Source organism: Oncorhynchus nerka, linkage group LG24 (assembly GCF_034236695.1).
Source record: "Oncorhynchus nerka isolate Pitt River linkage group LG24, Oner_Uvic_2.0, whole genome shotgun sequence".
Lineage (NCBI taxonomy): Eukaryota > Metazoa > Chordata > Actinopteri > Salmoniformes > Salmonidae > Oncorhynchus > Oncorhynchus nerka.
In genome coordinates this window covers 27,378,170-27,500,065 of record NC_088419.1, presented here as the reverse complement: position 1 = coordinate 27,500,065, position 121,896 = coordinate 27,378,170, and the positions used below count along the sequence as shown (strand labels likewise).

The following is a 121,896-nucleotide window of genomic DNA, read 5'->3' as shown; positions in this document are numbered from 1 at the left end:
ACCTTTAAACTCGTTTTAGAGAATTTGGCAGTATGTTCAACCTGCCGCACAACCGCAGACCACGTGTAACCATGCCAGCCCAGGACCTACCTCCACAAACGGCTTCTTCACCTACTGGATCGTCGGGGGTCGGTGAGAAGCCACCCGGACAGTTGATGAAACAGGAATATTTGTCTGTAATAAAGCCCTTTTGTGGGGGGAAAACTCATTCGGATTGGCTGGGCCTGGCTCCCAAGTGGGTGGACCTATGTCTTCCCAGGCCCACCCATGGTTTGCCCCTGCACAGTGATGTGAAATCCATAGATTAGGGCCTAATTAATTTATTTCAATTGACTGATTTCCTTGTATGAACTGTAACTCAGTAACATTTTAAAAATTGTTTCATGTTTCGTCTATATTTTTGTTCAGCACACATTTGAAGTGGAGACAGCAATCGCAAGTTCTTGATATGTTTATTCAAATAACCCATCAACTGGGACTGTTGCTGTCTCTACGGTGGAGCACTGGCATGCTTAATTACTTTCCAATTCAAAATCCTTATGGAAATGTATTAAATAATGAACAATGACCTAAACACTTCAATTGATTTGTTTTAATAATGGTCAAATGAGTCCTTCATTTACATTAAGTACACATTGACTAGAAAATGTAAAAAAACAAAAAAAAGGGAGTTTAAATGAAAAATAAAGAAATCACAAACAGAAAACACACTAAGGAACTTTTGCATATTTGAGGATGGACTGATCAACTGCTCAGTCAAAGATGACTACATACAAAATTACAAGTTTAGTGTTAAAGTAAGGGAAGCGCTTTCAACTAAAGTGACAATACCGTACCCTTGGAATTAGTTCTCTATGAGGCGGTTTCCTGGACACAGATTAAGCTTAGTCCTAGAATAAAAAACATGCACAATGAAGACTCTCCATTAAAATAGTTTTTTAGTCCAGGACTAGGCTTAATCTACGTCTGGGGAAACTGGCCCCAAATGTCCCCTCTGTCTGCTCCCTCTCCGAGAAGCCATCACACAAAGTAAACATGAACAAGTCTTCCTCTTGCTTGGACAGTTTTGTTTGTACAGCTCTGTGTACTAAAGCAGACAGCATCAGTACAAACAGAGCACCAAGCATTAATAAATCACTTTAAAACATTTATTTAAATTGTGTTGATGCAGAAAGGACAGTCTTTCACCAAAGAAAAGGAGATAAATAGATACTGATTTGAAAACACAGTAAAGGGCAGATCAATAATGTCCCCTGATAATAATCTATTGAAGCATTGGTCTGTAAATTAAGTTTAATGAGAGAAACTGTGTAGTCTTAAAGTATTATGAACTGCAAACGCTGAGCATGTCCCCAGAACATACATGCATACGGAGAGGATGTGTGTTATCAAAACAGTCAGTTAGTTGCTACTGGAAACTAATAAAGGTGGATACTGTGCTAATAGAGGAAGGATGCACCGTTTTAATGTACAGGCTCAGGATGTCTTTATTGAGCGCTTCACTCTAGTCATGGACAGCCATGTTGGAAGCTACACAACAGGAGTCCAATATGGAGACACAGATGTCATTGTTGTTTACAGTGATGTTGAAGGCTTGGGACAGAATTGCTCTCTTCAGACGCATGCCGTAGACTAGAGGCTAATGGTCTCTTCTGGACCAGATCAGCAATACAGTGACACCCGGGGACAATGGGTCTCATTCTTTTCCAGTGGTCAGTAAGTTGAGGGCCTTCTGCAGATTTTGCACCGCCGTGCCCACGTCTTCATACTGCAGGGCGCTGCCAGCGTACTTGCAGTACTTCTGAGCCCTGGTGTAGTCCTCTGGCGTGAGGCGCACGTCACCTGCCGAGACAGAGAATTAGGTGTTCCTTTGAGACGAGTAATTATTGAAAATGAAAGATACATTCTATGTGATCCCTTAATTAAGAGAGATTGTGTGTCTGAGTAACACACACCACCCGTTACTCTCTCACTGACCCACCGTATTAGGTCATCAACTGAGTTATCACCAGCCTGACACAGCTCTCTGATTTACCCTTTAACTCAAAACATATTCCAAATCCAACCTCCCTATTCAATATCACCAGAATTTGAGACGGTGGCCATACGTTCCATGACTATTTTTCAATAGAAGACGCTATTTAGAACTCTTAAAGAACCATGTCAGTCAAGACCAGAGTATGTGAGCGGAGTGCGTTTCCCAAAGGCTGGAGTGTCGGCCTTCTCGCCCGCTCCAATTTAACTCCAGTACTGCTCCAGTAGCGCTCACTTCACCAACTCAGGGCATTTATAGCCCAGCATGCATTTGTAGGGTACTTGTGTGCTGCTATAGCCTCTTGCTTTAGCTACTGTCAGGAGTTCGCAAAATATTTTCATAAAGACACTTAAAATACTACACAGGTGCAAAATCAAGGCGACTTTGTCAAGGTGACAAAGATGAGGACCAAGAGCATGAGAGGGAGTGCGGTGATGTAGTGCCCACAACGAAAGAATCATTGTGGAATCTGAAAAGACACGTATCCTGAAAGGATGATGGTGTAGTATGTGCACATAACATAAATGAACGAGGCGGGTAGCTAGCTAAGTGACTCATTGTAGCAAAGTATAAACATAAAAATCAGATCTCTTAAAAAGTTTTGTTAATTTTTGTTCTATCATTGATTTTGGCCCAATAGGTCTGACATAATAACTATTTTAAGGAGCTTTCTGTTTTGATAGGGTTATGTTGGCCCCCCAATGGTGGAACAAACTCCCTCACGACGCCAGGACAGCGGAGTCAATCACCACCTTCCGGAGACACCTGAAACCCCACCTCTTTCAGGAATACCTAGGATAGGATAAAGTAATCCTTCTCACCCCCCCCCCCCCTTAAAAGATTTAGATGCACTATTGTAAAGTGGCTGTTCCACTGGATGTCTTAAGGTGAACGCACCAATTTGTAAGTCGCTCTGGATAAGAGCGTCTGCTAAATGACTTAAATGTAAATATAAATGTTGCCTAAAAACCTTTAGGCCTACCTATAGAAAAGTAAAAATACAAATCCGCATCCCTGCCCAGCCTGGCAAGAGTGGCCCGAGGGGTGTTTAGCATCCCCAGTGGCTCTGCAAGCGTGGAGAGGGTATTTTCTGCTGCTGATCTGCTCTCCAGGCACCATCGCATGAGTCTGAAGCCACAGACTCTGGTCAAACTGGTGTTTCTAAAAGTGAATCCAAAGGCATTAGATGCTATGAGCCTAGTAAGGCTAAGTACACTACCGGTCAAAAGTTTTAGAACCTACTCATTCAAGGGTTTTTCTTTATTTTTTACTATTTTCTACATTGTAGAATAATAGTGAAGACATCAAAAGTATGAAATAACACATAAGGAATCATGTAGTAACCAAAAAAGCATTTAAACAAATCAAAATATATTTTATATTTGAGATTTTTCAAATAGCTACCCTTTGACTTGATGACAGCTTTGTACACGCTTGGCATTCTCTTAACCAGCTTCATGAGGTAGTCACCTGGAATGCATTTCAATTAACAAACTCTTGAGGGATAGGTTGTTATTCTGACACCACCCGGCCAGGTCTCTGACCTCCTCCATATAGGTTGTCTCGTCATTGTCGGTGATCAGGCCTACCACTGTTGTGTCGTCTGCAAACTTAATGATGGTGTTGGAGTCGTGCCTGGCCATGCAGTCATGGGTGAACAGGGAGTACAGGAGGGGACTGAGCACTCACCCCTGGGGGGCTCCAGTGTTGAGGATCAGCTTGGCAGATGTGTTGCTACCTGCCCTCACCACCTGGGGGCCCATCAGGAAGTGCAGGATCCAGTTGCAGAGGGAGGTGTTTAGTCCCAGGATCCTTAGCTTAGTGATGAGCTTTGAGGGTACTATGGTGTTGAAGGCTGAGCTGTAGTCAATGAATAGCATTCTCGCATAGGTGTTCCTTTTGTCCAGGTGGGAAAGGGCAGTGTGGAGTGCAATAGAGATTGCATCATCTGTGGATCTGTTTGGGCGGTATGCAAATTGGAGTGGGTCTAGGGTTTCTGGGATAATGGTGTTGATGTGAGCCATTACCAGCCTTTCAAAGCACTTCATGGCTACGTACGTGAGTGCTACGGGTCTGTAGTCATTTAGGCAGGTTGCCTTCGTGTTCTTGGGCACAGGGACTATGGTGGTTTGGGGGAAGAGTAAATGGTCTGGTCAAAGACTGCGCTCTCAACGTCGCCTAACGCTGTCTCAAAAAGAGAAAGAGAATGTCTATATACAGTACTTAGAAAGTCTTATTTGAAAAGCGTCCAGATTCAGATAATGCGTGCTGACGCTACATGGTCTGGGAACCTCAAAGCGCATGCATCTCAAGTTGTATTTTTGTGTCTCAAACGGTACGTGCTGGCACAACCTGTAGACATTTGTTGGTCTCGTGTATCGCGTGAGTCAGTAGCTTCGTTCCAGGGTGTCAGTGTGCTACGTACATACCAGGCAGCGCACTAGCTCTGGTCAAGGGCGTTACACTAACCACTGTTACTTGTGCAGCTAAGTATTACGTGCTAGCTAGCTAGCACATTGTAGCTAGTTAGCAGACAGCTAGTACACACTAGCTTCTAAATCTAAATGTAATTTCACCACCCGTGCTGTTGGTGGAGATAACGAATCATCCTATCTGGCACCATTCAAGAATTTGGTCTCATCTCGTATGTCTAACAGCGTCTGTGGCGTGAGAAGGTATCTGCTGGAGCCAGACCCTATACTCTTATTTTGCTTGGCTTTGAAAGGTTAGAGTCCTAGCTTAGAATTTGAATCTACAGAAACTCTAACTCAACCACTTAAGTAGGATTAGATCCAGCCAGATTATGGGTGATCTGCTTTTTGTAAATTATATTATACTGGACACTTTTATTCTATACACTTCAAGCAGAGAAAATGTTTCATTTGCCTCAGTGTTTTTGGTAATGTTCCCCCCATACATACGTCCTACAACACTATTAAACTAGACTCTGCTGAGTAAGCCATGTAATTATCACCTCTCATGCCAACCCAATGCTGTGTATTCTGCTCTCTATTCATTATGATTTATTAAAGCCACATTGCTATGACACTGCAATTGTTCATGTAGTCATTTTCTTTTCATCAGCCACAGACTGATTATTTGGGTTTGTCTGTGGTCATATTTTTCCCACCAGTGCTGGAAACCGAGAGCCCACAGTCTGTTTTCCATAAACCGTTTTATGAGGAGAACTGCCAGTCTCCCTCTCTCACCCCCCCTTCGTCTCCTGACAGCCAAGAGGGGAACCATCTCATCCTGGCCACTTCAGATGAGCTGTAGGGTCTTCATGTTGTTAAAACTCAGCAGTCAGGATTTTCCACAGAGGTCTGTGGAACAGCAGGTGTGGCATGGTGGTTTTGGGGTGTGGGTGTGGTGAGCCCCAGGGTGCTTGGGGAAGGGAAGGGGGTACTATGCCGTCCCTGTCCTTACCTTCCTGAGTGGCACTCAGCAGTGAGGGGTCGACTGCCGGAATGCTTCGGGGAACAGGCACTGGTTTAATGGGCTCTCCTGTAAACAACACAGGGGAACAGGGAAGAGTTATTCTAGTCCACCCAGATCCTCTAGAGTCCAGGAAAAACCATACAGGGCACTTTCAACTTCTGCTACGCCACAACCAAGAAATGTGTTGGCTAACACTGTGATATGACTTTATGATGTATAAAGAAGAGAAGTGGTTTGAATGCTGTTAGAGAGCAGAGAGCTGCTCAGGCCTCATTACATTTCTGACTCGAGCCAAATGGACGATTTACTGGTAAACTACAATGAAAACAAGGTCAGATTTGATGTAATCTGGAGCAATGTAAATTTTGCGCCTCAATTTATAGACCCCCCAAAAAACCAGCATTGATAGGTTCCAGATACATAGGTACAACAAAACAAGGGAGGCCACAGGGGAAATCTGTGCAGCTATATTTCATGTGTTTCTTCTGCAGGTCCTGGAGTCTGCATTGTGCCGCCCCTGATTCAATTAGCACCAGAGAACCTCAGGGGTCACTGGGTGGAGATGGGTCACTGAGGCTCTCATAGAATGCTTTTCCCCTGAGGCCTAGGGCCTGTCTGTGTCATTTGTGATTAGCTTACTGGCTTCCAGGCACACAGGACACAGGCAGGCCCTGGGCATCCAAGGAAAAGCACCCTATCTGAGCCTCAGAGTGGACCCTGCTCCCACTGACCCCCTGCCCTCACCCCTGGCTTCGCTTTGGCTTTGATCTTTAAAAGGTGGAGAGAGAGAGGGCAGACAGACAGACCTCTGGTACCACAGCCTGCCAAGCCTGAGTCAATAAGGAATACATCTTGACTGTCCATATTACATCAACAACTACTTTAATGAGCCTGTGACATATTAATAATAACCACTAGAGAATGAATAAACAAACATCTAGTTGGTCATTATCTGGTGGGGCTGTTACAAATGACAGTGTTGGCTGCTTTGTGTGAGGTAATTGTTTTCTGAGTGATATGTGACAACACCCAAGTCAGCCACAAAGAAAGCAGTCATAGGGTTCATAGACACAACACTGTCCCTCCACTCACAAAGAGCTGCAAAGGAAAAATGATTAGGCCCTTTTCTATGCTTGTCGACCATGCCAGAACATACAAAAACGGATCTAATGGCAAAGTTGATCCCACGGGCTTGAGCTAAGCTGTACTCAAGTTATGCCAGTGGATACAATTTGTCTTAACTTCAACACAAGAACACCAGTCTATTATACATCAGGTTTGTGAAAACTTTCACAATGGTCAGATGAAGAATTAGTCAAATTAGCTGTTGGTTGCTGATCAGGATTGTAATGACATAGCAAGACTGCAGAGAGGAATTGATGAAGAGTCCATATGGGTCCTATAGATTCTGATGGTATTGTATCATTTCCTGAGGCTCCGCTGAGTGATAGGGTGGTGTGTAGAGGGCCCATACTCTACCTGCAGGTGTGTTAGCTGGACAGTGGGCTCCAGGAGGGATGTGGATGTTGTTGTAGTTGGTGGGGGTAGGGGGAACCCCCCATGGACCCCGGACCCTGAGGGTAGGGGGGACCCCCCATGGACCCTGGCCCCTGGTCTGGATCCCCAAAGCCGGGCTGGGAATGGGGTGGAGACTGGGGCTGAGCAGGCTGGGAGGACTGGTACGACGGTCCCCCTCCACCCTCAGCACCATACTCCTCATCTTGGGAGACAGGAAGACAAAATGTGTAGTTTGTAGTCCCTCAGACTTTTGTCAGGGAACTCACTCATATTGTAGATTTGCCCTAACATTTTTTTCAAGATGACAATACACCGACCCCATACCACGTCAGACATCTGATGAGGCAGAACTTATGCAAGACTGAGTGTTAGCTACATGAGGTATACATCTATAAATCTTTGCAATAAAATCAATTTTCCGCAGATGAACATGCTGGTAGACTACCCACTGAGTTACATCATTACCGTGCTGTGGCAACAATATCAGAGGCTGACTCAATATGGCTAGGAACTATAACAATTCAAGCTAGGTCATCAGAGTCCCTGCCCATCTTCTAACAACATCTGAAGGCCAACCTCTTCAAAGAGTATCTTAAATAATCCAAGAGCAAAACAAATAAATAAATGCAAGAATTGTGAACTAAACACTCGCACTTGACTTTTTTCCCCCCTTACTAGCTCAGACTTTACTGATCGCAACTTTATTAAGGAAACATTTACTTACTATGACTGTGATATGTGGATGTCCAACCTATCTTAAGATGAATGCACTAAGTGTAAATCGCTCTGGATAAGAGTATCTGGTAAATGACACAAATGCAAAGTACGTGTTACAATTCTGTCAGGCTCAAAACACTTTTAGTCAAAGCCCAACAGACTGCTACACTTTATCTTAGTAATTCCCTTCCAAACATCACCCACATTATCTTTCAATCATGTGGATTTTACTCGCAATATGCCTTCATTGAAAAACGGTGAGGAGTCAGACCGTCGGTATGCTTAAAGTTTAAACTATGTGCAGCACCAGGTCCCAGACCGTGCAGCACCAGGTCCCAGACCGTGCAGCACCAGGTCCCAGACCGTGCAGCACCAGGTCACAGACCGTGCAGCACCAGGTCCCAGACCGTGCAGCACCAGGTCCCAGACCGTGCAGCACCAGGTCCCAGACCGTGCAGCACCAGGTCCCAGACCGTGCAGCACCAGGTCCCAGACCGTGCAGCACCAGGTCCCAGACCGTGCAGCACCAGGTCACAGACCGTGCAGCACCAGGTCCCAGACCGTGCAGCACCAGGTCCCAGACCGTGCAGCACCAGGTCCCAGACCGTGCAGCACCAGGTCCCAGACCGTGCAGCACCAGGTCACAGACCGTGCAGCACCAGGTCCCAGACCATGCAGCACCAGGTCCCAGACAGCCACCCTCTCCTCATGCAACATGAGGAATGAGTCACCAAGGAGACACTCTTTTCTTTCATGCAACCACTGATGCAAAGGAATGCTACAGCTATGGAAGTGGATCTGAGCTTCCAACACACTGCGACAGCTTCTTGGCAAGGATTTGCTGAGATGAATTAAATGGCCACTTTGGGGCAATGTGCCGAATGCCTACATACTGCTCATTTGGAACGATATACATACAGTACATAGGAACAGTAAGTTGTGGAAAAACATAAAGCATTAGCCTAAGTTTTGTTATGCAAAAGGGAAGCCTAAGATTAAAACACAAGTACTTGATTAGTGATGTATAGCAGACTAAACATATTTTACTTTAAAAGTCTATTCAGACAAAAACATGATTTGAAGTGTTGTGTGTACTGAACTTAAATCAACTTGAATTGGAAAAAGTGATCTACTTTGTCTTTGAGCTACGATATGCACCATATGTTTATATAGCACAGTGAGCCAATTCCCAGAAGAAAAAGCTTAAATCCAGTACTGAAGAAAAAGAAAAAGGAAATTCCATTTAAAATGGGTACGGCACCTATTCTTTAGACTCATTAAAAGTAATACGCTCAAAACATATTTTGGAGTGAACACATTTAATTGAAAGAAAATATTAAATTACATCCATACACTACGTATACACAAAAGTATGTGGACACCCATTCAAATTTGTGGATTCGTCCATTTCAGCCACACCCATTGCTGAAAGGTGTATAAAATCGAGCACACAGCATTAGCAGCAGAGTGGCCTTATTGAAGAGCTCAGTGATTTTCAATGTGACACTGTCATAGGATGCCACCTTTCCAACAAGTCAGTGTCATATTTCTGCCCTGCTAGAGCTGCCCCGTTCAACTGTAAGTGTTGTTACTGTGAAGTGGAAACGTATATGAGCAAGAATGGCTCATACGCAAAGTGGTAGACCCCCCAAGCTCACAGAACTGAACCGCCTGTAACACTACCGTGTTCCAAACTGCCACTGGAAGCAACCAGCACAATAACTGTTCGTCTGGAGTTTCGTGAAATCGGTAACCATGGCTGAGCAGCCACACACAAGCCTAGGATAACCATGTGCAATGCCAAGCGTCGGCTGGAGTGGTGCAAAGCTCTCCGCCATTGGACTCAGTGGAGCAGTGCAAACACTTTCTCTGGAGGGATGAATCACGCTTCACCATCTGTCAGTTCAATGGACGAATCTGGGTTTGGCGGATGCCAGGAGAACGCTACCTGCCCCAATGCATAGTGCCAACTGTAAAGTTTGGTGGAGGACAAATAATGGTACTGGGCTGTTTTTCATTGTTTGGGCTAGGCCCCTTAGTTCCTGTAATCTTAATGCTACAGCATTTCAACAACATTCTAGACGATTCTGTGCTTTGTGGCAACTGTTTGGGGAAGTCCCTTTCCTGTTTCAGCATGACAATGCCCCCATGTACAAAGCGAGGTCCATAGAGAAATGGTTTGTCGAGATCAATGGAAGACCTTGACTGGCCTGCAGACAGCCCTGACCTCTACCCCATCAAACACCTTTGGGATGAATTAGAATACCAACAGCGAGCCAGGCCTAATCGCCCTACATCAGTGCCCGACCTCACTAATGCTCATGGCTGAATGGAAGCAAGTCCCCGCAGCAATGCTCCAAAATCTAGTGGAATGCTTTTCGAGAAGAGTGGAGGGAATTATAGCAGCAAATGGGGGTCCAACTCCATATTAACGCCCATGACTTTGGAATGAGATGTTCGACTAGCAGGTGTCCACATACTTATGGTCAAAAATCAAACATTCTATGTGCTATATTTGACACCACTTAGGACATACTGTAGGAAGTGTGAGATGAATGAAAAACAGACTATAACACATTTTCATATACAGTTGCGGCAAAACATATCAGCAAGCTAGCACTTTTCTTAAATAATTATGTTTCTTCTAAAATAAGTTGAAATTGGAATACTTTTGTTCCCCACACCTTGTTATTGGATTTTCAACATTGCAGAACCAATTTTATTTAAAAAGGTAGAAAAATTTACATGGAAAAAATGATTGGCACCATGGAGCTAGTATTTGGTTGCACAGCTTTTGGCCAAGATAACTGCCAACAAATGTTTATTGTAGCCATCAATGAGCTTGCTGCACCCTTCTACTGGCAATTTGTCCCACTCTTTGGAAACAGACTGCTCTAATTCTTCAATGTTTGAGGGGTGCCCTCCACCAACTGCTAATCTCAGCTCTCACCATAGATTTTGGATGAGATTCAGGTCAGGACTCTTCGCTGGACACTCCAGAACAGTCCAGCGTTTCTTCTTGAACCATTCCAGGGTGCTTTTTAATGTGTGTTTGGAGTTGTTGTCTTTCTGGAAGATCCACTGCCTTCTACACAGACACAGTTTTTGGACACTGGATTGAACATTGCACTCCAAAAGACCTTGATAATCTGCTGATTTCATTATGTCCTGCACATAGACAGGGGTGGTCTTACTGATTTGGATGCCCCATGCAGGGGATTTACAACAGGTGTAGAGCCTAACTGGCATACAGTTAAAGTTGGAAGTTTACATACACCTTAGCCAAATACATTTAAACTAAGTTTTTCACAATTCCTGACATTTAATCCTAATAACAATTCCCTGTCTTAGGTCAGTTAGGATCACCACTTTATTTTAGGTATGAGAAATGTCAGAATAATAGTAGAGAGAAGGATTTATTTCAGCTTTCATTTCTTTCATCACATTCCCAGTGGGTCAGAAGTTTACATACACTCAATTAGTATTTGGTAGCATTGCCTTCTAATAGTTTAATTTGGGTCAAATGCGTCTGGTAGCCTTCCACAAGCTTCCCACAATAAGTTGGGTGAATTCTGGCCCATTCCTCCTGACAGGACTGGTGTAACAGTCAGGTTTCTAGGCCTCCTTGCTCGCACACACCTTTTTAGTTCTGCCCACAAATGTTCTTTCAGGTTATGTCGATATAGGACTCTTTTTACTGTGGATATAGATACATTTGTACCGGTTTCCTCCAGCATCTTCACAAGGTCATTTGCTGCTGTTCTGGGATTGATTTGCACTTTTCACACCAAAGTACGTTCATCTCTAGGAGACAGAACTCGTCTATTTCCGGAGAGGTATGACGGCTGTGTGGTCCCATGATGTGTATACTGGTGTACTATTGTTTGTACAGATGAACGTGGTACCTTCAGGCGTTTGGAAATTGCTCCCAAGGATGAACTAGACTTGTGGAGATCTACAAAAAAAAATTCTGAGGTCTTGGCTGATTTCTTTTGATTTTCCCATGATGTCAAGCAAAGAGGCACTGAGTTTGAAGGTAGGCCTTGAAATACATCCACAGGTACATCTCCAATTGACTCAAATTATGTCAATTAGCCTATCAGAAGCTTCTAAAGCCATGACATAATTTTCTGGAATTTTCCAAGCTGTTTAAAGGCACAGTCAACTTAGTGTATGTAAACTTCTGACCCACTGGAATTGTGATACCGTGAATTATTAGTGAAATAATCTGTCTGTAAACAATTGTTGTAAAAATTACTTGTGTCATGCACAAAGTAGATGTCCTAACCGACTTGCCAAAACTATAGTTTGTTAACAAGAAATTTGTGGAGTGGTTGAAAAACAAGTTTTAATGACTCCAACATAAGTGTATATAAACTTCCGACTTCAACTGTACATACGCAGTGCGCAAGTTACAAGTTTGGGGAAGATAATTTTCATCTTTATAATAAACGCATTACATTCATAATCGCATTTGTGGTAACTTTTGAGAATGGTGTTTTTCAGCAAATGGAACATTCGCGCGTATAGCCTACTGCCGTGTGCACATTACAATGTGAAGAAATAGCCGAATAGTTTATCAACATTTTCAGCTAAACATTATCATCTGTTCAGTCAGGCTCACTGCTTAAAACAATATTTTTTTTATGCTAGTGGTTGTATTAATTTGGGATCTATTACATCCCACAACTGTCCCAGAATATGTTTGGAATATTTATATCTCGCACAGAATAGGTCAACTGTTGTACTATGTGGGATAGTAGATTAACATAGGCTAGTGCTTTTGCTGTTCATTAGGCCAACTCATCTTGAACGCTGACGAAAAGTAAATGTGGACAGTTATTTCAATATCTTCAATATGCGGCTCGGAAAAGGACGCGCGCATCTTTGTCCCAGATGTGTCGGTCGGTTGTGATGGTGTAATGCCTGTGAGAAAGACCCAATCACGTGATGGAGAGCTATGTGAGTGAGGTGCTTTGGCACGCAGCTGGGAGAAGGGAATTATAATTATTATATTCAGCCCAAGGGCACAACGGCCACTCGCTGCAAAGGGAATGGATTTTTGTAAGGGGGCATTACGGCCACACAAGGGGATGCAGCCCGTAAATTCAAGGCATTATCAAGTGCATGTCAATTTGTGAATGAGAGACTGATGAAGTATGTTCAGCCTGTGCAAAAAACAAAGCAGAGTGCATGCCTTTCACGCAACTTTAAAAATAAAAAGTCATCATTAGAGTCGCATTCTTCATACTATAAAATAATGCCACGAAATTCTAAGCAAATATTGCTGGCTAAATTAACTAGTGTAGCTCACAGCCATACTGCATAGCCAGATCAGGGCCTAACATAAGGACAACTCCGAGTACGATATTCTGTTCTTCTGAAATCAAAATAAATCTAATTCTATTTGTCACATGCGCCGAAATACTTACTTAAAAGCCCGTAACCAACAATGCAGTTAAGAAAATATTTAATAAATAAATTAAAAATGTAACTATAAAATAACAATGAGGCTATGTGCGGGTCAATGTGCGGGGCTACAGGTTAGTCGAGGTAATTTGCAGATGTAGGTTAGGGGTAAAGTGACTATGACTATCTATAGATAATAAACAGCGAGTAGCACCAGTGTAAAAACAAAGGTGGAAATAGTCCGGGTGGCCATTTGATTAATTGTCCAGCAGGCTTGGAGGTAGAAGCTGTTAAGAAGCCTTTTGGACCTAGAATTGGCGCTCCGGTACCGCTTGCTGTGCGGTAGCAGAGAGAACAGTCTACGACATGGGTCTTGAGACAATTTTTTGGGCCTTCCTCTGACACTGCCTAGTACATTTTTATTTTATTTAACCTTTATTTAACTAGAGAAGTCAGTTAAGAACAAATTCTTATTTACAACGACAGCCTAGGAACAGTGGATTAAGTGCCTTGTTCAGGGGCAGAACAGATATTTACCGTGAAAGCTCGGGGATTCAATCTAGCAACCTTTCGGTTACTGGCTCTAACCACCTGGCTACCTGCCACCCCAAGTATATATGTCCTGGATGGCAGGAAGCTTGGCCCCAGTGATGTACTGGGCCGTATGCACTACCCTCTGTAGCACCTTATGGTCAATAGACTACATTTTCTTCATATGATGTTTCTTAAAAGAGACCTGTCTAAAATAAATAATGGATTAATTGTGATGGTGTAGGCTATATTAAAATGGACTTATTAAAATGTAGAAGTTCCAAAGGTCTGCATCAGTGGCTTGCAGGCCGTGTGTGGAAGACAGGAGATGCTAAATGTGTTTATGTTAATTAACAGTCAATTATCGTGAGAACGTCAGTTATTTGCTTGACAATCACCTGCTGACAAAATTTCATGACCACCACAGCCCTAATGGAGACCAAAGTTTTTTTCTCCAATTTCTGCTTATTTTAAATAGGGAATTATTTAAGAAAAGTGCAAGGGTGCCAATTTATTTGTCCGCCCACAACTGTATGAATCTGTGTCAGTCTTAAAACCAGTTTCTCTGCCAATATGTGTTTTTCTAGCCTATTGTCCCATTTCCCCCCAGACTCTAAGTTAAATAATATGGGTGGGGTAACTCAAATAAACCATCTTGGCTTATGTCAGTATGTCTGCATTTGTCATGATACGAAAAGGAAGTCTATAGGGAGAACCAGAGTACTGAGGGATAATATGAAGGAATGCGCAAGGGCCCAGATGGGGAGGGGAGGGCTGGTCCCCGAAGAGCTCTCTGAGATAGCTCTCCCTATGGAGCTGTGAAACAGGAACTGGATCGTTTCCCTGCAGACACTCTCCCCTGACTCCCCCTGCTCTGCTCCAGTCTGTCACAGGCCAGCCAGCCAGCCAGCCCTGCACAGCACAGCTGCCCCCTGCCTGGCCTGCACAGCCTCACATACTAAGCAGCTTTGTATCCTGCTTACTTACAGAGCGGGAACTTGATTGCCCTGAGATAAAATGTCTCCCCTCTCTCTTTGGATCAGAGGAAACTCCCACGATTAGAGCCACGTGAGAGACAGATAGTAAAGATAAAGCCGCAGTTAGTCTCACATTATGTCTGAATTGGTTAAAGGAGGCAGAGAGACTGGATCAGTGGTTGAGCGGTTTCGCTCATGGTCCACTTAATCTTGATTTGTGCCAATAACAGATGGGAGTGATGGGCATTTTAAATGGGTGTGGATAGGCTTGGAATATTATTTCACATTTGAGTCGCCTGCTGCCTTGTGCATAGGACAGACAGTCCCAAAGTTTGAAAAGAAATGCACTGCTGACACTAAATTCAGTTCTGAAATCACAGACCATTGATCCACTGCACTGAAACTCGCCTAATATCCAAAGGATTCTCATAAATTATACATTTTCGAACCCAATTATAAGATTCAAACAAAGTAGCCTCGAAACATATGTGCTGATTCTTATCAGAGCTGTGCTGATGACAGTCCTCTGCTTGGCCAAAAGTCACTCTCAAAAATGTCACTGGGGACTCCAGAGGTACTGAGTGTTCTGAAAGAGCCATCCAATGATGGACTAGAAAAGAAACTTCAATACATTATTGATACCTTTGCCTATGACAGAGTGAGAATGTTGAGTATTTGCAGCTTTTGAAGTTAAATTGGAGAGAAACTCTCCCGAAATGTCACACCTTTCCATACTTTGCCCTTAACACCTATGTTATTTGAGATGTGACCTTATTTCTTATGAAATGTTAATGAATCCGTCTGTACTAGTTTCCATCTTTTGGTGGCATGGCTACAAAACAAACGTGCCTTCTCCGACTAGACTGGTGGGCAACATGTCATGAAGCTTGCACTTGTTTGTTCTACCCAGATGGAAGCATGGTGCGCTCTCTCTTCCATCGGAACATGTCAGTACCAGGGTTCAGCACCCTGGTTGAAGCTATAAAATATGCTATAAAATATGCTAATCAACAAAGTTGCTTCCTATTGGCTTTCCATCATTTCAATAAGAGTGTTTTCCTCCATCCCTTTCCCATTGCTAATCATCTCCTCCTCGGAAGTGGAAAGTTCAGGAAATATGTATCTGAGACAATACAGTTACTGTGGCCTCTGAACAAAGCAAGATTTATTCCCACATGTTTCATTAGGATACCTAGTCAGTTGTATAACTGAATGCCTTCAACTGAAATGTGTCTTCCACATTTAAAATGTGTCTTCCACATTTAACCACTTTAACAGGTCAAACAAAAGGTGTTTTAACATAAGAAAATAATATTACTGGTTGTAAGAGTACAAGCAATAAAATGAAGGAAAAAAACGCTTCTCAAAACAACCTAATTGAATACAAAAACTCTGAAAATCTATCCCATATCAAAATACAGTAAAACCAATCAACCAACTCAAGACTCAAAAAGAAAGTTGAAAATACAAAATGACCACGTAAATTACAGTCACTGTTTATCATTGAAACATCCAATTTTCTTTTCCATTTTCACCCCTGCAGCATGTCTACATGTTTTCATATTTTCATTTGACGAGTAGCAGCGGGCCACCCTCTTCCTGAGGTGTTTGGCAGACATGTGGAAACAGGAAGATGCAGTGATAAGACTATGATGCATGTGGACTGAGTTAGACGCAATACGAGAGAGAGGAGAGAGTATAATATCAGCTTTCGCTTGGCAATGTTACACCTCAGTGGGAATAACCCTGCATGATGTCACCACTTACAGAGGGAGGCCCAGATTCACAACAGGCGGGAGGGGAGGGAGGGACGTTGCTCTTCCCTAACAAAAGAGATGAACTACACCAGAAAGTAGGCTATGACTGACAACATGGCTAATAGGCTACACTGACAGTCATACTCTAACTTTTCTCATTTGTTCGACTGAAAACAAAAAAGGGAGCTGAAATAGGGGACAGGGTAGCGACACGTTGACTTAAGAGGTCCCGTCCTCAGTTTGTGCCTGCGTGCGGGTCGGCTCGCAGTGGAGTGGAGGGCTACAGAGATGACTTAAATCTCTGACATGGGCTGCTCAGGTCAAATACACTGTAGCACATCCAGCAGATGTTCAGAGAGGAGCACAGTGATCTAACAGCTCTGCAGCGCCATGGTCGGCTTCTACCTCGTGGATAGGAGGGTCCCCCTGCTCAACCTGGCCAAACGCTCTGTTCTTGGTCCGAGATCTAGTTGCTCTGAGAGTATCAGTCTCTGAAGGGTGTTAAAAACGTACACCGACAGACAGGCATGGAATCTGCACACAAACCAAGATGAAACTGAAGTATGTAACATAATCATACATTGTAAGACTGTTCTTAACCAGTGGGTTTCAGCCGTAACCTTCAATAATAGGTTTTGTAACATTATATAATTGTTACACCACAGCGGTAAAACCACCCTGCCTGATCCTCTCAGGATAAGGTGTTCGAAAGCATCATAAAATAAACATCAGCTCTCTCACCCAGAGCCAACACCGCAAATTCCACTGCGAGCCTCGGGTGCTACACTTGATACAGTGCCTTGCAAAAGTATTCATCCCCCTGGGCATTTATCCTATTTTGTTGCATTACAACCTGTAATTTAAATAGATTTTTATTTTGATTTCATGTAATGGACATAGACAAAATAGCACAAATTGGTGAAGTGAAATGAAAAAAAATATTATTAATTTTTTTAAATAAAAAATAAAAAACGGAAAAGTGGTGCGTGCAATATGTTTTTTGCTATGAAGCCACTAAATAAGATCTGGGGCAACCAATTACCTTCATAAGTCATATAATTAGTTAAATAAAGTCCACCTGTGTGCAATCTAAGTATTACATGATCTCTTATATATATATATATATATATATATCACACAGACACCTGTTCTGAAAGGCCCCAGAGTCTGCAACACCACTAAGCAAGGGGCACCACCAAGCAAGCGGCACCTTGAAGACCAAGGAGCTCTCCCAACAGGTCAGGGACAAAGTTGTGGAGAAGTACAGATCAGGGTTGGGTTATAAAAAAAGATCTGAAACTTTGAACATCCCACAGATCACCATTAAATCCATTATTAAAAATGGAAAGAATATGGCACCACAACAAACCTGCCAAGGGAGGGCCGCCCACCAATACTCATGGACCAGGCAAGGAGGGCATTAATCAGGGAGGCAACAAAGATAACCCTGAAGGAGTTGCAAAGCTCCACAGCAGAGATTATCTGTCCATAGGACCACTTTAAGACATACACTCCAGAGCTGGGCTTTACGGGAGAGTGGCCAGAAAAAAGCCATTTCTTAAAGAAAAAAATAAGCAAACATGTTTGGTGATTCCCAAAAGGCATGTGGGAGACTCCACAAACATATGGAAGAAGGTACTCTGGTCAGATCAAGCTTTTTGGCCATCAAGGAAAACGCTATGTCTGGCGCAAACCCAACACCTCTCATCACCCCGGGAACACCATGTTTTTCCCATCAGCAGGGACTGGGAAACTGGTCAGAATTGAAAGAATGATGGATGCTGCTAAACACAGGGAAATTCTTGAGGGAAACCTGTTTCAGTCTTCCAGAGATTTGAGACTGGAACGGAGGTCACCTTTCAGCAGGACAATGACCCTAAGCATACTGCTAAAGTAACATTTGAGTGGTTTAAGGGTAAAGATTTAAATGTCTTGGAATGGCCTAGAACTCAAAGCCCAGAACTCAATCCAATTCAGAATCTGTGGTATGACTTAAAGATTGGTGTACAACAACAGAACCCATCCAACTTGAAGGAGCTGGAGCAGTTTTGCTTTGAAGAATGGGAAGAAAATCCTAGAGGGTAGATGTGCCAAGCTTATAGAGACATACCCCAAGAGACTTGCCACTGTAATTGCTGCAAAAGCTGGCTTTACAGAGTATTGACTTTTGGGGGGGTGAATAGTTATGCACGCTCAAGTTTTCCGTTTTTTTTGTCTTATTTCTTGTTTGTTTCACGATAAAAAATATTTTGCATCTCCAAAGTGGTAGGCATGTTGTGTAAATTAAATGATACAACCCCCCCCAAAAAATATATATTTTAATTCCAGGATGTTCGGCAACAAAACAGGAAAAATGCCAAGGGGGGTAACTACGTTCGCAAGCCACTGTAAGACACACAATGATGGCTAACCTTTACCAACTGAAGTACCACGTCACCCAGACGGAGGAAAGCAGGTCTAAAGGCTCCTGAAGGAAATGCCAGGAGAAGAGGTCTTTTCTCAACGGGAGACGCTGTTTGTTTGAGTCACAGTGCTGATAGGCAGTGCTGATATAATATCAGTCCTTACCATACGTTTCCTCCTCATAGCCATCAGGGCCAGCCTGTGGGGTTTCACCGCTCTTCAGACAGTTGTGGATGTAAGTGGCCTTCCATCTCGCATACTTCCTGTGCTGGATGTTCTGAAAAAGGGAAAGGAACAAGGGAGGCAGGGAGGAGAGGGGGGTAAATAAACACAGAAATATTCAAGATAAGAGATGTGGAATTAAAAGCAATTAGTTAAACAATGGAGACTGGATGAAAGGCTTAAGGTAGGACTATATTTATTTTCCTTTAGCTTACGGTAAAGGGATGGAAGGGGAGTGGGTGAAGCAATAACTGTGGTCTAACACCCAGGTCACCAAATTCATTAGAAGTTCTATGCACCTAATTTAAAAGTTCTCCCCCTGTTAATCTTATCTGGAGATTAATTCAATGGAAATTCATTGGAGGAGCTTCCTTTGGAGAAAACAAAACGTCAATGTTGAAACTACACATTCACAAGGGTTCTTCCAAACCAGTACATCCAGGTGGTTCTTTCTAAATGACTTAGCAAAATTCATACAATGAAGACATTTCTTTCTGAAGCAACTAACACACACAATCATATTTCTAATCTAAATTATCCCTGGAGATAACAACATGCTATCCCTGAGGGGAAGTTTAGGATTGATGGTAGCTATGATTGTGAACTGGTGAACTGTGAACAAATTGGATGCAGTCTATCACAGTGCAATCCGTTTTGTCACCAAACCCCATATACTACCCACCATTGCGACCGGTACGCTCTCGTTGGCTGGCCCTCGCTTCATACTCGTCGCCAAACCCACTGGCTCCATGTCATCTACAAGACCCTGCTAGGTAAAGTCCCCCCTTATCTCAGCTCGCTGGTCACCATAGCATCTCCCACCTCTAGCACACGCTCCAGCAGGTATATCTCTCTAGTCACCCCCAAAACCAATTCTTTCTTTGGCCGCCTCTCCTTACAGTTCTCTGCTGCCAATGACTGGAACGAACTACAAAAATCTCTGAAACTGGAAACACTTATCTCCCTCACTAGCTTTAAGCACCAACTGTCAGAGCAGCTCACAGATTACTGCACCTGTACATAGCCCACCTATAATTTAGCCCAAACAACTACCTCTTTCCCTACTGTATTTAATTAATTTATTTATTTTGCTCCTTTGCACCCCATTATTTTTATTTCTACTTTGCACATTCTTCCATTGCAAATCTACCATTCCAGTGTTTTACTTGCTATATTGTATTTACTTTCCCACCATGGCCTTTTTTTGCCTTTACCTCCCTTATCTCACCTCATTTGCTCACATCGTATATTGACTTGTTTATACTGTATTATTATGTATGTTTGTTTTACTCCACGTGTAACTCTGTGTCGTTGTATGTGTCGAACTGCTTTGCTTTATCTTAGCCAGGTCGCAATTGTAAATGAGAACTTGTTCTCAACTTGCCTACCTGGTTAAATAAAGGTGAAATAAAAAAAATTAAAAAATGATTAGAGCTCACACTTAATAGTCTCACATACTCTCTCAATCACCATTTTCTAAAACTTTGGGTCCTCCACTCTCTGGTGATGAAATGTCATTTTTCCCTGTATGAAATCCAATCTCCCAATGCATCGTGATGTGCTTTGTATTTAAAAAAAAGTATATACAGCAATCAGCGAGCGGGGAACTGTGAGGCTCCATTGTCTGGGTTAGTGTTACAGAGAAAAAAAACTGAGTTGTAAAGCAGCCTCTCCAATGAGCTATCTGCAGCAGGAAAATGTGTGGCCCTTAGGGAGAGACAAGCAACTCAATGAAACATTGTCTGTTGTCTGCCACAGGCCACTTCCCTCAGTAGAAAAGCCATCTGTAGCCATGGAGAGAGAAGCTTTAATAAGCCCACAGCTGCTGAGATGGGGTCTATGGGTGTTTCTCAAAATGCATACTACCGTGCTCCGAGCACGCACATTGGAGCGCGGGAGGGTCGGAGTCCAAATCAAAGTATTCGAAACAGAGCACAGAGGGCACTTCACAAATGCATACTCCGTTTGTACATATTTTGAAGCATGCATCGATGCAAGCTTCAATAGAAATTAAGCAAACAAATATGACTCAACCACGTAAAAAATGAAGCTACATTTCTTGAAATCAATGGCGGCCTTTATTTGAGCTGAAAGCGAGAGAAAATACACACCTACTAAGGAATTAAATGTTGCCTATTCACATCTCATTTTGCCTGACCACAATATTTCATCTTGATATATTAATAAATACATGCTGTGTTAATTTTGGTATGTTTACCTGCCAACATACCGTAGATAGCAAGTCCAAAATAAGCCAATAGGGCTAACTGGCTAGCTACTAGTACTGTTAGCTAGCTATCCACAAATAATTGATATCTTGTATAATATACATTTTCAGTCACTTTTGCCTGTTAAACTATCCGGTTTGATACATTATTAGGATTCACATATAGCTAGCTGATAGTTATGAAGTAAAACGGTTGCTTTGTGTGTGTGTGTGTGTGTGTGTTCGTCTCTATTGCCATTGTTGTCCTGGCTGGAAGACAGTTGGGGGAATGGGTAAGTCCATAGTAAGTCAATAAAGCTAACTGGCTAGCCATAAAGAATTGGTAGCTACACACGAAAAATGTACATCTACCTTGCATAACATTAGATTTAGGTCATTTTTGCCTGTTTAACTAGCTGGATATCTAGATGATTAAAATTCACAAATCTAGCTGATATTTATGAAGTAATGCGTTTGCTGTGTGTATATCTTGTTTCGTCCATTGTTGCCATTGTGCTGGCTGAAAGAAGTTCCAGTGAATGAGGGGGTGAAGCTTGAGGTAATACAGACACAGTAGGGTGAGTGCGAGTGCTTCTCAAATGTATTGTTGTGTGCATTCTCCACACTCTTGTCCTCAGAAGGACGTAGTCAAGAGAAAGTGGTCAGAGAATGCACTCGGAGCATGAGAGTGTGGAGCACTGTAGTATGCATTCTGAGAAGCACCCTGTCTAGTAGTGTCTAGTTGTCTACAGTTCTAGACTGGAGAGGCTCTATATGTTACAAGCTGTTTCCAGGAACACGCCGTTTTCAGGTCAGATCAGTCAGTAATCTCATGACTGGAATGAGTAGATCAAATAGAAATTCCCCATATTTTCCCTTCTCTTGGATTTTCTATGTCTGAGAGCAGCCATAGACTGATGGACGGATGGCATTGTGGCTAGTCAGTTCATATTACCTCACACATATTAATTAATATGCTGAAATAAAAAGGTAGATGTAGTTACAGTAGTTTATATGCCCTATACAGTAGGATGAGGGTATTCAATATAGTATGCGCTGCAGGTAGCTTAGTGATTAGGAGCGTTGGGCCAGTAACTGAAAGCTCACGGGTTTGAATCCCAGGTGAAAAACATGCCAAAAATGTTATTGTTTTTTGTTTAGTTTTTTACTTACCTCCTCCGATAACTCGCCGAAAACTGACAGGACATCTAACAAAAGGCTGGATGTATAGAAGGACTTAATCATATTCCTACAAAGAGAGACAAAAAATTTTAAAAAAATTAAGGCATACTGAAGTCATTAGACCCAAGTGTTTTAAACCTGCCAACTGTGACAAATGTATTCTTCAAGAATGGATTAGGCTGCGTCACAGAACATGGATAATTCTATAATTATCAAATACACTATATATATACACAAACGTATGTGGACACCCCTTCAAATTAGTGGATTCAATTTTTTCAGTCATACCGGTTGTTGACAGGTGTATAAAAATCAAGCATACAGTCATGCAATCTCCATGGACAATACAAATAAAAAAATAAAATTAATAATAATAATAATAATTTAAAAAACGTCGGCAGTAGAATGGCCCTACTGAAGTGACTTTCAACGTGGCACCGTCATAGGATGCCACCTTTTCTTAAAATTTCTCCCCTGCTAGAGCTGCCCCGGTTAACTGTAAGTGCTGTTATTGTGAAGTGGAAACGTCTAGGTGCAACAACGGTTCAACTGAGAAGTTGTAGGCCACACAAGCTCACAGAATGGGACCACTGAGTGCTGAAGCACGTAAAAATCATCAGTTCTCGGCTGCAACACTCACTAATGAGTTCCAAACTACCTATGGAAGCAACGTCGGCACAAGAACTGTTCGTCGGGAGCTTCATGAAATGGGTTTCCATGGCCGAGCAGCCACAGACAAGCCTAAGATCACCATGTGCAATGCCAAGCATCGACTGGAGTGGTGTAAAGCTCGCCGCCATTGGTGGAAACGCGTTCTCTGGAGTGATGAATCACTTCACAATCAGGCAGTCCGATGGATGAATCTGGGTTTGGTGGATGCCAGGACGCTACACCTGCCTGAATGCACAGTACCAACTGTAAAGTTTGGTGGAGGAATAATGGTCTGGGGCTTTTTGTTCATGGTTCGGGCTAGGCCCCTTAGTTCCAGTGAAGGGAAATCTTAATGCTACAGCATACAATTACATTCTAGACGATTCTGTGCTTCCAACTTTGTGGCAACATTTTGGGGAAGGCCCTTGGCTGTTTCAGCATGACAATGCCCCTGTGCACAAAGCAAGGTCCATACAGAAATGGTTTGTCGAGATTGGTGTAGAAGAACATGTCTGGCCTGCACAGAGCCCTGACCTCAACCCCATCGAACACCTTTGGGATGAATTGGAACGTGGACTGCGAGCCAGGTGAATTTTGGCCATGTAGTGTGTGGATTTGTCTCTTATGAATTTGAATGATAATTGGATCCAAGGAACCAAACAGGTCTGTAAATATCAAACTATGACACGAGTCATGACACTAAAAGAGAGGACTGTGGGTCTGGAGTCAGAGTTCATAGGTGACACCACTTGTGGTGATTCAGTGTAGATCACAGGACAGGAAGCAGGGAGGAAAAATGTCATAAAATCCCACAGCTGGTTCCAGGAAGCATAAAACACAAGGCCGTAAAAAACACAGAAACATAGGGGCTTGCTTTCTGGGGGCTTCCAGCGCAGAGGTGTGCCATGTCAATGTAAGACTTGTCATGGAGCAGAGCAGTGCAGAGTGGAAAGTAGACCAATGTATTGAAAAGCTGAAGGAAGTTTCCTATTCAGGATTAGTTCCCATAAACATTCAACTCTGCACCTCTACACATGACATAACGTAACATTTATAGCTTATTTATGTAGATCTAGTTCCTTGTAAATCAAAGCTTTTTTTGTGCCGGAGAGGAATATTAATATAGCCTACTTCTCGGTATCCCGACTTGAAGACAAGCGTGTTTCATTTGTATTTTCACATTTCTTCAAATGTGGTTGTACGTATGTCTACATACCATTGCTGGCACCAGTTTTACCAGACAAACAGAAATGACGTCATCAATAAATACTATAGGTATACTATATAACTCTCAAGATTGGCCTTGAGAGTTATATACACTGGGTATATTTAATGTTTTCAATTTCCTAAGAAAAATAATTTTGTGAGCCAGAAACCATACGCTGTCCTTTCTTCAACACACAGTGCAGAGCAGCCACTCCCTCTCCGTCTGTCCACACTTCATCCATTCCTATTTAATGGTCTGCAAAATACTAGTACTGCAGAGCACCGTGGAAACCATCCTAATGTCTGGGTTGATCACAGTAAATCCTTCCACACCGCTTCACCTTAACCTGAGGTTAACTATGATGGTGCTCACTGGGAGGGGATTCATGGCGTACAGCTACTTCAGTAGACCTTACTGAAGGTTGAGCAATATTTTTGTGGGTTTGTAGCACGTCTCACTTTCGTGTTGTGGAAACAAGATGGTAAGACGAAAAGGAAAACAAAATGCATCTTGAATAACAATACATGGCTGGAAGTAAGACAACTAGCCTACGTTGACAAAAAAGAGATCTAGGCCTATTACTGAAAGATTTGGAAGTTCAACTCCGCCCACTCCTCACTTGTACACATCTGATGAACGTCATTGGCATTTAGATTCTCATGACGCAGGGGGTGGGTGGCGGGGAAGGGGAGGCAAACGTGAAAACAGAAAGGGATGAAACAGCATGGGGGTTCATTTACAGCACATTCTAGCCTGCATTCTCAACACAACAGTGTGTGCTTTCATGGCTTTTATCTGGCTGGTTCTGCAGAGGTCAGCATATTGGACAGAAATTGGGCCTGCCTCAGGCTATTTACATGCATTATGTCAAAGGCTCTGGACAGAGAGCCTCAAAAGACCTCAGTGAATGACTTCCACGCTTCCAGCTATGACATATTTTATCTGACCCTACTTTCATGCACTCTTTTTTTTAAATTGAAGGATAAAATCTTTCACTGGAACGGATGGATTTAAAGCCTCCTGATCAATTTAGAAGTTGAAACCACATTAGATTTGTCAACACTTTGGCACTGACTCGATTTAAGCTTTTGAAAATACAAAGACCATAACCGGCCAACAACATAATAGCTGGATAAAAGTCCAATGCTTGTATGATTACCCCTTTATACTCAATGGAATCCCCAAAATATCAAAGTTTTACTTGTTGGGAGAAGAATATGAATCATCAGAACTGTAGATTTGACTTCCACTCATCAGTTGGGTAGCGAATTCAATGGGGCATTAATGAAACATTGCTCATTGCTTAGAAACAAATTAGCAGATTGGTGAAAACCTGCCATCTTTAAAATATAGGCGGAAAACATTTTTCATCCCAATTGCTACATTGCACAAGATGAATGGGCACACAGACATATGCAAAATGGATGAAGCCTTTAACTACTAGCTGCAAAACTCAAATGTTATTTCTCTCCCATGTTCAGGACTGTGTCTGGCGCTGTATCTGGGGCCTGGAATCAGCACACAGGAGACAGCATCCTGTCCCTGCCTACAGTACTGGAGACCCTGGCTGGCCTGGCCTGACCTGGCACCCACAGTTCCTGGAAACCTCTGCTCTACTGTCCAGCCTGCTGCTGACGTCAGTGCCCGATGACACACTCATTATGGCAGCCAGACCTGTAACACTACACCTGCATGGCCAATAGGAATCATCTCACACTTGTGGCAATCTCTTCACACAGACAGGGCTTTGTTGCTAATTTTAGACTCTGGAAGGGACCCTTCATGTGCAAAAGCAACAGTGGGATTATTTTATGTCAAGGGTCAGTGAAAGGAAATGGTAATCATGAGGGCTTACGTATTGGAATCAGAAAATTGGAAACAGTCCACTGCCATGCGGAGATTCAAGAAGCAGGGAGCTGTCTGCAGCTACAGTACAGTCAGACTTCTTCCCATGCTAAGCAGGTAGTAAAGACAGTGAGTGAAGAAGTAGCCTTACTTGTGGAATCGTCCAGATCGATCCTCGTTGTCAGCGTAGAGGAACATTTTTAAGGCATAGTTTTCGATGTGGGCATTGCCGACAACTTCCTGGGAGATTGAATCATTGTCAGTCAGCTCCTTCTTCATCTGAAAAACACACAACAGCATCAAATCACGCAAAAGTAAATTATGTTCTGCAGGTAGGCATATTCAACCTGAAAAACCACAGGCTGTAAGTGGCAAACATTTTACAAAGGGCAATCAATCAATACAGAGTAGTTTCAAAATGCACATTCACTTGGACTTTTCAGATGATCAATCTTTCATCGGACACAAAACGTTCCTCCTAGGTTCCTGAACAGCACAGACATAGTCTATACATAGAGGCCGCCTGTGTACTGTACTGTGCATGAAACGTGTGAGGCGAGGCTTTCCATGGCGTGAATAATTAATTCCTGGGATGCAGCAGAGCGCAGACACTGATTCCACTCCAATGGAGTCTAGTATGGTGGAGTAGACGGTCTCTGGAGATGCACCCACAGATCATTACATGGACAATAACCACGGGTGGATTTTACCGCTTTCATTTCAAAAGTGCTGGACAATAAATCTTGTGCTGAACACCACTCACCAAAAGGATATTTAACCAGAAACATCAAAGCCAGTTGCAAAGAACTGGCTGTTTACTTTACCACACCACTCTTACATGGCAATTAATCATCTACGACAATACCAGTAACACAGACACTAGAAAACTCACTTACACTATTTTATTGTTTCTAACTGACTTGTTTGTTTTGTCAAAACTTCATTGTCTGTGTATGGTCAACCACTGCATGCAGCTGACAAATTAAATTATTGCTGTGCCCATATTGTGTCTCAATGGTTTGTTGTGGCCAGCTGCCAAAAATGCAGCCGCAAAGCCCACTCACTGTCACAGAGCCAGCCTCTCTCTGAGGTGTTACAGTCTGCTAGAGAGGTTTCCTTGTAAAATCAGTAAAGCAAATAATACTGATTACATTTCAACAGGTGCCCTCTGCTCTCCTGAATGGACTTACTGTTCATGTTAATGAAATATCAACCTATGTTTACATTTTATTTAAAAAAAAGAGGTAACACGCAGCACAGTACATAACTTGTGTTAGCGAAGGACTTTAAAAACATAACTTCGATGGAAGTGTGCCGACATTCTAGAAAGTCGAGCCAGACGTTTCTAATTGAATCAAAGGATTCAGCTTGGATCACAAAACACCACTAAAACTACTCTGGGGTTCTCTAGAAGTCCCTGCTGTAGTAGCACAGCTTGGCAAAACACAATAGTCATTTTCAATACGTCAGGACAATATTACCATGAAAGGCTGCATCTTCTTTGATGGTTTTGCAAAACAGAATGAGTGAGAAATGTGTTTCTTACCCTTGGGGTAAGGCAACCCTAACAGACGAGAACTAGGCCTACTGACACTCATCAGGTCTGTATAGGCACTGTCGGACAACAAAAACAAACAGCTAGTGCATTGAAGTGACTGACAATGCAATGTTAAAGACGGCCAAAGCGGCAATCAGGAAAAGAAAAACTGCCGTTTCCATGAAACAGAGGCCCATCAGTGTGTAGCCTAAATACAGACAATCTCTTCCACCCCACCTTCGCTCCCTAATCCACTGCTCTCCGAACGCTAATTTAACGATGGAGAAAATGAGCCAAGTGTGCTGGTCAATATGCTGAGGGCCAGGCTGTGGGCAGGCTTTAGTTCATCTTCAATACCAGAACAAAAAAGACAGATTGGCATCTTAATTATTCATCCTCTGCACAAAATAATAATAACTGGTTGTTTGTTTCCCTAAAAATGTGTACCGTTAGTGGATATTAAACTGTCATGAGGTGAAATGATAAAGAACCACATGGTGCGATGTAAGATTTGTTTCATCAAAACAAACTTTATTTGCCACATGCGCCGTATACAACAAGTGTAGACTTTACCGGGAAATGCTTACATACAAGCTCTTAACCAACAGTGCAGTTCAAGAAGAAGAAAATATTTACCAAGTAGGCTAAAATAAAAAGTAACACAATAAGAATAACGAGGCTATTATCAGGGGGCACCGGTACCGTACAGTGTGCAGGGGTACAGGCTAGTTGAGGTAATCTGTAAATGTCGGTGGCGATGAAGTGATTATGCATAGGTAACAAACAAACAGCGAGTAGCAACAGTGTACAAGAGGGGAGGGTGTCAATGTAAATTGTCTGGTGGCAATTTTTATGAATTGTTCAGTAGTCTAATGGCTTGGGGGTAGAAGCTGTTGAGGAGCCTTTTCGTACTAGACTTGCTCTGCTACCGCTTGCCATGCAGTAGCAGAGAAAACAGTCTATAACTTGGGTGACTGGAGTCTCTGACAATTTTATGGGCTTTCCTCTGACACCGCCTATTATATAGGTCCTGGATGACAGGAAGCTTGGCTCCAGTGATGTACTGGCTGTACGGACTAGCGCCTTATGGTCAGATGCCGAGCATTTGCCATACCAGGCAGTGATGCAACCGGCCAGGATGCTCTCGATGGTGCAGCTGTAGAAAGTTGAGGATCTGGGGACCCATGCTAAATCTTTTCAGTCTCCTGAGGGGAAAAAGGTTTTGTCGTGCCTTCTTCACGACTGTCTTGGTATATTTGGCCCATGATAGTTCGTTGGTGATGTGGACACTTGAAACTCTCGACCCGCTCCACCACAGCCCCGCCGATGTTACTGGGGGCCTGTTCAGCCCACCTTGTCCTGTAGTAGCGATCAGCTCCTTTGTCTTGCTCACATTGAGGGATAAGTTGTTGTCCTGGCACCACACTGCTAGTTCTCTGATCACCTCCCTATACGCAGTCTCATCGTTGTCGATGATCAGGCCTACCACTGTTGTGTCATCAGCAAACTTAATGATGGTGTTGGAGTCGTGTTTGGCCACGCAGTCATGGGTGAACAGGGAATACAGGAGGGGACTAAGTACACACCCCTGAGGGACCTCAGTGTTAAGGATCAGCATGGCAGACGTGTTGTTGCCTACTCTTTCCACCTGGGGGCAGCCCGTCAGGAAGTCCAGGATCCAGTTGCAGAGGGAGGTGTTAAGTCCCAGAGTCCTTAGCTTAGTGATGAGCTTCGTGGGGACTATGGTGTTGAATACTGAGCTGTAGTCAATGAGCAGCATTATCACATAGGTGCTCCTTTTGTCCAGGTGAGACAGGGCGGTGTGGAGTGCGATTGAGACTGCGTCATCTGTGGATCTGTTGGGGAAGTATCCGAATTAGAGTGGGTCTAGGGTGTCCAGGAGGATGCTGTTGAGGTGAGCCATGACCAGCATTTCAAAGCACTTCATGGCTACCGACGTGAGTGACATGGTGCGGTAATCATTTAGGCAGGTTACCTTCGCTTCCCTGGGCCCAGGGAATATAGTAGTCTGCTTGAAACATGTAGGTATTACAGACACTGTCAGGGAGAGGTTGAAAATATCAGTGAAGATACTTGACAGTTGGTCCGTGCATGCTTTGAGTAAACGTCCTGGTAATCCGTCAGGCCCAGCAGGCTTTGTGAATGTTGACCTGTTTAAAGGTTTTGTTCACATCGGCTATCGAGAGAGTTATCACACAGTCATCAAGAACAGCTGGTGCTCTCGTGCATGCTTCAGTGTTGCTTGCCTCGAAACGAACATAAAAGGCATTTAGCTCATCTGGTAGGCTCGCGTCACTGGGCAGCTCGCGTCTAGGTTTCCCTTTGTAGTCTGTAATAGTTTTCAAGCCCTGCCACATTCGACGAACGTCAGAGCCGGTGTAGTAGGATTCAATCTTAATCCTGTATTGACGCTTTGCTTGTTTGATGGTTCGTCTGAGGGCATAGCGGGATTTCTTATAAGCGACCGGATTAGTCTCCCGCTCCTTGAAAGCGAGCAGCTTGAGCTCGATGCGGATGTTGCCTGTAATTTATGGCTTCTGGTTGGGATATGTACATACGGTCACTGTGGGGACAACGTCATCGATGCACTTATTGATGAAGCCGATGACTGAGGTGATGTATTCCTCAATGCCATTGGATGAATCCCGGAACATATTCCAGTCTGTGCTAGCAAAACAGTCCTGTAGTGTAGCACCCACATCATCTGACCACCACCATATTGAGTGAGTCACTGGTACTTCCTGCTTTAGTTTTTGCTTGTAAGCAGGAATCAGGAGGATAGAATTGTGGTCAGATTTGCCAAATGGAGGGACTTCCTTAATATTAGACATTGCGCACCAGCTGTTATTTACAAAAAGACCCCCCCCCACCCCGTATCTTACCAGAGGTAGCGTCTCTGTTCTGCCGGTGCATGGAAAATCCTGCTAGCTCCATATTGTCCATTTCTTCATTCAGCCACGTTTCAGTGAAACATAACATAAGATGTTACAGTTTTCAAATGTCCCGTTGGTAGGATAATCTTAATAGTAGGTCATCAAATTTTATTTTCCAATGATTGTACGTTAGCAAGAAGAACGGCTGGCAATGGGAGTTTACTCGCTCGCCTACAGATTCTCAGAAGGATCCCCGATCTGCTTCCCCTTTTCCGGCGTCTTTTCACGCAAAAGGCGTGGATCTGTGCCTGTTCCAGTGAAAGCAGGATATCCTTCTCGTCGGACTCATTAAAGGAAAAAGTGTCTTTCAGTCCACAATGAGTAATCGCTTTTCTGATGTCCAGAAGTTATTTTCGGTCATACGAGATGGTAGCAGCAACATTATGTACACAATATTTTAAAAAATAAGTTCCACAAAACAAAACAAAAAAATTGCACAATTGGTTGGGAGAATGTAAAACGTCAGCCATGTTCTTCGGCGCCATCTTCAATTTCATACTGTGCTTCCTCTTCTGGAATGGAATGAAAGTCTCATTCATGTTCCCATGATTAGGGAGGAAAAATAAAACAATGATTTCACATTAACTTCCAGAAATATGCAAGACATAAAACAAAAGAAGTTGAACAATCTGTCCCGAGTCCACATTGACATAATCTGCGACAATAGGTCAAATATGTATTTCATAGAAGTTTCTTCACCACCCTTTTAAAGCCCTTTAAACTGGATGCACCCACCAGGTATGGGCTCTTCGCTGGCTGAGACACTAGCTCTATAAAAATCCCTGAGTAAACAGCATCCAGAGGTTGTTTCCTGCTCCTCTTTCAGAGGAAGACCATAAACCCAGTCTTTTGAACTCTTGATGAGAATACAGTGCTCTTACATTTTCTCAAAGGAAACAATTAACAGATGTATTGGTTATTAAAGTTGCTTCCTTTCTATGACATCTAACAAACATTTCTTACCGAAGGATGTGCAAATGTGATGTATCAAGAGTTGGCTACAGTGTGAGAGAGAACACCCATGTTGCATTAAAACCTTAAGAAAATCTCAAGGAAAATACAGTGCCTTTTGAAAGAATTCAGACCCCTTGACTTTTTCGATGTTACAGCCTTATTCTAAAATGTATTAAATAACAAAATGTCTCATTAATCTACACACATTACCCCATAATGCCAAAGCAAAAACAGGTTCAGATTGTTTTGCAAATGTATTAAAAATAAAAAACAGAAATACCTTATTTTCATAAGTATTCAGATCCTTTGCTAAGAGACTCGAAATTGAGCTCAGGTGCATCCTGTTTCTGTTAATTAATCATCCTTGAGATGTTTCTACAATTTGATTGGACATGATTTGGAAAGGTACACACCAGTCTATATAAAGGTCCCACAGTTGACAGTGCATGTCAGGGCAAAAACCAAGCCATGAGGTTGAAGGAATTGTCCGTAGAGCTCCGAGACAGAATTGTGTTGAAGAACAGATCTGGGGAAGGGTACCCAAAGATTTCTGCAGCATTGAAGGTCCCCAAGAACACAGTGGCCTCCATCATTCTTAAGTGAAAGAAGTTTGGAACCACCAAAATTCTTCCTAGAGCTGGCTGCTAGGCCAAACTGAGCAATCCGGGGAGAAGGGCCTTGGTCAGGGAGGTGACCAAGAACCCGATGGTCACTCTGACAGAGCTCCAGAGTTCCTCTGTGGAGATGGGAGAACCTTCCAGAAGGACAACCATGTCTTTACGGTAGAGTGGCCAGGCGGAAGCCACTTCTCAGTAAAAGGCACATGACAGCCACTTGGAGTTTGCCAAAAGGCACCTGAAGGACTCTCATACCATAAGAAACAAGATTCTCTGATCTGATGAATGCCAAGCGTCAGGTCTGGAGGAAACCTGGCACCATCCCTACAGTGAAGCATTGTGGCGGCAGCATAATGCTGTGGGGATGTTTTTCAGCTGCAGGGACTGGGAGACTAGCCAAGATGATGACAAGATGAATGGAACAAAGTAGAAAGATCCTTGATGAAAACCTGCTCCAGAGCGCTCAGGAACTCAGATTGGGGTGAAGGTTCACCTTCCAACAGGACAACGACCCTAAGCACACAGCTAAGAAAATGCAGGAGTGGCTTCTGGACAAGTCTCTGAATGTTCTTGAGAGGCCCTCCCAGAGCCCGATCTAACATCTCTGGAGAGACCTGAAAATAGCTGTGCAGCAACGCTCCCCATCCAACCTGACACAGCTTGAGAGCAGAGAAGAATGAGAGAAGAATGAGAGAAACTCCCCAAATACAGGAGTGCCAAACTTGTAACATCATACCCAAGAAGACTCGAGGCTGTAAACTCTGCCAAAGGTGTTTCAACAAAGTACTGAGTCAAGGGTCTGAATACTTGTGTAAATGTGATATTTTAGTTTAACACATTTGAAAAAAATATATATATATAGTTTTTGCTTTGTCAATATGGGGTATTGTGTGTAGATTTATGATGGGGGAAAAAATTATTTAATCCACTTTAGAATAAGGCTGTAACGTAACAAGATGTAGAAAAAGTCAAGGGGTCTGAATACTTTCCTAACGCACTGTATATGCCGATCAGGTCTTACATTAAACACAGAGCTTAAAACTCAAATCAGATGCTTTTTTTAATTGCATGTCTCGCAATTCCACTCAAGAAATTTCAGAAGTACATTTCTGATGGAATCCATTATTCAAAAGGCATGCATTCCGTAACTAATGGTGGTTCAGATTGCAGTCTAATCGAAGCTTTGACTGAATGAGTGATCCAACTATCTCAAAGACTCCAATTTCTCCTTGGATAACTTTAAAAGTAGACCTAATCGAATCTTGGGGCTACATTACTATCGATTAGAGATATGAATATCTGATGGACAAGCTAAAGAATAAATGCTAGACCCTCAAAACAAGCAGAAATTACATTTGGCATTCACCTTTTGAGAAATTTGACAATGTAAATCAAAAAATTCCTCCTATATTTAAATCATACGGCAATTACATTACAGATGTTTGGAATCAAGAGTATTTCACTCTTATAATTGAAAATGACGAGGTGCAGATATTTCAATCATGTTCGCAGAACTCAATCAAGGGAGGCTGACGCTTTGTTGTTAATGTCCTTTTTGAGAGGCAGTGCCAAAATCCACTTCTGAAGGGAAACTGAATCCACTGAAAGGCCTGTTCCTGACTAGCTTTGAAAATAGTAAAATGTCAAGACTCCTAAAGTGCACTTAGCGGCCAATGGCATTGAAGATATTCATTACTAAACTGCCCTCAGACATTCACGACGTGATAAGCTTCATTTCGTGGATATTGGTACAGAATAGAGGAAATAGAATTAACAAGGAATATGAAGTAGTACATTATGATAACTACATTATGATATCTTACCCAAAAATCAACAAATCATGATGTGAAGACAATTAGGAAATAGTAGATAAATGTGTCATTGTTAAACGTTCCAAAGGCTGTATCCAACCTTTAGTGTAGCTGACTAAGTATCTCACCGTTTCTAACTGATCCATCAGTTGCACAAGAAACTTCCGACATTCTGGGGTTTTGCTGTCCAGTTTCATTCCCGTCTGCATGGCATAAAGCCGACCTGAAAGAGAAGGAAAAGGGTATCACCATTTTATCCCAGAGCAATGTGTCAGGGGTGATGATGACACTTCATGTTTCCCAGAAATACACTGAGTACCCTCAGAACTGCCTCAAATTCGTTGGGGTATGGATTACAAGGTGTCGAAAGCGTTCCACAGGGATGCTGGTCTATATTTACTCCAATGCTTCTCACAGTTGTGTCAAGTTGGATGTATGTCCTTTGAGTGTTGGACAATTCTTGATACACACAGGAAACTGTTGAGCGTGAAAAACTCAGCAGCGTTGCATTTCTTTACACACACACACACACAAACCTGTGCGCCTGCCACCTACTACCATACCCCGTTTAAAAAGGCACTTAAATATTTTGTCTTGCCCATTCACCCTCTGAAATGGAACACATACACAATCCATGTCTCAATTGTCTCACGGCTTAACACTGATTAAAGTGGATTTAACAGGTGACATCAATATGGGATCATAGCTTTACCTGGATTCACCTGGTCAGCTTTACCTGGATTCACCTGGTCAGCTTTACCTGGATTCACCTGGTCAGCTTTACCTGGATTCACCTGGTCAGTGTGTCAGGTGAATGTTTTGTACACTGTGTTCAAACAAAAAGTTAGAGTAGTCTCTCTTTATTATCCCCGAACAGCAATTCTTATGGTAAAATCAAATGTGGACTGGGCACATAGTTCTGTTACATGGTCAAACATTTTTGGGGTTCAGGGTGAGGTCTTTCAAATTAAAGTAGGCTACCCTAAATCACCCAAAGTGTCAATTTGTCCAGCATGTTGGGGCAGCAGGTAGCCTAGTGGTTAGAGCGTTGGACTAGTAACCGAAAGGTTGCAAGATTGTTTACAAGGTTCTTCTCTGAGTTATGATGCTCACTTTGAGTGAAATGATTCAACATCCAATCAGCGCAAGTCTGTGAATGAGGTTGTGTACATATTAGCATTATTGTTATTATATCCTTATCATTGTTTCACTCAGCACATAGCAGCCAAGAGGGAATATTGGCTCATGTTTTCAACACACGCTGTCCATCCACCCTCTCCTCCATGTTGACAGATCCTTGCGTCCTTTGATTTTATGCATCCAGGCTCAGGACCATTAGCGCTCTTCTCTCCGTTTTCAGAGATTGAAAACATGCGCACACCCAGACATCTGGTGAAGGACTGTCCCATGAGCCTTAAAGTCTTCCCTGTGTGCAACTTTGACACACACTCAATGTTTGAGGCCATTGCCAAATCCAACAACTCTGGGTTTACAGAGTGCTGCAGTTTCCAACCAACAAAGAACTCTAAAGAGCCACACCTAATTGACAGACATTCTATTGAAGTGGTACATGAATGAAGATGTGGGAAATTATACAGTGGGGCAAAAAGTATTTAGTCAGCCACCAATTGTGCAAGTTCTCCCACTTAAAAAGATGAGAGAGGCCTGTAATTTTCATCATAGGTACACTTCAACTATGACAGACAAAATGAGAAAGAAAATCAAATTGTAGGATTTTTTAATGAATTTATTTGCAAATTATGGTGGAAAATAAGTATTTGGTCACCTACAAACAAGCAAGATTTCTGGCTCTCACAGACCTGTAACTTCTTCTTTAAGAGGCTCCTCTGTCCTCCACTCGTTACCTGTATTAATGGCACTGGTTTGAACTTGTTATCAGTATAAAAGACACCTGTCCACAACCTCAAACAGTCACACTCCAAACTCCACTATGGCCAAGACCAAAGAGCTGTCAAAGGACAACCGAAACAAAATTGTAGACCTGCACCAGGCTGGGAAGACTGAATCTGCAATAGGTAAGCAGCTTGATTTGAAGAAATTAACTGTGGGAGCAATTATTAGGAAATGGAAGACATACAAGACCACTGATAATCTCCCTCCATCTGGGGCAGCACGCAAGATCTCACCTCGTGGGGTCAAAATGATCACAAGAACGGTGAGCAAAAATCCCAGAACCACACGGGGGGACCTAGTGAATGACCTGCAGAGAGCTGGGACCAAAGTAACAAAGCCTACCATCAGTAACACACTACGCCGCCAGGGACTCAAATCCTGCAGTCCCAGACGTGTCCCCCTGCTTAAGCCAGTACATGTCCAGGCCCGTCTGAAGTTTGCTAGAGAGCATTTGGATGATCAAGAAGAAGATTGGGAGAATGTCATGTGGTCAGATGAAACCAAAATATAACTTTTTTTTTTAGATAAACTTTTGTTATTGACCAAATACTTATTCTCCACCATAATTTGAAAATAAATTCATTAAAAATCCTACAATTTGATTTTCTGGAATTTTTTTCTCATTTTGTCTGTCATAGTTGAAGTGTACCTATGATGAAAATTACAGGCCTCTCATCTTTTTAAGTGGGAGAACTTGCACAATTGGTGGCTGACTAAATACTTTTTTGCCCCACTGTATATGACTAGGCAACTAGATTCCGCCATGGGTGAAGTGGAGTGGATGGTTGGGGGGCCGAAACGTAATTCTACATATTTTTTATACTTCAAATTGACCACAAGTAAGCCCTAATGAGCTTGGATTGGAAAATAATAATTTAATCCCCCACAGATCTATATTTTTTTATTTTGACAAAAATGTATAATCACTTGGGCGAGTTGTGGCCCGTGGGCCGCCTGTTGCCGACCCCTGGACTGACTAGGCTATAGACATAACACAAGAAGAAGCCACTCAGAATAAGAGCAATGCCATGAAGAGGCAGAACAAAAAAGCAGAACACTGATGCTTTGAACGTGTAGTCCACAGCCTGAAGTGTGAGCCTCTGAAGGACTGCAGTCAGAGCCTTAATAATGAGCTGTCTCCAACCGGGACAGAACAACAATCATCGATCCAGTGTTCAAAGTCATTAGCTACACAAAGTAAGACAGGCAGGTGAAATGTTTTCTGGACCAGCACCCAAGTAGGTGTCCACCTCTAAAATTAAGATCATACCTTCCACACGTTGGCGATTTAAATGCTAACAGCATGAAGGATGCTGCTGTCCCTTAGGAAATTAAAAGATGAGCCACTAGATCAGCTTGTAGCCTAGAGCCTGTCTAGCCAAAAAACATGACATAATTGTTTGCCATTCTTCAAAGAGTGCTTTAAAAGAACAGGATAAAGCTGTACACTAGTAGGGATGGGCATTTGACATTTTCTGACTGTTCGAGTACTCGCATTATTTTTTTTCCTCCAGAGTACTCAAATATTTTTTAGAACATAAGGCCCACACTGTAAAGAAATGTGTGCATTTATCTATAGGCCTATGCCAAGTGTTGCGACAATGCCTCATTTATCGTAACCATTAGAGATAATAAATCCTAATTGCTAAATTGACCCATATATATATTAATTCAATAAAAAAGCATGTGCCATTTAATTTAATGAAACCGTAATATCAACTATATCGTGAAACACAATCTTCAAAAAGGCAGTCACCTCAGCAGTGGCGATTGCTCGTAGAAGCCTATGGCTATGCAATGGCATAGGCTTATATTGTTAATTTAGCAGACAAGACGCTCTTATTTCCCAAGCCCTTATCACAATCAAGACACCTATTTTATAGTTTTAAAAAAAAGAAACTTGGCTCAATTTGGCGAGTTAAAATACGTTTTCAGGGTTACAAAATATGTCTTTTCGCTATGCAGATATTAGTTTATTCTGCCAGTTTTTTGGAATTTTCTGAATGGATGAACAACTCCACATTGAACACTGCATGGCTACATCCGTTTGGTGAGTAACCCTACGCTTAATGATTCTGGTGAAAACATGCTCTGTCTTTATCAAACTATTTTTTTGTGCGTATTTTCAGTATGGAACCTGTCTATGTTTAGGGGGTTATAGCCTAGGCTAACCAATTCTAAAATGGCACTATCAGTTCGCAATGACGCCTAAACGGAAAATACATGGGAATATTATTCCAACTGCAGCTCGTTGTTAGAGCACGTTTTCCTACTTCAGTCAACCAGTCCATTTTGAATGTGTGATAAAATTGTTGTTATTTGGCAAGGAATGTAGCTTGTGTATCCCATCAGTCAGATACATTTTTATAGGCATTTATTTATGTAGGCCTAACGGGAGCTTGTGTGAGCAGTCAGCACGTGTATGTATGGAGTGGTCAGAACGCAATTGAGATAATGAGACATGGAACTGTGTGATGCATGGTTTGGTTTATTTTTTGTTGTGCCCCGCAAATGCACATGCACAAATGGCACACTATAGAGTCAAAGCAAATCAACGTTGTCTTCAAAACAACTTTCAATGGCCCGTTCAGGCAGCCACAAAGCACATTCCACCAAATAGTTTTACACTATTTGATTATTATTATTATTATTATTATTATTATATGTTGTTGAATTTTTACCCCCTTTTTCTCCCCAATATCGTGGTATCCAATTGTTAGTAGCTAGTATCTTGTCTCATTGCTACAACTCCTGTACGGGCTCGGGAGAGACAAAGGTTGAAAGTCATATATCCTCCGATACACAACCCAACCAAGCCACACTGCTTCTTAACACAGCGCGCATCCAACCCGGAAGCCAGCCGCACCAATGTGTCGGAGGAAACACCGTGCACCTGGCAACCTTGGTTAGCGTGCACTGCGCCCGGCCCGCCAATGGAGTCGCTGGTGCGCGATGAGACAAGGATATGCCTACCGGCCAAGTCCTCCCTAACCCGGACGACGCTATGCCAATTGTGTGTCACCCCACGGACCTCCCGGTCGCGGCCGGTTACGACAGAGCCACTGCGCCACCCGGGAGGCCCCCATTATTATTTTTTTTATCTCTGGACAGAGCTTTGACGTCCGTTCAGTACTCATGTCCATCCCTAGTAGCGCCCGATGCAATAATTTATTCACCAACATTTCGACAGCAAGCGGTCTTCATAGAATAGGCGACACCAAACCATGAGCAAGCACAACATTTCAGCAAATTTGGCCTAATTGTTATCAAGAGGACAATGCAAAGTACTGTATTTTATTGAGATTTTCAGAGAGACCAGTGATGCAGTTGTCATTCTGACCTATAAGTTTTGACAACTGCCTGGCCAGCCCTCTTTGCCTTGAATGCAACAGGTTCCATAGGCCTGTCTGTGAGCTGAGAAAGTAGGCAACCCAACATCAGCTTCCAAGTCAGCAGCACATCAATAGGGCATTTTAGTAATAAAAAAAGAAAGTTATACTAAATCAGCAAATGTCACATTTCCAAGGTGGGATAGGGTATCATACAGTGCATGTTATGACAAAGGTTGAGTTTTAACTCACTCATCTAACTCTAATTTCACAGTCATTACATTGTAAAACAGGGTGGACTAGCAATTAATACTTCCCAGCAGAAAATAAAAAAGCAAATATACCCAGCTGGGAGTTCTCTAAGTATGGCAAAAACACTGATCGTTCATTTTAATGAAGGGGTCTGTGTCTTTGATACAGGGCTGCTCTAAGTATGAAGCCTATGAGTGGGCAAATGTTCATGTTTAATTGTAAATTTCAATGTTTACCGATGGAATTTGGTAACATTTTTTGTCCAGATCCATGTGTGATAGGCATGTGTCAGTGAGTCAGTTATAATTGTAACAACATGGCCTTAAGATATCTAGCTAGGCTAAATTCTGCATTCAAGGCACAGATATTGTTGTAAGGCCTCATATAGTGAACAAAATTATAATTTTGTTTTGTGTTTTCAACACCTGGGATGCCATCATAGTGTATGGCAGGTTGAATGCTGTTGCATTAAAAATTAACAAGAAAAAGCCTGGGGCTTGAAACCAATAGTGGGCCTGTTACATGGTTCTCTCTCCTACAATAACACTGGCTCAATTCAAATTGCAACTGAACATAAAACACCGGAAAGACGCGTTAAGGTGACCAATTTACAAGACAGAAGTAAAACAGAATACAGTCACTACTTTTGGTTGGCTGAAGCAGTTTAGATTTGATTCTAGTAGGTTCAGCTTAGATAGAGGCACAATATTCATTATGCTCACCATTAGCTTTTGAGAAGAGAATTACATGGGTTTTAAAATGGCTTCACCATGTGTCATATATCAAAACATGTCAGAAATCAGAAGAATAGAACATTTTAGAAAACACTTTTCAAAAGTTTGAGCCAAGGTGCAGCTGTGTAAGGCACTGCATCGCAGTACTTGAAGCGTCACTACAGACCCGGGTTCGATCCCGAGCTATGACGCAGCCGGCCATGACCGGGAGACACATGATGCAGTGCACAATTGGCCCAGCGTCAACCAGGTTAGGGGAGGGTTTGTCTGGCTGGGATGTCGTTGTTCCATTATGCTCTAGGGACTCCTTGTGGTGGGCCGGGCGCCTGCATACTGACTTCGGTCGCCAGTTGTACAGCGTTTCCTCCAACACATTGGTGAGGCTGGCTTCCGGGTTAAGCGAGCAGTGTGTCAAGAAGCAGTGTGGCTTGGCAGGGTCGTGTTTCAGACGAAGCATGGCTCTTGATCTTCACCTCTCCAGAGTCCCTACAGGAGTTGCAGCGGTGGGACAAGACTGTAACTACTAATTGGATACCACGAAATTGGGGAGAAAAAGTGGTAAAAGTCCATTAAAACTATGCCAAAGGCCACCTGTTTTTTATTTCCTAAACAGTTAGCCATAACGAAAGCAATAGGGATCATTTTGCTCAGATATGATGATCACTGCACATCACAGCGGGCACTCACAATGTCATCCTTTGTCAAGCCATTACGCCCATACAGCTTAACATCCAATTCTCCTCTTCTGAAACAATGCAACACTGAGACCATTCACGACAGACGCAAAGGATATGAAAATAAAATCCATAATCCATTGTACTTCAGAGGGGGAAATGATTTTGCCATGGGCAGAACTTTCTGTGTGAGTGTGGAAGGGGGTTGGTGAGTAAGGGAACTTCATGGATGGCCAGGGGGGGTTACAGTATTCTCTCCCCTAGACAGAGATGTAGGAGAATGACAAACTACAGTGTCCAATGACACAAAAAGAGACAGTCAGCAGCATTCATTCCTCTGCAAGGCTCCACAGATGGTAGTGCGTGCAGCCCAGTACATCACTGGGGCCGAGCCCCCTGCCATCCAGGAACTCTATAACAGGCGGTGTCAGAGGAAGGTCCCAAGAATTTGAGGACTCAAGCCACCCAAGTCGTGGACTGTTCTCTCTGCTACCGAACGGCGGCGGTGCCGATGCACCATGTCTAGAGCCAACAGAACCCTGAACGGCTTCTACCCCCAAGCCATTCCTGATAGAAAGTTAAATAGGTAGCCAAATAGCTACCTGGACAATCTGCATTGACCCTTTTTGCACTAACTTTGACTCATCACATACGCTGCTGCTACGGTTTAATATCAGTCACTTTATTCCTAGTTATATGTACATATCTACCTCAATTACCCCTGCACATCTACTCAGTACCCTGTGTATTTAGCAAAGTTAACTAATTTTCTATTTATTATTTGTATTTTTTTACTTTTTATTATTTCTCTCTGTATTGTTGGGAAGGACCAGTAAGTAAGCATTTCACTGTTAGTCTATACCTGTTGTTTACGAAGCACGTGACGAATAAAATTGTATTTACTTTAATTTCAGAAATGTGGAATATAGCTAAAGGGGATGGTTGACTCTGTCCAATGTAGCTCGATTCACAGGGATTAGTGTCGTTCATTTAATACACTGAATGTAAAGAATATTTCCCATCTCAAAAGTGAGTCAACTTTTCCCCCTGCAGATGTTCTTCCACAGAAATAGACAGTGTGGTAGTTGAACCTCCACTAAGTAGGCCTAATCCATGACATCCTTATTAATGTATGTTGAAGTAACAAATCGGCCTATAACTTTCAGTCAATCTTTCAGGTTTCAGATATGGTAGAATTTGACTAAAATCCTTGCCAAATGGAAATAAATGGGAGGAATACATGCCTGTCCTGGCATGCATCCCCAACGCAAGCTTAACATTAGTCATAAAAAGAGTGTGAGCTAAGTCCTCAGTTTGGGTGTGACCAAGTCTTCATTGACATTTGCAATGAGAACAGAATTGGGTATGCTGGGATGCTAGCCCGCGCACTCAGCTCTCCTCACTGCAAGGATGTTATTATGTACTATAGCTGCAGTTCAATCGGAAGACTAGATCAAGTCCCGGAAGCGGGAGAGAAAACAACTCAAAGAGAGCCTTTTCCATAGGTTAATACTATAGCACAATGCCAGGGCGCAGGGGCCTACACTAGGAGGCAGAACACAGGCCCATGGTGCTGCAGTCGAACCGGAGGTTCAGCTATTTTTTACTTCTGTGCTTCAAGTTGGCCATGTTTTATACAATATAAAGCAGCAGGAGAACACAATGTTCTATTTGAAATGAAAGCCTCTGTGTTGGTTAGGGTTACTATGTGCTGTTGAGGCGGGATATTAAATCACTGTGGTATCCTGCTGCTAGCTTGGACATTCATATTAGGGAAAATGCAATCCATTAAGTGGAAGTTCGTTTGTAGTTATTGTTTGGCCTGGGGGTGCTTGGGTTCAATAATGGTGGGTAATTATAGGGAAACAAATCAGTGCTTTTGTTAAAACCATGAATTTCCCTAGTTGTATTGAATGGATCAAGTAAGCTGTAGCCTAGATGATGAACATTGCACAAATAGGCTTGGCGTATTTTGGTCAATGTAATATAACGGCTCGCCGATTTAAAAAAAGAATGATTGTTGCACCACTCTTTTGTAAAGCCTGCCACCACTAATCCACTAAATCAATCCACTAACCTATAGGTCTTGAGTCCTCTAACCATTGTCATGTGCTGAATGCTTGACAAAAGAGGAAGTTCATTTGCTATTCAGATGGTTTCATCCAGACCATCAAAATGTCAGGCTAATAACTGTGAGAAAAACCTTATTACATTAGGTAGACTAGTCCATTTGATCCTATTCAGTCTGATTCAAATAATGGCAGCCATTTTCCTCTTGTGAGTCTGATTTACATTGGACCTTTGAAGCTAGAATAGCCTGGGATATAGGATACTCTGCAATCAAGTAGAGGTACTACATCGTCTTGATTCTTGACAATTAGATTTAGAGCAATGAAGGTTCTCTTAACCATAACATTTCAAAACAAAGGCAAAATCAGTTTGAGAGAAAAGTCAGTCCCTATGGCCGTCATCTCTACAACCTTCTTCCAAAGACAATGGGGTTGAGTCATTCAAAGATATGTCGATGCTGACCTCCAGTGGCATGTTGAATTACTGGTCCACTCTGATGCTCATGGGCCGTGAAACAAGGAACTCGTGCTGAAAACCTTCAATCATCTCTGCTTCAGTCCAAACCCCAAACCAGCCTAAATAAAATCAGACACAATTGGAGAACTCAAGAAACACCAAAGCTACCCGACTTTCTGTCTAAGCCCATCAACTGACAATCCCCAGCCATAATTATATACACAAGAAAACTATCAATAGGGCTTATTCCAATAAGGCTCACAAAAACAGAACAGATTAGTGTCCTTCATCCAAAGGACACTAATTTCTCTACTCATGTCCTTTCAATTCTACCAACACACCCACCATTGCAATTAAAATAAAAGAACCAGTCGGGCAGTGAAACTGCGCAGTGATGCCAAACTGGAAAAACATGTTCCTCAGCATATTTGGCTAATCCACCTCACAGCATGTTCTGCACATCCCATACATCCCTTTCAGCCAAAAGCAGCCATTGTCAGTCATCAGTATCTTTGTAATGAGCCATGGTAATTATATTTAAATTCAATCACTTTTGACAACAGCTGTTTTGATTTGAATGAAACCTTCTATACATATTGGCCCATCGTAGAAGTGCTCAGAAGATGACTTTTTGGACCTCAATGCCAAAACATTCAAGAGATAAAAGGTGCTCAGAGATGATCCATGTCTTCGTCACTGGAAAAGATTAACGATTGAGAATTATACAATTTAAAAGCTTACAAACAGGTCAAACTATTTTATAATTTCTTTAAATATCGCGTTAAAAAAAACAATTTAAAAAAAACGCAAACTACCATTGAGTTCATATTCGCATATGTTGTAGCTTAGTAGTGCTCAGCAATTAACCGACATTTGTTATTTTACGGTTTTTAAAACAACTATTTGACCGGTTGTTTCAATTATTTGAATTCCATTTCATTTGTTTCTGTTGCTCAATGCACATTGAACAGTTTTTCTAGAGATAAATCAGATCAAACCCGAACTGTGTGATGTAGTAGGGAGTTGTTTCCAACAAGCCAATATTCGACAGTTTAGTGCAGAAAACATGGTAATTAACTACAATGACCATAATCCTTTGCACGCCTACTTGTCCGGCCTTTAGCCGTGGTATATTGGCCATATACCACAAACTCCTGAGATGCCTTATTGCTATTATAAACTGGTTACCAATGTAATTAGAGCAATAAAAAAAATGTATGTTTTGTCATATCCATGGTATATGGGCTTATCAAGCCAGGCTCTGGGGCCAGACACGGGTCACATAAACTGTGTCCCTACCATAGGCAGCTGGCAACGCCTTACAAATGAGTCATGCTATACCACAAAGCTTACCATATAGTTAACTGGCATAGCCTATTTTCACAGAATGTGACATAGTTAGATAGAGTACTCTTATAGTACTGTTTGCAATACACTAGCTAGCTAACAATTAGTTAGTTATGAATACTATGAACCTCGACTACTTTTGATAAAGCCGACTGAGAAGTCAGCAAAGTTAAGAAGTAAACATTTGTTAGGTAACCACTAACATTAGTAAGACTGGCCGCAAAGTGTGTCGAAGTTGTAGCTAGCAAGCTGTCATTCGTTAGAAGCTAACGTTAGTTACTGTACCTCTGGTGTTATTGTTGTTATGATTCCATAACTAACTAACGTTAACTAGCTATAGTTAGATAAATGACATGGCTTGCTAGCTATCGACCTCATACGTTATATTCACAGAACAGTTAGCTAACTAGCGATTTGACGGTTCATGTCCCCCTAATGGAGTTGACAGCTGAACATAAACGGACAATAATGGCAAGCTATCCGAGTTGGCTAGCAAGTAACGTTACAAACTCACAGTAGTAAGCCACGACAGGATCCCTCTTCTCATGTTCCTGTGCGGTTCTTAGATAGTGTTGAATGGCTTTTAGCTGTGGTGGGAGCGCCATCTCTAATAATGTAAATACACTAGCTAACTATGGCAGATTAGTCAACATTAATGGAAATGTGGCTTGCTAACTAGCTGGGTCTCAACAACAATGCTCTTCCTTGCGCAGAATTCTTCCGCTTTCGTGTTCAATACGTTTAGCGCCATCTGCAGGAAAGGAGGACTGTCAAAGCAAAACGGCATCATATTGCCATTGACAACATATTGATTACTGTGTGAGCCTATTGCAATGCGTTCCATGGTGATCTTACGGGTTATGCGTAGCCAACAATCTTATTATGATATAAATGGAATGAGAATCAACGAGAATTATTGCATATTTGTAGTGAATTGACATCAAGGATCTGCATGCAGCTTATAGATGGGTAGGTAAGTTTTTCAACACCACAATGATCCACTGTGATTAAACTGCATATAGATTTTTCCCTAGACTATGCGGAGTCGCCAGAAAAAGCTAACATCCGTTTTTCAGGGATACATTTTCTTCAACCTAACTTTCGTTCCCCTTAATATTCAAAGTGGGACCTCTGCTCAAGCGTTGTTCAATGCCTACTACTATTAGGACAACTTTTCCCCAAGCAAATGCATGGGGTTATCATGAACATAGGGTATGTATAGAAACAACGGAAACAAGGGCATGCAGCTTACCTCTTATTGTAGGATTGCTTTGTCAATACAGTTTTTCAGTACAAAAAAAGTAGCATCATAGCACCACCTCTAATAAAATAAAAAATCTATCATCTCACCGATACTTTTGAGACATAAGAAAGTGTTCAAGCTTTACCTAAAAAGCAGCACAGACAGATTTTTCAGAAACAGCACATTGCAGAACAATATTGTCTGAACATAAGAGGGTCATACAATGTGCCCCTTTTATTAAACAAATGTGAAAAGTTGTATGCATTTTTATGAAGTACATATCGGAAAGTCAAAACAGACAAACTAGATGTAATGAAATGCATTTCAATTACCCTAAGAAAACTAAACAATGCAACTAAGCATTAGATAAATCAAAAACATACAAAACAAATAATATGTCCTTGTCGTGTATTTCATGATGTAGGATTAATTACTTTGTCAGCTAGATATTCATAGTTTCATTTAAACCTGGAGTTTCTGATTAATAAAGATGAACCTGAAATTAGCTCAAATCAAGTTAACATCCTTTTTAAGCATACGACCCGCAGAATTTCTGACTGAGTGTATATCGGATTTAGCTTGCTAACTAATTGATCCCACTTCCCAAAAATACTCCTCAGATTTACTGACAACCAAATGAATGTCATTGCTTCTTTTAACAGTTACCTCAGCTTATTGTACAAAATGTAAGAGGCAAACATTAAAACCATCCATCTGTCACAAATACCAGAAAGTAGTGTGCCATATTGTACCTGAGATGATACATTTAGCTGAAAATAACAACAAAAGTTGGATGGATGCCTGATAATAACTTACAGATACAAAACAAAAGAGGTAATCATTTTCAGTACGGCTACAACACAGGGTTAAATCAAAAGCATTATACTACATGCTATGAAAATGGTTTTAAAACAGTCAAATATGGTTTATCCATACACACTGTGACCAGCGCACTTATCAGCAATTACACTTAAACCTACAGTAGTTTGTAGAACTGAATGATACATCTGGGAGCATGGAAACCCATTTTCATTAACTGTTAATGATATCATTCCTATTTACAGTATTTCAAAACCTTAATTTAGTAATCATCAAAGGAGATGTTCCAAAATCGTTCAAATTCAAACTAACTTGAGCAACTTTATATACTCCGGTTCTTCAATGAATACACATTTTCTATTAAAGGAATACTTCAGGATTTTGACATTTAGGCCCTTCATCCACTTCCCCAGAATCCAATGAACTCGTGGATACAATTTTTATGTCTCTGTGTTCAGTATGAAAGAAGTTAGGTTAGTCTTGCGAGTCAGTGCTAACTAGTGTTTGCAAGTCTGCTAGCATGCTAGTAGATACCCATAGACTTCCAGTTACTGAGCTACTTCCAGTTAATGATGCTAGTTAGCAATGGCTTGCAAAACTACGTCTAACTTCCTTCATACTGGACACAGAGACATACAAATGGTATCTACAAGTTCATCTGGCTCTGGGGATCTACATAAAGAGCCTCATTGTCAAAATCCCAAAGTATCCCTTTCATAATTTATTATGACCTGAACATATTAAAGGCCAACTATTGAAATCAAATCTAAGCTTCATTAGGATACATTTTTGCCTGCCTTTTTTCAAATGTAGGCCTAGTTCAATGCCTTAAAATGAACCCATTTTTTAGCTTGTATTGTAGGGTATTAGGATGTTAACCTTGATGACATGACATTGGCCATATGTTAAACTGGACAATTAGACAACATTATATGTCTATAGGCCCCTAAGAAGACTACAACAATGCTATAATACTTTTCACTGGGTACAAGTACTATAATCTTTCATAACAGGTTTCTTTCTTACTTGGGCCAATGATTGAAAGCTGCATACGATACAACTATATCATTAGCCTACTGACAAAAGTAGATTTAAATCTGTGTTACTTGATTTTAGCAATGGGATTATGGAAAGAAGTGTCTTTGATTGTCAACTCCCAACAAAAAAAGCGGAGGTATGTCGTTTTCGGCCTATGTGTCCATGTCAGACCTGGATTAGACAAACAGAAATTTGAAATATGACCTAGAACTCTGTAGCAAATAACACACGGGTCATTGATTGGTTAAATAACCTAATCTCCTACAGAGTATCTCAAATATCTCAGCAACACACAGCAGCAACGTGATCACAGTGAAAGTGTACATTGCACTTAAAAAGATGGTCTTTTCAAAGTGTTCCGGCACCATGCATTTGGTGATGTTGAACGTCTTTTCTAGGGCACTGGCATCACACATGTAGAGTGGGTGAACCTGGAAACCAAAGAGATGGCTCTGTAGCCAAAAAGCGATGACTTCCAGAATAATTCTTAGCAGGACAGAGATGATGTAGAAGACGGTGTATATAGGTCTCTGAAGGATTTCCTCCTGGTCAATGTTTTTACAGGCAGCATAGAGATGAAATACAGCTCCAGGGACTAAAACAGTTACCAGCTGCAATGCCCAGAATACCTTCAAGCAGAAGAGCATTATGGTTATGGTCAGATGAGTGGAAAAACAACCTATTCACAAGTTCACATTCAATAACAGCTAATCTTTGAGTCCTGTCTGGTCATTACTTTGTTATTCACATTGAATAAAAGCATATCTTTGAGTCTGTATTTTCATGACTGGAATAAAATGTTTTGTCATTTGAATGGATGATGTGAAATGTGCACAAAATTCCTTTGTTCGCATATCACCATGGCATAGCGTGCAAATTGGTGATCTCTGTCTTTACCAGTACCATTGATGGGATTAGTTCTCAAATGAGCACTGTTTTTGTAGATTCTGACAGATTATAAAAGGTTTCTGAATAGTTGAAGAGATGGACTTTCTCATGTGAAATCATTTAATGCAGGAAGCACTCTTACCTGAGGTGTTATAGGCCTAAATTGGTTGTAACAGTATAGGTTTAACTCCCTCCTGTCAGGATCGCAGCTGAAATGGAGCGCTTCATTGCCATACACTGCAAAGCCCAAGACGCCCAGAAAGAACATCCGAACAGAGCCAAAGAACAGGGTGTGGAACTGGCCTATCACCGTCGGAGGCCTGAGCTAAAACATAAACAACACACAAACACAGAAAAAGGCTTTAAAACAGCATTTGTTTGTAAAAAAAAATGTTTTTAATTAATGTATGAAAAATGATTGAGGAAGCATAAGTATGATTGTAATTGAATGAATTACACAAACTATCAAAACAGCTTGGAAAGGGACTAATGAACAGATGAAACATTTTGGAATGCATCCTCGTTGACAATAGCAGATGGACCAAATATTATCAGATTTAAATGGAACAACTACAAACATGCTTTTAAATCAGTAATGCATGGAGAATGGCAGTAATAGGGTCATATTTCAACAACACACATCTATTCAGAGAGTAGGACATTTTCTATATTTACACTCTTATTTAATTCTGCAACAAATACAAGTTTATCCACTCTATTATGCTACAGTCAGATAGATAAATAATTCAGAGAACTCACTGGGCTCAAAGTGACCACGACCATCGTCCAATATTCTATATATTCTTGGTATCACCATACTTACACATCCTTCGTAAAAGTTCTTAATGTAGTTTAAAGACATGACTTTGCTGCTATTCTCCCAGTTCAATTATATTGTAACCCGTGGCCCTCATTGCCAATATGCTGGCATCAGGCAAAGCCCACTATAATTCTGAAGCTCCTAATGACCTTTTGCCGCTGAAAGCCCTTGTCAATGCATATTTGTCTTTTATCCGCGGTGCCTTCATCAATTTACTCACTCAGTAGAAAAAAACACAACAGGAAAGGGAAAACAAAGGCACGGGGCATGTGGTCGGCTCATAATCCCCATTGAACTAAGTCAGCGAAAAAACTTTTGTAGAACACAATGGGGGAGAGAAAACAAAATAGTACAATACAATAGTGGCACCTGAGGGCACGCTATTTTGAGCTTCCAAAAGAGCAATTTGAGATGAAAATGGTGTTTGAAAGTTAGTTTTAGCACTACATCTAAAGAATTGTAATGTCAATTTCCACATAATTTCATGGATGACAATTGAAATGACAATTGTAAAGAAGTGATATAGGACCTAGTAAACAACTTCTGACAAAATATGAGTCAAAAACAAAATATTTAAGCTAATGTTTTATCATTTTTATCATCTTGAAATATATTAACTCAGAATACTGTGACATATTTTATCTGACTTGAGGCACTCGAAAAAGTTGTGAAAATAACTTTACGCAAATTCTCCCTGTTGCAACATCGCGGTACACACCCTGCACTGTAAATTTCTTATGGAAGATCATTCACCAAATTGTCCCAGCCTCGGCGAGCAAGAGCAAGAGCAAACACATAGCAGACAATAAACGACATAATAAACAAATCAGGTAATAAAATAAAGTTCACACACCAACCATAATCCAGGCGGAGTGGTGTTCATTCCCCCTCTCAATCAGAGCTTGGGTCCTAAACTCATGTCACTCTTGCGCTCCCTGGGAGATACCTGCTGGAAGAGTACCATGATGGATGCGTTTCTTTTACTTAAGGTGTTCTTGTGTCAGAGATCAAACAACAAACCAAAAAGCAAAGCATCAGTGAGATCAGGCATTTGTGGCAGTCAATAGAGAGCATAACGGACAGAGGCACTAATTACCTAAATAAAGCTAACACTGTCCCACAAGCATCCAGTCAGAGGGTAAGTGGTCCACACGACGACGCAAGCGCTTAGCTGTCGCTGTCCTCATCCGTCAGCGTAAAGCCACACAGCCTACCGGAGGGAAATACCCTAAACAAGTGCGCTATGGAGTTTATCATATGGGATAATAAAATGATACAATTTCATAATATACTCGTTTTTATTCAATTCAAACATAAGCACTAAGCACATATGCTATAACTACAATAGCCTACAACTACATTAACTAGATGAGTGGTTTGAATTTGAATTCGTTGTACGCACAAACTGAGAATAACAGTAGCCTAGACTTCATTGATTATGTACATTCTCAATGGCACATTGGCATTTAAGGCAGGTTTTTCTGTGATAGGATTACACCTACGAGATTTCTAGTCCTTATCATGTAATTAAAAACACTTTAAAATACAACTCACAGCCATACCCATTTCCATTGGCACTGTAGACTGCGCTGCATAGATGGACAGTGACGGATAGATAGAGATAGCATTGAATGACTTAATTCATATTAATCAGTCATGACAAAGTACTGTGAATATTTCATAATTACAAATGAGATTTTCCGATTGTATTAACTTGGAATCTATCTATCTATCTATCTATCTATCTATCTATCTATCTATCTATCGCTGTCTTATCACTTCAAATTGGCATTGACATTCGCCTTTCTTTCGGCTTTTATTTAACCGCTGTGTGGGGAATACTCCTGATTACGTATTTATTGGATTTGTACCTCCACTCACTTCCCCTGGTGGCTGGTGACTCAAATAACGACATCATACAGCTCCTACAGATACGGGCTGGCTGACAATGAAATACCTGTGCAGGAGATCAATATCCCGCTCAGTTTGAAAGGTTTCAGTTTCGAAAAATGACATTGGATTTTTCTTAGTAGACTCAAAGAACAGTTCATCCTACTTCACAAATGTTTTCAAGCACAGCTTTCTGAACGTGAAATGGGTATTTGGTGGTGCTTGTTTAATGAATGAAATCCAGTATAACATATTAGTTTATTCCGTTTATAGTCAATCAAATTACCACTATGAAATAGTATGTGAGTAACCTTGACAATGGTACACATCATATGCAAAACTGGTGTGAGTAATTTTCCGTCATCGGTGCTGTATGCGTGTTGAAAAAGTGCCTCCTTCTTTTGCGCGCCAGTCAGTGTGGCTTCAGTCGTGCGTTTTAGCACCCCGGCCGTTTCAGCACTTTGTTGGAGGGACAGCTCCCGCGCCTCAGACCTGCTTTGGCAGATGGTCAACATCTTCCGTGCCATTTCAGCAAAGTGATCATTGTACAAATCTCCGAGTAGCAATGGACGACATTTTAGATAACTTATCTTTTACTGGACATTCTGTCTTTTATAACTTTACTGATGATTGGATACCTGATGGAAGGGAAACTATTGATTTTATTATACGATGTGTCATACCGACTGTGTATATTCTGATCATAACGATTGGGTTGTTGGGGAACATTACCTTGGTTAAGATTTTTATCACCAACAGTGCAATGAGGAGCGTCCCCAACATATTTATTTCGAGTTTGGCAGCTGGGGATCTTTTGCTTTTGGTCACTTGTGTTCCAGTGGACGCATTCAGATACTTCTTTGAGGAGTGGATCTTCGGTGTTGTGGCTTGTAAACTAATTCCGGTCATTCAACTGACCTCAGTCGGAGTCTCAGTGTTCACTCTCACGGCTCTCAGCGCTGACAGGTAAGATCAATAGTAGATGAATGGGAAGTATTCTTATTGCCAATATTAGTGTTATTAATACCTAATTGCAAATGTTAAGAATAATTAACATATGTAATTCATAATGATTCATCAATTGTTATGATTATTTTTATTGTCAACACAAGTTTTATCATAATTCAATGCTGTGTAAATGTCACGGACACATCTGTGGATATTTTGATTGACAAACCAAGTGTGACCTCATAAATGTTTTAAAGGAATAAAATAGTGTACACCTGCTGGTTGTATTGACTTCAATAAGCCTGATTTGTGTTATATTGTTTTATTCTGGAGAGACACGGTTATAATGGCCATTTATCTTCCCTGGAAGTAGCAGCATGAATGCTGAGATTTGAAAAAAAATGGCACTGTACATTTGTCAAATCACAAGAATAAGAGTATTTTGAGTTTATTTCCAAAACACTATATCCACACATTTTTCACAGTTGTGTTTTTTCAACAGAAATGATTGCTTATGAGTACCTTCTTGTGTGTGCAAAATATTACTTCATAGATTTTAGGTGTGTATTAAATGTTTTTTTTCTTCTAACAAACGCTATATATCTATTCTTTAGCTGGAATGGAATGTTCATATGCTGAATATGTATCTGTGATATGTGGTTGTCTCAACTAGCTATCTTAAGATGAATGCACTAACTCTAAGTCGTTCTGTGTCTGCTAAATTACTAAAATGTCAAATGTTAATGTTTTACATACATATCTCATATTACTGTATTTATATATTTTTTATATATTTTTATATTGATTTCACAAATATATCATTTGTACAGTTCTTTATAAAAAATGTAGTTTTTTGTTACATTTGACAGTGTAAAACCTAGCAGTACTACTTATTTCTCTGAGAGTGAGGCAGATATACTGCGTTTAGCAAAAAAACATGTTTATTTGTCTCGCAAATACCTCTATGTCATTAAACAACCCCATGCTATGATTAGATAGTGAAAAACACAAAAATCTATTTCAGAAGTTCTTTAAACATTTCAGAAAATGTACACTACCAGTAAAAAATAAAAAATAAAAACTTGAATGAGTAGATTCAAGTTTTTTTTAAATTTTTTACTATTTTCAACATTGTAGAATAAGAGTGATACATCAAAGCTATGAAATAACACATATCTAATCATGTAGTAACCAGAAAAGTGTTAAACAAATAAACATCTATTTTATATTTGACATTCTTCAAATAGCCACCCTTTGACTTGATGACAGCTTTGCACAGTCTTGGAATTCTCTCAACCAGCTTCATGAGGTAGTCACCTGGAATGCATTTCAATTAACATGTGTGCCTTCTTAAAAGTTAATATGTGGTATTTCTTTCCTTCTTAATGCATTTGAGCTAATTGTGTTGTGCCAAGGTAGAGGGGGTATACAGAAGACAGCCCTGTTTGGTCAAATACCAAGTCCATATTATGGCAAGAACAGCTCAAATAAGCAAAAAGAAATGACAGTCCATCATTACTTTAAGACATGAAGATCAGTCAATATGGAACATCAAGAGCAGTCACAAAAATCATCAAGCGCTATGATGAAACTGGCTCTCATGAGGCTGAATGGAAGACCCGTAGTTACCTCTGCTGCAGAGGATAAGTTCATTAGAGTTACCAGCCTCAGAAATTGCAGTCCAAATAAATGCTTCACAGAGTTCAAGTAACAGACACATCTGAACATCAACTGTTCAGAGGAGACTGTGTGAATCAGGCCTTCATGGTTGAATTGCACAATAAGAAGAAGAGACTTGTTTGGTCCAAGAAACACGAGCAATGGACATTAAAAGGTGGACATTTGTCCTGTGGTCTGGAGTCCAAATTGGAGATTTTTGGTTCCAACCGCTGTATCTTTGTGAGATGCGGTGTGGGTGAATGGATGATCTCCGCATGTGTATTTCCCACCGTAAAGCATGGAGGAGGAGGTGTTATCGTGTCGGGGTGTTTTGCTTGTGACACTTTTTGTGATTGATTTAGAATTCAAGGCACACTTAACCAGTATGGCTACCACAGCATTCTGCAGTGATATGCCATCCCATCTGGTTTAGGCTTAGTGGGACTATCATTTGTTTTCAACAGGACAATGACCCAACACACCTCCACAATGTGTATGGGCTATTTTACCAGTGCTGCATCAGATATCCTGGCCTCTACAATCCCCTGACGTCAAACAAATTGAGATGGTTTGGGATGAGTCGGACCGCAGAGTGAAGGAAAAGCAGCCAACAAGTGCTCAGCATATATGGGAACTCCTTCCAGACTGTTGGAAAAGCATTCCAGGTTAAGCTGGTTGAGAGAATGCCAAGAGTGTGCAAAGATTTCATCAAGGCAAAGGGTGGCTATTTATTTTGATTTGTTGAATACTTTTTTTTGGTTACTACATGATTCCATATGTGTAATTTCATAGTTTTGATGTTGTCAATGTAGAAAATAGTAAAAATAAAGAAAACCCCCTGCATGAGTAGGTGTTGTAAAACCTTTGACTGTTAGTGTATATATAGTGTTTTAAAAAGAAGCTCTTCATGTTGTGTTCCATAAAGAATGAGGATGGCAAGCCCAGTTCAGTTGTATTCAGTTATCATCAGGCATTCAGGAGGAGTCATACAGAATAATCTGCACAGTGCATAATTTACTGTCTGAGTGTGTATGATTAAAAGGGCAACCATGCCTGAATCTGTGTTTGGGACCTTAATTTGACCTAGCAGACCACCCCATACCCTCACCAAGACCACTGATGCTTGGAGACAGCGACCTTCTCAAGTTACCATTCTATATCCCTACAAATAACCTGTCTTCTGGTATTAAGAGCTCCTACCTCAGCTAAAAGTTAAATAGTGTCATGAAAATACCTGATCTGACTCAGGTCTAGACATCAATATGAAAGTATAAATGTTTTATTATCATATTAAAGTCCATGGGATTCTCTGATATAAATAATACCCATTGTGCCTGCCATTATAGCAGTCCCAAAAAATGGTACAATGCTTTCTAATGACCCTTTTTATGACACAGAACGTAATATAGAGCTCTATCAGTTGGCGGAAAAGTTTGGCTATGTCAATTGTCACTGGAGATGACCATGACTTTTGGCCATCCCTGTCACTAGGGGGCATATGGTGAGATTGCAGTCTACAGCTGTTCTCTCTATGGTTTCCCTAGTCCAATTAAGCATGTCATTTTGTGCTGAAGAGCAATGAAAATACGCCATTTGTATGCTTACTCGATGTGAGGGCTTAAATAATTATATCTTGTTAGCACTCACCTGGGCAATGCTCCCAAGCATGAAAACACAATAAAGTGGGATTACTGTGGTTTGTTCATGTAAATTCAGACAATAAACCCATCCTTGTTTCTTTCTGGTGCGGTATCAATGTGTCCATTTTCTTTGCTTGTCTGTTGCTGCCTGAGGCAGCGTGGTCTATGACTATGGGGGATTTCTACACGGGCAGAGGGCAGCCGAGGCTGCTGGAACAGCACAGTCAAGGGCAGTGTACAAACCTTCAACTGCCAATCGAGATTCTCCTCCGGACCAGACATTTCAACAGCAGAAATATTGTTAGAAAACAGTCAGGATGTAACGAGACTCGTCTTCCTCTGACGAGGAGTATGAAGGATCGGACCAATATGTAGCGTGGTACGTGTCCATGTTGATATTTATTAACATAGAACACCAAAAACAAAATAACAAGGAGAACGAACGAAAACGAAACAGTTCTGTCTGGTGAAGACACAGAGACAGAAAACAATCACCCACAACTAAAATGGGGAAAACAGGCTACCTAAGTATGATTCTCAATCAGAGACAACGAACGACACCTGCCTCTGATTGAGAACCATACCAGGCCAAACACATAAATACTACATAGAAAAAAGAACATAGACTACCCACCCCAACTCACGCCCTGACCAAACTACACAAAGACATAATAAAGGAACTAAGGTCAGAAAGTGACACAGGATGTGGAAAATCTTCTATCATTGGAGCAACAAATCTCTTTATGCCCAAAAGAGCGAACATCCTCTGTTGCACCCGCCTTTCCTATATTTCTCCCCATTGTTTAACTTAGCTGAACTTCTGCTATTCTATACACATAACACTGAGTGTTGATTTACACGGGAGATCAGGCCAAAGTCTAACCTATACATTTGTTTTATTGATCAGCTTGTAAACATTTGGGTTTATATCAATATTTAGATGCACTTTGGCAGCAGTGCAGAAACACATTGTTGTTTCAGTTAAATCTTTCAAATGTAATTTATGGGCAATTATTGGAACCCTTGATCTCAATCCAAGGATATCATTATTTTGGGTGTGTTACGGTCAGGGCATTCATTCGTTAGCTAGTGCAATCATCATGCACTCCATAGATCTTTCATGTGTATGTAAAATATCCCCTCTAACACTCCAGAAGGCTTCTATTCGGTACTCATGGACTCAGAAATGCCTTGTCTTTGTCAAAGCCTCCTAAAGTTAATTAGATTAATTAAATATAATCACATAATTGACATTTGATTTTAGACAAGGAAATTAGAACAGTAAGGACAGCTGGCCATTTAATCCCATTTGCATGGAAAAGACTGCTTTGAATCTAATTTCATTATTAATATGAACATGTCAGTAAAGGCTTTCCATTAACGTTCATTTGTTTTATCTACAATAATGCTTCACTGAGGTTGAAAAGGTTTGGAGAGTCTGAAAAAGGTTTTGTGAGTCTATTATCAGTGTGTGAGTTGCAGCGAACCATCAAATAATTAATGATCATATCTGTCTATCACTGCCTCTGAGTGTCATGTCTGTCCTGATCCTGGAGTTTTTTTCTGTAGCCTTTGACACCAAGATGAAGCAGCATTACATTTTTTGGTCTGGTGTTGTTGTGTTTTCAGGTACAAAGCCATAGTGAATCCTATGGACATCCAGACATCCAGTGCTGTGTTCTGGACGTGTCTGAAAGCCGTGTCCATCTGGGTGATCTCCGTCCTGCTGGCGGTGCCCGAGGCCATCTTCTCCCAGGTAGTACACATCCAGGACAAGAACGTGACCTTCACCGCCTGCGTGCCCTATCCCCTCTCCAACGAGATGCATCCCAAGATCCACTCTGTCCTCATATTCCTTGTGTACTTCCTGATTCCCCTGTGGATCATCTCTGTGTACTACTACCACATCGCCAGGACGCTGGTCAAGAGTGCTCACGACATGCCTGGAGAGATCAGTGAGCACACTAAGAGACAGGTAGGAAACAACATCCTGTTACTGCCTGTATATCAAACAAGCCACAAATGAGGTTTGACTGTTACAGTTATGGTTATCAGCAATGGCATATTAAGAACATTAGGTAACTTGATGAATCCATTTGAATTGGAAATGTGGAATATCTCATTCCATGCTTTTAGGGTACAACACATCTGTTGTTTGGTAATACGGGTGTAGGGAGCATACATCGCATTCGGACAGGATTCAGACCCCTTGACTATTTCCACATTTGATTACGTTACAGGCTTATTCTAAGATTGATGAAGTAATTTGTCCCCCTCATCAATCTAAACACAATGGACCATAATAACAGTGACAACAGGTTTTAGAAATTTTTGCAAATGTATTAAAAATAAAAAAACAAAAATACCTTATTTTTTTGACCCTTTGCTATGAGACTCGAAATTGAGCTCAGGTGCATCCTGTTTCCATTGATCATCCCTGAGATGACCCAAGATGGCATAGCAGTTCAGACGTCTTTTGTCCTCATCTTGTCGTGTCCTGTATATATATATATTTACAACTTTTTTCACATACCTTTTATTTTTATTTTCCATCAACTCATCTTCAAAACACTCTCCTGCAACCCGCCTCACCAATTTATATTTATAAAAAAGTATTATTTACCTCAAATCTGTAATCCTCCAAGAAGCTAGCCAGAAATTCCAAGAAGCTAGCCAGAAACTAGCCAGAAGCTAGCCAGGAGCTAGCCAGAAGCTAGCCCAGAAGCTAATCCAGAAGCTAATCAGAAGCTAGTTCAGAAGCTAGTTAGCTCCTTTACTGGCAAATCGTTAGTATTCAGCTAACCACAGATTGTGGTCATCAGCTATCCTTTAGCTCGAAAATCTATCGCCAGTTTTGTACGGAGCAGCGCGGCTCGGAACGGAACATACCGGACCAATTTTTCTCTCCATGTCCCTGGATTTCAACTGCTCTCTGGACATTCATACCCGGATCTCACAGCTAGCTAGCTGCTATCCGTGTGACTATCGGCTTTCGTCGATTCCGGAGCAAACATAAATTATTCCGGAGCTAGCCAGCTCCGTCAATCACTCCTGAGTTCCATCAATCACTCCTGGGCTGCAGTCACCTATCCGGAACCGTTTTAGTGCCTACGCGGAGCCCCACCGGGCCTTCAACTCTTCATCTACCCGAAGAAGATCCGGCTGGCTCCTCCGTCGCGACATTACCTGAACGCCCATCTGCGGCCTGCTAACCGTTAGCTGTCTTACCGGCTGCTATCTGAATAGACAATCGGACAATTTATTTATTTTTATTATTATAATGTTTTCTTCTTGGGCCTCTATAACTATATCTATTGTTTTTATTTTTGTTGTTGTTGTGTGATTTGGATTAATCCCCTCTACCACACGGAACCCCACTAATCTACTGACGGAACGCAAGAGGTGGCTAACAACAGACCTCCATCCTATGCTAGCTTGCTACCGATGGCCTGGCTAGCTGTCTAAATCGCCGTGACCCCCAACCAACCTCTCCACTCACTGGACCCTTTTGATCACTCGACTAAGCATGCCTCTCCTTAATGTCAATATGTCTTGTCCATTGCTGTTCTGGTTAGTGTTTATTGGCTTATTTCACTGTAGAGCCTCTAGTCCTGCTCACTATACCTTATCCAACCTATTAGTTCCACCACCCACACATGCAATGACATCTCCTGGTTTCAATGATGTTTCTAGAGACAATATCTCTCTCTTCATCACTCAATACCTAGGTTTACCTCCACAGTATTCACATCCTACCATACCTTTGTCTGTACATTATACCTTGATGCTATTTTATCGCCCCCAGAAACCTCCTTTTACTCTCTGTTCCAGACGTTCTAGACGACCAATTCTTATTGCTTTTAGCCGCACCCTTATTCTACTCCTCCTATGTTCCTCTGGCGATGTAGAGGTGAATCCAGGCCCTGCAGTGCCTAGCTCCACTCCTATTCCCCAGGCGCTCTCTTTTGACGACTTCTGTAACCGTAATAGCCTTGGTTTCATGCATGTTAACATTAGAAGCCTCCTCCCTAAGTTTGTTATATTCACTGCTTTAGCACACTCTGCCAACCCGGATGTTCTAGCTGTGTCTGAATCCTGGTTTAGGAAGACCACCAAAAATTCAGAAATTTTAATTCCAAACTACAACATTTTCAGACAAGATAGAACTGCCAAAGGGGGCGGTGTTGCAATCTACTGCAAAGATAGCCTGCAGAGTTCTGTCCTACTATCCAGGTCTGTACCCAAACAATTTGAACTTCTACTTTTAAAAATCCACCTCTCTAAAAACAAGTCTCTCACCGTTGCCGCCTGCTATAGACCACCCTCTGCCCCCAGCTGTGCTCTGGACACCATATGTGAACTGATTGCCCCCCATCTATCTTCAGAGCTCGTGCTGCTAGGCGACCTAAACTGGAACATGCTTAACACCCCAGCCATCCTACAATCTAAACTTGATGCCCTCAATCTCACACAAATTATCAATGAACCTACCAGGTACCTCCCCAAAGCCTTAAACACGGGTACCCTCATAGATATCATCCTAACCAACTTCCCCTCTAAATACACCTCTGCTGTCTTCAACCAAGATCTCAGCGATCACTGCCTCATTGTCTGCATCCGTAATGGGTCAGCGGTCAAACGACCTCCACTCATCACTGTAAAACGCTCCCTGAAACACTTCAGCGAGCAGGCCTTTCTAATTGACCTGGCCGGGGTATCCTGGAAGGATATTGATCTCATCCCATCAGTAGAGGATGCCTGGATATTTAAAAAAAAATGCCTTCCTAACCATCTTAAATAAACATGCCCCATTCAAGAAATGTAGAACTAGGAACAGATATAGCCCTTGGTTCTCCCCAGACCTGACTGCCCTTAACCAACACAAAAACATCCTATGGCGTTCTGCATTAGCCTCGAACAGCCCCCGTGATATGCAGCTGTTCAGGGAAGCTAGAAACCATTATACACAGGCAGTTAGAAAAGCCAAGGCTAGCTTTTTCAAGCAGAAATTTGCTTCCTGCAACACTAACTCAAAAAAGTTCTGGGACACTGTAAAGTCCATGGAGAATAAGAACACCTCCTCCCAGCTGCCCACTGCACTGAAGATAGGAAACACTGTCACCACTGATAAATCCACCATAATTGAGAATTTCAATAAGCATTTTTCTACGGCTGGCCATGCTTTCCACCTGGCTACTCCTACCCCGGTCAACAGCACTGCAACCCCAACAGCAACTCGCCCAAGCCTTCCCCATTTCTTCTTCTCCCAAATCCATTCAGCTGATGTTCTGAAAGAGCTGCAAAATCTGGACCCCTACAAATCAGCCGGGCTAGAAAATCTGGACCCTTTCTTTCTAAAATTATCTGCCGAAATTGTTGCCACCCCTATTACTAGCCTGTTCAACCTCTCTTTCGTGTCGTCTGAGATTCCCAAAGATTGGAAAGCAGCTGCGGTCATCCCCCTCTTCAAAGGGGGGGGGACACTCTTGACCCAAACTGCTACAGACCTATATCTATCCTACCATGCCTTTCTAAGGTCTTCGAAAGCCAAGTCAACAAACAGATTACCGACCATTTCGAATCTCACCATACCTTCTCTGCTATGCAATCTGGTTTCAGAGCTGGTCATGGGTGCACCTCAGCCACGCTCAAGGTCCTAAACTATATCTTAACCGCCATCGATAAGAAACATTACTGTGCAGCCGTATTCATTGATCTGGCCAAGGCTTTCGACTCTGTCAATCACCACATCCTCATCGGCAGACTCGACAGCCTTGGTTTCTCAAATGATTGCCTCGCCTGGTTCACCAACTACTTCTCTGATAGAGTTCAGTGTGCCAAATCGGAGGGTCTGCTGTCCGGACCTCTGGCAGTCTCTATGGGGGTGCCACAGGGTTCAATTCTTGGACTGACTCTCTTCTCTGTATACATCAATGAGGTCGCTCTTGCTGCTGGTGAGTCTCTGATCCACCTCTACGCAGACGACACCATTCTGTATACTTCCGGCCCTTCTTTGGACACTGTGTTAACAACCCTCCAGGCAAGCTTCAATGCCATACAACTCTCCTTCCGTGGCCTCCAATTGCTCTTAAATACAAGTAAAACTAAATGCATGCTCTTCAACCGATCGCTACCTGCACCTACCCGCCTGTCCAACATCACTACTCTGGACGGCTCTGACTTAGAATACGTGGACAACTACAAATACTTAGGTGTCTGGTTAGACTGTAAACTCTCTTTCCAGACCCATATCAAACATCTCCAATCCAAAGTTAAATCTAGAATTGGCTTCCTATTTCGCAACAAAGCATCCTTCACTCATGCTGCCAAACATACCCTTGTAAAACTGACCATCCTACCAATCCTCGACTTTGGCGATGTCATTTACAAAATAGCCTCCAATACCCTACTCAACAAATTGGATGCAGTCTATCACAGTGCAATCCGTTTTGTCACCAAAGCCCCATATACTACCCACCATTGCGACCTGTACGCTCTCGTTGGCTGGCCCTCGCTTCATACTCGTCGCCAAACCCACTGGCTCCGTGTCATCTACAAGACCCTGCTAGGTAAAGTCCCCCCTTATCTCAGCTCGCTGGTCACCATAGCATCTCCCACCTCTAGCACACGCTCCAGCAGGTATATCTCTCTAGTCACCCCCAAAACCAATTCTTTCTTTGGCCGCCTCTCCTTCCAGTTCTCTGCTGCCAATGACTGGAACGAACTACAAAAATCTCTGAAACTGGAAACACTTATCTCCCTCACTAGCTTTAAGCACCAACTGTCAGAGCAGCTCACAGATTACTGCACCTGTACATAGCCCACCTATAATTTAGCCCAAACAACTACCTCTTTCCCAACTGTATTTAATTAATTAATTAATTTAGCTCCTTTGCACCCCATTATTTTTATTTCTACTTGCACATTCTTCCATTGCAAAACTACCATTCCAGTGTTTTACTTGCTATATTGCATTTACTTTGCCACCATGGCCTTTTTTGCCTTTACCTCCCTTCTCACCTCATTTGCTCACATTGTATATAGACTTGTTTATACTGTATTATTGACTGTATGTATGTTTTACTCCATGTGTAACTCTGTGTCGTTGTATCTGTCGAACTGCTTTGCTTTATCTTGGCCAGGTCGCAATTGTAAATGAGAACTTGTTCTCAACTTGCCTACCTGGTTAAATAAAGGTGAAAAAAAAGATTTAAAAAAAAAAGAAGATGATTCTACAACTTGAGTCTAGTCTACCTGTGCTAAATTCAATTAATTGGACACAATTTGGAAAGGCACACACCTGTCTATATAAGGTCACACAGTTGACAGTGCATGTCAATGCAAAAACCAAGCCACGAGGTCGAAGGAATTGTCCGTGAGCTCTGAGACAGGATTGTGTCGAGGCACAGATCTGGGGAAGGGTACCAAAGAATTTCTGCAGCATTGAAGGTCCCCAAGAACGCAGTGGCCTCCATCATTCTTAAATGGAAGAAGTTTGGAACCACCAAGACTCTTCCTAGAGCTGGCTGTCTGGCCAAACTGAGGGGAGAAAGGCCTTGGTCAGGGACGTGACCAAGAACCTGATGGTCACTCCAGAGTTCTTCTGAGAAGATGTGAAAACCTTCCATAAGGACAACCATCTCTGCAGCACTCCACCGATCAGGCCTTTATGGCAGGGTAGGCAAATGGGTCTGAATACTTTCCGAAGGCACTGTATGTAGGTCACATGAACCTTGGGGCTTGTTACATGAAATCCAGTAACCAGGTTTCTTGAAAAAGACCAAAACATTATTGCATGTTATAGTGCATATTAAGCTCGAGTGCACATTTGAATTCAACGAAACTGAACAGTATCGCACGTTTTCTCGCTACACAGGATTTGTTTTATTTGACACAACCCCGGAACCCCAGTTACAGGTTTTAATGTGAAGAGGCTCCGGGTTTTAATGCAGACATTTCCATTTGTAGTCAAATACACCAAGTAAATATTTTAAATGTTGTAAAGGGCAAGTGGAGGACCATGTAAAGATGTATCACTGATCGTTGCATGGATGCCTGAGCTTTACTGTCTACAGAGGTAATACATTATAGATCAGGGGAAGGAGGAAGTCAATTGTAAGCAATGATCTGGTCAGGTACATTAATTTGAGCGTCCATTGACCAAATAACATTAAATCGAACGCTGCTTTGCTTTAATATTTCATAAAAGGTTAAGAACTTCTAGCTAATCATCAGACAAATCCAGATCAGTACCCAACCAAGAGCATGAATAAACATATATGGTCCTATACCAAAACCCATACCCAGCTTCCAATCAATGAGAACCTGACTCAGACCTGACCTGAATCCAAGTCATAATATATTCAAGTAGGTGCTTGTTGACACTGGCCAATGTGAGGCTGTTATCAATAATGAGCAATGCATAGTAAACATTATTGATGAGTGGTGCTGGAAGGCCTCCATGTGTCGTCTTATTCCCAGCTGTGAGGCAATAAGAGACCCGAGACCCAGCTATCCTCTACAGTAGATACCCAGTGAATCTGGTATAAATCTGTGTGACACATGAAAATCCGAGAAGCCTGGAGGATGACCAAATCATAGAACCTTCAAATGCACATTAGCTTTTACTGTCTCTGCCTCAAAGTAATCGCCGGCACTATATCCCCACTAATCAAAGTTATTGTCTCCAGATTTGTTTCTGTGCATTTGTATTTCAAATCAAATTAAAAGACTTAATCATTTGGGCGAACAATTAAAATAGAAGAACAACACAGACTATTGACGCTGTGGTTGTGTACATCTCCTATTAGACAGGGCCAGGGGGATTGGGCTGCAGAGGCTCAAGTCTCATTTAGAGGAAAACTCTGATAGCATCTGTCTCTACTGATAGGCATTTAAAGGTATTTAACACTAATTATATGACAAGTTGCATTAGCCTGATGAAAGACGGGAGAGAGAGAGAGAGAGAGAGAGAGAGAGAGAGAGAGAGAGAGAGAGAGAGATTTGCAGACCCTAAACACATGATTCTGGTAATTGTTTGAGACATTATTGGTTGAATCCCTATCTATCATGTCTAACAGACATGCACTTCGGAAAGACAGTTTCTATTCATGGCTTTATGAAAAGCTATAGTAACAGTGGTTTTAAAGGGAAACTTCACAATTTTTCAACTTCCTATTCATCATCTCCAGCACCACCCCAACATCAACATATGTGAAAATTGTGCGTTTCTATGTTTTGTAGAAGAAAGATGCAGGAAAATAAATCTTTCCAATGACGTCATTGGTGTGAATCGTGTGATTTTGACCAATTGTGAGTATGCATTGCCTACTAATTGTCTACTAATTGGTTGATGACGTCATTGGAAACAGTTACCTTTCTCAAAACTTTTTACTACAAAACAAAGAAACGCGTATTTTCACATATGTTGATGTTGGGGTAGTGCTGGAAATGATGAACTGCTCTACGGTACATTTTCAATAAAGGCCGTAGAAAATAGGCTTTCCGATTATCATCTAATCTGTATTCATTTTAAATCACTTTGGAATAGAGTATGGTCCCTACAATGGTGTTTGCAGATTTACAATTGAATATGAACAATGACATTGTCCAGGCAGACACTGCTAGTGAATATGATTTCAGACGTGATATGTATGAATGTAAACATACAGTCCAACCATCTCCCTATGCCAGGGGTGTTATTGTGCTGTTATGATATGCAACAATCACTCTGGAAGAATTCATTTGGCATGTTTTCTACACAAAAGTAGGCTAACACACAAAACACAGTGACAGCATAATCAAGACAATATTAGTTAAGCCTCCCGTATTTAGAACTATGGCCTTGGCTACAGTCATCACGTCTTGACAGCTGGCTGCCATTGAATGGCGAGCTAAATCAGGACAATTACCCAGGATATAAAACCAACCCAGACTTGCATTTCAGAGCTCAATCTCCTGTTCACTTCACTGATGGTTCAAATAGGATGACAGCAGTACTCAATAGCTGTTATCTGTGCTGTTTGTCAGACACTCTATGGGATGACATGTTGATTGGACTGGACCTTCTTGTTTGACATTTCTGCTCATACGATAAAAGGTTATGACAGTATAGACATCTTTGACCCTTCTGAAGAGTGCTGACTGCAGGGCACTTAAAGTACTGGTGGCTCTTGTTTGTTCATACTTGATTGGTGTCTGGTACATACTGTATTGATACTAAAGGACAATAGCCATACTACTTGTAGCCTGTAGCCTGTGCACTATTATTCAAAATACAGAAGAGAGTGATTTGGACACATTTTATTATTTATCATTTATTTGGACACACTGTATTCTGTAATCCTTCTAGAGGGAAGCCTTCTGCATTTTGTATTCTCTAGTCGTTCTGGAGGGAGGCCTTCTGTATTTTGTATTCTCTAGTCGTTCTGGAGGGAGGCCTTCTGTATTTTGTATTCTCTAGTCGTTCTGGAGGGAGGCCTTCAGTATTTTGTATTCTCTAGTCGTTCTGGAGGGAGGCCTTCAGTATTTTGTATTCTGTAATCCTTCTGGAAGATTGACATGGCTTTATGTTATATACGATGTATTTTCAAACACTGCATGTCTTTTTTTTCTTTTCCAAGATGGAGACGAGAAAACGGCTTGCCAAAATTGTTCTGGTTTTCGTGGGCCTCTTCGCTCTCTGTTGGTTCCCCAACCACGTCTTGTACATGTACCGCTCCTTCAACTACCGTCAGATCGACTCCTCCCTGACCCACCTCATCATCACCCTGCTGGCCCGGGTGTTAAGTTTCTCCAGCTCCTGTGTCAACCCGTTTGCCCTCTACCTGCTGAGCGAGAGCTTCCGCAGGCACTTCAACAGCTCCCTGCACTGCAAGAAGAAGCCCCACCACGAGCGCAACACCAGCTACCTGCAGAGCACCTCAGCCATAAGAATGACCTCCATCAAGAAGACCACCCCTACAGTCATCAACGGACATGGCAACAGGCAGGAGGTCTCTCTGTAGGGTTTAGGAGGGGTAGGAGTGGCACCAAAAAAGATCATGTGCAAAACTTTACAAGGTGGACTATTCTGAAAAGGACATGCATGTGTGCTCAACAGAAAATGCTTGGCTTGAAGCTGCCTTATCTATACATTTCCCACAATGCTACATATTGGTGCAGATGAGATGGTCACATATGAACTGAAAGTATTGAACTGAACATGTTTGTCAACAAATCTGTCGTAAACACTGGTATCCACAATGTTCCACTTTTCATGTTTTTTGGTAAATCTGATGCATGTATCATTTCACAGAGTTTGTATAGATATACTGTATGCTGTCTGTGACACATACTACCCAAACTCCAAACCTAAAGAGCAGGCAATTGCTTTTACGACAGGAAATCTGTCCATGCACTTAAAAACAACATTATAATGGCTCCCAAGGGGGCACGGGAGTTAAGGGTAATTTCAACAAAAATCATAATGTCCCTTTAAGTAATTATTTCCCTCAAACATCTGCCTGAAAGTGGATAGAAGTGCCAAAGCATACAGAGGGGACCACAGGAAATGTATGCTGGAAATGAAACCAACATTTACCAAGTGTTGATGGGAACCTGCATGCCACTATTTCAGGGCAGCTAGATGATAAACACCATACACATTTGTTCTTGAGAAATATATTCACTTTGATAATGCCATTGCCTGTGCTATGTTTGAATGTTTATCTTCAGATGCTCAATGTGACACCAATGTTTGCTGTTTTGTTAAGTAAAACGTGTCCCAGTACGTTGAACTGCAAATGCTGCAACAGTGCTGTAGATTGTATAATATTGTGTTGTTATTTTGCTAACTTTGACCATTTCATGCACAGCATAGCTTCATTGAACATGTAAAGGAATAAGCTCTAAGGATTAGTGTGCTTTCTGAACATGATTAATCATGCTCAATTACAGTCAATTACATTTAAAGACATGCTTCTATACTTTGGAAACTAGTAAGTATTTTTAAACCTTTGGGCTGGATGTGTCAATGTGTAGTTCATTCATACATAATCTATGAGCAGAATTACTGTCTGACCTCAATAAGCCACGAAATCCCTCATTTGAAAGCGGCTGTTTTCTGTAAACTGTAGGCTCCATTTCCCTCCATTTACCCCCACGTGGGCAAGCTCCGTAGCCATTTGAGTTCAGTCAATGAGTTTCAGCCCTTTGCCATTTGAGTGACAGTTAGCAACGCGCACACACAGTAGAGTAAGAGATAGAGAGCAATGACGTGGTGCACATATCTGTACACTTGTGACGGAGTATGCAATATGCGGGCGACCCTGAGTGCTACTTTTGGAACTACTGGCTAAGAAGTATACAAAGTACCAGAGAATATCTTTAATTACACTTATCACTCAGGAGATCATGATTACTGGATTAAACCAACTAACACTTTACACATTAACGTCCTCAATCAAATCCTATCTCTTCCTCTTAAACAGAAAATCGGACATTTTTGAAACCAAATCAATCTGTTCAATAGGCTGCATTTACATAGGCAGCCCAATTTGAGTCTTTTGCTCAATTATTGGCAAAAGAGCTGAACTGATGTGGAAAAAGATTAGAATTGGGCTGCCTAAATGCAGCCTTAGTGACATTTCCTGATACACTGATCTCAAGTGATAAGTCAACAGGTCCCTCACTGGAAAAGAGATCTGTGTCCGTAACAACAGAGAAAAGTAAATGGCTGAGTCTACAGCTATTTTCTATCGTCTGTCCCCTTTTCAGTGCCATGGAAATATATCTGTGTTATTCTACCATAGTTCTCGACTCCTTAATCTTTTGCGATACCTTGAAACACTATGTACAATGTACAATGAAAAATGAATTTGTGTTTGAAATACTTCATCTTATAAAATAATATATAAAAGACCTCGTCGCTATCAACGCAATGTGATACTACGCCCACCTCCTAATTTCTGTGGATTTACTATGTTTGTTGAACTGGAACGGGATCCTCCAAGGCTCCTGCTGTTTGTCTGTGTGATAATATATCCACAGCATGCAATACCATCACAACAAATGTGAAAGTATGTCATGTTAAATGTGCCAGGTGAAATTGTCTGTGAACAATTGTAATGTTATGATATGTATGCGTTCATTCAAATGTGTTCTGCTTATGAATTACATATTATTTATGGAATATTGATATTTGACATGCAAATATATACTTTGTGTTGCTATTACATTATTACATATAATATAAATGTGATGCAATTAATAAATTCTACTCACAAGATTTAGCCTGTTGGGTCTGTGGTGTCCATAGATGTTTGTCTGTATGCATATTTCACATTCCTCCCCAACATGCATTAGTCTTATTTATTCAGGATCATGCCAATGATAAGGTGAGCAACCTGTCCTTCATCATTTCAGAAAGTGCATGCAGTCAGATAAGAGAGACACAGCAGAGATAATGGATCTGTTATAAATAAAACACTCTTTTTAAAGGGGGCTTTATCTCCATCAACCAGGCTTGATTTGGTTTGAAATCGCAGTGGTTCATCTTGTTTTCATTTCCTTCGTCGTTTTCTGAATAGGGTGATTCCCAGTGCAAACACAGTGGGCTTATAGCCATAAGAGGTCGATGTCCTGATACATGAATATACTGTATGTCTGCACTGATAGAAGTAGAGGGAAATATATAGAAACCTGAAGTCTCGCGTTGTCATACCTCCAAAATCACGTCGTTGTCACGCCTCCCTTGGAGGTCGGGAGAATTTTGTATTGCAAAAACGTTTTGATTGGATGTTATATTTCAAGAACCCTCCCCCCACATACCGTTGGTGCTAGATTAGTGCATATCCAGGTCGTCCCTACACTAAACCCTACCCTTACCTTTACCCTTACCCTTAGCCTTAGCCTTACCCTTACCCTTACCCTAACTTTAACTTTAACCTTAACCCTTACCTAACCCTAACCTTAATCCTTACCTTAACCATTTTAAATGTCAACTTCAGTGGGGTAATGTCAGAGTCGGGACGTCCCAAGGATTCCGGATGGCATGAACAGTTGGTGCTAAGTGTTACAGTATGTTTGTCACTGTTTTCAGACCAGGAAGGACCCATTTTTCAGAGAGTTTTTCCATATGCTAGTTTGCAACATTGCAGAAAACTGAAAAAATCTGGGAGGAAAAACAGAATTCTGTTTTGCCAGAAGTGTGCTCTATACACAAAATTGACATACATCAACATAATTTGATGTGGTTTTAATCGCCGATTTAGACTTTTTTCAGGCTCTCAGGAGTATTCAACGAATAAAGACTCCTGGAAAGTTTACTGCTGAATTGTGTTAATTGTGCTGTGAGTTGTTTATTCATCAACAATATGTACAACACTGGTTACACCTGCTAGACGAGGATATGCAAACAGTATACATCTTTGGTATAAAGTGAGAGACACAATGGATGGCTTGCTGGCAGAGTATGATTAGCTTTTAGCTTATGACATGATTTATGAACCAGCACACCATTGTGCATCTATCATATGAAATACTACTGGGTTGGAAATACACTGAATTTGACTTCCTTGTTCAAGTTTCAAGTTTTAATGTCACATGCACAAGTACTGTGAAATGCCTTTCTTGCAAGCTCTAAACCCAACAATGCAGTAATCGACAACTAAATAATAATAAGTAATACTAAAAATAACATAAGGTAGAACAAAAAAACACAAGAAATAAAAACAAGAAAGTAAGTAAGCATACTATATACAAGGTCAGTCAGTTCCAGTACCATATTTACAATGTTCAGGGATACTGGAGTGATAGAGCTAGATATGTATAGGGGTAAGGTGACTAGGCAACAGGGTATAAGATAAACAGAGTAGCAGCAGCTTGTGTGTGTGTGTGTGTGTGTGTGTGTGTGTGTGTGTGTGTGTGTGTGTGTGTGTGTGTGTGTGTGTGTGTGTGTGTGTGTGTGTGTGTGTGTGTGTGTGTGTGTGTGTGTGTGTGTGTGTGTGTGTGTTTGTGTGTGTGTGTGTGTACGTGTACGTGCGTGCGTGTGTGTGTGTGTGTGTTGGAGTGACGGTGTGCGTGAGTGTGCATAGAGATAAAATAAAATATAAGGAAAAATATGTATGCAGTCTACTTTTTAATCATTATTGTGCCACAACTAGGTGTTTGATGTAACATATGGTCATTAATGTAAAGGTAACGCAATATGTGCATTATTTGGTCTCAAGTGTTCTTACTCTCAACATTTGATAAAACAGACCATTTCAAGCATTCATTTGCCACATGCATGAGAAGACAAGGGTGCATTAAGTAGCCACAAACAAAGACATATCCTCAAAGGCAGAACCTGTGAAACCATGTACTTGAATGATGGATCCAAAACACTTTCAGCATATGTGTCAAAAACAGGCCTGAAGTTTGTTGATTTCTCTGAAAGAACCAAAGTCTGATTTGGTATACCACTGGTGAACATCAACTTTGCTGTCAGCTTCATGGCCAGACAACATGGTCTGGAATTACTCCTGGCCCTATTCATAACTGATGAAAAACACTAAACATAAGTAACATCAAATTAAAATCATTTATCCTACATGAGAACAGCATACTTTTTGCTAACGTAACTGACTTTTTAAATAGTTAGAACAAGCCAGATATTCAATCCAGATATTCAAATTTTCATAACAATAGTAGCTATGGAGGCATGTCATTCCCGTTTGAACGTTACATGACCAGAATAATCTAATCAAAGCTTGTCGGTTAAATTGACATCAGTTGCCATTGAGGACATTATAATTCAACACATTAATATTGATGAAATAATTATAAAAACTATGCATGACTTCATTTGATGCATCTACATAGCAATGATATTTTAAAAAGACCCATTGAAGTAAAGAACCAGAGTGCAGAGAACCTTGGCGTGACCCTGGACAACACCCTGCCGTCCTCTGTAAACATCAAGCGGTGCAGGTTCATGCTCTACAACATCTATAGAGTACAACCCTACCTCACACAGGAAGTGTCGCGGGCCCTAATCCAGGCACTTGTCATCTCCTGTCTGGACTACTGCTACTCACTGTTGGCTGGGCTCCCCGCTTTTGCCATCAAACCCCTGCAACTTATACAGAATGCTGTAACCCATATAGTGTTCAACCTTCCCAAGTTCTCCCATGTCACCCCAATCCTCCGCACAATCCACTGGCTTCCAGACGAAGCTCGCATCCACTACAAGACCATGGTACTTGCCTACAGAGCAGCAAGAGGAGCTGCCCTCCCTACCTTCAGGCTATGCTCAAACCCTACACCTCAACCTGAATACTCCATTCTGCCACCTCTGGTCTCTTGGCCCTCCCACCCCTAAGGAAGGGCAGTTCCCTCTCAGCCTAGTCCAAGTTCTTCTCTGTCCTGGCACCTGAATGGTGGAACCAGCTTACCCTGGAAGCTGTGTCAGCAGAGTCCCTGCCCATCTTCTGAAAACATCTGAAACTCTACCTCTTCAAAGAGTATCTCAAGCACTTCCCATCAAACCAACTCATTGAATGCCCTACTCCTTGAAGTTTGCAGTTGTGTCTAAAAAACTATTTTGCGTAAAACTTTTTTTTTTTTACCCTTTAGTGTGTGTACTTTACTGTATTTATACTTGGGATATCGCTTTTCAACAGTAAAAGTAAAAAAACATAGTTGAGAATTAATTTCCTTTGAATGACAAAGTGGCAGAAACACACAGGGTGCATTTGGATTGTTTCTGAGATGTAACTAAACTGAAATACGAAGCATGATCTATTAATCCATATTTATTGAACAAACTCACAGTACGTTAGTGGCAGTTAATCATTTTCACCAAATGTTTCAGAGAATGTCCCATTTAGCAGATGTTCTTATCCAGAGCGATTTACAGGAGCAATTAGGATTAAGTGCCTTGCTCAAGGGCCATCAGGGAAAAAATCCATCTAGCCAGCACAGGGATTTGAACCAGCAACTTTTTGGTTACTGGTCCAGCACTGGTAACTGCCAGGCTACCTGCTGCCACTCTTTAGGTAGAGTTTTGTTGACATTTGTCAAAAAGGATTCTGCAAAGGTTGCTCTTGTGCATTCTTTGGTAAAAGGAAGTAGGTAGCACTGATGTAGTGTCCTGCCCGTCAAAAACTTCCAGGTAACCAATAGCATTAGGAACATTCCTTTGCCTCAAAATACTATTTGAATACAGCCGTATACTCGAAAGAACCATTCCACTATACAGATAATGTGAGCCTAGGGCTCTGTGTTATTATTAAACATGATTGTACAACACAACACAAAACACAAGTTGTAGTTCTCTTAACCTACGTATAGTATGCCCTCTGATTAGCACACATATCATGTAATTAGTGTACAAACCATCCCATTTGTTTATTTGTTGGTATCTCATCTGTAAATTCCAGGTCGGCCTTTCGAGGACATTATTAATTGGATTGAATTGTGAAAGGCTGTCATCACAGAGACCAGAGGCTTGCCAGGGGAGTTGCTCTATGCCATCCACCCCATGTGGTGTTAGTGTGAGGAGGTGATGTGTGGTTCCTACTTTAGCTTCCTCTCTCTCCATCTGCCTCAAGCAAGCCATCTCTGTCTTGTCAGGCAGTTTCCACTTATTAGCTCTCTTATTAGATGTGACTGGGAGCCACTGCTGAAGTGGCTTATCCCACTTGTAGACAGGCAGGCAGTGTTCAAACATCTCCAGCACAGCAGCAGAAACAAACACCTTCCAAATCAAATCAAAGTGTTTTGAACCTATGCACAGATTTGCAGATGTTATCGCAGCTGCAGCAAAATGCTAGTGCTTCTAGTTCCAACAGTGCAGTAATACCTAGCAATAGTACAACAACAATACACACATAATCCATAAAAAATTATTATGAGTATATACAGTTGGAGTCGGAAGTTTATATACACTTAGGTTGGAGTCATTAAAACTGGTTTTTCAACCACTCCACAAATGTCTTGTTAACAAACTAGAGTTGTGGCAAGTCGGTTAAGGCATGACACAAGTCATTCTTCCAACAATTGTTAACAGACAGATTATTTCACTTGTAATTCACAATTCAGAAGTTTTATGTATTTTGAAAATACAAATTACAGCTCTCAAAAGAATCTTGTTACAAAATACATTGGAGTGTAGTTCAGCCTAGTGTAATACAAATTACAAATCACTCAGAAGTAATTTAAATACATATTTCAGAAATATAACAGAAATACTGCCAGGGAACTTGAAGTTTTTGACCCTCTCCACTGCGGCCCTGTAAACATGGATATGGGCATGCTTTCTCTGCTGTTTCTGCTCTCTTCTGTGGTCCACCATCAGCTCCACGTCCCCAACAGATCTCTGTGGACCAATGCGCTTCACAATCAATTGATTGGTCTGTTGGAGAGATGATTGCTGTTGTTTGTGCACTTTCCATGACAATCCTTTATCTTCAACGCTATTGCAGCCATGGGAGGTCATCAATGAATGAGGAGAGGAGGGTCATCTGAGGAAAGCTTCAACAGGCTGAATGGAGTCTTGTTACCTTGTCACCAGCACCTATAGGGAAAGCCAGCTGTGTACAGTAATTACGAATGTGTTCAACAGCACCTAAATGTCATGTTGTGTGAACTTAATTATTATGCATTGAGAAAACTGCTATTGTCATCATTGAATAGGGATTACAGACTTGGCAGTTCTGCTATTATTGCTGGAAATAATTAAAAGTGGATAAGTAGGGGATAAATCAGAAACAGTCACACTTACATAAAAAGCTTCACAATCCAAAACAAAGATTGAGAAACATTGTTATGCAGTACTTACCTTGTATTACTGTAAGGTTCTGTATTTATTGTATTAGTCAACCTTATGTCCAGTTTCGTTGTGTTTTTGAACATAGCCCGTTTTTTGTGTGTTCTTGAACTCTTTCATTTTTGTTCATTGATTTCACCTTTGTTAGTCACTCACCTGATCTCATCTGCTCCTTATTTAGTTCAGTTCATACGTGTTTGTGCTATTGTGAGGTATTGTTTGTTTTGACTCTACTAAGTCTTTTCCTAGCTTGTTTGTGAGAACCAGTTAGCCTTCAGTCCTAGTTTTGATTCACCTGCCTGTTTGCCTTCCTGTGTATGACCATTGCCTGCCTGTGACTACGATTCCTGCCTTCTGTGAAGGTGAAATAAACACCTGCCGCGCTCCGCGCGTGAATCTACACCTTTTTCTCCCTGAGTATTCATTACAATTACATTGCATAACCATGTCTATACTATTTTGCCAAGAGAGAAACTGTTCTTAGTGCATGAGATGTCCTCCTTCTTGACCCATATCTACTAACCTAACCTTACTAACCTGTGACTTGGCAGCCATAATCAATTAAAGTGCAATTACTGAAGGATGATTCAAAGAAAACAGGATGAGGAAGTAGCAGAGAATGAGAAAAGGAGCAAAAAAGGAAACAAATACCAAAAAAGGAACACCAAACTCAATCAACAAAGGCAGAGTGGAGGACAACAAGGGGAATCAAAGATGGTGCAACTCATTAGGAAGTGGAGAAGAGGATAATCAATTTTCACTTCTTTCCTACATCCAATCAGCAATCAAGAAAATGGACTAGAGTACCAAGATCACTGGGCTCAACATCAGAGTCTGGAATAGTGACACCTGATAAGAAGAGGGTGCAGGATGGAGGGAAAAAACACAGTGAAACTTCCCCTGGATCAGCCTCCTAGCCAAGAAAGGGATGTCCAGCTCTCAACCAAAACAGATTGCAAAACTATCAATCAGAGAGAGAGCAGATAGCAGATAGCAGGTAATGACAAAACATAAGAATACTACATGATTTGATAAATGTCTGGAGAAAATGTATATAACTTTCTCGTCTCCTAAGTGACAGAAAAAAACCTAGTGTATTGTTGTATGACTAACACATTTTGAATGTCCAAGAGGGGAGAACATCGAAGAGTCTTGCAGGCCTTGTTATATAAAAACAGAGGAAGCTTTAATTTTCCTGTCGGTCAATCATGCTAAAGTGGTCTGAGATCCCTGAGTAAGATCAAAAGGCATATTTGGAGGACATCTGAATATAAGAAGTTAGGTCCCAAAGTATGACGAGATTAGATCATTGCTTACTGGGTCGAATCTAGATGTTTTTTTTATGCCTTAAAGAAACCTGGCTTCGTAGTAACATTTTATATGATTGCTAATTGACCTTCCTGGATACAAATGTTTTAGAAGAAATAGAACCACTGGGAGAGGAGGGGCGTACCAGTAAAATGTTTTGACTCACCTACTCATTCAAGGCTTTCTCTTTATTTTTACTATTTTATACACACATCAAAACTATGAAATAGCATGTAGTAACTAAAAAAGTGTAAAACAAATCCAAATATATTTTATATTTGAGATTCTTCAAAGTAGCCATCCTTTGCCTTGATGACAGCTTCGCATCAAGGCAAAAACAATACATGGAGTACTGGACTCGATTAAGTGCAAAGAAGTGAAACATCTATAGAATCTCTATGTGTAAGTGTGTCTCTGTCATCACAAATTAATTGTAATATTCTAGTTGTGTATAATCCCGCTGCATGTGATATTATGTAAAATTAGAAGAACTATTTAAATATTTTAAATCCAAGTCCGAATGGCTGGTTTTGGTGACTTTCCATATCAACAAAATGGAAAAACCAGGCAAAAGCAGTCATGACAAAGCTAGATTTCTGTCAAATGCTTCATGGGCCCACCAGAACCACCAGAAACAGTCAGACAGTATTCTGGCCTCAAAGCATTCGAGGTAAAATGTTTCTAACGAAGCACTAAGATGGTTTGAATCATATCTCAAGAACATGGAAGAAAATGTAGTGATCAATAGCATCAGGTCTACAGCTGGGTGTCCCACAAAGATCGGTTGTAGGTCCGATATTTTTGGTTTATACATAAATTATCTTCATGAGGTATGTCCAGGGGCTACTATTCAGATGTATGCTGATGACACTGTAGTTCGGCAGTTCCCAAACTAAGGGCTGCGACCCACCTGATATGAAAATAGGGCCACAGGAAAAGTCCCCCCCCAAAAAATATATATATAATATCTTCTTAGTATCTCAAATTCATTGTAATGTGGTTAACCTTAAAAATCTAAAACAAAATTATTCTAATTTAAAATGTAAAATTCAACCAGAGAGTGCCCTTAGATCATGACAAGAGGCTGCACTTGACCGTTGCACTTGAATCATTCCTACAGTGAATGGCTTAGTGTGAAACCACACACTATTGCAGAGTCTTTGATATTACCGGCCACAATTGATATGGTGAAAACAGTGTGTGGGGAGGCAGAGGAAACCGACTGAACAACAAACTCCCCAGCTTATGGTCTCCTGAGAGGGCGGAGATGCCCATGTACTGACTTTTGTTCGCTATACATATCGGGGGATGCTATTCACGAGGACATATTGTTCTGTCTCACGATTCCCGAGAATGAATGGGCACAGGAGATGTGCTGTGTGGCTATGGTGATGCAAAACAGATTCAATGGGGTCGTATAGTGGGCTTTTGCACAGATGGGGCTCCATCTATGTCGTGACGGTGGGCAGGCCTCTGCACTCTAGTTATTAATGTGTCTCCCTCTGCCATATGGATGCATTTTATGATACACCGAGAGCAAATGGCGTCAAAAGAGCTGAGCACAACACTTGGAGATACAGTATATTGCATCTGGTAACTTCAATTGTAAACTACATCAAACCACATCCACTGCGTGCACGCTTGTTCGCAGAACTATGCGGAGATATGGGATCAGAGCATGACCATGTTCTATTTGATACCGATGGTGATTATTGAGGGGGAATGTTGGAAATATTGAGAGAGGAACTGTTGTCATTCACAATGGATGTGAAAAACAGACTTGGTTGACTTTCTGTGTGCTGAAAATAATGTCTCTCTTTGCCTATGTAACAGACTTATTTGGGAAACTGAATGAGCTGAACGCAAGCATGCAGGGAAAATACAAAAACATTCTACAGATGAGTGACCAAATTAGTGGATTCAGCGGAAATAATTATTATTGGAGAGAGAGTCTTTCAAAAGCGAAACATGCCCCCTTCACTCGGCTGTGTATGTTTCTAACAGAAAACAGCATCAGTAAGTGTCCCACACGAGGGATGACTGCTCACCTCCAACGCTTGGAAGAGCACTTTGGGACTTACTTCCCAATCCATTTGACTATGATCCTGGCACAGTTGACATGCCAGTAAGTGAAATGGAACAGTTGATCGAGCTGTCATGTGACCGAATCCATTCACGGGTCACTACGGAGGAGTTTTAGTTCCTGACTCAAAGGGAATACCCTGCCGTGTTAAAATGCTGTGTTAAAAGCACTGCACTCGGAACTGGGAACGTGGAAATCTCAAACTTCTGCCTTCAGTGCGTTGAAGACAAAACTAGCTCCGACTGGGAAAAATCGTTTGGAATGATCATCTAACTCGCAATTCCAACTCGGGAACTCTTCTGACTTTCCGACCTGAAGACCACTGACATCACGATTTGACCTCGTATTTTTAAGTGCCTAGCTGTCTTGAAAGCACCATTAAACTCATGGTACCCTTCGTCAGCTCATATCTGTTTGAAGCTGGATTCAGTGCTCTCGTCTGCATTAAAACCAAACATCCATCCAGGTTGGATGTGACAGCAAAGATGAGATGTGCACTGTCAACCATGCCCCCTGACTTCGATAAGCTCTGACACCGACATGCATCAAGCACACCCATCTCATTAGTGGTGGAGCGATAAGATACATTCATTTGCAATTGACTGTCAAAGTAGCCCCACATTAGAAGTATGCGATGGTGAATTGAGAAGACAATCAGAAATACTGTTAGAATGTATTTCAATTGACTGCCATAGCCCCAAATAAAAAAACTCATGGTTGGGGGCGCAAGAATGTTCAAATATCAAAATGGGGTCATGGGCCAAATGTCTTTGGAAACCCTTGGTGTAGTTTATGTGGCAGGAAAAACATGTCTTGCAGTTACTGATTTGTTGACACAACATATGGTTTCAAGTGTAGAATGGCTTGATAATTCATGCTTGACATTGAATATCAAGAAGACTTTTGTGATTCGCATTTCCTCCAGAAAACAGCAAATGGTAGAGTCACTCAACATTATGATCAAAGGAGAGCGAATCAGGCAGATGTTCTAATGTTCAATATCACAGAATCATTTTCGACTCAGCTTAAGTTTGATAAACATGCAAAGAAAATCAATAGAACAGTGAAAACAAGTCTCAACTGTTTTAGGTGATTACTTTGATACTGCACTTATGTTTCTACACACAATGATGATTTCACAAATATCCTACTTCAAATTGGGTGAAACATGTGATCACTTATAGACCTCTTATTAATAGGGTTTCTGGACACAGATAATACCATGTTCTGGACCGGAGGGTGATGGCTATTATCCATCGGGCTTGGTCATTTAGTTGTGGCCTTGGTCTGGGGCTGTGTTTTTGTAACTATGTTTAGTTTTTGTTTGTTATTGTTTTCATGTATATGTACAGTACTGTGTGCATGTACAGTACCAGTCAAAAGTTTGGACACACCTACTCATTCAAGGGTTTGTCTTTATTTTTTTTACTCTTTTATACATTGTAGAATAATAGTGAAGATATCAAAACTATGAAATAACACATATGGAATCATGTAGTAAGCAACAAAATGTTAAACAAATCAAAATATATTTAATATTTGCGATTCTTCAAAGTAGCCACCATTTGCTTTGATGACAGCTTTGCACACTCTTGGCATTCTCTCAACCAGCTTAAGGAGGTAGTCACCTGGAATGCATTTCAATTAACAGGTGTGGCTTGTTAAAGTTATTTTGTGGAATTTATTTCCTTCTTAATGAGTTTGAGCCAATCAGTTGTGTTGTGACAAGGTAGGGGGGTATACAAAACATAGCCCTATTTGGTAAAAGACCAAGTCCATATTATGGCAAGAACAGCTTAAATAAACAAAGAGAAATGACAGTCCATCATTACTTTCAGACATGAAGGTCAGTCAATCCGGGAAAAACGTTTCTTCAAGTGCAGTCGCAAAAACCACCAAGCGATATGATGAAACTGACCGCAACAGGAAAAGAAGACCCAGTTACTTCTACTGCAGAGGATAAATTCATTAGAGTTGACTGCACCTCAGATTGCAGCCCAACTAAATGATTCACAGAGTTCAAGTAACAGACACATCTCAACATCAACTCTACAACGGAGACTGCGTGAATAAGGACTTCATGGTCAAATTGCTGCAAAGAAACCACTACTACAGGACACCAATAAGAAGAAGACACTTCATTTATGAACATTTGAACATCTTGGCCATGTTCTGTTATAATCTCCACCCGGCACAGCCAGAAGAGGACTGGCCACCCCACATAGCCTGGTTCCTCTCTAGGTTTCTTCCTAGGTTTTGGCCTTTCTAGGGAGTTTTTCCTAGACACCGTGCTTCTACACCTGCATTGCTTGCTGTTTGGGGTTTTAGGCTGGGTTTCTGTACAGCACTTTGAGATATCAGCTGATGTACAAAGGGCTATATAAATACATTTGATTTGATTTGATTTGATTTGCTTGGGCCAAGAAGCACAAGCAATGGACATTAGACCAGTGGAAATCTGTCCTTTGGTCTGATGAGTTAAAATTTGAGATTTTTGGTTCTAACCTGTGTCTTTGTGAGACGCAGAGTAGGTAAACGGATGATCTCCGCATGTGTGGTTCCCACCGTGAAGCATGGAGGAGGAAGTGTGATGGTGTGGGGGTGCTTTGCTGGTGACACTGTTGCTGATTTATTTAGAATTCAAGGCACACTTAACCAGCATGGCTACCACAGCATTCTGCAGCGATACGCCATTCCATCTGGTTTGCTCTTAGTGGGACTATTTGTTTTTCAACAGGCCAATGACCCAACACACCTAAAGGCTGTGTAAAGGCTATTTGACCAAGAAGGAGAGTGATGGAGTGCTGTATCAGATGACACTGGCCTCCACAATCACCCGACCTCAACCCAATTGAGATGTTTTAGGATGAGTTGGACCGCAGAGTGAAGGAAAAGCAGCCAACAAGTTCTCAGAATATGTGGGAACTCCTGAAAAGCATTCCAGGTGAAGCTGGTTGAGAGAATGCCAAGTGTGTGCAAAGCTGTCATCAAGGCAGAGGCTGGCAACACTTTTTTTGGTTACTACATTATTCTATATGTGTTATTTCATAGTTTTGTAGAATGTAGAAAATAGTCCAATTAACTCTTGACTGGTATTGTATATCTGTAGGTATGTGTATTTATTTATTTTATTTTGTTTAGTTTCTTTTCTGGATTTTCTTGTCATTTTAATGTTTATCTAGGGCCGGGCACTGCAAATTAGCTCAAGCTAATGTGTTATGGTACAATGCATCTTACTGTTGTAAATGACAATGTGCCAATGTTATTGCATCTGTGCCTACTCAAATAAACTTTTAGAATAATAATAAACAAAAGTTCAATATTAGCTGCCCCTTTGGAATAAAATGGCCATTACTGTTGCCCTATTAACAGTGCAGAGAACATTAGGCCAATGTTTCAAACAGACAGAGAGAATAATCTTAACTTAATTTAAACTTTAAGTTAATTCTCTAGAATTGTTCTTAACTTGTGAATTAAATCTATTATTTTTGAATGTTATTTTCATTGCCAGATCTGTGAAACACAATATTATCCAATGAAAATGGATGTTGAAGGGTGACACTCTGTCTTCTATTAAATTAAATTTCCTCTGAGGATGGTAACTGTAGTTGGAAACAATATCTTCATTTGATATCAATTTGATTGAATTATAATTTTCCTTGTTTTGTTGGACCCCATTATAAAATGTATGGCTAAGGAAGAGCTGAATTGCATAGCACAAAGAATCAGAGAAAGGTGAAAATGAACCGTATTGTGTTACCCTCAGAATGAGCTCATCTTCTTCAGGGTAAGAAAATATAGACAAAATATTAAGTGCCAAGTCAATGTCAAAGTTGTCACAGTGAATGCATTTACCCAGCAGAGTAGAAGTACTGAGCTGAGGCGCCTGCGATTATTTATGAGTTAGTGGATCCTCCTATCCTGAGGCAGAGAGTTGGTTGAGGAAAGCAATAAGTGTGTCTGTATACGTGTGAACATGGAGACATACACACACACACAACAGATGGAATCTAGTCAGCATCACATTCTTTTGGAAAAACTTGTTTTTCTAGACAAATTGAGTGTTTTTTTTTAACATCAGGCCTGTTACTTGGTGATCCAATAAGTGCTGTTTGGTCCTGCTAGGTAGCAGACTGTGATCTGATTGCTGTTGATAGCATTAGCCTGTGGCTAGCAAGTCTCAAAATGTCACTTTGAGAAATCTGGGAGTTATACTATAATTTCCCTGCTATGCTGTTTAAGACGGAAAGACGCAACACACTAACGAGGCTTTACCAATTTTTGTGACATACAGTTGAAGTCGGAAGTTTACGTACACCTTAGCCAAATACATTTAAACTCAGTTTCACAATTCCTGACATTTAGTCCTAGTACAAATTCCCTGTCTTAGGTCAGTTAGGATCACCACTTTATTTTAAGAATGTGAAATGTCAGAATAATATAGAGAATGATTGATTTATTTCAGCTTTTATTTCTTTCATCACATTCCCAGTGGGTCAGAAGTTTACATACACTCAATTAGTATTTGGTAGCATTGCCTTTACATTTTTTAACTTGGGTCAAACGTTTCGGGTAGCCTTCCACAAGCTTCCACAATAACTTGGGTAAATTTTGGCCCATTCCTCCTGACAGAGCTGGTGTAACTGAGTCAGGTTTGTAGTCCTCCTTGCTCGCACATGCTTTTTAAGTTCTACCAACACATTTTCTATAGGATTGAGGTCATGGCTTTGTGATGGCCACTCCAATACCTTGAATTTGTTATCCTTAAGCCATTTTGCCACAACTTTGGAAGTATTGAAAAGTGAAAGACTAAAGTTACATACATGGAATGCTTTAGTGAATTTCAGAATGTCTGGAATAGAAAAGGCAGAAATAAAACAATTCAATAAACATTCGCAGCCAGTCATCCAAAACATAGCCCTATGCAGTCGTTAAATTCCATTGTCCATTTTGAAGACCCATTTTAGACCCAGCTTTAACTTCCTGACTGATGTCTTGAGATGTTGCTTCAATATATCCACATAATTTTCCCTACTCATGATGCCATCTATTTTGTGAAGTGCACCAGTCCCTCCTGCAGCAAAGCACCCCCACAACATGATGCTGCCACCCCAGCGCTTCACGGTTGGGATGATGTTCTTCGGCTTGCAAGCCTCCCCCTTTTTCATCCAAACATAACGATGGTCATTATTACATTTACATTTACATTTAAGTCATTTAGCAGACGCTCTTATCCAGAGCGACTTACAAATTGGTGCATTCACCTTATGACATCCAGTGGAACAGTAGTGCATCTAAATCTTTTAAGGGGGTGAGAGGGATTACTTTATCCTATCCTAGGTATTCCTTAAAGAGGTGGGGTTTCAGGTGTCTCCGGAAGGTGGTGATTGACTCCGCTGTCCTGGCGTCGTGAGAGAGTTTGTTCCACCATTGGGGGGCCAGAGCAGCGAACAGTTTTGACTGGGCTGAGCGGGAACTGTACTTCCTCAGTGGTAGGGAGGCGAGCAGGCCAGAGGTGGATGAACGCAGTGCCCTTGTTTGGGTGTAGGGCCTGATCAGAGCCTGGAGGTACTGAGGTGCCGTTCCCTCACAGCTCCGTAGGCAAGCACCATGGTCTTGTAGCGGATGCGAGCTTCAACTGGAAGCCAGTGGAGAGAGCGGAGGAGCGGGGTGACGTGAGAGAACTTGGGAAGGTTGAACACCAGACGGGCTGCGGCGTTCTGGATGAGTTGTAGGGGTTTAATGGCACAGGCAGGGAGCCCAGCCAACAGCGAGTTGCAGTAATCCAGACGGGAGATGACAAGTGCCTGGATTAGGACCTGCGCCGCTTCGGTGTGAGGCAGGGTCGTACTCTGCGGATGTTGTAGAGCATGAACCTACAGGAACGGGCCACCGCCTTGATGTTAGTTGAGAACGACAGGGTGTTGTCCAGGATCACGCCAAGGTTCTTAGCGCTCTGGGAGGAGGACACAATGGAGTTGTCAACCGTGATGGCGAGATCATGGGACGGGCAGTCCTTCCCCGGGAGGAAGAGCAGCTCCGTCTTGCCGAGGTTCAGCTTGAGGTGGTGATCCGTCATCCACACTGATATGTCTGCCAGACATGCAGAGATGCGATTCGCCACCTGATCATCAGAAGGGGGAAAGGAGAAGATTAATTGTGTGTCGTCTGCATAGCAATGATAGGAGAGACCATGTGAGGTTATGACAGAGCCAAGTGACTTGGTGTATAGCGAGAATAGGAGAGGGCCTAGAACAGAGCCCTTATGGCCAAACAGTTCTATTTTTGTTTCATCAGACCTGAGGACATTTCTCCAAAAATGACAATATTTTTCCCCATGTGCAGTTGCAAACTGTAGTCTAGCTTTTTTTATGGCGGTTTTGGAGCAGTGGCTTCTTCCTTGCTGAGCGGCCTTTCAGGTTATGTCGATATAGGACTCATTTTACTGTGGATATAGATACTTTTGTACTGTTTCCTCCAGCATCTTCACAAGTTCCTTTGCTGTTGTTATTGGATTGATTTGCACTTTTCGCACCAAAGTACATTCAACTCTAGGAGACAGGACACATCTCCTTCCTGAGCAGTATGACGGCTGCATGGTCCCATGGTGTTATTCTTGCGTACTATTGTTTGTACAGATGAACATGGTACCTTCAGGCGTTTGGAAATTGCTCCCAAGGATGAACCAGGTGTTGGTCTTGGCTAATTTCTTTTGATTTTCCCATGATGCCAAGCAAAGAGGCACTGAGTTTGAAAGTAGGCCTTGAAATACATCCACAGGTACACCTCCAATTGACTCAAATTATGTCAATTAGCCTATCAGAGGCTTCTAAAGCCATGACATCATTTTCTGGAATTTTCCAAGCTGTTTAAATGCACAGTCAACTTAGTGTATGTAAACTTCTGACCCACTGGAATTGTGATACAGTGAATGATATGTGAAATAATCTGTCTGTAAACAATTGTTGGAAAAATTACTTGTGTCATGCACAAAGTAGATGTCCTAACCGACTTGCCAAAACTATAGTCTGTTAACAAGAATTGTGTGTAGTGTTTGAAAAACAAGTTTTAATGACTCCAACCTAAGTGTATGTAAACCTCTGACTTCAACTGTACCTAGTTACTGTATTGTCTGACCAACATCTATGCCCCCAAACCAGTTAAATAGGTATAGTATAGTGAATGATGTACACATAGTTGTACACTTTATGTACACATAGAAAATGTATGTCCCTGCTCCTAGGGCACTGGGATTTGGAGAATAGTAATTGACAATGGGATTGTAATGTGTGATGAAAATACATTTTGAGGTGGACTGTCATTTAATGACTCCAACCTAAGTGTATGTAAACTTCCGACTTCAACTGTATCTTTCAAGCCACTCACTATCTTTATGAGTGCCCAGCTTTTGTGCTTATACACATACTGTATTTAAAGTGACAAAGGCTAACAAAACCCAATATAATCAATGCTCTGATTCACTACCAAACTGTGATATTTCATCACAGAGAACGAGAGAGGGAGCAAAAGAGAGAAGAGACAGATGGGGTAGAGAAGGAAGCAAGGATGAAGAGAGTCAGGAAGGTGCTGTGCAGTTTTTTCGGAATGTTAGTTATGAAATCAATTCTAGAAGAATTACTTAAAAGGAATATATTGGTTGGTAGGTAGTAAAATAAAGGCTAGATTTCGTATTTGGTGAATTTGACAAGAAACACATCCATAATTTAGATGTGATGTCAATATGAGAATTCAACCAGTGATGGCTTATCTTTTTTATAATGTTTACAACGGTTCATTAGAGTACATAATTAAAAATAGTGCCTTACACTGTTACTGTTTGAGTGCACATTATGTTCTCAGCAGCTCCTTCAGTCTAGACAGCTGTAGAACAAAAGGAATTTCTGCATCAGAGTGTATAGTAGCAGACTGAGGAGTATTGCCTATGGAAGATGGCCCTTGCTTATCTCCTCACACCAAGTCATAAGCTGAAGCTGCATTATACAGCTCTGGCCATTACAATGTTGCAGATACTGTGAAGCAAATGGTGTCACCCTCTGCGTCACAATGGGATTTGATTAGCTCTTAGCGTCCGTTGCTAGGGCCGTTGCTAGAACTTGACAAATTCTGGCTACGTAATGAACATTAAAAAATCTATAACATTCGTTGCTATGCTGGTTTCTATGTTCTGATTGCATTGATTAGAAGAGGCGTGCAGGGAGGCACTTGCAGTCAAAATACAGGGTAAAATGGGATAAAGTGAATGGAAATTATTGCAGAGATCAGCTTTGTTAACGTAGCAGGGATAAAGAGTACACCCATTTATTTGACTGCAGTGATCTCCAAAATGTTTATTGACATAGCAACGGACACTAAGAGCTAATCAAATCCCATTGTGACGCAGAGGGGGACAGTATTTGGCATGACAGGCCACTTCAGTATGGTGCATACTGTATGTGAGGAGAGGTCTGTGGAGACTAGAGGTCTATGGTCCAGGATTTAAAGCGTATTAACTTGATTTCCAGCCTGTGTATTGACCCCTGTCTGGCTGAATCAACCTGCTGTGTGCACCAGAGCCTGGCAGTCCTCTTATCAAGAGTAAGCCCTTCTCTTTGTTCAACGGCCACAGGGCGGGATGCCTCCAGAGTCTATGTCAGACTTCAAATGGAGTAAGGCTTTATCTTTCAACTTTTTGGCTCCCGGTCCTAGACCACTATGATCTTTTACTTCAAAATAACCGCTCTCTGTCCATTGGCCTGGGATAACCATACCACTTTTTGACTATTACTCACTCACTCAGTCAGTCAGTCTTCAATCCACTAGCCCCTCATTCTCCGTTACAGAATACGATTAATACACTGTGTTATGATACTCTGCTAGATAATCTGCATAAAGTCATTAAAGGTCCAACGTATCCATTTTTCTCTCAATATCAAATCATTTCTGGGTAACGATTAACTACCTTACTGTCATGGTTTTCAATTAAAATGGTAAAAGAGAAACAAAAATAGCTTCTTAGCAATGAGCAATTTCTCAAGCAAGAATTTTGCTATGACTTTCCAGGAGTGGTTTGAGGTGTGAGGGGAAAATTGAAAACTAGCTGTTATTGGCAGAGAGATTTGGAACTATCTTTCTTATTGGTGTATTAATTAATTGATCGCCAGAGGATGTCAGCAGACAGGCCAAAACTCCATCCCACCAAAACAGCCTGACATTTCAGACAGTATTTTTAAACAGCTCTTACACTAAAAGGGTAAAATTTTCACAAATTCACAATATTATTCCAACCTCATGGTGTGGAAAACACAGGAAATCACGTATTTGACTGCACTGGGTCTTTAAAAAAATGCACAAGAATGTGGATCGTATGAAATTCTACATCATGAAAAGTTGTATTTTTCAAAAGCTTTGTGATGACATAATCTCAGCCAGCACACAATTTCATGTCAGGTTTCAGCAGTAAATGCTCCATTCAGGGTCTGCAGCTCACAAACTCATGACTCACTGTGATTTTCTTCATCTTCCTTTCAGAGGCGTAACTAATCAGAGGACATTGTGTCCCAGTCAGAATGCCCCGGCAATGATGTGGACGCTGTATTTGATTACCAATTTAGCCGTATCACATCAGAAGATGAGACACCCCTAAGCTAGCATCTTAATAATAGCTATAAATATTCCATGACCAAGACGAGGAGTCGGGGACGTCATTGAGGGGCAGGGGGATGCTGGAGTTCATATCGGTTGCTCCCCTGTATTGTGATTTAAGTTGCATTCAATGAAATAATTATGTGACACATGCTATTCTCCCGCAGCAAAGAGCCATAATATGATTGGGGTATAGTCACTGTGTGCACTGTATGGCTCTGCTACATCCAAATTGGCATTGAATGGGGAAACACAAGAGTAGTTTATCCATAAACTGTCTGTAATAGCTTTCTGTTGCTCAATTGGTATAGCAGAAAAGGTGGAATAGGTGGCTTTTAAGGCCATCATAGCTGTAGTGTTATTGTTGTGCTCAAATATGAATTTCAACTATTTCAAATACCATAGTTTGGAGATTTGATCTTTGCAAATTTTCTAAAGTAAAGGGTATCGCTGCATGGAGTGTCCACTGCCTTAAAAGACAACGTGTATTGTGTGTGGATATCTCGTTTAACCAGAAAGTCTCATCTCCGTGAGATAACAGACCCCGTTATTTGTTATGTTTATTGATTAGCAATGAAAGGAAAGGATGGGAGTCCTTAATTGGAGTAAATTGTAATTTTAATGGCAAAGAAAATTAATTGATTGATGGCTATTGATTTTGGCCCCAGATGAATCCACATTTGTGTAGTCAAGGTTTGATCTGGTCTGTCAATATTTAGACATGTCCATGTGCATGCAGATAGCATGGTTCAGGTCTAACTGATGACATCATCATTAACATCTACTGGCAACCAGGCTCCTGGCCAGCCAGGTAGAATAAACTTCTGTTAACCATGGCCACACCATCCAACTGCTGACGTCAAATGTAGCTGATCTGGGTGTAGCTCAAGCGGGACTTGATACGGCAACCTTGCTTCAGTCCAACATCTAAGCTATTATCCCAAATGGGATGAAACTATGGATGGAACAGATGGTGTTTAGGATGTAACATGGTATGTTTACTCCATCTCAGTTAATGTACCATGTCTTACATTTATTTTGATGGGATCGATTCTGAAAATAAGCCTCTGTAAATTCCAGAAGATATATTGCTGCTATTTGAATGAGAAGAAAAGGCCTTCTGGGTATGTTGCCCTTTGCTTGATTGCTTGATTTCTCACTGTTAAATCAAAATGGAAATATTGATGTGAGAAGAGGAGGAATTTGCTTAATGTGATGTCAAATAGGAATGATACAATCTAATTAGATGCCTGGCTGATATTCAGATAACTCATTAATTCATATTGATTGATGTAATGAACAAACATTAAAGTGGCAATCAGCAGTTGAAACAATAAAAAAAACATCTCCCTACCTCTCTTTCTTTAAAAAGCTAAGGGGTGGGACTGGAGAAATGTAACCACTCTCAAATTCATAGACAGAGCTATGGATACAAGGACCGGGGGGAGAAGAAACATCTGTTGGAAATAGAAACTAAGTAATAAATAAACGTCAAAATTGTGTTAGCTAATTGATGCCTGGTTAGCGATGTCATGTTTTATGGGATAGAGTGAAACATATTTTGTTGCTATATCAGTTTCAACCTGTCAGTGCCACTGACTAGTTAGCTAGTGGTTAGTGCTTAGCTAGCTAGCTAACGTTATCGATCATATTTTTTCACAATTAATGTGATAACTAGCTAGCTAACTAATGATTTGCCCTATATTTTAAACGCTTATATTTTTAGGTGAAGAAGTTGCTGTTTTTAATACTAATGTGCATGGAAATATGCTAGCATCACTGTTCAGTAGCTAGCACAACAGCTAAGGTAGCTAACGTTATGAGTATCCTCTTTTAGTGAAATACTTACACTGTCGTCTCTAACATGTAGGCTTAGCATTCCCAAACAGTCCCATTACAAGTCATAATGTTGAACAAACTTAAATTGAAATGACTTTACCTGTTGTCCTCTGATTTTTGTCCCTATGTCAGAGATAAAAAAAAAAAAAAATTCACCTTTATTTAACCAGGTAGGCAAGTTGAGAACAAGTTCTCATTTACAATTGCGACCTGGCCAAGATAAAGCAAAGCAGTTCGGCATATACAACAACACAGAGTTACACATGGAGTAAAAACAAACATACAGCCAATAATACAGTAGAAAAATAAGTCTATATACAATGTGAGTAAATGAGGTGAGATAAGGGAGGTAAAGGCAAAAAAAGGCCATGGTGGCGAAGTAAATACAATATAGCAAGTAAAACACTGGAATGGTAGATTTGCAGTGAAGAATGTACAAAGTAGAGATCGAAATAATGGGGTGCAAAGGAGCAAAATAAATAAATAAATACAGTAGTGGGAGAGGTAGTGGTTTGGGCTAAATTATAGATGGGCTATGTACAGGTGCAGTAATCTGTGAGCTGCTCTGACAGCTGGTGCTTAAAGCTAGTGAGGGAGATACATGTTTCCAGTTTCAGAGATTTTTCCATAGGGAAATGCTATTGTTTTTTTGCACGAGATAAACCATTGGCACAATATGGCCGAGCCTTGGCTGAATTATCAGCCTTACTGTATATCATAGCGATAAAAGACTAATCAACTGTTGCAGAGAAAAGCATGGCCGCCTGTTTTCAAATGAATATCTCTGTTCTTCCTCAAAGTTTTTGTTTTTATAATTATATCATTGTATAATGATAAAGGCAACTGTAGCCTACAGTTTGACAAATATTATGACACATTTTCCCTTGAAGGTGTTCATTTTAATTTTAGCTTAAATTATTTACATTGGGGTGGAGCTCGTTTCATTGTTATGGTTTCCCTTTTCATAATGTGTGATGTATAAATGAGGTATTGATGTTGGCTTTCAGAGTTGTTTGCTTAGTGTTGTCAACACAAGACAGTTCACTCTGCATTAATAGACTTTCAGTTAAAGTTACTGTTGAGCAAATGTATACCGTACCATAAGTGGCAATAAGAGACTTCAGGGTTCAACTACAGTATGATAGCTTGTATTTTGCACACTGAGACAACATTCAGATACCCACTGTTTCAACAATGGCCTGCAGAGGTATCCCTACTGCATATTTTCTGATATTGTTCGGAACTTTCTGAAAGCATGAATAAAACATTCAGTATCACGAATATGAAAAACTTGTTTCTACCAAAGTAGAGCACAATTCTGTACAGTTATACTGTATATGTTTGTCTGCTTCCTATGTACAACTTTTATATTATTCAGTTCATCAGGTATAGTAACGACTGCCATTTATTCTGACCTCGTGAAACATGGGAAGCTTTTGACAGGTATACCACCTAAACTAAAAAAGGCAATGAATCCCCTTGTGAGTGTCTCTGAACACAAAACATAATTGCTGATGTCCCAGTTTTTTTTAACCTTTATTTAACCAGGCAAGTCAGTTAAGAACAAATTCTTATTTACAATGACGACCTTCCCCCGACCAAACCCTCCCCTAACCTGGACGACGCTGGGCCAATTGTGAGCCGCCCTATGGGACTCCCGATCACGGCCGGTTGTGATACAGCCCAGGATACTGGAAATAATAGAACCCTATGACAAATCTGGGAAACCAGGCTCGGTATTCATAGCTGACTATGAAAAGGCTTTTGATAAAGTACGACTGGAATTGATATATACAGTACCAGGACACACCAACTCATTCAATGGTTTTTCTTTATTTTTATTATTTTCTACATTGTAGAAAAGTCCACCAGTCTGCTAATGGACAGACCTATTGTCAATCTGCCTATCGGTAGACATTGTCTTCATGGGTAAAAGACAGAGAGAGTCCTGTCTCATCCCACCCCTGCTCTGCAGTATTCACGATCAGAAGCATTGTAACGTGTTGTAAAGCTCTGTATTGCAAGGAGACAGGCTTTGCAACACTGCCTGTCTAAAGCCTCATCTGCACCATAGCAGTGGGAAGTGGCATCCTTAGAGTGTGAATAAAATATAATATCACAAGCCTGACCAAGACACTATCTGTCAATCTCTGGCCTTTGTTTAGTCTTGGTGGTATTATAAATGAGATTGAACTGTGACTCCTGTCAGACAGCCAGAGAGGAAGTTATTCTCTCTCACACCTGAGCTCTGTATTGGAAATAATACTGCTAGTCTACCTAGGCGTCTCAAATTGTATTGTCCTTCCATATTCAGTGCTCTCCTTTAAGCTAGAGCCTTATGTTTTAGGCAACTTGTCAATACAGCTGTACAGTTAGTTATTCACCTCTACAGTCTTCATTTTTTTACCCATGAACTATAGGTCAATCAACCCAGACTGAAGTAATGTATATAGACAACTAAAACCTAATGACACTATTGTTTAGCTCAATAAATTAATAAATGTTGTTGACTGTCAGCTGAACTGAAAGAGCTTTAATCTTGAGGAGATCTGTATAAGGCAAATATTGTGACGTGCGCTGATGTCTGAGAGTCTGAGAGTCAAACTGAGGAATATATTGTGTTTTCCTCAGTGCTCTGTAGTAGTAGACACTTTTGATGACAACAGCTACATCCACTTCTCTAAACTGATTTAATTCCAAGTTGAAGTAAAATAATTACCCTGAGATGTTGTCTTTGTTGTGTATAAAGATTTGTAGAGTTTTTTGAGCAGTTGAGTTGAGGATCAATGTGCCTTGTCAAACTATGGTATGCACATATTTTGTATTTAGGCAGAAGACTAAATAACTATGGATTGGTCAGTCCAAAAACAGATGTACCATAACAATAGCATTTCTGACATGGTGTAAATGTCACGAATCCCGTTTCCTGAGTCTGTTTTTGCCGGTGTTCTGTCCTGGAGTGTTTTTTCCGGCATCCTGGAACGCACCCTGTCTGGTTGCCGGGCAATGTAGCCAGTTGGGAGTTCTGATTACCCGCACCTGTATCCCATCAGCTATCTGCACACCTGGTCCTGATCATCATCTCTCCTCTTCATAAGCCCGGACCTGACATCCATTCCCTGCCGGATCGTTAGCCATGAACAGTATGTTGTGCCATAGTATCAACCTCAAGTTGGATAGAATTTGTTTTGTTGTTTTTTACGTATTGCTTGCCTTAAACTTACCTCTGTTTGTTCTGTCTTCAGTTACTCACCCGGATCATTTACCCCATTCCCTCCTGGTCGTCGGAGGATTCCGCTACCCCATTGGATCCACCTATTTACTCCCATCAACTCACCACCGCTGCCCGCTACGCCACCTGGATATATCTACCCATTCACATTCACTTGTAAATAAATACTCACCTTCTTCCTACTCTCCTTGTCCTGGTCTGCTTCTGGGTTCGATTTTGAAAAGACGTGACAGAACGATCCGGCCAAGGATGAACCCAGCGGACCTGGACTCCGTTTGCCATGCCATTACCCAGCAGGGGAAGACATTGGGACAACACAAGACGGCGCTACAGGAGATAGCGGGTTCAATCCAGAACTTATCTGCTAGCTTGACACAAATCCAGGATCAGCTCAGTTTGCCGGCGATTCATTCACCATCTGTTTCACCCATCTCACCTGCCGTGTCTGGTGCGGTTTCCTTCCGTGAACCCAAGGTACCGACGCCTGATAAATATGAAGGGGATTTGGGAAGATGCCGTTAGTTTCTTATGCAGTGTGGGTTAGTGTTTGATCTGCAGCCCCATTCGCCACTGACAAGGCTAGGATAGCCTTTGTTATTGAACTGCTGTGTGGAAGAGCTCTGGAATGGGCTTCAGCCGTTTGGGAACGACAGGAGACCTGCATGGCTTCATACGGGGCGGCAGGGTAGCCTAGTGGTTAGAGTGTTGGACTAGTAACCGAAAGGTTGCAAGTTCAAATCCCCGAGCTGACAAGGTACAAATCTGTCATTCTGCCCCTGAACAGGCAGTTAACCCACTGTTCCTAGGCCGTCATCAAAAATGAGAATTTGTTCTTAACTGACTTGCCTAGTAAAATAAAGGTAAAAAAAATATAAAAAAATACCAGGAGTTCACGGGAGAGATGAGAAAGCTTTTTGACCATCCAGTCCGAGGTAAGGACACAGCTAAACGTTTGTTCACTCTTCGCCAAGGAGCTCGCAGTGTGGCATACTTTATGATCGAGTTCAGGACATTGTCTGTGGAGAGTGGTTGGAATGAGGAGTCACTACAAGCGTTTTTTTTTACCAGGGGTTGTCGGAGCAACTCAAGGACGAGCTAATATCCTATCCAGAGCCTAGTGACCTAGACAGCTTGGTCACTTTATCTATTCGGGTAGATAAGAGTCCGAGAGAGGAGGGAGAAGCAGTGGGGCCCATCCAATCAATCAGCAACTCTGTTACCATTTGGTTCAGGAAGTGAGCCAGAACGTATTGATCGTTATTCCCCACACGGGATTAGTGGAGGGGTCTTGCCACCAGATCCTGAACCAATGCAAGTGGGACGACACGGGCTAACTAAGGAGGAGCGCCAACGTAGACGTGAGACCAACGGCTGTCTCTACTGTGGTAGCTCGGGACATTACATCTCCGCTTGTCCACAGCGCCCGTTAAACTGCCCGGCTCGCTAGTTTTGGGAGGAATTTTAGCGAGCCAGTTTCAACCTCTCAAAGATCCTGTCAGACCCCGTTTTCCTGCGACCCTTATGAATAAGGATCAGAGCTTAGAGATGAACGCTTTTATCGATTCAGGTGCCGATGGCAGCTTTATTGATGCCGACTTGGTGGAACAGCTGGGGCTTTCCAAGGAGCAATTGCCGGAAGCCATTGAAGCAACCACTCTGAACGGCAGTAGTCTGGCACGGATCACTATGAGGACTGAACCGGTTAAGATGTTGTCGGGGAATCATTCAGAGTTTATCTCCTTCTTCATTCTGTCCTCGCCCCATGTTCCTCTGGTTCTTGGTTACCCCTGGCTGAAGGAACACAATCCCTCGTTTGATTGGGTGACAGGTAAGGTAACTAGTTGGAGCATTGATTGTCATGCTAACTGCCTTAGGACTGCCTGTTCTCCTGCCGTTTCCAGTCAGGTCAGTGACTCTGCTCCTCCTGATTTGTCCCTGGTTCCAGAAACATATCACGAGTTGGGTGAAGTATTCAGTAAACAGAAGGCTCTGTCCCTTCCTCCCCACCGACCTTATGACTGTGCGATTAATCTGTTTCCTGGAGCTGCCTTTCCCAAGGGACAGTTATACAGTATCTCGACCTGAACGTGAGGCCTTGGAGACCTACATCAAGGAGTCTCTAGCTGCAGGTCTCATTCGGCCCTCGTCATCACCTCTGGGAGCAGGATTGTTTTTTTGTGAGCAAGAAGGATGGCACTCTTCGACCGTGTATTGATTATCGGGGTTTGAATGATATTACGGTCAAGAACAAGTATCCCCTGCCCTTGATGAGCTCTGCTTTCGATTCTTTACAAGGTGCTACGGTTTTTACGAAGCTTGATTTACGTAATGCTTATCATTTGGTTCGGATCAAAGAGGGGGACGAGTGGTTGACTGGGTTCAATACTCCCATGGGACATTTCGAGTACCAGGTGATGCCGTTTGGACTGACCAACGCTCCTGCTGTGTTCCAAAGTATGGTGAATGACGTTCTGAGAGATATGATTGGTATTTTTGTGTTCGTTTACCTGGATGATATCCTCATCTTCTCGAAGGAGCTTTCTAGCCACGTTCAGCATGTCAAGCAGGTCCTGCAGCGGTTATTGGAGAACAGTCTGTTCGTGAAGGCTGAGAAGTGTGATTTTCACGCCCACGCGACGTCCTTCCTCGGGTACATCATCTCCAGGGGAGAGATCAAGATGGACCAAGAGAAGGTTCGGGATTGGGTCCAGCCCGGTACGAGATTGCAGCTCCAGAGATTCCTGGGGTTTGCAAATTTTTATCGGAGGTTTATCCGTGATTACAGCCGGGTGGCCGCCCCTTTAACTGTACTGACGTCTTGCACCAGAAAGTTCTGTTGGTCTCCTGAGGCAGACCGAGCATTTCTAGATTTGAAGAGCCGATTCACCAACGCCCCGATTCTCTCTCAACCTGACACTTCCCGTCAGTTCGTTGTGGAGGTGGATGCGTCTGATGTGGGGGTGGGTGCCATCCTGTCCCAGCGTAGCTCCACTGACGGTAAACTCCATCCCTGCGCCTTCTACTCGTCGTCTTTCTCCAGCTGAAAGAAACTACGATGTGGGTAACTGGGAGCTTCTCGCTGTGAAGCTTGCCTTGGAGGAGTGGCGTCACTGGTTGGAAGGAGCGGAGCAACCGTTTGTGGTCTGGACTGACCACAAGAATCTGGCTTACGTGCAATCGGCTAAAAGTCTCAACTCCCGTCAGGCCCGGTGGGCTTTGTTTTTTGGACGCTTCAATTTTTCCCTGACGTTCCGAACTGGGTCGAAGAACGGGACGGCGGACGCCCTGTCCCGGATGTTCTCCAAGACGGAGGAGAGTGGGGCCAAGACTGAGACGATTCTTCCCCAGAACGTTGTCGTGGGAGCCGTTACATTGAGGAGGAGGTGATGGCGGCTCTTCGGACACAGCCCGGGCCCGGTAACGGTCCACCCGGTCGGTTGTTCGTGCCTGAGTCGGTTCGTTCTGCTGTCCTTCAGTGGTCCCACGTCAGCAAGATAGCTTGTCACCCTGGTGTTGCTCGGACTATGGTGCTACTGCGCAGACGATTTTGGTGGCCTGCCATGGGAGAAGATACCCGGAGGTTTGTTGCCGCTTGTCCTGTTTGTGCGCAGAATAAGAGTACCAATCGGGCCAGCTCTGGGCTTCTTCACGCCCTACCTATTCCCCGGCGACCTTGGTCGCATCTGGCCCTGGATATTGTCACGGGGTTTGCCCTCTTCTGTTGGTAACACGGTTATTCTGACCATTGTGGATAGATTCAGCAAGTTTGCCCACTTTGTTCCCCTCTCCAAGCTGCCTTCTGCCACTGAGACGTCCGAGATCCTGGTTAGGGAGGTGTTCAGGGTCCACGGGTTGCCCCGTGACATTGTTTCTGACCGTGGTCCTCAGTTTACCTCTACTGTCTGGAAATCCTGTTTGGCCATTGGAGCTACAGTCAGTCTCACATCTGGATTTCACCCCCAATCTAATGGTCAGGCGGAGAGAGCCAACCAGAAGATGGAGTCCCCGCTGCGCTGTCTTGTTTCCTCTGATCCCACCTCTTGGTCCTCTCAATTACCCTGGGTCGAGTATGCTCATAATACTCTCCCTTCATCTGCCACTGGGATGTCTCCCTTCCAGTGCCTGTACGGTTACCAACCTCCCTTGTTTCCTTCTCAGGAGCGGGATCTCTCGGTTCCTTCTGTCCAGACCCACATTCGTCGTTGCCACCGCACCTGGCATCGGGCCAGGAAGGCCCTCCTTAAGGTTTCTGACCGGTATCAGATCCAGGCGAATCGTCGCCGTATTCCTGCCCCCGCTTATACCGTCGGAGATAGGGTTTGGTTGGCTACACGGGATCTTCCTCTACGGACTGAGTCGAGGAAACTGTCACCGAAGTTCATTGGTCCGTTTGTAGTGGAGAAGATCATTAATCCTGTTGTGGTCCGACTCAAGTTGCCTGCTACACTAAGAGTACATCCCACCTTTCATGTCTCCTGCCTCAAGCCGGTTCTCCTCAGTCCTCTGTTGCCCCCTCCTCCTCGTCCTCCTCGGATGATCGGAGGTGGTCCTGTCTACACGGTGCGCCGCATCATGGACTCCAGACGGCGGGGTCGAGGGTTCCAGTATTTAGTGGATTGGGAAGGATATGGTCCTGAGGAGAGGAGTTGGATTCCTCGGCGTCAGATCCTTGACGATGACCTGCTTCATGACTTTTACCGCCTCCACCCTGGCGCTCCGGGTAGTCCGCCCGGTGGCGTTCGTCGGAGGGGGGGGGGGGGGTACTGTCACGAATCCCGTTTCCTGAGTCTTTTTGCCTGTGTTCTGTCCTGGAGTGTTTTTTTCCGGCGTCCTGGAACGCACCCTGTCTGGTTGCCGGGCAATGTAGCCAGTTGGGAGTTCTGATTACCCGTACCTGTATCCCATCAGCTATCTGCACACCTGGTCCTGATCATCTCTCCTCTTCATAAGCCCGGACCTGACATCCATTCCCTGCCGGATCGTTAGCCATGAACAGTATGTTGTGCCATAGTATCAACCTCAAGTTGGATAGAATTTGTTTTGTTGTTTTTTACGTATTGCTTGCCTTAAACTTACCTCTGTTTGTTCTGTCTTCAGTTACTCACCCGGATCATTTACCCCATTCCCGCCTGGTCGTCGGAGGATTCCGCTACCCCATTGGATCCACCTATTTACTCCCATCAACTCTCCACCGCTGCCCGCTACGCCACCTGGATATATCTACCCATTCACATTCACTTGTAAATAAATACTCACCTTCTTCCTACTCTCCTTTTCCTGGTCTGCTTCTGGGTTCGATTTTGAAAAGACGTGACAGTAAAATATGTGGATGAATTGTATTTTATCATAGAACCACACTCCAGACCCAAACGTTCACAAATAGTTTACAAGATCAAGTGTAATATATTATGAAAATAAAGCAAACTGGATGGAATATGGGGAAAAATGCACCAAATAAATGTTTTAATCTTCAACATAGAAATGCTACCAAAAATGATTTATTGCAACTTATTACAAATAACGGGTCCCCAATGATTCCCCAAACAATATTTTGAAAGAAGAAGCATATTAAGAAGTATATGAAGCATATGTTTTTGTTTCAGACTCCTCAATCTCCACTAACTGAAGTTAATTGTATGGATTTTTTTACTATTAATAATGTAAAATTAACAGCTGTACAGAAAGACTCATGTGAAGGACCAGATTACGGAGGAGGAACTGGTTGATGCAATTAAAGCCTATAAGCCTGGGAAAACTGCAGGGCTGGATGGCACACCAGTGGCTGTATACCAAACCTTTTTTGATATACTCAGAGGAGCATGTTTTAACCACTCCTATAAAAATGGAAGATTATCAAATATTCAATAAGAAGGTTTCATTTCATTATTACTGAAACAGTATACAAGTGGTAAATATAAAGATTCAGACCATTTAAAAAATTGGAGGCCCCTTACACTTCACTGTTGTGATGCGAAAATTCTAGCAAAATGAATAGCTCATAGAATTAAAAAAGTATTGTCAGATATTATCCATCCTAATCAGTTTTTGTTTTACATGAATGATACATTGGAGGTAATATAAGACAAGTACTGGAAATCTGTTTTATATGTGTTATTTAATCATTTTCATGTCTTCACTATTATTCTACAACATAGAAAATAGTCTAAATAAAGGAAAACCCTTGAATGAGTAGGTGTGTCCAAACTTTTGACTGGTAGTGTATGTTTATGTACATGTACTGTATATTTACAAAATAATATATGGCGGGGTTGGAAATGATGCAGACAATTACATTGATGGAAGCTACAATCTATCTGCAATATTAAAGATGATCTACCCCCTCCCCCCCCAAAAAAACCCACTACAAATCAAATTGGTGACTGATACTGTACATTGCTTTGTTGATTTGTTTTAAAGATTATTCCACAGAAAAGAAAGCTTTATCTTCATAATAGGCCAGCAACCAGGCATATTACTGCAGATAAATGAGAAGTAGACTCTAGTGGGTGTTCTCTTCTTTGTTAAAATGAATTTGCACTCCTGAGCAGGCAGGACCATGAGTCCCTCCACACTCAATATTGAAATGGAGGGTCTCGTTGTGGTGTTGGTTGTCCTAAAACTGTGAGGTGGGGATTAGTTGACTCATTCATGCACATTAAAATGGATCACAACTGACATCTTGTAAGGTCATTTCAAGTGTGTTGTGAAAAAGGACTACTGGCATGATACATTAAACATGGTGGCTGAGGAGACATCCACTGCACAGGGGCTGCAACACCAGACAGATGCTAGAAATGCAGATGCCAAAGCCAGAGGGTGTCTTGCATCGTAGGATGAATCGAATGTATTTTATGAATATACCTCTACACTCCATATCAACTGAAAACATGTTTTGAAGCAGTTTTTTTGGGTGCCCTGAAAAACAGGCAAATCCTTGACAAAGTTCTTATAGATACCCAATTACAAATAGACAGGGTCAACGTGTAAACAGACTCGCTTCAATCCTTCAAACAACAAGACTAGACAGTTTCCTCTTGAGACAACAGACAAAAGACACGTTATAAAAGCACTTAATAACCTTACCACAACCTTTCACAAAATCATTCATCTGCAGAAGTATCCAGTGATTATGACATTATCGCCAGAATAGATAGAGGGACATTAGCTTTGGCATATAACCTGCATTTTGGTTCCAATATCACCTGTATAATTGCTCCCAAAAGTGGATTTTTGATTGTCTGCCCTCTTTCAGTCATTCACTTATTTCAAATACCTGAGTCAGCGGGATTATCAGAGGTCACGGACGCTATTGGGTCGTTCCATTTGATTTAAATCCCTTTTTGACAGCACCCCTTTTGATTTGAATGAAACTTAAAATACATATTTGCCCATGTTAGAAATTGTCAGAAAGTGACTTTTTGGACCTGAATGCCAAAACATTCAGGAGATAGAAGTGGTCAAAGTTGGCCCATTTTGCACACCCACCATACCATGAGACATCCATGTCTTCATCACTGGAAAATATTAACTGTTGAGTTTGCTATCATTTAAAAGCTTAACAGAGTTGTCAAAATATTGAATCATTTCTTTTAAATTGTTTTTTTCAATAAAAGTCCATTATCAAAAAGCGCATAAACTCAGATATGTTATGTTGTTGTTTCTTATGTTGTTATAAAGTGACTTTATGACCACTTCTACCATACGCAAATATGTATGGAACGTTTTGTTTCAATTAAAAGGGGGCGGTCAAAAAGAGATTGAAATCAAATGGAACAAACATATTGTCTTTTTTAGCATCAACGACTGCTGTGAGACAGGCTGGTAATATCCCCTGCCGGTTTGACAGACTTACACCTAACTCCTCCAGACCCAACTTTGGCAGATCCTTATTTTATCCCCTCTCAAATTCAGCGCACATTTTTCACTGTGACAATGTTGTTGATCACCGGGGAGACAAACTCCCAGCCCTAACTGTGATGCCATCATTCATTGATCCAGATCTGGGAAGCTGTAGGTGAAACATGTTCATGTATTTCATAGTGTCATTCATCTTGCCAACAGAGCACCTTATCAGAACTATCAGTGCCATATTTACTGGCTCCCTGACAGGGCCTCCCTGTACGTAGAAAATGGAGAATCAATTCTAGTATCCCAAAGAAATGACGCCTTCCGCTTTATTCTGTCCCCTTTGGCCTGCTGTACCACTTTCATATCCAAGCTCTCATAACCAAGATAAAGCTCTCTTAACCAAGATGATGTTAAACCAAACTGAAGATCTCATTACAAAGCTGACGTTATAACCTAGCTGGTGTTATAACCAAGCTGATATTATAGCCAAGGTGAAGCTCTCAATTAACATCAGAGTTGAATAACCACGTAAGGTTAAATTTACGAATTCATTGCTAGACTGAAAATGATTGTTATTGTTGACTGTTGACTGATTAAAGCTTAAGAAATGAAAGAATATGGCTTCTGGCAGCGCATGCAATAAAATCTCTTCAATTGGTGTTTTTTTCTGTAATGAAAAGGTATTGCCACATTCTCATCAACAGGCAAATTCCAATTGAAAGGCATATCCATAGCAGCAAAAGGCATAATCTAGATTCAAGTCTTTTTGGACAACTGCCGTTCGCATTATTGAGTAGCTGTCCAAAGACAGAACATTTACTGTGTCTTGTGAAAGTATTCACACCCTTGCAATTGTTCCTATTTTGTTGCCTTTACAACCTGGAATTAAAATGTTTTGGGGGGTTTGTATCATTTGATTTACACAACATGCCTACCACTTTGAAAAAGCAAAATAGTTTTTATTGTGAAAAAAACAAACAAGAAATAAGAGAAAAAAACAATAATCTTGAGCATGCATAACTATTCACCCCCCAAAATCAATACTTTGTAGAGCCACTTTTGCAACAATTACAGCTACAATTACACATTCAAGTTGGATGGGTTCTGTTGCTGTACACCAATCTTTAAGTCATACCACAGATTCTGAATTGTTGAGTTCTGGGCTTGGACTAGGCTATTTCAAGACATTTAAATCTTTCCCCTTAAACCACTCGAGTGTTGCTTTAGCAGTATGCTTAGGGTCATTGTCCTGCTGATAGGTGAACCTCCGTCCCAGTCTCAAATCTCTGGAAGACTGAAACAAGTTTCCCTCAAGAAATTCCCTGTGTTTAGCAGCATCCATCATTCTTTCAATTCTGACCAGTTTCCCAGTCCCTGCTGATGAAAAACATCCCCACAGCATGATGCTGCCACCAACATGCTTCGCCATGGTTTTCTCGGGGTGATGAGAGGTGTTGGGTTTGTGCCAGAAATAACGTTTTCCTTGATAGCCAAAAATATTGATCTGACCAGAGTACCTTCTTTCATATGTTTGGGTAGTCGCCCACATGCCTTTTGGGGATCACCAAAAGCGTTTGCTTATTTTTTTCTTTAAGCAATGGCTTTTTTCTGGCCACTCTTCCGTAAAGCCCAGCTCTGTGGAGTGTATGTCTTAAAGTGGTCCTATGGACAGATACTCCAATCTCTGCTGTGGAGCTTTGCAGCTCCTTCAGGGTTATCTTTGGTCTCCTTGTTGCCTCTCTGATTAATGCCCTCCTTGCCTGGTCCGTGAGATTTGGTGGGCGGCCCTCTCTTGGCAGGTTTGTTGTGGTGCCATATTATTCAATTTTTAATAATGGATTTAATGGTGCTCTGTGGGATGTTCAAAGTTTCAGATCTTTTTTTATAATCCAACCCTGATCTGTACTTCTCCACAACTTTGTCCCTGACCTATTTGGAAAGCTCATTGGTCTTCGAGAGCTCCTTGGTCTACGTGAGATCATGTGACATATTCCGTGATACTTAGATTGCACACAGGTGGGACTTTATTTAACTAATTATGTGACTTATGAAGGTAATTGGTTGCACCAGATCTTATTTAGGGGCTTCATAGCAAAGGGGGTGAATACATATGCACGCACCACTTTTCCGTTATTTATTTTTTATAATCTTTTGAAACAAGTAATTTTTTTCATTTCACTTCACCAATTTGTATTATTTTGTGTATGTCCATTGCATGAAATCCAAATAAAAATCCATTTAAATTATAGACTGTAATGCAACAAAATTGGAAAAACGCCAAGGGGGATGAAAGCTTTCGCCAGGAACTGTAAGCAAAAGTGAAAGTTTGTGGCTGTATACAACGCCTTCCGAAAGTATTCACACCCCTTGACTTTTTTCACATTGTTTTGTGTTACTGCCTGAATTTAAAATGGATTAAATTGAGATTTTGTGTCACTTGCCTACACACAATAAACCATTAATGGAAGTGGAAATATGTTTTTTGAAGTTTTTACAAATGATTTAAAAATGAAAAGCTGAAATGTCTTGAGTCAATAAGTATACAACCCCTTTGCTTTGGCAAGCCTAAATAAGTTCAGGAGTAAAGGTTTGCTTAACACGTTACAACAAATACCGACGTGTGTGCAACTATGGGGAAAAACAGATCGTTTTTGGCTTAGATTGTTGACATGATATATTTAGTCTCCAAATGTTTATTGAAAACATAAATACATTTGCAAAATGAACACTTGTTGTCTCTCAAATACATTGTTACAGTTGTTGGTTAGATGGTGAATTTGAGCAATATTAGCATTGACATGAAAGCAATCAAAACACCTCAAAACAAGACATGGTATAAAGAAATGTTGTGACGTTGTCGGCCAACCCGTCTATAGGCCCTCCATTTAGATTCCATTATGTGTATGTCCTTCTCTGTTAGTATTTATAGCTGTTAAGTTATGAGCTGGATACAATAAAATAGAATTTCCTACACAAACCATCAATTCTCAGGGCAGAGAGAATACCTCTAACGAGCAATCCCTGCACAAGCAATTAAATGAGTGCTCCACCAGATCATCGCTGTTCGGCATTCAGCCTAATTTATCTGCCCATGGTAGGAACACAGTCCAGAGGACATCAGGAGATAGATGCAACTAGTACGTGGTTAGAATCACAGTTCTGACATAAAGTCGCCGGTGGTGAAAAGAAGCTGAGAACTAAGTTTTAATGACTTGAACGCCTTGTAGCAGCAAGTACCTGGACAGAGGAAGAAGAGATTGAGACGGACTCACATTGTGCCATCTGTATTGGATTTTGCCCAAATAAGTGCGTATATTAATGTGCTATATTCAAAGTGCTTTACCAGGTAAAGCTCCAAAAGAAAATGACTGTTAGATAAAAGGAATGAGATTCATTTGGATTTAGACTACAATTGAGAGATGAAACTGTAGAGCATAGCCACCTCTCCACAGGGGATATTGGAAGTGCACTGGAATACTACAGTTACACCACCTTTATTTGTACCTTTTGTGTTTTCACACAGTATAAGTGTACAGGAAGACTGGAGCAGGGCCTATTCACACGGACACCAGGTGGTGTGTGGGCAACGTGTGAGCGTGCATAAGAAATGGCGGCTAATGATTTCACTTTCTTCCCAATTAAATGGTTACATTTGAAGATGATGAAAAGTACATTTGTAGGTATAAATAAGCTAACTGATGGCATAGGTTGAACAGAGGCCCAATCTCCCTCTCTGTGAAGATGTTTAGTGCATGTCAGACGACCCATGACATCCCATGAGTGTCAAAACCTTTTTCTTAATGTTGATTGGGAGTACTCATAGATTCCCACATCACTTGTTGAGAAGTAATCAAATATTTGAATGGTGTGAAAATGACAGCCTGAGTTCTTCATCTAACCAGCCCTTCTCTGCTGGCTTGATGAGGCTGCCGTGTAAGTGCTGAGAAAATCAGAGAGGTAATAAAGTGCTGTGCCAAGACTGTAATCAGGTTCCGGTGAGAAGTCATGAAAGTGGATATCATTAGCAGTATGTAAAGGAAAAGAAAAGGTCACATCACTTCACTTCCTTAGACAAGTACAAGGAAGTATTTTTTTAACGTCTGCCCTCAATCTGCCGCACTGCACAGGAGGATGACTTTTATCTCTTATTGGAGATGTTTTATTCGCCACTTATAAAGTTATCTTAAAATCAAAAAGACAATTTATTCACCATACGTACATAACTAACTGACTGAAGAAAGAAAAAATATAATTATCAAAGACCAAAATAACTTATTTGGGCAAAATCCATATAGGCTAATCTGTTTCACTGATAAACACAGTCTTACTGACTGACTGACAAGTTCTAAGCAGGAAGTACTGCTCCTACATTCCATTTAAGTGATTACAAACACTGTTACACAGGTCAAGGTGTACACTTCTGTCACTAAAATTCTCTCTCACACACTGCAGTTTTGACGACTTGGATTAAAGCCGTAAACCATCAGTAGTTGTCAGATTTGACATTTGGCTGTTGAGCCGCTGAGATGCAGCTGTCCAGATATGAGAAGTGTTGTCCTACAGGGATCTAGCCTGGTGTTAACCGGTGACAATGTGACACACAACCTTTTCAGATCTCTGCCCTTTGCCATTATTCACCCTCAGGGTCATGAATAAGGTTGGGCTCTGTTTGGATTTGAACTCTACTCCAAATCTCAGCAATACTTTTACATGACATAACGTGACACTGGATGTAACTAGGTTGCTGTTGAAAGTTCAAGTGGCCAAGGATGATGCAAAATTGAACAACCCATGCATGACACAGAGATTCAATGATACAGGGTTGAGCTGTGTTGGTACGCCACTGACAGAATGGTCAGTGTGCAAATACAGTGCCTTCAGAAAGTATTCACACCCCTTCAGTTTTTCCTCAATTTGTTGTCTTTCAGTCTGAATTTAAAATGTATTAGATTGAGATGATTTGTCACTGGCTTACACACAATACCCTATAATATCAAAGTGGAATGATGTTTTTTGATTTTTTTTTTACAAATTCATAAAAAATGAAAAGCTGAAATGCCTTGAGTCAATAAGTATTCAACCCCTTTGTAATGGCAAATATAAATGTGCTTAACAAGTCACATAATAAGTTACATTGACTCACACTGTGTGCAATAATATTGTGTAACTTGATTTTTGAATGACTACCTTCAAAAATCAGACATTGTATATCCCTTTGTACATGGTGAAGTTATTATTACACTGTGTATGTTGTATTAATACACCCAGTCACTACAAATATACAGGTTTGTGTAATGACATTGGCCTGATGGGGTTTATGACCCCATAAATATCTTTCCCCTTTTTCCTCTCTCTACTCTACCGATGTGACTATTGAAAATCCCTTTGTTAACATAGAGTCTGGTAACATCAAGAGGTGGGAAACTGAACCATATTTTGGTAATCCAACCAGTTGAAAATATGCGTTGGTACTTAATGAATATGATGTCAGATCAGTTGGCGTCTGAGACATTATTACTGATGATAGGACGACATAAACTGTATCTTGGAAAGTCTACACATTCTAGTTCAGATTATAGATCAGAGTAATTTGAGCTCCTAAATGAGAGAATTGGTTTTCATGAGTGAACTATGCTCAACTCAATGGCCCCGCCCATGTCAACAGACACTGGTTGTAAACTATGAAACACGGCCCTCTCTCCCAACCCTATATAAGCCCCTTTAAGAAAATGTGACTTCCTGTTCCAAGCACGTGCAGACTTGAGGTCCCCATGTTGAAAGGACAAAGACCACCTACAGAACTACGCCAACCTCAGCAAGAACCTAACGAAATTAGCATCGAATTTCAGTGTGAAGGTGACGACCTACACGCCGGAAGGATGAATTTCGACTATACCAGCCAGAGTATAGCATGAGGTTAAAGTATGGCAACTTGGTATGAACTTTGAACTGTTATTCACTAAAGAAGTGATACCTCCTAGCCGTTGCGTTAGCGCAGCAACTGTAGACGTGGGCTAGGAGAGGACGGATAGAGTATCTATTCTACCACACGACGACGGTACTACCAAGTAACCGTTCTACCAAAATTCCAGGACTGATTTTCAACCATCATTCTTAATTTAATCTGATCTTTACATACAGTATAGCCTACTAATATATGTGTGGAATTATTTTTTATTACAATGGCCCACAAAAAAAATGGCATTCGTAGCCTGCAAATAAAAAAGAAATGGACCTGATATATGTGCTATGTGCACAGCCATGCTTTGAACAGTCTTTTTTTGCAAACAGTGATTCAGTTATATTATTAGCCTAAATTATGACTATCCAATCTACTCATCACATTATGAATAGTATCTTACATGAGTCTGCAAATGTGATTATATATGTAATGCTTTATTATAAAGGATCATTTTTATGGTGAAAATTATGTTTCCCCAAACTTGAAACTCACACGGTGCCTATTCTGTATGCCAGTTAGGCTCTACACTTGTTGTACAGCAGATTACTGTGCTTAATTTTATTTGGCCACTTTAGTTGTGATTACAAACCTTATCAAAACATATATTTCAATGTGCTTGGCTACATGAGTTGTGAGACAATGATTTGAAAAAGTCCTCACTGCACACAATGGGCATCATTCACAAGTGATAGTATTGTCACCCGTCAGACTATTCTTAATTTATTGTTGTCTTTACATATAGACTACTAAATAATATATATGTCTGAAATTAGTTTAGATTTAGAATGGACCATTATCCTGCACCTGTTGGACACAGGGGCAAGGGAAAAAAATACATGTCATCTATGCACTTAAATAGTGAATGGAGGACGCTTTTCCAGTGGTTCATTTTCATGCCAGACAGGTAGAATATACACCAGTTGTAAAGCGAAGCAATGTGTTTAATATTAGGAACATTGAGAAATCAATATAGTAGGCCTAGCCTATAGAAAGCTGATGGGATCCTTCTCTTTTTAATATAGGCCATCAAAACTCTGTTTTCTCATGCAATTGCATAGCCCATCGAAATGTTGTGCAACATGAGCTCATGGGCTCTCATGAAGTGTTTGATTTGATTTCCAAATACATTTGTATTGATGTTGGAGTGATTAGAGAGGCCATAGAGTACCAGGCCATTAGGGACTGGCAGTTAGCAAGTTTGGTAGGCTACTAATGACCATCAGCAGCATCAGAGCACAGTTTTGGGGAAGCCTAATTAGCATGTGGAATTTGACTGCTGTCATGACTTGTGACTGCCAGTAACAGCCTTAGGTGTAAGAACAAATGCTTATTACCATGCTTGTTAAAAACAGGAAGATTTCCACTAAATTCACCAATTTAGTGTTTAGTTTCTTCTCAGCTGCATCCGATTCAGCAATAACTGTTACATGGTTGTAATCTCTTGTGGACAGATGCGTTGGGTGTCCAAGATGACAAAGGTTGGAGGATCAATGGGCTCTAATTACCTACCCGTAATTACCTTAACCCAGGTGGTACACAAAAAGTGTACCATCTGGGTTAACTTGGTTGAGTTTACAACAACAGATCAGATATAGGTCAACCTCACTGACTGGGGTCAACCATACGGGTGTCATCCCAGATTATAATTTAGAAAAAGCATAATTCATTTGTACATTACCCATTATGACAACCTGATCCTCCTTGCCATCCAAGTGAGAGAATAAACCCACAAGTATACCACAGAGTACATGTAATATCTGCATAAATACAATGTAATCACTATGTTTTACACAGTATTTAGCTAGTTAAAAGGAAGCGTATCATGAGGTGTACTTACTTGTAATTAATGTGTACTTATATAGTACATTACCCATCCTGACAACCTGGCTCTTATTTTAAGGCTTCTGGAAGCACCATCCAAGTGAGAAAATAAACACTAGTACAGAGAACATGTAATACCTTCATAAGTCAAATGTAATTAATAGGATTTAGTTAGTTAAAATTAAAAACATTTCTATTTAATGACATTAACAAGTGAAAATACCTACAAACAAAAGATGAGCTTCTACTTTAGTCAACTTTATTGCAAGGTAAAAAATACCTTACATTTCTTACAAAATAATAAAGATTTGGATTGTTAATATATTGATTAATTAGAGTAAATAAAGATATATGCCTACTCAATAACATAAATCTGTAGCCTAGATCATTGTTTCCCAGCTCCAGTCCTGGAGTATCCTCAACAAAACACATGTTTGTTGTAGCCATGGACAAATACACGTGCTTCAACTCACAGAGGGCTTGATGAATCAGGTGTGTTTGTCCAGGGCTTAAATAAAACTGTGTACAGTTGGGGGTACTCAATGACTGGAGGTGGGAAACACCGGCCTAGATGCTGTAGCTAATTTAGAAGAAATAAACACATATATATGACAATTTAGTATAGACACTATTACCCCTAGTTATCATCATCATGATGTCTATAGTTTACGCATATAGCTAGGCCTACCTAGCTAAATGTTGTGTTATCCCGTAAGCAATAATTGTGCTTGCCAACACTAATAAGTTAGCTAGTGTTTAGCTCGATTGAAAAGGAACTAACTTTACTCATAGTGTGTTGACACAAGTAGCTAGCTAGCTAGCTAACATTAACATGCTCGGTGAGTCTCACGTAATACCATTGGGGAATGGATAATGTTACGGATACAAGTATCCTGTGTGTGTATCCTGTGTGTGTGTTTAGGTGGTCAATTTTCAATTGGCCAACAGTAATCACTGTGGTTTGTGCTGGCTATATGATACGGTCCCATCTGGGACATTCAGGTTCATCCTATCCTATTCTAACCCAATTCTAAAACAGTTCTTTTTTAGATCACTTGCAATGTGTTGGTCAGAGTATGCATCCCTGTTTAGATTTTTTTTCCAGAGCAAAACAAAATGCAGGTTGATTGACATTTATATTCCGGTCAGTAAAAAATGGGTCAAGGTGAGATTGCATCTTTAAGTATCATACATACTGTTTATTGTATCTCTATCAACTCAAGCCACAAAAGCAATTGTCAAAAAGTGCCTAGGATGACCAGCCTAGATTGAAGTTGGTTTGTATAATGGAATAAGATACTCCATATGAAACAAATGCATGATGATATTATAGAAAGAATTCTAGGTTGATGGATGGTGATTGAATCAAAAATGATGCTGAAGTATAGTTGCTATTACAGTACAAGCCATCTTAAAGTACGGCAGTCTTGCTAAGAGCCATGTCACATTCTGTGAGAGTGAAATGACTGGTGACACTTGAAGCGGGTTGCTACTGTATCACAGGGAATTGGTGGGTGTGATTAGCGTGAGAGGCCTGAACTAGCCAGTTGGCTGTCACTGTTATTGCCCACTGTCCTCCAGGCAAGAAAACCTAGCAAAGTTGCCTTTTGTAATTAGCTCACTGAATTCTATTTGATCCTGATTTGTTACTGCTGTGACATGTGGTGCTTGAAGTGTTACTTTGCATTTTGAGATTTGCAACAGACTGTAAAAGCAATGTATGCTAAATAATTCACCCACATGTGTAAAGACTGCCGCAAATGTATTTGATGTTTTGACATCAATCCATTTGTCACGAGAGTCACTTTAAAATTCCATATAATTGCCAATTGTTTATCAGCAAAGACTTCAGACTGACAGTGGGAAATAGATGGAATATAATGGAAATTGTCTGGCCGCATGGCCTGTGAGAAATCTGACCTTTATTGAGATGTTAACAGCATTTTAAGATGGCTCTTTACAAAGGATCAGCATAATGGGGAAAGGTGAGAGGGTGAGTCATAGCTCTGAGCATATACCGGCACTTGCCTTTCCTCTCTCCGCTCATTCCTGCAACAGCTGTGCTACGTAGACAGACAATCAGAACAGCACAAAGCCCGAGCAGCAGTCTGCTTTCATCTCCATTCATTGTGCCCACTATATACTGTTCATACCATTGTCTGACAAGGTTAAATGTCATTTGTATCAAGTGGCAAGGCTTACAGTACCACAATTGCTGGATTTCACTGGACTGGCTAGGAGGGTTAATTAACAGTACATTGGTATGCAATGTGTTGGGGGATGGAGGGGGCAATACTATCCAATATATGTAGTAGGTGACAGTGACAGTCGGTACCGTTTAAGATTAGGGAGGACTATTTTTGTGAGCCTTATTTTTATTACAGCATATTGGATGACAGTAATTTATATTCCATTCACCCAGCTCAATGTAACATCAATACGTTTAGGCTATTACATGATACTCAAATTTTCCCTATAGACATCATCAGGTTGCTACAACCTAGCTTATGAATGAAAGTTTATAACATTGGCGAGAGACAAATTGGAGTTATCATTGTGACAGACAGTGTCACATTCAATACTGCCTTGCACACTCTTGCCTACATGCAGCTGATCTTGGGTGCAATCATTAGTCCAAACAGTTTCAACCAAGAGTTTCTAACATAGCTGCTAGAACTAACGCGCTAGTAAACCCCCTACAATCAAACAGTGCTGTGTACAGCAAGCAGTTTAGCAGTTACACAAGCAGACCCTGGTGGCAATACATTTAGAAACCCAAAAGCTAGCTCACATAAGTAGCATTCCTCTTTGTTTGAGCTGGGTGTTTGAGTAGGCTAAATGAGCTAGTTGCATTAGCTAGCTAATTAACTGAAACTGAAATGAAAAAAATACAATTAAATATAGCTAGCTCTCTCTCATTCTGCTGCTTCTCCTAATTTAAAAAAAGTATTTGTTAAAAACTGATCAACTATTTTTCAACTACTCACCACATGTTATGCACTGCAGTGCTATCTAGCTTATTCTTTCACTATTAGATTAATTATCTGAACCTTGATTGGGTGGACAACATGTCAGTTCATGTCAATTCAAGTAGCTCGTATAGGTTGGAGGACGTCCTCCAGAGGTCGTCATAATTACTGTGTAAGTTTATGGAAGGGGGTGAGAACCATGAGTCTCCTAGGTTTTGTATTGAAGTCAATGTACCCAGAGGAGGAAGGAAAATAGCTATCTGTCGACTACACCATGGTGCTACCCCAGGAAGTGCTGTTGAGGCTACTGTAGATCTTCATTGCAAAACTATGTGTTTTAATCTGTTATTTGTTGACGTGAATATATTTAGTATTGTTTTCTCTCTTTTCACTTAAAAAGAAAATGAAATTCACTGAGTAGGATGGTACTTCCCTTCCTCCATTTAGGAACCCATACCTCTTATCACCTCTCCAGTGCTATTTCTTTCTTCTTTTTTTGTGACAAACTTTTTATTGTTGTCATTTTTTATATATTCACTTATCATATTTGCATTTCATACTTGAAAGAAAAAAATATATATCTGAGAAATACATACTAAGATAAAGAAGAGTATCAACAGTTTGTACTATTTTGTATGCAAGGAAAATAAACAAAAAAGGCTCCCCCTCTCCAACCCATTCCCCACTTCAGTCCCCATACATCCACCCGCCCGCATCCTCCCTCCCTGCCCAGAAATCCTCCACCTCCCCGACCCGAAGAAAGCATGCCTCCCATCCTTTGCCATCAGTCCCCCTCCCACCGATCCATCCCGAGTCTCCCCTTCCATTCTTTTCTATATTTTAATATTACATTTAACGAAGTGCACATCAAACTAGCTACGTTTATAAACTTGAATCTCTGAACCCCACCCCCCCAGCCCCAACCGTGCACTCGTCTAAATACTTATAGGCTACCTTTGAGTTGGATCTGTCATGTGTGTCACTGTGGGTCCGAGAAGGGGGCAATTTGACTGCTTGTTTGTAAGAGGCAGATGTCAGCAGCAGCAGAACAAACTAAAATCAAGTAAAAATGAAACAGCATAGTTAACTAGTAAAAACCTTTAAAAACTATATTTGTTCCGTTTGGGGTAATTGTATGGATGACTGCCTTGCTGCTATGCAGATGATTGATGATTGGCTAGTTAATGCACTGGGCAGAGTTGTTATTTTTTCACAAGAGATTTTTCCACTATATTACTAAAAGTGCAGTTTTGTAGCTTGTATAGGCTATTTAACCCCGAAATACAGGACAACATGACTCACATTAATTCTCACAACAGACACATAATATGGGAATGGAAGTGTTGACCTAATGTCCTACTGTTGCAGCAGAGATCGGCCAGCATACGAATCTCTACCACACAACAAACATATGGATGAGAGTACACAGAGTAAGCCTTATACTTCCTATGTGACCAAAGTAGTCCCATGTAGCTCAGTTGGTAGAGCATGGTGCTGCAGCGCCAGAGTTGTGAGTCTGTTGCCCACGGTGGACCGGTATACAAAAAGTATACAGTCATTCTGGATAAGTGACTGTTAAAAGGTCAATAAAGCAATCCTATGTGAGGACGATGAAGAATACCTTGATGACCATATTGGTGAGAGCCCCTAAAGGTAAACATGTTTTCTGGTTTCATGTTTAAATGGATTTCATTCACGGGAAGGACAGTACAGACTTCAAAATCGCAGGACAGAGTGTTAAGTTTCACTCAAATGTTTTACGTGTTAAAAATGTATCAATGCAGGTTTGTGTTTGACATTTTAGACGCTTGCAATTGACATGGGTCTATAATTTTATTATCATGTTGTTTTTATTGACATTTCACACTTGTCTTGTGAAAAAAATAAAAAGTCAGGCTGCAATTCCTCTGTATCATTCAACCATACATTTTTTTATTATGCTCTTCATAAGCACTTTATACATATTTGAGTAAATTGAAATTATCTGGGTGAAATGTCCAACAGCTGTTCTGATCAAGCCAAGACAAAGGAAATGGTAAAATGGAGAGTACAGTAAATTATAACTGATGACAATTACCTGGGATCGACAAAAATGATGTAAACCCAAAATAATATGTAGAGAGAACTCGTATAGTTAAAGTACTGTACTGCTATCACTTCTGAAGTCGATTCAATTACACTTGAGCTAATCCTTATTGGGGAGGGGGTCCGTTCAATCTGAACCCTGAATGCCTGTTATCCAGCCTTTGTGTTGATAGTGCAATTTTGAGCCCTGTTGGAGGGCAATGTTATAAAGCCCAAGGCTCTGAGACAGTAAATTGGGACTGTAGCATCAGAAGTGTTTCCATCAGTACACTGCCGCAGCTCTGTGACTCACCTTAAACAGCTCCAGCAGGTCCAGAAATATATTAATAATCACCGTCCAATTGATGACAGTAAAGAATGTGTACCTTAGCAATAGTATAGGTTGGACTGATAGTTAATCCACAGGGAAGATTCCCCCCACCCATTGAAAAATGGATGTGTATTTTTTTGTGGTGTCCTGTGACTGCATGGTAAATGGATATTGAGGATAGGCCTAGCACTTCATCTCACAGGCTTGTCTCTAGCTGAGTGTGGCACCTAAGGGGTTGACGTTCCCCCACCAGAGGTCCCTCTCTCTCTTTTTGGGGCCAATGCTCATTTGAACTTAAGTCATCCATGTTTCTATTTTTTTCTTCTCTGAGAATCAATGAATGATATGGAGTTATACTGATTTAACCATGCTCAAGGGATTTTCCTGCCCCAAAAAATAATGTCTTACTTTTTGCTATCAATCAGCTACTTGGAGGAGTGTCTGTGATACCAGAGATATATACGGTCACCCTATTGAAGACTGAATTTCACTTGTGCTTGTCTCCACCCCCTCCAGGTGTCGCCCATCTTCCCCACTTATCCTCTGGGTATTTATACCTGTGTTTTCTGTCTGTCTGTGCCAGTTTGTCTTGTTTGTCAAGCTTACCAGTGTTTACCCTGTCAGTGCCTGTCTTTTCCCAGGCTCTCTTTTTCTTGCCCTCCTGGATTTTGACCCTTGCCTGTCCTGACCCGGGAACCCGCCCGCCTGACCACTCTGCCTGAGCCTGCCTGCCGTCCTGTACCTTTGCTCCACCTCTGGATTACTGACCTCTGCCTGTCCCTGACCCTAAACCTGCCTGCCGTCCTATACCTTTGCTCCTTATCTGGATTATCGACCCCTGCCTGCCTTGACCTGTCGTTGGCCTGCCCTTGTTGTTACAATAAACATTGTTACTTCACCGTCTGCACTTGGGTCGTACCTTGATACCTGATACAGTATATTCTCATTGTAAGGAATAGAGTAAATAATACTTTCCTTACATAAATAGTGCACGTTTTTGACTTCCTTACTGGCTGACCTTGACAAAAGTGAACTATCGATTTACAAATGATAGAAATCTATTTGAAACAAAAATCCCTGACTGGTCAAAGTCCATGTGAACACACATTGGTCAAAAAGGTCATGGGTATACTATACATGGTTCTCATTATACAACCATCCAAGCTCACGAGAAAGTAAGTAAGCTATATATATACAGGGTCAGTATTGGCACTGACCCTGTATATAGTTTAGTTACTTTCTCCCGTTCTTCTTATTTCTAATTTTAGTGGGTTTTTCTTCTACTGGTTATGTTATAGTACTACTGATATAGATTACTGCATTATTGGGAATTTGTTTGCAAGGCATTTCACTGTACTTGTGCATGTGACAATAGAACTGGTAACTTGAAACCTTAATTCAATCTAGACTCTCTAGACCTACAGTATGTGACTTCTGCACCCTTTTGCTTAGTTTACAAAAACGTTCCATTTCAAATGTAAACTTTTATCATTATAGCTAGAGGCAGATGTGAATGATGCTGACATGCATAGCAAATGAACAGGTTGACACTGGGACATTTCTCCTGAGGTCGTGATTCCCCTCTGTGACAGATTATGTATCTTAAATACATTTAAAAACACAATTTACATAGTTAAACTAGGGGTAATATTCACTGAAGCTTTCTCCTGGGAATAAATTGCAACTCACATTTCTATGCATGTTATCTCATAACCACAGACATGGGTTAAAAGCTAAATTAAGCAATACATTTTAATGAGGAAATTGAGCTAGTAAGTGAATTCACTGACAGAATTGTTGTAATGACAGAAGGAGGCTATTACATAAATAGTTATTCATTTGAATGAACGTCTCTCAAAAAGCTTGATTTTCACGAATTCATCTGTATTGACTTAATTTACTTACTCTACATTTTGAGTCCCTATTTGCACTCAGTTGTGTCAACTTCAATAAGAAACTCTAAGAACAGCTACCTGTAAAGGTTATAAAGGTGAGGAAAGTCATTCGAAAGTCATTCAACCTTAAAATAATATCTCTATATCAATAAACAGAACAGAAAGCAAAACTGAAGTAGCACCTAGAAAGATATTGAAGGACATAGCTAGATCTTGGACCTTGGACTAATAAGAAGCCAATATGATGCCAATTGCATGACTTTGAACAGCATTATATCACAAGACTTATCCATATTTAGATACAGAAAGGAAAATTAAGCTACACTGTAAAACATATATTTTTCTGGTCTAATCTTTGAAGCAGAGTTCTCTGTATTTAGAGTAGAGTTTAGTTATCTCTGTGGTTTATAGAGATTGAAGTCATTTGAAAGGCACTACAAGATGAGGATTTCACACAGCTTATTCCACACCTATCAAACCCATTGCTTAAAAAACCCGTGAAGAGAACCAGTGACTGGAGAAACTGTTTGGACATTGTCAGACCATGTCCTTGTATGGAATCGTGGACATGCAAATGTTTGAAATGTTTAAACACTCTGGAATGGAGTTCTCACTATTTTTGTTTTAGCTGGATGGCATAGTTTATCAGAAACTCTGGGCAGTGCTAACATTGTCATGATGCAGTGCATGTACAGTATAATATGAGAGGTAACATATAATAGATTAACTGCTCATTTCTATTTACACTACCAACATACCACCTCATTATTCTGCTTTAAAAATATGTGTATTTACCCTTTAGCATGTCCTTTTATGCATTATTCTCCCACCAAGGACCTTAACAATTAAATGGGAAACATTTTTCCTACATAAAGGATTGTGTAATAATGCTTCTCCAAATGGCTGATGTATGATATGGTGATGGAATGTTTTGGATTGTCTGTAAATATTGGCTTATTCAGAAGAACATTATTGGACATTCTGCTATGTGTCCGTGAAATAGATAAGATTATTTCGGTTTTATTATTATTTTTTACATTAAATGTACTGCATCATGTGGGTTGAATACATAAATAAAAGTCCCACAATGGTAGTGACTTCCCATGACTGATAATCACTTATTAACCATAATTTATTCATATTTACTTTAAGAAAATATTTCAGTTGTTGTGTATATTACATTTGTTTCATTTTATGACTTCCTTATTTAATTTCAAGTCATCATCTGATCTCTATAGAGCTGCTGAGTCCAAATTTGACATTTTTGGTTCCAACCACCGTGTCTTTGTGAGATGCAGAGTAGGTGAACAGATGATCTCCACATGTGTGGTTCCCACCATGAAGCATGGAGGAAGTGTGATGTGTTGGGGTGCTTTGCTGGTGACACTGATTTATTTAGAATATAAGGCACACTTAACCAGCATGGCTACCACAGCGATACATCATCCCATCTGGTTGGCGCTTAGTGAGACATTTGTTTTTCAACAGGACAATGACCCAAAACACACCTTCAGGCTATGTAAGGGCTATTTGAACAAGGAGAGTGATGGAGTGCTGCATCAGATGACCTGGCCTCCACCATCACCTAACCTCAACACAATTGAGATGGTTTGGGATGAGTTGGACTGCAGAGTGAAGGACAGTCAGCCAACAAGTGCTCAGCATATGTGGGAACTCCTTCAAGCCTTTTGGAAAAGCATTCCTCATGAAGCTGATTGAGAGAATGCCAAGAGTGTGTAAAGCTGTCATCAAGGCAAAGGGTGGCTTTGAAGAATCAAAAATACATTTTGATTTGTTTAATACCTTTTTGGTTACAACAAGATTCCATATGTGCTATTTCATGGTTTTGATGTCTTCACTATTATTGTACAATGTAGGAAATGGTAAAAATAAAGAAAAACCCTTGAATAAGTAGGTGTGTCCAAACTTTTAACTGGTACTATATAAACCTTGCGAACTACCCATACAGACCGAACAATGGATTATGGTCATTGTTTTTTCTGCGCTAAACTATATATATATATTTGCCTGTTGGAAACTACAACCCCCTAGTAGCCTACACACTTTTCCCGTGTGTAGCGTGTTATTGTTGGTCAACCAAAGCAGCACATTTTTTATGGATGCAAAATGGAATTACAATTACAGAATGAAGTTGGCTAAATGAAAAGTAGTAGGCTACAATGATCAACCAACAGGTATGTTGTTGTTTAATAATCGTAATATGCAATACAACACGATAACACAACATGGTAGCAACATTATATGGCAGCAGCACAAACACGGTACAAACATTGTTATGCAGACAACAGCATGAAGGACAAAAAGGTGGAGACAACACATGTGAAACAGCCATAAGTGTCAATACAATCTTAGAAAAAAACGTTGCTCTCTAGAACGTAAAAGGGTTCTTTGGCTGTCCCCATAGTAGAAACCTTTGAAGAACCCCTTTTGGTTCCATGTAGAACCCTTTCCATAGAGGGTTCAACATGGAACCCAAAAGGGTTCTAACTGGGCCCTAAAAGGGTTCGACTATATGGGGACAGCCTTTTGGAACCATTTGTTCAAAAGGTGTAAGAGTCTTTGAATGAAGAGATTATCATAAAACTCTCCATTTGAGTGTTTTTACAGCTCGTTCCAGTCGCTAGCTGCAGCAAACTGAAAAGAGAAGCGACCCAGGGACGTGTGCGCTTTGGAGACCTTTAACATAATGTGACTCGCAGAACGGGTGCTGTATGTGGAGGATAGGGGGGAATGTGACTCCCAATCACAGCAGGTTGTGAAACAACCTGGAATCGAACCAGGGTCTGCAGTGACGCCTCTAGCACTGAGACCCCTGCGCCACTCGGGAGAAGCCTGGTAAAGAACATCTTGCCACTCAAGAGCACCCTTACCTGCCTATCTATAAATCATGTCTCCGTAATCTAGCATGGGTAGGATGGTCATCTGAATCAGGCTTAGTTTTGGCAGCTGGGGTGAAAGAGCATTTACGATAAAGGAAACCAAGTATAGCTTTGGATGTGTTGAGAGAAGGACAGCCATACTCCCAGTACTTGTATGAGATGACTACCTCAAGCCCTAAACCCTCCGAGGTGGGACATTCTTCCCACCGAACCACATTACCTTTGTTTTGGAGATGTTCAGAACAAGGTTAAGGGCAGAGAAAGCTTGCTGGACACTAAGAAAGCTTTGTTGTGGAGCGTTCAATGCAAAATCCAGGCAGCCGAGTAAAAGACTATCATCTGCATATAAATGGAAGAGAGCTTCCTACTGCCTGAGCTACTGTATGTTGTTGATGTAAATTGAGAAAAGGTGGGGCCTAGGATTGAGCATTGGGGTACTCCCTTGGTGACAGGCAGGGGCTGAGGTAACAGATGTTCAGACTTGACACATTGCACTCTTTGCGAAAGGTAGTTAGCAAACCAGGCCAAAGGACCCTCAGAGACACCAGTACTCCTTAGCTGACCCACAAGAATGGAATGGTCTATCGTATCAAAATCTTTGGCCAAGTCAGTAAAGAGAGCAGTACAACATTGCTTTGAGTCAAGGGCAGTGGTGATATCATTTAGGACCTTTAAGGTTGCCGTGACACATCCATAACCAGAGTGGAAACCAGATTGCATACTAGACAGAGAATACTATAGACATCAACAAAGCCAGTCAGTTGATTATTAACAAGTTTATCCAACACTTTTGATAAACAGGGCAAGATAGAAATTGGTCGTTATCAATTAGGATCCCCCTTTAAATGAAAGGATACCTTCCAAGCACTGTGAACCTCCCCAGAGAGGAGAGACAGGTTAAAAAGGTGAGAGATAGAGGCTGCAACATTAAAGTATAAAGGATTTAAACCATCTGAACCATGTGTTTTTTTAGGGTCAAGTTTAAGGAGCTCCTTTTGTGACATGGTGAGGTTGGACCCAAGTGCAGAAAAGAGATCTGACGAGGAATCAGCAGTTAAGGATAAACATAACACTTTACTGAAAAACCATAAGAGAAATATCACAGTGACACTGGGAAAACAACCAAACACCAAGTCTCAAAAACTCACTCAGGTGACAAATGCACACAGAACATAATTCAAGCTTTCAGCAAAGGACAACAGAAAACACACCTCTTTTTAGCAGGGAAATCATAATGAGTAAATAGGACACACCTGAGAGTCGTTAATGTCTCTAGGAGGGTCTCTGTCGCCCTCTGGTGACAGTAGGAACCATGACAACTTTAGCACCTCAGACTCAATAACCGCCTGCAGGGAGAAGATGTGTGGCAGGGAAAAAGAGGGAGGAGCATCAGGACTTGTCGCATTAGAAGGGCTGGGAGATGAGTAAGTGTTGGACAAGCAAGGAGGCATGGCTGAGTCAAATAGGAATCCTGACTCAATGAAGTGGTGATTAAAAAGCAGCCATAACCTCTTTTTCAGTAACAACCACATCATCAACATTAGGGGACATGCACAGCTGTGAGGAGGAGGGTTTATTCTCAAGGACTTCACCATTTTCCAGAACTTCTTAGACTCACAGATAGTGAACTGCTCCTTAAAGTAACTAACTTTGGCCTTCCGGATAGACTGAGTGCAGTTATTTCTCATTTGCCTGAACGACAGCCAGTCAGCCTGAGTATTTGTGTGCCGAGCCTTTCGCCAAATGGTGTTCTTGAGGTGGACTGAACCTGTTTTCATTTCAAATGTTCAACTCAAATTTTCTTGTTAAGAATACCACTGAAATAATTTTAAAAAAGAATGTGACAAATCTATGACAAATCAGGACAGGTCGTTTAACTGAGCAGCCATTTATGAGCACAGGGCATAAAACAGTGATCACTTCGGTCATTTCAGAAAACAACAGACTGATACCTATTAGGATTATACCTTATGGGATTGGTAATTATCTGAGAGATTTAGGGAGTCCAATTGTTTTAAGACTTAGTGAGTTGGTTTAAGCATGTGCCAGTTTAATTCACCTAGCAAGAAGAATTCAGACTTAGGGTACAGGGCCAGAGAGCTTAGTGCAACTGACAACCTGAAATGGTCCATCCATACAGACAGTGGGTGGGGTTATATCCTGCCTGGTCGGCCGTGTCCAGTTGGCCCTGTCCGGGGGTATTGTCAGACGGGGCCACAGTTTCCCCCGGACCCTCCCTGTCTCAGTCTCCAGTGTCTATACTGCAATAGTCCATGCTAGGAACAGTCTGTCCTATCTGGTGAAATTCTCCTGTCTTATCTGCTGTCCTGTGTGAACTTTAGTGTGCTCTCTCTCTCTCTCTCTCTCTCTCTCTCTCTCTCTCTGAGGAAGAGGGAGGAGGACCTGAGCCCAAGGACCATGCCTCAGGACTACCTGGCTTGATGACTCCTAGCAGTCCCCAGTCCACCTGGTCGTGCTGCTGATCCAATTTCTGCTGTTTTGACTGGGGCTATGGAACCCTGACCTGTTCACCAGACGTTCTACCTTGGCCCGGACCCTCTCTCTCTCCCTCCCACTCTCTCTTTTTCCTAGCCACCGTGCTTCTACATCTGCATTGCTTACTGTTTGGGGTTTTAGGCTGGGTTTCTGTACAAGCACTTTGAGACATCTGCTGATGTAAAAAGGGCTTTATAAATACATTTGATTTGATTTGATTAAACACTGGTCACTTTAATTAATGTTTGCATACTGTTTTACCCACTTCATAAGTATTTACAGTATTCTAGTCAAGGCATCCTATATACACTACCGGTCAAAAAATGAAGAACACTTACTCATTCAAGGGTTTTTCTTTATTTTTACTATTTTCTACATTGTAGAATAATAGTAAAGACATCAAAACTATGAAATAACACATGGAACACATGGAATCAATTTTTAAACAAATCAAAACATATTTTATATTTGACATTCTTCAAAGTAGCCACCCTTTGCCTTGATGACAGCTTTGCACACTCTTGGCATTCTCTCAACCAGCTTCATGAGGTTGTCACCTGGTGTGCATTTCAATTAACAGGTGTGCTTTCTTAAAGTAAAATTTGTGGAATTTCTTTCCTGCTTAATGCGTTTGAGCCAACCAGTTGTGTTGTGACAAGGTAGGAGGGGTATACAGAAGATAGCCCTATTTGGTAACAGACCAAGTCTACATTATGGCAAGAACAGTAAAAATAAAGAAAAACCCTTGAATGAGTAGGTGTTCTAAAACTTTTGACCGGTAGTGTAACTACTGCTGTACACACCTTTTCTATTCAGAAATTAGTCCATAATGTCTATACACACCATCATATACATATACAGTATATTTATATTCCAGACTCTGACATTGCTCCTTCTAATACTTATATATTTCTTAATTCCTTTCTTTACATTTTTGGGGATTTACACGTGTTGTTTTGTATTGTTAGGTATTACTGACTGCACTGTTAGAGCTTGGAGCAGAAGCATTTCGCTACACCCACGA

General features: G+C 41.3%; 3 protein-coding genes across 5 annotated transcripts; 1 reads left to right on the top strand and 2 right to left on the bottom strand.

Moving 5' to 3' along the window:
- Nucleotides 1–577: 577 nt before the first annotated feature.
- vta1 (vesicle (multivesicular body) trafficking 1) lies at nucleotides 578–45,463 on the bottom strand. The gene is given in 9 exon segments (XM_029631388.2): nucleotides 578–1,842; nucleotides 5,462–5,539; nucleotides 6,953–7,026; nucleotides 7,028–7,193; nucleotides 18,951–19,062; nucleotides 22,387–22,462; nucleotides 26,250–26,377; nucleotides 34,100–34,194; nucleotides 45,262–45,463. Coding segments are annotated over 9 exon segments (966 nt in total). The 5' UTR covers nucleotides 45,353–45,463; the 3' UTR covers nucleotides 578–1,696.
- Nucleotides 45,464–46,070: 607 nt separating this feature from the next.
- On the bottom strand, nucleotides 46,071–50,764 carry gje1a (gap junction protein epsilon 1a). Of its 3 annotated transcripts, none has more exons than XM_029630696.2 (3): nucleotides 50,409–50,764; nucleotides 48,878–49,060; nucleotides 46,071–48,476 (listed from the first exon to the last, which is right to left on the bottom strand). In XM_029630696.2, exons 1-3 carry the CDS (start codon nucleotides 50,436–50,438, stop codon nucleotides 48,081–48,083), a joined length of 609 nt encoding a protein of 202 aa, XP_029486556.1. In that variant the 5' UTR covers nucleotides 50,439–50,764; the 3' UTR covers nucleotides 46,071–48,080. The 3 variants fall into 3 exon arrangements, with proteins under 3 accessions (XP_029486556.1, XP_029486555.1, XP_029486557.1); XM_029630695.2 differs by lacking the exon at nucleotides 50,409–50,764 and adding an exon at nucleotides 49,559–49,739; XM_029630697.2 differs by lacking the exon at nucleotides 50,409–50,764 and adding an exon at nucleotides 49,495–49,738.
- Nucleotides 50,765–51,763: 999 nt separating this feature from the next.
- Nucleotides 51,764–66,933, top strand: nmbr (neuromedin B receptor). Its single transcript, XM_065008774.1, is given in 6 exon segments — nucleotides 51,764–51,813; nucleotides 51,815–51,881; nucleotides 51,884–51,981; nucleotides 52,205–52,411; nucleotides 57,322–57,667; nucleotides 66,315–66,933. Coding segments are annotated over 6 exon segments (1,152 nt in total). The 3' UTR covers nucleotides 66,699–66,933.
- The last annotated feature ends 54,963 nt before the right edge of the window (nucleotides 66,934–121,896 follow it).

Coding starts and splice junctions, on each gene's coding strand:
- gje1a (XM_029630695.2), bottom strand. CDS start 49,597: ATGTCTTTAAACTACATTAAGAACTTTTACGAAGGATGT. Junction 49,061..49,558: donor AGAACTTTTACGAAGGATGT/GTAAGTATGGTG, acceptor TTTATGTTTTAG/CTCAGGCCTCCGACGGTGAT. Junction 48,477..48,877: donor TTAGGCCTATAACACCTCAG/GTAAGAGTGCTT, acceptor TTCTGCTTGAAG/GTATTCTGGGCATTGCAGCT.